The following is a 142,273-nucleotide window of genomic DNA, read 5'->3' on the forward strand; positions in this document are numbered from 1 at the left end:
TAACTGGGCAAACTCATCTGCTGAAGCCATGCAAGGAGCGGGTGATGGCTACATACCTGCATTAGAAGCAATAAACTCATTTACCGCTGGCTAGAGCAGTGCATTTATTGCAAGAAGAAAAAAAATGGCTCTCTGCCTTTCCCAAATAGAGAGAAATCCTTCTGCCGGTTGTTCAGGGAGCACAACAATACTGTTCAAGGAAATTAAAAGTTTAGGCCTAGATATTGTTTGCCTTTTAAGTTCAGCAGATTTCCCCAAACACAACCCATTGTAGGTCCTCCAAGACAGATACGGGATCAGTGATCCCAGATCATTTTGTTCCCCTTCATATTAGAAACAATAAAAGATCCTGAATTTCCCCCTTTTCCCCAAAGTAACCTAAAAACCCAGTGGCAAGGACAAAGGCTGGATTTCAAGAGGAAAAACAGCGCTCCTCACCAGTACAGCAGCACACCATCCTCCAGGTCATTCTGCTGCCTGTTCTTCTTAGGCAGGGCAGCAAAATACAGCACAGAAACAAGACGAGTTATTTTTCTTCCACATATAATTTTGCATTTGAAGATAAACCAGTCTTCTCACTTGCTCCAGTGGTGATTATCAAGCAGTTTGGCTAAAAGATACTGTCAAGAAACTTAACCACTGAGCTATTGAAGAAAATAGCACGAGGCTTTACAAGAGCACTTGGATCAGGTTTCTGCTCAGAAACAGTCAGGTAGCTCTTCTAGGAGAGCAAAATCCTTGAAATGCTCTTCACTGAACTTTAAAAACTAAAACACTGCCTGGATTGGTGTCCATATGAGATGCTGGTTATCTTATCAGCTGAGATCCCGCAGTCTGTGCCAGGGAAGGAGAAGAGCCGAGCTAATGGAGGGGAACTGCGCACCCACCTCAGAAACCAGGTGTTGGAAACCAGAGAAGAAAACTTGAGAAAACTGCTCTGGGAAAGTTATTCAGGCCAAAATTCCCTGAAAGTCTTGACCCACAGAGGACTGAGGAGCTGTTGCCCTCTAGAGACCTTGCCTCATGGTCCTTGTGAATTTGGTCTCCTTGAAGTCAGCCTGGGCAAGGGGATAGGACAGAGCAGGGGGGTTTTGGAAGCTCACTTACACAGCTGGTACAAAGAGCAAAAGCCTAGTCTCACTTTGGATGGAGAGTGAGTTAGGGAAGCATCCCAGCGAAGCTGGATTTAACCAATGAACAGCCAAACCACTAAAAAGCTTTCTGGAAAGCAAGGAAACTCCAGGACAGGGCCAGTACAGGGAGCAGGAGAGCTGTGCAGCTGGCTATCTCCAGCAACTGAGCCCAAGCTGCCTAATGGCTGTCTTGAGGAGCAGGTGCCAGAAATCATAGGAAATGGAGCTAGAAGAGATACCCTAGTCCGTTCCCCCACCCTGAGACAGACTGTATAAGCCCACCTCTCTGCAAAAATATTTATCATGCTGTTCTCAAACCCTCCAGTGCCAGAGATGCCCCGGGCAATTCCATCCCTGGTGACTCCTTACATCTAGGAAGGGTTTCCGAGTATGAAGCCTACCCATTCCTACTGCAGCCCAAAGCCATGACTTCTTGCCTCAGCTCTAGCAGATAGAGAACAAATTACTCTTCCTCCCTGCAGCAGTTTTGGGTATTTGATTGCCACATTTCCTCCCACATGTGTGCGAGATGTGGTGGCAGGAGAGAGGGAAACTCCATCAACAAGAGCCAATCTTTGTCATGCAAAAAGATGAAATTCTCCTTTTTGGCAAAAGTGAATTTTCATTAATTCCCCCAGCTGGAGGCTCACCATTTTCCAGAGGAATTTGGCCATTTTCCCAGTGTGCAAAGCCTCTGTGGGTTAGCACCAGCAGGGCTTCATTTCACAAGATCAGCCTCCAAATATGCAATACAGCCTATTGTCTAAATACAGGCTGAGCACAGCTCAAGCCACCTGATCAGGGCCTGGTTTCCTGGCATTCACTTTCCCCATCTGTTGGCTTTTAGCATAAATTGAAGTGCAAGTGCCTACTAATACTAGTCTTGCACTTGAACGTGCTCACAAAGCCATACTCTAAACACGCAGAGCATATTGGACCAAGTTCAGTTTATGTGAAACGCAAGGCGCATCCCCAAGACAGAACTGGAATTTCTTTGAGGGCGCATTCTTTGCCCAGACCACTCTCTGCTACACACGCACACGCTGGAGACCTCTTTTTGGAAAGAGAGAAATGCACGTAAATAGGAGCTTCCCTCAGGCTAACTCTGATCCTGCTTCATTTCTCATCCGACCCCCAAACACGTTCCAAATGAGCTCGGAGAAATCGAGGCCATTACGTAGAAGACAAGGAGTTTTGAATGATGATCTCCCACATTTCCCACATCTCCCTTGCATGTTAATGACTTGGACGTGCGAAGGAGTGACGCAGCTCTGCGCAGCGGGATGGCTCCCTGCAAAGCCACGCACCATCCTATGGCCAGGCTGGTGTTTCCAATCTGCCCATGGCTTTTGCAGCCTTCAAGGGTCCTCTCTGCACAAGAGCTGCAATAAACCTGAGCTTCTGGATGGGGGTGAAAACGCAGCCCTCCTAAAAATGCAATGGATAGGTACAGAAACCAAAGCTAACATTTCACCGCATCAGTCATTTCCAAATTTCCATTTCTAAGCATCGCAGCTCGGCATTGTCTTGGGAAACTGGGACTCTGAAGGGTTGGGGTTTCTCCTCCTCTCTTGATCATTTCCTTCACTCTTCTGCCCTGTGCCACAGCCCCATGGAGCAGGGGTCCCTCGTGTGTCACCACACAGCCTCAGGGATTGCCATGCTCATCCTGGACCCTTGTTTCTGAAGGTCAGCTTCCCCATAGCCCAGGCAAGGAGGGATCAAGCTGATTAGGTGCTGATTTTGGTAAGCTTCTTAGACCCAACCCATGAGGCTTTTTTGGATTTGTGTGCCTGTAAGTTCAATAAAGAAGCTTCTTCCATATGTGCACCTTCTCAGCATCTCGGTTTGCCTTTATCTCTTTGATTCATCCTTATAAACAGCCATAAAGGCTTGTTTCACTTTCATCCCCTATTTCTCAGAAGTGCCTTCCAAGGACGGAGGCGCACCAGCTCCCTTCTCGGGGATGGGCAGGGCAGAGCGCAACTGCACTGCTGGAGTTTGTACATCCACGTATCTCGACTTGGCAATATATCTAATATTGCTCCATGGGCAGTCTCTGGGCCCTGCCCTTTGCACGTCCAAGCAGCAGCACTGCACTCTTGATGGGTCCTGTTCAGGATGTTTTGCTTTGGTTTCTCCACTCTCAAAAAAGCATGCTATTTTCTACTTTATATTCCTTGGGAATTTCAGCCAAGGCCTCATCCACATCCCTGTACAAAGACAGCAGACAAAACTCCCTTCTGAACCCAAACCTCCATTCATCTCCACCTTTCTCCAGTGCCACACGTACATTTTGTCCTCCCTCGGTGTTGCAGGTGCATGAGCAGCAGAAGCTGACCAGGCACAAGACAAAAAGGCAATTTGGGGCTCAGCAGGAGGGCTGCAAGCCGGGATGATGCAGCGCGGCCCCAGGAGAGCTGCCGTGCAGCAATGAATATGATCCGCCAGCTCCTGCTGCACGCCAGCTCCAACACACTACCAGAGACTTGCAGCCAGTGGAGAAGAAAAGCAACTCAAATCATCTGCTCTTCACGCCATCACGTACCCACCCAACACCCTTCCTCACTGAGAAGTCTGAAAGGTCCAGCTGAAATGGTTCCAGCCCCAGTGACTCTGCTGCATCCAGTCCCCACCACTACTTACTCCTTCTGTAGGACCCCCCCTGCTCCCTGCCCAGCAAAACACCCCTGGAAACACTGGCTTTGCAAAGAGGGTGTCAAGGTATCCCCAGCCTCCAAACAGTCACTGCCAGTCACAGAAATGCCTCTTTTTTTACTTTATTTCCTCACCATCAAGATGCAACATTGCTCACAAAAGCCATGACCTGCCAAAAGGTCCAGGGACAGATCCAGCACCATGCAGGGCTGCTGGGGAAGGAAGCCTGCAACACATGAACAATGGTGATGATTGCATCCATAAGCCAACTCTGTGGCGCTCCAGGGGCTGGGGTAGATTAAGGAGCTCGAAGGGAGCAGGAACATCCCCAGATGAGAACGAATACCCACCAGAGACCCATCTCCTCACTCCCCTGCTCCTGCCCAGATTCCTGCCCAAACCCCAGGTCTTCAGGCATATTTTTCTAGAAGACTTTTTACATTAAAGCTGAAGCAAAGTGAAAATGCCTAGATCCCTAACACCTCCCAGGGCTCTGCCTGGCAGGGCAACAGCACAGGCAACTGCCTGCTCCTGGCACCCGGCCCCCAGGACAGTGTCGTTCCTCTGGAGAACAGCGCTTTGGCAGGGAACGTCCCGTTCCTCCAGAGGAAGAACAAAAGGACATGGGTTTGAACAGCAGCAGACATCTCTGTATATAGCTGTGTGCTATTCTCATCCCCACACAGCCCCTGCCCGGGGAAGCTGCTGCCCGACCCACGCTCGTGTGCTGCGTAGGAGGCACGGTCAGGGGCTTGCTGGAGTGTGCTGTAGGGCACCAGAGCAAGCCAGGAGAAAGCTCCATGGGACTGGGGCTGTTTCCCATGCCTACACAGATCCCAGGCCTGCTTCCACCAGCAGCCATGCAAACATCCACTAAATGATGCCATTTCCCAAGAGAGTCTCCGCCCAGGCATTGCCCCGCCAAAGGCTGGGCTTGACTTGACCAAGCACCTCTCCAGGCACAGAGCAAAGGACTTTTTGACCTCCCCGTGCCCAGGGTAGCTCCCAGCTCCCACAGACAGGGTCTCAGGTCTCCCTGTTGGCACATATCACATCTGGAAACAGCCGCTGCTTTGCAATATCAGGTGGTTCACACACCACCACAACCCACCCCAGGAAGGTTTGCAAGCTGTGCGAGACCAGCACTGGGGGCACACACCATTTCTGTCCCTTGCCAAACTCTTCCTTTTAAGAAAAAAAAAATTCACCTTTTGAAGCGATAGCAATTGCTAAGCAGTCCGTTTAACACCATCGGAGCCAAATGGTTCAGTCTATCATGGGCAGAGAAGTGCACAGGAGATGGCAGAGGGCAACATTCATTAGCCTTTGTGCTATTTTTGCTTTGTGTCGTACATCAGACAAATTCAGTAAGTTGCCAGTCACTGACCATGGGAAGTAGTTTTTAACTCTAACAATTAAGAAAAAAGTTTCCAGAAACAAACAGAAGTAGGCTTGGTCACCCTCCAGGTGATGTAGACCCAAAGGTGCTGCCACCCTTTCCCTCCATGCTGCTGTGCCATCAGAGAAAGCCCCCATCGTCTGCCACAAGTGTGAGAGGGAATTAGCCATACACAGCAGAGAGGGAAATCCCAAAGAGCCCATGGGCACAGGCTCCTGCAAGGTGGCAAATCATCCCCCAAAGCCTAAGACTCCAACATCCTCGTCAAGCCAAGCTTCCTCTCACAATGTCGGGAGAGAGCAAGGGTCTGCTGCCAGTTCAGGTCACGGGAGCTACCCAGCCAGGGTGGGACAGGAGTGCAGCCCCCACAATCTGTCCCCAGCACTGATGGTTTGGAGGTGGTGTTACTCCATTTCCCCTATGGAGCAAAGAAGAAACTGTTGCTGACTTGACTTTCCCCCAATAAATGGTTTTGGTTGGAACTTGTCCATGTCTACCACCTTTCTGACAGTAAACCAAACACCAAATTTTCAGCTGCCAAAGTGTTTTTTAATGGTGAAGCCATAAATTCCACCCTCCTTTGAGTTTCCCTCATGCCATTGCTGGGGCCTGCCTCCGAGGAGAGCTCTGCAAGAGCCACAGTGTTCAAGCCAGCGGGCTCACCAAGCCAGGGCAGGAAAGGATTTGCTGGTGTAAGAGGGGGAAAAAAAACCTACAGCAGGGTCCAGCTGAGGCTCTGGCTGTCAAGATCAGTTGGGTTTGATTGGATGGTCACCTCCAAGTGCATCCGTTGCTTTTATTAGTTATTTTTACTGAGCAGTGCTTCACCTGGAGAGACAAGTGCATTACTGCATGCAAGCTCCAGCCCAGGCAGGAGAGTAACAGCATCACGGCTTAGGAAGTACTTAAACTGCAGGGGATCCAGCTGAGTGTTTCCAATGCAGCTTTCAGTGTAAGTCACATAAGCCCAATATTTCTCAGTAAATACAGACTCGGCCAAAAAGAAAACATTGCTGTAAAACTGGATTTGCTCCCAGCTCTGTCCTTTCCTACCCCAGCAGGCAGCTTTGGATTTTCATGGCTATCAAAGGCGAGCACCCTGACAAGGAAACTTCACCAGCACAAAGTCCAAGTGGGAACACAGTCTAAGCCATCCGTCAGCTCAGGTACTGCTCTGTGCCTCCTCTGCGCTGTACCTTCAGCCTGGGGTGCCCCTTCCCACTCCAAACCACCCCAGGCTGTGGCTGTCCCACACCTGGGAGTGACTCCACCACATGCAATTCCCATCCCTGTCTAGCACTGCATGGTCAGAAACAGAGCAAGGTCCATGCCTAGGTTGGGTTCTGGATGCCATGGCCGTCCCCCATCAGCAGTCCCATGCTAAACACACTGTCTAGTTGTCACCTCTGAGGATCCCAAGCACTGGCCCAGTCCCAGGAAAGATGCTCTGAGTTTTGGTCAAGGCCACCTGTGTTACCCCACTATGGACAGTGACTTTGGAATCTGACATAATACTCCTTTCCAACAGAGCAGGGCTGTGTCCTCCTCCAAGCACAGGTAAATATTGCACGCTTTTTAAATACAGAGCACAGCATCTAGCCCTCAGGCTGGAGTTTTTAAAGTGGTACAGCATGATGTGAGCCGATAGGCATTACAGACATGTCACTCAATAACCAAGGCTAAGCAATGAAGGTTTTGAGCTAGCTATAAAGGTGAAAATCACTTTCAAATAGCAGATTTGTTGCAACAGCACCTTCCCACTGCAGCACAGAAAGAGGCAGCTGGTGGGCACAGGACTGACTAACTCGTGTACTTGAGAAAGTACCTTTGCACACATGATGTGCAGAGAACCCGAGCTCCTGGAAAAGCCTGTGTCAGTCAGACAAATCAGACATATAAACTCATCTCTTTTGGGGAGGGGGGAGTGCAGGGAGGGGGCTAATGGCTGCTTTATTGCATTAGGCAGCATCTTCATTAAGGCAGAGAAGAGTAACCGAGGGGAATGTGCACGTAGCGTGACTTCTTTGCTAGAACCCCACAAACCACCAACTGGCAGCTCCCTGGCTCCCGGCCACCCAAATCCAAAAGACCATCTGGCAACTGGTTCAGTTATCCCTCCACAGTTAACAGATGTACACTAGATGGTGTGGGAACAGCATTTTACAGAAGCAATTAGTTTAATCCTCAGCTAAACAGTTTAAATTCCAAGCGATTTGTAGGAAAAAAAAAAGAGAGAAGGAAAAGAAAAATCCAAACCACCTTGCTTCCAATTTCAGTGAGAAAAACTAACGAAAAGCCAATTCTGCTGGTTTCACCACCGATGCATGCCCACAGGGCTTGTTCCTACTCCCAACTCCACGTGCTGGACACTAGAAAACTGCCAGCTTTACTCCAAGGCTGCAACTGTGTGGCCACCACTCGCGTGGCCATGCGATAGCTGCAACATGCTGTCCCATAGTCAAAACCCAAGGGGGTAGAGGCTGATCTTTGAAACGCAGATCTGTCTTGACTTCGGCTCCCTGTCTGACCCTGGGCAGATCATTTAACCTGGTTAAAGTGATTTGCCCAGCTCACACACCTCCCCGTCTCCAGAAAATGGGGTAAATGATGCTACAGGGAGTGGTAAGGTGGAATCAGTTAGGGTTTGTGAAGCACTTGGAGAGTCTTGAATGGGAGGAATCATAGAAATAACATTGTTATTAATTACACTAACTGATTAATTATTATTAAATTAGGACAATTTTGTTCTCTTGAGAGGAGAAAGATATGTTTTCCAGCCATTTCTTTTGCTCACGTCCTTAAGAGTGACTTTCCAACTGGAGAAGACTGAATGAGGAGCTTAACCCAAATAAAATAAATTGCCAGTAATTTCTGGTATCCCCTATGCCATTATTGAACAATTTGCATTTGAATCGGGGCTTTTTCCATCACAATCCAGCTTCACCTGATCCTGCTCTATAATCACCATCCCCATTTATGAAATCCCAGCATGTTGCCACAGAAATTATGTCACAAATTCATCATTATGACTTCCCCAGCAGGAGCAATTGGAGCTGAAGATTGACTGTAAAAGTTGCCTTTTTACCAGTCCTGCTTTAAAGATATTTTAATATTTTTTTTAAGGTACAGAAGTGAGATTAGCTACCGTGGGGAATTAGGCGAACATACCATGAATATCCTAGGGATACAAGATTACATCCATGAGTCACAGGAACCATAAAACATGATCAAGAGACTTTACGGAGGATGATCTTTGAAATCAACTCCTAATCTCTGAGCGGTTTACATAAAACAGACTATTAGGGTTTTTTTTTTTAAAAAAAAAAAAGTAATTCAAAATTCAAAAGCGAACCAGGCTGATAATAGCGAAGCTACATCTATTTCTGTCAGGAAGGCTTATCTGTCAAACCACTCCAAACGCCGAGGCTTACAGGTTTGCACGCTCCTTTGATAACATGATAATTAGTCAGGTACTGTGGCAAGAAGCATTCGGAGAGTCAACTTTGGAGGTAAATAATTTATATTTAAATATTTTAGACTCTTCCCACTAGGCTACGCTCCTCTCTCTGCTGCTTGTCAAAGACTGGCGTGTTTTATATTTCCTAATGAGAGCCACAGAATAACTCCGACACTGGGGAACAACCTTAAAACAAAGACTATTTATGCTATAAGCAATTTACTTTACCAGCAATTGTCTTATTAACCCCCCCCTTAATTACTGAAAATAAACCACATTGGAATAAAAACCTCTTTCTATCACCACCAGAGCTGAGAAAAATCATTCAGTGAAAAAATAAAAACGCCTATATAGAGAACATAATGCCTGCTTTGGGGACCACGCACTGAAGTGTTCGCACAAGCTTGGGGACGGCTGCTCTGGCACAGGGCAGCCCTGAGGGGCTCCATATTTGCCAAACGCTCTCCCCTCATGCTTCGTTACTGCTCTGCTAAATGCCTCTCTCTTGCTCCGATGGCCGCTAGCGTCTCCCTCAGGCCAGGCGAGCCCTGTGCACACATGGTGGGCACCACCATGATGCCAACACCGGTCCTGCCCCTGCCGTGACACTGGCACCCTGCTCTGGTCCTGCTCCTCTCACCTCGCGACTAGCCCTGCTCCAGCTCCACAGTTCAATGCTTGTGCCCCAGACTCTGCATCCCTCTGGAGTGGGGCACGATGAAGACAGGGCTGGGCAGAGGGTTCCCAAATATCCCTGAGGCGTTAGCAAGGGAGAGGAGAGGAAACCTACAATCTTTTAAAAAAATCACCCTCAAACTCCCCAGCTGCTTGTCCAGTAGTCTCAGCATCATCGTGATGCTTGGTGGCACGGCCCATCACAGCTTGATAGAGAAGTACTGTCCTTGACCGTTTTATCAGTGCTTTGAGGAGTGAAAGTGGGTGAAATGCCAAAGGAAGACCACGGTGCAGACAAGGTTTGGGGTGCCCTGGATATCAGAGGAGCAAGGCATTGGAAAGGGGGAGCAAGGAGAGAAATCCAAGTCTCCTCCCAGCCATCCTGGGCATGCACTGGGCTCTGCTCCCACAGCACTGCCCCACTCACAGCCCTTTCCACGTCTCACCCCGATCCATTTGCACCTTCCCCCTTCCTCCCAGGCACCCACCCCTTCACGTGACTGCAGTCCACCCACTCCTCCAGGTTTCAGCAGATGAGCCTGGGTGGTTTGAGAAGCGGCTGCTCTGGTGACAGAAGAGATCACCGCTGCCGTGTGCCAGCTCCTCACTGTGTCAGCTATTAACTCAAACTGCCATCAATTCTCATTTGTGCTAACACAAACTATGGCAGCTGGAAAATTACCCAGCCATAAATCACTGCCGCTTGGTTGTCAACCATCGGTCCTCCAGTTGGATGTGCAGATTTCTCCTCTTCTCCCCACCAGCTTTCCACCTTTTCTAAATTCAAAGCGAGAAAAGGAGACAGCAGGTACGTTCTGTATTTAGCTACAAGAAATCTTTTTGTAATGTTGTTAAGAGTCTGGCAGGTTAATCAGTTCTTTGATATTTCCTAGAGTGCAATGTTTGACTGGTAAGGCAGACACCATCCATTTTAAACCAACTAAAAACATTCAGGATGAGCAAGAAACCACAGGACTTTGCGAAAAAAAAGGAGGTGTGACACAGGCAGAGGGCTCAGCCCTCCCCGTATCCCCAGAGGACCTGTGCTATAAGCAGCAAGTAACCATAAGCCTTCGGGTCCCCGTAGCTGTAAACAGGAGTTATTTAGCACTGGTAAGCCTGTTACATTGCAATTGTACCCTTCCACTGCTGAGCAGCAACAAGCAATAATTAATTAGCAGCAAACACTCTAATGGCTATTTCATCCTTACTCCAGCAACTAGACTCTTTCAGCCGAGAGGTCTGTCCCAGCACAGCACAACTCATTAAGGGAAAGAGCAAGAGGAAACTTGGGAGTCAACCAGAGCTAGAAGAAGAGGGAAATAAAGAAGCCCGGTCCCGTGCGCCCTGTGGCAAGATCCCGAGGAGCCGGCTAATTAGATCACCACCGGCATGTGATTCTGTATATGGTGAGCATGTTTCTGAAGCCTGGACACCTCTAGTCAATACATAAAGAGAACTACTTATAGTACGCAGGAATGGTGTTTAAAGTTGTTACCGATGCAGTGCGTGGAATGGCATCCTGCGCTTCCTGAGGGATGCCTGCCTTGGGCCAGGAAAGCCTGGTTGCTCCCACAGAGTGCAAGAGGGAGCTGGAGATAACAGCGATCCACTGGGTTTGGTCTGCGGGCCATGAACCTGTTCAGGGGCCTCAAAGGGATCTTCTTTCAGGCTGGTTTGGGGTTGAGTCAGAAGTTTGGGAGGTAAAAGGCATCCTCTCCCCTATATACCCCAACACAACACTGTCCTACAAGGTCTGCAGGTGTTCTCCATACCCACAGCCACCCCAGTCAGCCCTGTCACAAAGTGCAAGCCCTAAACATGTTACAGACATATCTCCACCAGCCACAACATAGACCACAGCGTGGCAGGACAGGAGCTAAGCATGACACATGCCCTGAGGGCCTCTCCTGTGCAACCAAAGCCTGGTGCCACATGCAACATCTAGCCACCCATGGCAGGGGACATGCCTGTCCTGCAAGCACTTTCTCCCATTGCCACCACGAGACAAGAGCCATCCTGGTTTAATACTGAGGCACAGAAACACCCCAGCTGGCAGAGGAAGCCTGCAGGGTTTCATTCCCTGCTTTAAAATTCCCAGTTTGGACACTTCACCACAAAGCCTTTTGGTCTCAGTTAAGCCCAAGACAATCCTTTCCCTCACCTCGAGGTCCTGCAGCACCAGGGCCCTGCTGTTTTCCAGAAAGCACGTTTGCCATCTCCTACAGAGGTACCTGGTCTGGGAGTCCCCAAGCCTGCTGTGACAGTGGGATCACAGCCTGGGGACACCCTGCCAGGACACACCACAGCACAGCACAGCCACCATCCTGCCCAGAAACACTCCCTGCTCCAAGGGAGCCTCAGAAACCAGCTCCTACCTCCCAGATGACCATGCAGCCCACTTCTGCCCAGGAAATCCCTACCCCAAGGCAATGTCACCACAGTTACTGCCACAAACAACTCCCCCTTTCCCCTCACTCCCTTCAGAGAGGGGAAGTTCAACAATTGTGGTTTAACTTACATCTTGTCCTGCCACTTGGGATAGAGGACCAGCAGGAGCTCCAGCCAACAGCCCAGCGCAGACACATCCTACCCCAGCTCCTCTCCTCAGCACACCTGAAAGCCCTAACAAATTCAGAAAGTCCCAGGGTCTTATGGGCTTTGCCGCTTAACCACCCTCAGCTGCGCAACTAATACCACTTCACCCAGTTCACTGCTTTCCCTCTTTGATGCTGGAGCTAGCTCATCTTCCCCAGCCTGCCCTGCACAAAGCTGTTTATGTAGCCCCCCGAGAGGCACACGCTGGACCATTTTACCTGCTATTCCTCTACTTCAGCTTCCCTAATTCCCACAGGACTTCTTCCTCCAGCACAAGCTCACCCTGCATTGCATGGAGGATGATGGGCAACTGTTTCAGCTGCCTTTTCTTTTTTCTCCCTCTTAACCAAAGCTTCCCTGCTGATGTAACCTCCAAAGGAGGTGTTTGGAGAGGAGAGATGGGAGAAAGCTGGAAGCCAGCTGAGCCTGTGTGGAGCCTGAGATCTCGCAGCTGCCTGCATGACCCTGTTTCCCCCACTACTGTCCCATTCACACCCCTCCCAGAGGAATGCCTGACCACGTGCAGCCATTTCACCCTGCTTGAATGCCACAGGAGCCCCTGCAACGCTAATGACACTTCTCTTTCTGCTCACAGACCAACACCAGCGAGAAACCCAGAGGGTCTCTCCTGCTGCTGCCTGGGAGCATCAGAGAACACCTACTTGATGCACCCAACATGTCCACGGCAAACGGAAGACAGGCCAAGAAAGACCGAGAGCTGAGTAGCTATAGCAGGCAGGATGGGGATCATCCTGAGATGCCCATCAGTAGGAAATTTGTTGGAAAAAGTACCCCACGCTAATCTGCAGGGCAAGCTACACGTTGGCCCCTGCCAATCTGATCAGTTGCCTCTTAATCTGGATTAAGTTTAACCCCAAGCGCGTGACCAGGCCGTACAAAGCGAGGACCTGCGAATGTAAAGGCACGAGCAGCACGTGCCGGATGAGCCAAGCCAAATGCAGCCACAGCTTCTGCACACTTTGGGGAAACCACTTTCTCTCTGCTGGTCACAGCATCTCCAAGTGTTTCCCTGCAAACCCTCCCAAAACACCCAGATGTTACTCACATCAGCATTGCAGAAAACCCATAAGGAAGAGGCAGGGCTGTTGCAGCCACGGACGTCTCAGAATAGCGGTGGGAAAAGCTCTCCAGGCAGAGGGAGTGTCTCATCAAGCCAACTAAGACAGCCAGGACACCCGGCAGCTCCGGCCCAGATCGGGAGCATCGGCTCTCGATCTACCCACCAACCGCACTACTGGGATTTCCTATATTGCCCTTCTCCAGAAGTTACAGCTTCACTGAGAGCTCAGTTGCATATGTCTCTTCTCTATTAATGTAGCTCAAGAGGGAGATAAACATCCTCTGGATGTACAAATATAATCCTCACCCTGTGGAGTCCAAAGGACTTTTGCCAGGGCTCCCGTGCCTTTTCATCTACTGCAGAGCCTGCCAAGGAGCAGCACAGGAGGGAAACGACACCAGAAAATATGGGAGGCACATGTGCACATCTGATTAACCTGACTTCTCATGATAAACAAAGCAGCTCAAGGGCCCTGTTCTCTCTGCCCCTGTAATAAATCTCCCGGTTTTACTGTTTTATGATGTCAGACATCTAAGAGTTTTCCCTCTGTTGCAAATGGAACATAAATTACCTTGGGTAAACTCCACAGACACTAAAGTTATCTATAAAAATCCCAGCACTAATAACTTCACAGAAAGTCTAAGGGCTTCCCGGTTTGTATGAGCAAATCTAATTAGTGTGTTTAACCTGTAACTAAGAAGCATCAGGATTAGGAAGATAAAGTACCGTACTGTGAACTTCCTAACCGTAGTTACTTTGGGTAGCAAAATAGATGGTGACCCTGACCTGAAGTTTCGGGTACAAGCTTGCAGCATCTCAAGAGAACATGAAAGGCATCGATCCTGCTTTCATCCCAGCAAAGTCGAAGACATCCTACCCAGGCATAAAGAAACTGTACTAAGAAGGATGCACCGTGTCTGTGTGGCTTTCTCTAGAAGTGCAAAGCCAGAAGACAACGTGAAGCTTTTCCTTGGTCAAAAAAAAAAGATGGTAGAAAATTCTGCTGTAGTGCAGCAGCAAATCTCACAGGTGTCCACAGCTGGGAAAACAATGGACGAACTATTTTATAACATGCCACCACTCAGACATATTAGTCAGTCAGAATGCTCCTGCCCCAGCTCATCCCTTTAGCATGTAAATAAAGCACATCCTTAAAATTCACTTTAATTATACTCAAACGCACAGCCCATGACAGACCGAACCAGCACAATGATTGCCTTGGCCATGACAGTATCCATTTATTTTGAAGAAGTGAGACCCAAACTCAAGCCTTTTTCTGTTTTAGATACACACTATTGCTTCACAATGTTTTGTCTCCGCCACAAAGACTGTTGAATTATGAATTATGCCAGATTTGCATGAGTGGGGCTGTTACAAAAAACAAACCAAGTTCTCTGATAACAACTGCATGAGAATGACTGATTTTACTTTTATGGCTTTGGCTCTAGACTACTGGTAAGCTTCAGAAACCTGCTTAACCCAGTTTCTACTTTTTAGCCCACTAGTAGTCACAGGAAGAGCAGAGAAAGCACCGTAAATACAATTGTACAACTCCTTTTACTTTGCCTCTTGTGAAACGCACATTTATTAATCTGGCAAGATTTCCTGCTGGGATTTTATGCCAATTGTAGCTCCAAATTCTCTCATGAATGAATTTCCCTTTAAACATGTAAAATTCAAAAGCAGCTTCAGCCAACAATCCTTTTTTTTTTAAAGTATGCCATAAAAAACCCTCAAATTTTAAATATAATATTTAATAGGAAGGACCTTTCTAAACAGAGCAGCACCCATTTCAATATGAGTATGAAAACTTTAATAGAGTGAATGGTGCTCTTGAACCAGCAGATAACTGCAAGCTGATTTCTCTAATAGCAACTCTGCAGTTTTCCACCTCTGGGAGGGAACACAAAGGAAATGCGAGATTTTGGTGGTAGGAGGGTAAAATATCCAGGAGGCCAAAACATCCAGGAGGCCAAGTTGCCATCAAGAGCATACCTGAACCTCACTTGAAACGATCTTTACTGTAGCCAGCTCCTCCTTGTACACTAATGCTTGGCTCTTTTAATTATGTTGTCTAAAGCCTCTTTTTTATGCCACAGGCACTGTTCACAAGATGCAGCCTGGTACTCATCCCAGCTTTGCCAGGTGATCTGTCCCACACTTCAGTAACCTGGAAGAACAACTACACATAGAGGTGAGACTTGAAATCCTCATACCAAAGATTACACTTTGGAAAGGACATTAAACATTAACTACAATTATGAAGCCATTTTGGATCCTGTTAAATTGTGAGCTTAGACATTGAAAAGCAGCTTCCAGCAATGAATGCTTCCATATGCCAGTTAATAAGCTTTGGGTATTTCACCCATTAATCTAATGAACATCCCCTTATTCGTCTCCAGCGAGGTCAGTAACACGGCCATTTGAATACGTGTCTGCAGTGACTCTCTGTTCAGCCTCAAGCACAATTCAAGATTTTGGGGAGCTTCTATAAAGCCTTGACATTCCTGAGAGAAGAATGCCTGCAATCTTATAACTGAACAGGCTATTAAGATACTCTATCTCATGTAATCCAGCATTCAAGCACAAGCTCTGCAGAGCAGGAAGAAAAGCTTCACCGTTAAGAATCACCCATTCCCAAGCCCAAGGGATTCATGGCTAAACTTCCCAACAAGCTGCACACAGTCTTCACAGGATGAAGAACAATGAGATGTGTGTTTCGGAGGGCTAAAAGAAGGAAAAGGTTTTCGCTCTTTGATAGAAAGTAATGGTTTGCCCAGTAAAAAACATTTTTGGGAAAATTAGAGTTAAGCACATAGCTGAGGCACAGGTTATAGCACCTGCTCATCCTACAGCTATGGATTCAAGTGACCTACCAGTCCTTCTGTTGCATAGACAATTTGCAGCCAAAGTCACAGCCAAACTACTTATAAACCATATAAAAGTCGAGAGCTATCAACTGGTCAAACTAATGTGATCCGTGTCCAAGTAGTGAAGGTCTAATTAACACGAAAGGAAACAAGTCAGCTAGAGTTGTGCAGTTTTATTTGAACAAAAACCAGTGTCGATATTTTTAATAAAGTCTACATTACACTAAATGCATGTACATTTTGTAAGAAGATATCTAAGTTGTAAAGAAGGTGCAGGATAATATGTACAATCATAGTTAAGTTAAAAAAATTCACATTTTACATAGATTTACTTGACAGTCCTATGCTTTCATGGTATATAAATGGTAACCAAAAGAGGTAACAAAAAAAAAAAAAATCACAAGGAATTTCTGCTGGAGGACTGTATAATGCACTCATTTTTCAAATAAACTAGTTCACCGAATTTTTATTGGGATATAATTTTTAGAATTATTAGAATTAACATGTTCAATGAGTATACCGATGTAAACAGTTTTCCAACGGTGCCATTTCCTTCCATAAAAATCTGTATTTTATGCTGTAGTCTTCTCTTCAGCTTTTACAAATTAGAATAATTACACAGGATGTTTTTCAATACGTGGTAAAAATTATCAAACAGCAAGGGAGTTATGTTCAAAAGACACTCTGAAGCTTTTCAGTCCACTTTCACCACACTGTAAATCTTACTTACAAACCAGAAGCAGGCAAAAAATCCAATAGTCCCTAAAATGAGAAAGTGAAAATGGTTAGTTTATCTTCTAGTTTGCTCTGACAGAAAAATCTAACAAGTACTTCCCAGCAGGACAGAATATAACATTGTAATCCAGCTAACTATCCAGAATAACAGCACTTGTTAAATTTAACAACACACATTCATCCCTAGGCTAAGTTATTGATTTAGATCAAAGATGATTTAGGACCAGGCTGCCTGATGTACGTTCAAACCACTGACAGTGATGCTACTATCACCACTAGCAGGCACGCAAGCACCACTTAAGAAACAGACTTTTATACGCACACAAAGTCAACACCTACCTGGGTTTTTTAGGTCTACAATAGTTCACAGCCACCTATGAATTATGACATAAAATAAGGTCTTGGGAAAAGTCACCTGGCCTGGTTTTCTGTTCATCGTGCTCTATTTATACTCAAGAAAAGCGAACTTCTTACTCTGTATATCCTGTATATATATATATATACACACTCTGTATATCTGTATACAGCAGTTGGGAGCAAGCATCAAATGAAACCAGCAGTGACACAAACCAAAACACAAAATTTTGTGTAACGTGTATTCAAGCTGTGGATTTTCTTGTCACAGGTCACCATAGATAATAAAAACATACACTAGTTTGGGCAACTGAACAAATTCATGAACAAAGAGATCCAAAGGCTATTAATTACAGAGACACCATTTCAAGTGCTAAAAAAAGCCCTCGAGCCACAGCTGACGGGAGGCTGGGAGAAAGTACCAGTACACGCTTGCCCTGTTCTCATACCCCTTCCTGGGAATACTGCTGTTAGGGTGCTTGGGCAGCAGACCTGGGGTCTGGTTTGGTACAGCTTTCCTTGATTTCTTACCAATCCAGTTCTTCAGTTATCCAACCCAACAGCACAAGAGAAAACAAACCACAACTACCTTCTGGAGGGACTTTGGGCCACATGTCAAGTCCTGTGGCTCAAGTTAGCACAGTGCAGAGTAAGATGATGGAGCGAGGAGATGACACTGAATGAGATTAGTCCATACCAATCCTCTATTTTTAAGCTGAAGAACAAGTCTGTAGTTTTCACCCCACAGTCACTATTATGGGGCAACTGCGAAGATGTTGTCCATCACATTTATTTTTAAATTACTTTAAGAACTTACTATGCAAGGAGACATCGAGTCCCATACAATTAATTCTTAGGCCTCTAAGGGAAGCAATGCATTGTTCCTCATGCTTTTACATAGGGGTAAGCTGCCACACCAACATTAAGCCTTACTAGCTGAAACAAGGGAAGGTCTCAGTTTCGGCTGAATTTACTTCCCAAGCCACAGCTACATGCCAGCCCCGTGACAGCCCTTACCAGCTACACTATAGGCACCTGCAAGATCACACACACAGCTCCTCCAGTTTTATAATCATCCTTTTCTGTTTGTACAGCCCATGTTCAACATCAGCTCCGACTTTTTTTTCCACTATTTCATTGTGACTGGTTTACTAACTAGGAGGTTCTTTATTAAGCACTTGTCTTTTCTACATTCGTTACATTTGTCTCTTTTAGACCACATTTACACATTTGATAAGTGAGCAACCTGTCTTTGGATGCTTATTATCTATATGCCAATTCTTGTATTCTTCGTGCTACCATGTATATTTGCAGTTAAAGGCTTTTTGACAGCCTACTATTATATGCCACAGATTACCCTTTCCCTCCAAGTTTGCAGTTATCATCCTCTGAAACAGCAGGAGACGGCAGATTTACTGCTGTTGATAGGAGATCAGACACCAACCACAGAAGGAATTTAATTCCTTTGTAGGCTTGACATCACTAAGTCTTTGCAGTTTATGGTCAATTCTCACTCCTCCCTACTGTGTCCAATACTCCAATATCAGCATTGTTACTCTAAGCCTTACTCTCATGGTTTTTTCCTAATAATGGTTCCCAGCATCTGCTTTCTGGTTGTTTTTATAATACAGCCCACTTTGAGCCTTTTATGGCTTTGAAAGTAATGTTTCTTCCAAATGTCTAACAGATGAGATATCTTAAAAATCTATCTTCTGTTCTAGAACAAAACTGTAATATCATAACAAAAATATCTAACTGACACAAGAATGAGATTTTCCACACAGGTTTCTGAGCATGCCATAACTTCATATGGGAACACGCTCTAAATCCACAGTATTTTCCTCCAATCCTTGTCACTGAATCTTTCTGATACACCAGCTTTTTAAAAAACATGGCCTCATTCATAGCAGAATCTGAAGTCTTCATACCGTGAACAAGCATTTAATCTATAAACAGATTTTCACAGGTTTTAGTAACATTGATTTTCAACTTCCCTCCTAAAAAAAGTCTGTTTAGCAAATCAAAGACCAAGTACCTCTGATACTTTTTTAAACTTTAACAGAAATTTTGCCAATGTACTGGAACTAGAGTAAGACAAGCAGTAAGTGGTAATGTTTGTCAAGACACCACATTTGAACCATGAACTTAGAACCTCAGGAGAGAAAGGCTAGACACATCACCAAGATACAGCCTTATGTAGTCAGGACCTTCCCTGGTCAGCAGTTTTCTTCTGCTGTTACTTCCACAGTAACTTCCTACATCGATAATTGGGGCTTACCAATACTGTAATTTCTTCTTCCCTCCCATGAACAAATTTATCCTACAAATTCCAGATATGGATAGCTCTATAGACCAGCAACTTCAAAAAAGAGCATCAACTAAGGACCCCGTCATCTGTCAAAAGTACCTCTCCTAAATAGTGTATTTGACACTCGAAGATCAGAATAGTTTAAAGGTGCTGACAGAATCACAACTGGGTTGAAAATCTACCTCAAGAATCCAACTGCAGATTTAGAAGTGAGAATCAATCACAGCAAATCAACTAGGTGTCTTTAGTGCTCTCTTTTTTTTTTTTTAAAAAGAAACATGGGCCAAACACTCAGACTAGGAACTTCCAAAAGCTCAGGTCAGCAGAGTTATGTTGATGTTACAAAATAAGTATTAATAGGCAGAAACGAACGTAAGTTAAGGAAACATTATTTATAAGTTGCTTTGAGTTGTACAGCTGCTTTACCTACAGTATTGCTCATGGTACTACAGCAAAAAGCTTAACATTTTTTTAAAGAACATATGCAGTACAGTGCCTGGTTCCACTGAAATTCAGCGTTTTTTCCACCTCAGACCTGGGGGTGCTTGTGATTGCATGAACCACTAAGAGATCCACAAAAGGTAATTCACTCAGAAAGCTTTCAGTCTTCTATACAGGAATAAATACCCCAATCAGAAAGGGATCTGCAAATGAATAATGACTGGGGAAGAAGAACAACTCTGAACTAGTTCGGCTTGTTTGAAAATTCTAGACAGAATATATTTTCTATGTTTTAGCCCATTTCACAAGTTTGTCACTTGTTCCAAATTTTAGCACTTTACACAGAAAAGCATGAATATACTGATCTTTAGGTCAGTGCTGACTAGTATAACAGGTATATTTTGAGTAAGGCCAATCTTAAAATACAGAGAAATGCATGATCAGTTTCCCACAGCTGTAGCTCTACCCAGTAAAATCACCATTATTAGTTGCACTAGTTAAAATACAACCTTGCCATCTGAAGTAGCATGGCTTGAAATGCATTTTCTTGAAAAGCATACTCATCTCTTCAATCTTGAGCATTTTTCTATGCACCTCTTGCACCAAAATTAGAATCAGCCCTTACTTAAAATGTGCCTCTCACTAGAACAGTAGGACTATTTAGGCAGGCTTTAGATCAGACCACCCTAGGATCTTGCTTATATTTGTTTCTTTCAAAATACATTCAAACTGAAACCAAAGTTCTGAAGGACTATCAACAAGGAGCATACCTCTTCAGCTTCCTGCTTCACCGACAGACATCAGTGAACACAACATGACAGAAAACAGACACCCAAAGGTGGTTTTTTTAAAAGCCGTTACAAAAAATTCTAAAAGTATTTAAAAAAAAAACAAAACAAAACCAAACCAAAAACCCCACCCAAACCCCCAAACAGATAGACAAAAATCCCCCACTCGTTGAAAGAGTTGAGATCTCTAAAATTATTTTCTGATTGGCCTAAACTCCTTTCCATTGTAAGGTTTTTACCGCTTTCATATGCACATCTCTACCAAATGGCATAGCACAAAGATAGCAAGCCTGACACCAATTCCTCTGATGAGCCAGTAAAATCTGTTTGTTTTAATCTAATATTACAAATTAGCTTTGTGGTTAATGTTTACTTTAACCAATCCGAACCACTCACCAGCTTAAATTAAATGAAAAAGCATCTGAACGACATAGATTTCAGCATTTACTTTTGTGGCGTAGACCTTTATTTTTTCCCCAAGTGAGTGACCTTCATATTTTAAGATTCTGCCTTTCTAAATAGCCCCTACTAGTCTAGGAAACTGATGCCACCCTAGTGCACTGCAGCCCGCTATACATCACTGATCATCCCAGGGAGGTGCAGCTAAAAGATCATTTTTGTAGGAGCTATTTAAAATTCAAGAACCCAGTTGTGAAGATGTCTTGAGTAATTTCTCTAGCCAAGAAGCAAAACGTGTCCAATACATCCACTTATTCTTACTAGGGAGACACTGACACCTCAGGTGTTTTTTTTGATCTTTTTGTCCTCCAGTTTCTATACTGGAAGACTGCTGAATACTCTGGTCTGCAATATACACTACAACTCAGCAACAGTTTACTTATACACAGAAAGAAGATCACAAGCTAGCATCTAACCGGGTAAGAGAAAGTTATTAGTAAACTAGTTTAAGTTCAAAACTAAAAACAAGGATCATTGCATAGAATAATGCCAAAATACATTAAGCAGACTGTTCTGCTCTATTCATTTCTTCTAGCTTTATTGTTTAATGAAGAAAAAAGAATTCAAAGCATGAACAGATTGTAAGAAAGCAAATAGAAAAGCACTTTGCACTTGGCTGATACTTCTTATGTACCTTAAAAGCTCTCTGTATCATACTGGTTTCAATCACCGCACAGTGGTGGGTGCTTCAGAATCTTGGATTCTAAACATTATCTAGCCAGAAGATCAAAACTCAATTTTGAAAATGGCATTAACTCACAAGTGAAAATGATGTTCAAAAATAGAGGTCACTGTAAAGCAACATGCTTTGACTATGTTCAGCATTTTTTTGTCTCCTAGCACAGAACGCATGTAATCATGTAGCTATCCCCATTCAATCACACTCATCATTTCTTGAAAGATTAGCCGCACTTTGTACATCAAAACAAAATTGTCTTGTTTGGGTGTGCACATTAATTGCTCGATTTCACCGGTCAGATTATATTATTGCCGTTGTTGCCATACAAGCATTCAGATCCTATTTACTTATTCATTATGATCCCTTTCGTAATGTCCACACTAACCCACACCACCACGTAGGAGGTATTAACGCTGCCCTTCATATTTCTGTCACAGTTGCTGAGACCTGATATGCTACCTGAAGGGAGGCTGTAGTGGAGTGGGAGTCGGCCTCTTCTCCTGGGCAACTAGCGATAGGACAAGAGGACATAGCCTCAAGCTTCACCAGGGGAGGTTCAGGTTAGACATTAGGAAGCATTTATTCTCAGAAAGGGTCATTAGACATTGGAACGGGCTGCCCAGGGAGGTGGTGGAGTCACCATCTCTGGAGGGGTTTAAGAAAAGACTGGACATGGCACTTAGTGCCATGGTCTAGTTGACAGGGTGATGTCAGGGCAATGGTTGGACTCGATGATCCCAGAGGTCTCTTCCAACCTGATTGATTCTGTGATTCTGTGCAAGAATAGAGAAAACCAAAATACCTAGTGCTAAGAGGTAGAACAGATCAAGGTCCCATTTGGGGAACATACACACAGCTAGAACACTATTATTGTGCACAACGTGTAAAGCTACATTAGCAAACTCCCTCACCTCCATAAACTTGTGAAGGACTAAACCATTATTTTCCAAAGCAAGTGCTATTAAGGAATATTTTACACCTAACTTTGCTTGAGTCATCGATCTATAATAGCTTATATTTCAGCCCAAAAAAATAAATTCTCAAACTAAATATGGGAAATAAATTTATCACAGCATTTTACATTAGCAAAGATTTATTACACATTCCATATACCTTCTACCTTTCTAGTGACTAGCTATTCTATTCAACTTTAAAAAAAACAAAAGTGACCATGTAGCTAGCAGCTTTCTTCATGAACTACAAATACAGCACAGCCACCACTACCATGTTTCTATCAAGAAAAAAAAGTAACAGCAGCACAGTTTATCGTTGTACTTTTGGGGCCTCACTGGCCTCCACATCAAGAACTGCAGGATTGGCACATCTGAAGCTTTTAATACCATTTCAGCAGCTGCCATGACAATTTCAATTATCATTTTATATATGAAAGGGATATTTTTAATTCCACCAATTTGCATCTTGTAAGTGAAATTGAAATTGGCAGAATAGCAACTAACCCATGCTAAAACCCAGGCACACATTAATATATTGCTTTAGTTTAAAAGTAATTAAATCATTTTACACTGCAGTTAGTTTGGGTTTTGGTTTTTTAATATATATATATATTATAGGGGCCATCTGGAGCTTGTCTGTTTTGCCAGGATTTAAGCAGGGTTTTAACTGGCAATATGCCAACTTCTAGGTTTTCCTTCTAATAATTAAAAAATAATTAAACCCTCCCTTTTTTTTCTTCCCACTTCTTAAAACTTTTTTACTTTCTTTTGGAGACACAGGTCTAAATAACAACAATAAAAATCTAGCAATAAGCACCAGTTAATGTTATTAAATATAATTTCTACAGAGTACTTGCTTTGTTCAAACCCATACAGTAATTTTCTTCAGTGTTTTAGTTTGAACAGTCCTTTTTTTGCCTCATAGTCAACCAGTATTAGAGGCAATAAAGAAGAGAGAGGTCCTTCTCACTGCTGAACTGGCAAACTTGAAGTCTGATGCTAAGACTTACTTTCATTACTTATTTTAGGCACTCTTAACTGCATCAAGGGAGTTAAATGATGCATTTCATAAAGCCAACACAAAGCAATTACTTCAGGTTTCAATCTGGTAGAAGATGTTAAGTAACAACAATCTGAACCATCATGCCACCCACAAAGAGATCCTCTATTACAAATCTTAGGAATGAACATAAAGGTTGGTTTATGAAACCACCCATTATGTATGAACTAACATTTTCTCTACTTCTACCACTGCAGTATGTCATTATGACAAGCACAGCGACAGATAAAAGATCTGACTTCATGTGTTAAAACCACATATACAACAGCAGCAGTATGATGAACACCAATACAAAATGCTCCTGGCTATTTTTAAGGGCCAGTACCCTTCAGAGAGCTTCTAATTTCATCTAACACATGGTAAATCTGGCACAGATTTCACATCAAATCAACCTCGAAATTATAGCTTGAGCCAAGTGATTACGAACATTAGAGTAATTTTGTAGAAGACACTTAGTCTGCATGAGTAACATCAGAAAAGTTGGGACTACTGAAAATGGAGAGCCAGATTTTAAATAGGTTCCTCTGGTGATGGTACATTCCTGCCGTTAAGAAGTGGTGCGTAATGAGCAGGTAAGACCACCTCTGACAGCACGAGAACTCTCTACTGTCAACATTCACTTTTTTTCCCAGCACCAACCTGCTTCACTTGCTAACAGTGAAAGCTGAAAACGTCTTTTATTCTCCATATGCATAGCGCAGTATCTCTAACTACAGAGCTTCTAGAACCAATTACGAAATCCAGAATCAACTTAAACACACCTGATACCAAATTGAATAAGAACAGCACTTTGAAAATATAATAGTTTGAACTCTCTGCTAATATAATATGCAGTAAAGGAAAACTAATTATACTATAAATAAATGTAATTTCAAGTTAGGAAAAAAACCTTAAAGAATATCTTACTGTGATGTGTGATGTCACAAACCATAAAAGTAACACTGCCTAAAGCATCATGAATTGTATTTAATGTTTCAGATAGTCTAAATTTCACCTAATGCTTCTCATTTAAAAAACAGAAACCCCCACATTCGTGTTAGCTTGAACACTGTACTTACCAGTGAAAAGGAAAAAAATCAAGACCATAATCATTGTGTAACCAAAGTATAAAATGGTGCTGGCTGTTCCTGTTATCTGGAGTTTAGAGAAGAAGTAATGAACTGCATAGATAAAGAGATAAACTGCTGTAAAGCTGCTCGTCAAGAATGATCGCCACCACCAATGATAATCCTGAAAGAAACAATAAACCACTCGGTAAGAGACATCACGTAGAAAACAGAATATAAATAAGCTGGTTAAAAAATAACATTGTCTTATGAAATACATTTAATTCTTCAGAATTTATCTCAAAAAAGAAAAATTCCAACGTAACACATAGCTACTTTTTTTTTTCTTTCTGAAAGACAGCTCTATTGCTTCCATCACGAACATGAAATTATTTAAGATCAAGGCTGTTTATTTTTGCTTATCTGCTGCAAACAGTGGATTTTGAAGCAAAAGGCACATTTCAGAGGAGTGGCTAAGACAGGCATGCCAAGGGCCAACAACACAATGCATTTACAGTGTCCAGCACATCACAGTACCTGAATACCTCAACTCTATTTCTAACATCTTCCAGCTAAAAGTGGTATCTACGTCAAAACTGTACTTTTTACCTCTGCACACAGATGGAAGTAGCACAGCAAAACTGTAGCCTCAGAACATGTAATTAGAAGAATTATAAAAACTAGGAACAGGAAACCAAACATGTAGTACATCTGATGAGACCTAAAATAAAAAATAAAAACAAGAGCGTCATTTTTGGTTGAAGTTCTCTGAGTTAATTTACAGTGTTACCTGGCCAGATGCTAAGCTAATGAAAAAAGAAAAAAAAAGAAAAATCCACATCACTGGGATAACTTTGTCTTTACCACTACTGGCTGATTCATAAAAATTTTTTTCCTCTCTCTGAACATACTCTATAAATAAAACCACTGCTTTACAGAGCAATGCTCAAAGTCCTTAATTATACTTCCCTTAAAATGAGCATCAATCAGCTCTCACAGAGAACAGTTATGGGCAGTTTCCAGAAATGTTTATCACTTCAGGTCTCCTTTAGCTTTCCCAACACTTGCATCACCTGTACTCTGCCCTAGTTACAATACCCATTTCCTTCCTTCTATTGCAGCTAAGTTTTCCAGGTATCTCCGCATCTCCTCACCACATCCAACCAGATTGCTCCTCCACTCCCAGTCTATCCCCAGACCAAGTCTGACTCCAATCCAAGTGCTAACCAAACACAAACACAGTCAAAACAATAAATTCAAGGGAAATATGCTTGTTTACTTTTAATCTGGTGTCTTTCAGATAAGGGAAGTAACCAAATCGACTGAGTGATGGTGACAATTACTGCAGTTTAAGATTTGACAGAGGGAGTCGAAGTTGCATGTTCCCTCCATGCTTCCCTTCTGTAGGATAAATAATGAGAAACAATTTGGGAATTCAATAATTTAAACTACAAAAGCCCAGAGTGTACCTGTTTGTCAGCTGACTATATATTCCAGCATAGCTATATTACTCAGTTAAGACTAATGTCAAAGGCTAACATAGCTAATATATTTGCATTTAAGAATTGATTTAGAAAACTGTTCTGTAAGAAATCTCAATATAAACAGAGGAGACCTTAAAAACTTGGCACCATCAACTTCGTATTTTTCATCAAACAACAATATATTAAACATTTCATATTTACATTGTGAAAGTTATGAAAGACTGCACTGGTTTAATTTTCCATGCATCTGCTTGACTAGGTTTTGACAAGATTTAGGAGTGGTGTGGATGTTTCACAGGGGGTGGAGTCTTTGTTTTGCAGAACATGGAATCCCAAGATCTTGACCTGATTCTGATTAAACAGCTGAAACTGCTAGATCATATTAGTTTCATAAATCATAATAGTGTTACACAACGGATTATGCTCCACCTAACCACAATAGCATGAAACCATGTCTGTATTGTTCAGAGCCAGAAAGATAAAACAAGGCAACAGGCCTCTAATTTCACACTCCACAGCTGTCAATAAGAAGAACTAGTTTTGTAAGTTCTACGCACAGGAATAAATATGCAGATTCCGGAAATCCCACAAAAGTCTGCAAGAAGATCAAAAATTTCAAAAATTGTTTTATTCCTTATATTAATTGGTTTGGGATGTTCAAACTCAGTGTGTGTTTGTTATCAAACCAGCATAACTAAGACAACAACAATAACAAAGTGATACTCACCAAATGCTATTCAGAATGAAAAAAAGTTGAATAAAAATACAGCCAAAGGGCAAGATACCACCCATTATGATACCAGGCAATGGCTTTGTGAAGAAGGACTGTTCTGGAATTTGGCGAGGAATCTGGTTTGTACGAACTGGATGTTCAATAGGCTTCGAAATAAATTAAGATAAATTGTTACATCATAAATAAGATTGCTTTTCCCTAATATTAGCATCTAAAGATTTGATAAACATAACTTTATTTTCATCCATAAGCCATCACAAGTTACCAAACTAAGAAAACTACAACATGCTATTCATCAGTAGGAAAAAAACACATATGCTTTAGATATTCCAACTATTGCTCAGTAAGCAAGTCAGAAGAAAAGGAAAGAAATCTGTTCAGTCCTTAATTAAAAAAAAACACACAACTTTTTCTTAGTTGTCTGGCATTACCTCAAACTAGTAAAGTACGAACTGAAGTACTTCTGAAGTACTACTTCAAAAATGAAACCACTAAGGTATTACTGAAGTATAAAACGCAAGCAAGACCTCTAAGAGCACTATTAAATTCTGATTCTAGTGAATGGACAGAAAAAAAAAGTTTAGTGTGATATTATAAGCATATACTTGGTTTCAAAATCATAACAAAGAGAAACATCATTTTATGGTCATAGGGTCACAGATGTTTCAATCTAACCAGTTCTTGCATGGTTAGGGATTCAATGGCTCAACTGCAGAAGACAGGTATATTTCAAAACTGTATTCGAAGAGCCCTACCTTCTCTTTGAAGCCAAAATATGCACCAATAAAGGTTAGTGGGACTGAAATTCCAAACCACATAGCTAGGATAGCAACCAAAGTGCCAAAAGGGATTGCAGCTGAGGATCCTTTCACCCACAGAATGAGATTCATAATGAAGAAATCAGCAAAGACAATCCTGAAAAAAAGATCAGAAAAGATATTAAAATATTCAGGAAATAATAAATATCAGTTAGTATTTAAAAAAAAACAAACTAGTTAAAAGTCTGCACCAGAAAAACGTAGCTTCTTGCAATCTTTCATTCCCTAACAGTCCTAGTTACTTTCAGCAATTGCTCTGTTCATGTAAAAATGCTTGCAACATCCAATGCTTGTAAGAAAAGTATCTATAGTAAAGCCACTATTTAAATAAAGAGTCTGCACATAAAACCAAAAAGTAACAGAAAAATGCTATAGTAAAAAATCTATACAAAGAATGCTAAAAGATAAAACAAATAAAACCCCCTCTTATCTGAATCACCTTTCCTATTATTGCCAGCCATTTAATTCCTTTATTTAGGTCCTTTATAATCAGTAAATTCCCTCTGAAAAAAACACAGGGACAGCAAAATCCCCCATTTAGGAAGCCACACGTCACTCTCACAACAAATGTATACCCTGCTACAGCATGTGGCATAGCATGGTAGCAGAAGGGTGGATTAAACAGGGCTCTTCCCAATGACAAGAATCTTTGTATTAACACCTCATGCAGTTACACAGTGAAGTAGCCCACACCTTTGGAGAATTTAAAGACTGCATCAGTCATGACATGTCTCCAGACCTGTTCTTCCCTCCTCAGTTAAGTGCATCTGCCTCATTTTCTAAACACCCTGGGAAAACACTAGAAAACAACTCTGAGACATATGATGAGGATCTCAAACATCCCATTCTGAAAACAAAGCAAAACGTACTGCAAGAGAAACCCACATAAAAGCCTGCTTGAACTGCCATTATCCATGGATTCAGAGATGCATCACAGAAAATTCATCCTCAGGAAGGGCCCCTGCAAAGTACACCACGGTCTGGCTTTTGTTAAAGTATTCCTGAGGCAGAATTTAAACTGCCCTGAAGTGAACATGCATCTTCCACTGTATTTAATTTAAAAAGGAAGGAGGGAGGATTAGAGCAATAGGCAGGCTCTTTTTTTCCTAGGAGAGGTCTTAGACTTGCCAAAACTGGTTGGGGGAACAGACTTGTTAAATAAGCACACCCAAGCGACCCCTGGTGTAAGCATCTTGTTGAACAAAAAATAAAAATCAAATCCGTTTTAGAAGTCTTGCTAATCTTTATCATCTGCCCAAGCTCATAACACAGGCTCTGCTTACCTCCTCCGAAGTTAGAAAAAAATACTGCAAATATGAACTCTCATCAGTCTACTGAGACTATAACGGCCTTAGGCTGTTTACGATATTATGCAAATTCACTGAACTAGCATAGCATAATCAAGACATCTGTTCCTATTCTACCATCCCCAATCATTTTACTTCCTCTGTGAAACTTAATTTATTTGGGAGTTTAAATTACCAGCACGATATTTCTTCCACCGATAAATATTTTCTCCTCTCTCAAGCTAATATCTGAATGACAGCAGGGAGACCGAAGCGCATTTTGTTTAGAAATAAGATTTCCTCATAGAAATACTACGCTCAGTTGTTACCAAATGCATTGCATTTCATTTGATGAAATTCTACTTTACTTGAAACCAAGTCATGTTTTATTTATTCTGGGCTGTTTTGGAGGGAGAAATACCTTAAGAAATGATTTATAACCTTTTCCTCAACTTTTGCCAAGGACATTTGACAAGGGATAGCTTCATGTACCCAAAGTTGCAACCAAGAAATATGGAAGACTTGCAGAAAAAATTAGTTTCTGCTCCTTTTCGTCACTGACCTAATTCTCACAAAAGGTCAGAAGAGCTATGAGAAAATGAAAGGTAGGAGAACTATCACCCTTCCCAAGCGCGAAGTATTGGCCATAGTATGATACACACCACAGCCATATCTAAAACTGGACACTACCTACATTCATATAAGAAGATTATAACCAGTTTAAGAGAATCTCTGCATTATTCTCATGAAGAAGCATGCTATACTTCCTCTACTGTTTAGTATAGCAGTATATAGCTATTTACTTTAAAAAAAAAGCATAATTTAATTTCTGATGTCCTTTTCAATAACATAGTTACAAGAAAACACTGATACTGTAACTAAGGCGATAGAGGTTCTGCCTAAAGGACTGTCTCTCCCTATTTACAGAAAGGCACTAGAGATACGCCAAAGTTACCACAAAACCACATACTTCCTAACAAAGCGACCACACCAATTAACAGTTAAGACAGGATTATCTGGAACATACCAAGTGCTGTGGTACCAAATTGCAATTACCCCATCACTATGCCTAATGTTCTGGTGCAGTGATTCTCAAATGCCGTGATGTTACCTTGCAAGAGAGTCACATCATTCCTCCCACCCCCACAGCTGATTACAAAACAAGATGCTAAGAAGCTGTGTTCTATAGGCTCCAGCTCCTCAGAATTCACTTTTCTTTATATTCAAACATAGGTAATATACAAAAGGAACAGCAATTTGGAGAACAATAAAGAAAATAATCACACAAACAGGCACCATAACAATTCACTTTCTTCTTCCCCCCTCAGATTCATTTATACTTAAGAATAAAGGAAAGAATGAGGGGAAACAATACTAACCCAGGGCAAAGCAGAGCTGTAAGCAAAACGTTTGTCTTCCACTTCTCGCCTCTAAATGCTGAGGGAAAAAGTAAAAACAATTTCAAGTTCAGAACTTTTTCCAATTGTTTTGCAGTATGGCAGCAAGAAGCAGATTTCTTGTCTGAGACACCACCTCCAGTCTGAGGTTTATATTAAGCCCAGCAATTCTGAATTTAACCTGCTGTGTCACATTAAACAAACACATGTACTTACTCTTGTACATTCTAGCAGACACATAACCGGCTGGAGTTCCCAGTAAGACCCACAATACAACTGCACAGGTCATCAAAGCACCACGGTTAGCAGGAGAAAGAAAACCAAGGCAAGCTAGGACTAAAGAGACAAATGGATTTAGTCATTTGGGGACATATATCAAAATTCCCCTGTAACACATATCACTGCACAGGTTTATCCCTTTCACTACCAGATATTTAAATGAAGATTATGTGCATGAGCTCTCATATATCCCCATCACATAACTATAACCCTAATGTCACTGTTCCATAAATAACAAAGCACTACTTCCACCTCATCTTTTAAATAGGAAGTTTCTGTAGCCAAGTCTGAAAAATAAAATGCCACACACAGATGAACAATGAACCTGACCCAAATCTCAGCTTGAAGAAGTCTGCTTCCAAACTCCTACAGTCCTCCTGTAAACATACATAGTCAATACTTGCGCATGCTAAGTAACAAGAGAAGTTTAACATGTGGCATAAAGGGCATTTGAGAACAGCAGGTCTGGAAAAGCCAAAACCTGACAGAGCTATGGGTTTGTTTTGTTGGGGTTTCTGTAGGGTTTGTTTTTGGTGGGGGTTTTTGGTTGGTTTGTTTAAGATAGAACTAAAGTGTGAAGATAGAAGATCTTAGAAGTATGAGTCACTTGCTTGAAATTCCACAAAAGGCTCTCACCCACCATGATGGATAACACTACTCAAGCATGTGCTATCTTGAAAACAAGCTGCTCTAATAAAAAAAGGCTGCCCGTGTCTGAACTAATTGTAGAGGCCAGCCCAGAGATATTCTCAGAAGAGGAGTTTGTCAGAGATCCCTAGTGTGAAGTTCTGTTTTTAAACAGAAAAAGGATTTTTTTTTTCCCCCTCCAATTTCTTTCTCTATTACACTGGTTGCACAGGAAACTATTGCAGTTAAATTACAAAGAGTTGTGATCAACACTGAAAGACAAGCTCATCAAGAAAATTCTATTGATCTTATAGCATCATGTAACAAATAGAAAAAAAGCAGCTCCTCTATGAAAGACCACAAAATCTGAACAAAACCTGGAAAGCAGAATTTGAAAAATTATTCTTTTGTAATAAACATCAGTATACTTCCGAATTCTACGGTACACTAAGAAAAGGAATGGTGATATACTTTATAGATAACATCATAAAACACCAACTTGTCACAGGTTACATCATCACATGTATATGTAGCTATTTATGGTTCTCATATTATCTCAATGTTATGTCAGAATTATTTCATTGGCACTTATTCTTGCTCTTATTTCTGCATGGCTGCAGGCTGTTGTGTCAAATGTATTAGATAGAAAGTGTTCTGAGAACATTAAAGCTTTGATTATATGTCTTTGAACTTGCATTACTGGATCCTTGGATAATTTACACAATGACAAACTGGTTTTGTTTTTTAAAAAGAAACATGTAACAAGGAAGCTTCATTTCTGCAATCAGGAAGAATCTGAATTAGCCCAGATACCACAATGTTTTGAACAACATTGCTTACAACAGTGTTACTGAAGCTATCTAGATTATTGTTATGAAACAGTATTTATATTTTATTTTACTAAAGGAAGGATTTCATTTCCAAAATCAGGCTTCTATAATTTGTTTAGTAATATTGTATCTTTCTTACACTATTACACTACAAACACATCACCTTAATGAAGTTACTTACATAAAGTAATAAATGTCATAATGAAAATTTGCGTTCCTTGGCCCAAAAAGACAGACAGTAACATCCCCTTCCTTGGAGGTCTAAACACATCTCCATGAACCAGCTTCCAGCCAAATTCCTCTTGGGCATCTTCCTGTATAAAATCAACAATGTCTTTAGCAAAGATACATAATGCAGTAGTGAATTAACACAAACAACATGCAAAATACATATTTAAAGTTTGATTAACTTCCAGTTTAGATCCAAAGACAGACTAATTGCATCTGATTCATCACTCATTCATTTTATAACCCCCTAATGGTTCAGTGAAAGAAAAAGGCAGGATTTATCAAGAAAATCCTCATCTCTTAAAGCAAGAAAAAAACAAAATGTAATTAGCCAAACCATATAATATCATTCTAAATTTAAACTAAAACAAAGCATTCCATTTAATTTAACTTGGATTATAGCATTTCAATCCAGTTCAAGCATTTATCTTTTTTTGCTTTCATTACAAAGCACATCAGTCTCAATGACAATATTGGAAAAGAATTAAATGGTCCCTGTATTCCAGAAGAAAGTCTGCTCCCTAGAATCACTAGGGGCAAGTACCAACATTCTTTGTCCCACTGCCAGAGATGAATGGATGGAATGCATGGGGGGGATCCTCATTCCCGCAGCTCTAATGAACCACTGCTGAACAATAAAACTTCCCAATAAAGTCATTCAAAACAAACACCTCCCCTCACAAAAAAACCCAAACACATATGACCACAAATAACCAACCCCTCAAAAAGACCACTCTCTTCCTCACAAAGTTAAAAGCTCCAGGTTTCATTCAACCTAGGAGTACTGAGTTTAGTTCAACGGACTGCTTACCACTAGAATTATAGCACACAAAAAACAGGGTAGGAAAGAATACAGACCAAACTGGTGAATGACATAGAGCATCTTAACTTGTGACAGATTATGTAATCAGGTTTTTTTTTGCTGGAAGACTGTCATTGTCTTCCCCATACTGATTCCTCTGTTTGCATTTGTTGGCTAGAAATTACTCTCAGAAGTCTGATACACTAATGCAAAAATTCAAAACTATTAAACACAAGATAACACTTAGATTAAAAAAAAAAACAAAACAAAAAGCTATGCCTGCAAAGAAAATGATACCAAGTATCTAGGTAGAATTCCAACACATCAGTGCTCTTCCAGTAAAGAACGGTTTGTTTGGTTAAAGAAGCATAAAGCCCACAATTTCCTATAAGTCATCACAATTAGTTCAAGTTCAGATTATGAGAAAGTTGTTGAGGTAAGACAGAAGAAAGACTTTTTCCCAGGTAGTTGTAAATAAGGAATGAAAGAATTTAAAAGGTTACCATCTGAAGCAAATCTTTATCTGTTTCAAAATGGTAAACACTAAGCAGAAATAAATGCTTAGTACTTTAGATCCTGACAGAACAAGGAAAACGTTGTACAAATTTGGAATGGCTGGTATTAGAGTTCTTATCAACACCTAATCTGGCAAATGCACTCAAAAGACACCCTCTGGTTTTAATACAAACTTTAAAATATATAGCTACATGGTAAATATCTTGGTTTAAGAAAAATAAAGAGAAACCAAGCTTGCCAGATTGAGACCCTCGATTTATTTTATATGGGACTATGGGCCAGAGCGTTCATCTCAAAGCTCGATTTTTCATAAAACTCTTCCATTACAGGCCAGTTAGCTATGGGTCAGTATTTTCCAGACTTCTGTTTAAAAGAATTCAGCAGTATTTTGTATTGCTAACCTTTACCGTTCAAAGATGAGGATAAGAATTGTACAACTAATCCAAGCAGGAAGCTACACTTTGTAGTTACAAAAAAATATTTGAGGAAAGTCTAAAAAGATACTTTTGAACCTTGACCAATATGCTAAAAATTACTGTAATTTTTTAAAAAGTGCAGTAATCCTCACCTTATCCATTCATTTATCCTAGTTCTCAAAATATTCTAACAACAATTTAAGTCCCCTACACTCAAGTAGTCATGATGAAAGAGATTTTAAAAAAGAGGACAAGTTTTACCTCTCACTGTTGAAAAGATACTGACATGAATTCTCTTAAGTTCAGTTCAGGGATGTTTTCTCAGTCGTAAGACCCTAAAAGTAATCTAATGATTTCTAAACATTTCATTAATGTATGTCTCACTAAATCTACATCACACTAAAAGCCAGTTGGCATTAGCTGCACGTTAAACGCGCATACTAAGACCACAGTCACTGGCTTGTGCATCTATCTCTTTCCAAGTAGAACCACCAGCATTCCCTAAGTGAGAGACACTAATTTGCTTCATTGCAGCTTCCTCAGCCCAGGTCCTCTTTTGCACAACTATTTCACACCTTTTTTAATCAGCTCCTTGAACTGCAACAGATCTTTAAGTCTCTTGCAACTGGCAAGAAAATAAAAACGTGTGGTTTTTTTTGAAAGTCACACCTACCCCTGCCGTTATCCGTAAAAACTAATCAAGCTTCTACAAGTCTTGCTCTCTATCACATTATGAATGACCAACTAATAAAGACAACACAGCATAAGATACTGAACATAATTTAATTGAGAGATCAAACAGGAGCTTCACAAAAACGATCAGTTAAAGGATGTGGGAAAATTCTTCCACTTTAATTACTATCTGGATTTGCATTAACAAAAGATATTTAATATCAAAAACACAAAGAATAAAAGTACTTTCAGATGTTTTAGTTTCAATATGAAACATTTTTGTGCATTTTAAAGTATTTCTTTATCCAAATAGACAGCAACAACAGTGAAAATTCAAACCTTTGTAGTATCTGACATTATTTCTCATCTTTGACTTGCAGATACCACTTTCACCAATGCAAAAGAGTAATTTTTACTCAGCCTTTCACTCACAGTCTACTGGTCAAGTCTTTTTAACTCACAATCATTTATATTCTCTTCCACCAAGGCAGAAAGCCACTACAGGGACCTGCCCCTTTCCCATTCTAAAGAGTACATATTTCAAAAGAACTTGCGACTGGTTCAGTCAGATGGCAACAAGCTTCAGTCACCACGTTAAGTCAGACAAACCAGGCTCAGTTTGACACAGTGATCACCAGGAGAATTGATTTTTTTTTTTTTTTTAAATACAAGTATCATTTACACACGCACCAAGTAGTTCTCACACAGCCAGAGATCAGAAGTTGTGTTGTACATGAACTGCAATATTACGATCTCCTAACTGGAGACAAAGTATGTGATTCTACCATACTTTCTAGCCACAGACAAAAGGCAACATCAATTTGTATTAGTCCATGATAATCAGAACCTGTCCCACAACATCTAGCAAGACAACTACTGATCCTCACACTAATTTCACTCCATTATTAGCGGTTGGTTTAATTTTTGATCCCTTTTGCAATAATAACCTGATACAGTTTTTTTAAAAAATACTTTGCTTTATGAAGTTTCTGTGAATCACTCCACATACTTCTAAACCCTGAAGTCTGTCCTTGCATATTACAAGCTCATCAAATGATGCTGGAAAAGTAAGACTGTCACATCTGCCCATGTACTCCTGGGCAGATGTGATACATTCTAACATGTATTCCTGTTAGAAAAGATGAAATAGCAATAAAGCTATTTTTAAATCACAGATATGTTACCATGTATCAAATTCTTTGTAGTGATACATCTCTTTAGATTGTATTCCAAACTAAGTGAAAGACATAACTACCACCAGAAAAACGTGCTCATGTAAAAGCTGTAAATCTTACTCACAGAAGAGTCAATCTGGTTGTATCTTGCAATATCTTTATGAAGAGTCCTCAGAATGATCATAGCCACCATGCCAGATAAGAAGAGAACAATTACGAGGGAATTCATTATACTGTAGATAAAGAAAAAGTCAAACTTTCAATCCACTTATTCAGGTTTGAGGGCATGCCCTCCAATACCACATGTACAGCTCAAGTCTGAGGAACAGCCTTAGCTATTTGGAGTTTAAGTCATTCAGACCTTTTAGTATTTTTCCACCCAGAGAAGATAAATTGTTTTAAATTGTGTACCTTTATGATTTCTTAGGAGACAGAAGAAAGAAGAATAGTATTTCATGATATAGTTAATTCTCAAGACAGTTATATATCGCTTTTATTCTCCTCCTCATATAGGTCAGAAGTAATTTCCCTAGTGAAACAGCTACAGCTCTTAAAGCAGACTTTGTCAAGTAGATTTTACATCTACCAACCAATGAAATCCACATCATGCCGTTTAATATTTTGTAGAGACATATTTAATCAGATTAGCCTTTTCAAACACTTCATATTGCAGAACATTAACATTTCAACATATATTATATACTTACTTGATATCATTTGCATGGTACAGAGGGAAATAAGAGTTTTTCATATACATCTTTTACTCATAAAAAAGCCCTCTTCTTACTGTAAGCAGCTGCTGAGTACAAAACATGCAGTACACACATGTACCTCTCACTTGGCAGTTAGAGAAAGCCAGACAGTAACAATAAGAACACTGCAGATCAGCAACAGCTCAAAAGTTCTACAGAATGGAGATAAAGTAAAACGATGGAAGCTGCTTTCCTTTTAGACACCAGTGGTGAAATGCAGTACTACAGTTGCTCCCAAGAGATGGAGGACTGTTAAAAGTTACTTCACATATGAAAACAAGAAAGTTTTCTTGCCTGAAAACTAACAGACCTTGTTCTACCACAGCAGAAGTTGTATATCCCTAGAAGCACAAATAAGAAATCTTTGTGCTCCCCTGCAAAGTTATTCACTGAATAAATGCAAATCTTACCTAAACCACTGGATGTTTGTATGTGGCATGGACTCCAAAATGTAGTCCCATCTGGAAGCCCACTTAATATTATTCTTTTCCTATAAAGAAATTAAATAGCAATTAATAGAAACAAGTACAAGTTTGTTGTAGTCTCTGAGGAGGAATAAGTACATCAAGTCTCTTCCACAAACCTTCCATTCCACACTAATATCTAAGCTTGGTATCAATCTTGGATGTTAGACCTCCCTCGTGCATTAATTCTTTTTATCTCTTGAGCCTCTCAAAGAATATCTTGTTTATTGAAATCTCCTATCCACGACTTCTACCTTCAACTGAGGCTTCACTAAGCCTCATCATTCCATGATTCGTTATGTAGCTGCCTGCAGCTCCCAAATGCATGCTGAAAAACAATCATGCCATCACTGGAAGATACTCCCAGCATAGCACACTGATCTTGAAATGTCAACTTTGCTAAACATACTCTATGTTTCTAGTTTCCCCTGGAATTTTTCTCTTTCATCTTCTTTAATGTATTTAGCACAGGCTTCCTCGCTCCCTGCCATAATGATGTCTGATACAGACTATTCTCCACTTTGTTTCCTGGCAGACAACTTTCATTTCCAGACAACCCTGTGAAGGATTTAAGAAGAAATCATCCAGCAACTTTCACCCTTGAAAGATGCTTCCATTCTCTTCTATGTCCTCCTGTAAACGCTTTATGTGAGAGCTGGGCAAGTGATGATTCTTTCTGACCCCCAAGCCTTGTCCTCTACAGCTTGTCTCATGCAATGTACGTCTGCTGTCCTACTACCAAATTCTATATCCCGGCTGGCATGAAGTTCTGCTGAACTTCTTCAGTTATTCACCAGGTGGGAAGTTTGTACAGTTAATTTTCAAAATTTAGACTACGTCTCCAGCCTAGAATTTTTAAGTTCTGATTCACGTTCTGGATCAAGCACATGTAACAATGAAGAACTACACCAACACAACAAGGTGACTGAAATTGCCTTAAGTTGGTCTTTATCAGCCCAATCAGTAATTGATCAGTAGTTCACAGCTAGTTGGGTCAGAGTTTCAGAAGTGTGGTTCCAAAGTTTGTTACTTGACTATGAAACTACTCACATGCTTACATTTTTGTACACTTGTGTATTAAACATTAGAGGCATGATCATGTATACGTTTCACATACACAGAGCTAAATACCTTGCCCATTTCAATGAATTAAAGCAGACACCATGGCTTTCTCAGCAGAAGGCAGCTGCCATATTAGAAAGCACCATAAAACAGTTACGCATTTTACTGGTTTACGTATTCAAGCTTACTGAAACTAATGTTCTCCTATTTAAAAATACTTTTCACCGATAAATACTCCTCTTTTAAGTTCTTTTGAAATTACTGATAAAAAGTAAAACATATCAGGTATTATTTCAAATCAAGGCTAATATTTAACAAAGAAAATAAGCAGTTTTGAAGAGCCTGGCAACTGAGATGTGACGAGTGTCATCTGCTAGAAGGGTCTGAACCCATGGCAGCTAAGCCTCACCTGCTCCACTCCTGAGAAAAAGGGAGTAGGTAGCCTAAATGCATAGCACATTGCACAAGTAAGAGGACAAAGTTCACACTGCAATTCTAAATTGCAATTTATCATCAAGATTTAAACACAAATGTTAATAGACAGGAGGCTTATTCATGTAGTAAAATTAGAGAGCCTAAGGAAGATTGGGTGTCTCAAGGGAAAAGTAACAGGATACAGAGCCTTGCACCTCAAGGTCACTGGTTCACATCAAATTCAATTTGGTAGAATGAAAGCTGTTGCCATATGATGGCTGCTTGACTGCCTATACAAAATAAGCTGGAAGTCTCAAGCCAAATCCTCAGAGGCTGGTGTCTTAACACCAGAAAAACCACCATGCTTTCAGGACAGACTGGAACCAAGGTACCAAGGTTTGAAGTAGCTTAAATCAAATTATTCTCACCCCCACAGAAGGCTCACTTTCCATGCTGGGGTAAAGACCCAGTTGCAAGAAAGCCTAATTTCCTCCTGTCTGACAGGCTGAATAAAGCATTAGAGTATTAGTAAACGTTAGAGTATTAACTCTAAAAGATAAATGGCCACCTACTCAAAAAAGAGCTAGTGAATAAAATAAAAGCAATATAAAATGAGAGAAAACCTGCAACTTCACTGGAAAAAACAGCTTTACAATATGCTAAAAAAAATGAACATTTAACACAAAAGCATCTCCAAATATAATATAAACATTTCTTCAACATGAAACTCTCAGTACCCTGACTGAACTCTGAAAACAGAGAATACCTCAAGGAAGACAACTCCTGCATTCAATCTACTACTTTCTATTAGTAACAAAACAGGGAAAAAAAAAAAAAAAAATCTTTATTTATACCTTCCAAATGTCATTTAAACTACAGTAATGGAAAAGTAACAGGTTTCGGGAAAACTCCTTCACAAGACCATCCTTATGGAATTTACACTGCTTTAATCCAGTTATGGCTATTAGCAAATTATCCAGCTGTTTTGATTTCATTCTTTTTGGGGAATTACATATTCACGTAACAGATTCAATACTTACTTCAAACGTCACAGAGTAAGTGTAGATCAAATTCAGTTTATTGGTGAATTCTCCAGGAATCTCCATAGGCGGACCTTCACAGCTTAAGTTGTTCTCATCTGTATGTTTGTAGCTAAGGGGGGAAAAAAATGTTAAATAAAATTACATGTGCCCTGCAGGATGAATTTTCACTAATTCTTCTCTAAGGTAATTACAACACTCTTTTATTTAAAAACAAAAACAACAAAAAAAAAAACACAACAAAAAAAAACCACACAAAAACAAGGAGAGCTGTCTATATCATTTTGTACCAGCTATTCAACTTCTTTAAGAACCTGCTTTTCTGTTCTTCTACCAACACAGGTCGAAGATCTTAATATATTTTTATTAATATTTATGTTTGCAGCTAGAGAGAACATGAGAAAAATAAAATCATGTATATAATTAGATATCATTATTCAGAATTTCTGTAACAACCTTAACGCCACACCAGAACTGAACACTAGCTCTCACAAGCAATCGTGGTGAGAGCTAAAAACCTCCTAGGGATTTGGATCACTATCCTACATTCAGTTAATATCTGTTCACACTTCTAGGCATCTGAGAACTTTATAGGTAAAGTTGTTTGCTAAGCACATGGGAGACGAGAACCGCAGACCTCTGAAAGGTCATGAGATGTGGTTTCATCCTACCCCCTTTTCTGCCATGATCCGAACAAAGTTCTAGTCCTAAGCTAAAATGCTGCTTGGTTAACCAGGCTGCAAAGTCTGGAGATCTCTACCTGGCAAGATGGTAAGTTTTAACACAAAATACCTCTTCTCTGCCATCATACCTCCCCTTCACATTTTTACAAGACTGCATTACTGGTGAGGGACTTAATCTCAGTGTGTCTTGTCAGTAAGGAAGACAGAGAATTTCTTAAGTCTCCCACAGGTTCTCACCTTCCCTCAAGTTTCACAGGAAGAACGGTGTTTATTTTATTTTATTTTGGTGGATTTGGGAATGTCTTTTTTCTTTTTTTAATTACCATTACTTTTTTTACACTGGGGCAAAAGAAATGTCTGTGGGGACCTTTCCATTTTCCATTCCTATACAAGTGGTCTAATTCAACCTCTCGTCAGTCTTGTGTACTCTGAAAAATACAGAACAACTCAGAATAACATTCTGAAGTCCAAGTACGCAAACCCTTCTCTTCAGTACCTTAGAGATACTGCAGCTATAGAAGCACAAAGTCAAAGAAACGTTAAGGTTTGCTTGCACTCACTCCTGTGAGCCTCTTCTAACACTGGAAAACAGCTTTCCTCTCACACCCTCTTGGGCAAGTTGTATTTATCCAATTTAGATAAACAATTCTACCTTGTATGTATTATTATGTGTCAACAACTAAGTCAAGCCACAAGATAATAAAAAAAACTTCCATGAGAGGCCTCAGGTGCTCCAACCACAAACACTTCCCATCAGGAGAGCTTCAAGGTTGAAGCAAAGCACCAAGCGAAACACCAGGTCACAGAATGACAAAATTGAGGTTATGTGCAACCTAATTGTGCCCTCTTGTGGTCTGCGTTCCTGGTGAAAAGACAAATTCTCATTTTTCAACCATTCAGGATGCAACTGATACAAAGTGTTAATCAAAAAGGGAAAAGGTTGGTAGAATCTTCTTGTCACCACCTCAGAGCAGATGTAAATAGAAGGAATAAACTTGCATAGCCGGTGTACTGCAACAGAACGTCTGTATGACTTGAGAAACTGGTAGCATAATTTAAGAATGTACTTAATTTCTCTAGAAAAGAGAGAAGAGTTTAGCTAAAAAAAAGCAACTTACTTTGAAATTTTATAAACAGACTGCAGTTTTCAAATATAGGCAAGTATGAACTGTGCATGAACAGACTGACAAGAGCCCGAAGTAATCGCTTCAGTCTGTTTCTGACATCTGAATTGCTGTACCTCCTCCCCGGTCAATATAGAAACCAAGAAGCTACTGCTTAAGAAAATAAGTCAATCTTCTTAGAAAATTAGTCATCAGCTTCTGCTGTTCTGAATACCACTACTAACTTGATATTTCACCTATACCTCAGTATCCAAACTAACACAGGAAAAAGTACACCTGTACAAATACTGCACATTCACACAAAGTACATTTGGGAGGCAATGCAGCAACAGTAAGAGAGATGACAGGGGAAACTGTCACTCAGGTAAAGGATGCTTCTCAGTGTTATCTGAAAACATGTCTTTTAAAAGAAAGTAATGCACAGACAGATGCGATCAATAAGAACATGAGAAAGCTGCTATTGTTTGTGTCAGGTTCTAAGAGTCTGCATGAGCAGTTTTTCCATCAGGAGGGACTTTGGGGAACATTTTAAAAGCAAAGTTAAATGACATTTACAGTTGTGGAACTGCTCTTTGTAAATATAGTTCCAGCCATGAACCAATATACTGAAAGCTTTATCGGAAGACAGAATGACCAGTTCCTCAGAACTTATTGACACCAATTATCATTTCTAAGTTTGCAAGTACTGTTAGGACTCCCTAGTACTAGAACTTGCTGCTTTAATGCACAATTACCTTTGTGGTCTCAGTCTTGCCATCACCAGTCTCGCACCGGGCCAGTTTTCATCCTTCCCGCTATGGTACATGATTGTTATGTCAACGTGGTTGAAGAGGTAGAAAGTGTTCTTCTTGTTAAACTCTGACTACAAAATATCATCAAGAGATTGAGAAACTTCTCCAACAGGAGAGGGCGCAAGCAGTCAAGAACTTTAAAATGAGGCTACTGTCCAATGAAGGAGTGAGAAAGAAGGGGAAATACTTCAACCTTCAGGGTTTTTTTTTTTAACTATACTTGTATAAAATGTTTACATATTTTTCTATATATTATAATGTATTATATAAATACAACCCACATAATAAAGTATTACGTCCCTGTTACTAGTAAAATTTAAACGTATTTGGCACCATTTTTGTATTTACCGCAACTAGCTGCCAAAATAAGTTTAAAGTTGTATTTATTCAAGGCACAAATAATTCAGATTCATCATTTCTCCCCTCCCCAGTCTTCCTGAGATACTCCAGCTACCAAAGCTTACAAACCAGGTTCTGCTTCAAAAAACTACCTTTCACTTTCAGTAGCTATTCTGCTTTGTCATCCTTATCCTTTCAGAATTTGGAATTACAAAAAAACTATATAAAGCTCAGATGATACCAGAGTCAACTAAGTTGACCTGGATTTCCTCTTCTCCTCAACACTGTCATTGTTTAAAAAACTTTAATTTGAATTACGGAACTAGGATGACAGACTGCTAGTTCAGTTTCTAAGTAAAAAAATTCATTTATTTATGGTGTACATTAGCCATTTTCCAATTGCCATACAAATTCTGTTCCCTGCCCCCTCCCAGCAAAATAGGAACATGTCTTGCATTAAATTTACCTGGATTCCTCTTCTTTCACTATGATCAAGATTCCCATTGGGAGAAGACTAGAATTACAACTGTGTCATACTATAACCCCATCTTTAGGTACCTGTTTCCTCCGTTTCCAAAGTAGCCGTTGAAGCAATCAGCTGCATAAATGCGAGGATGAACTGTAGCTGTGCCATTGCATGGCAACAACCCCTTTCCTGCCCCAATTTTTAAAGAGATAATTATGTCTGCTGGAATAGGTATTTGAGTATACTTCTAAAAGAGGATGACATTCCCCAACTCAGCCCAGGGATTAGTCATACCCATGGTGTTAGATTCTTATTTGCCCATGTAACAATCGCCCCTCTAGCGCTATGCCATGCAACAACCTCATCGCAATTAGAATCTACAGACTAAAATCGACACTGGGTATGACAGCTACACTGGGAGAGCATCCACACCACAGCTAGCACACACGATTTGCACAGCACTTCATGGATACACAATACAAGCTCCCTGAGCACTCACTAGAAAATTCAATCACTGCTGCCTATGTACGAAGGCCCCTCTCTAAACAAACTTTTCATCCAAGTTGCTGATTTGCTACAACTGTTTTCTATGTATCAGATAGCTTCCAACACAACACACCCCAGCATCAATTTAACATAAAAACTACCTCACATACAAAGTAATGAACACCTAACTAGAAGAGGTTACTCAATTCACAGACCATTTTCAATAGTTTAGGGAGCCTGAGGAGTAATAGAGTTGGAAGCTGAGTGTAGCCACAGTAAACTGAACGTGCATGATAAATGTATCACCTCCAAGAAGCATCAGGCCTGCAGAATACAAATAAATTGACTGCACTGCATACAAGCAGTAAGTCATGTGGCAGCGCAGTCATAGCAGAGAGCTCTCTTCTCACTGAGAGGAGTGTGGTCCCTCACCCCAGGAAAGATAAAACTGTATCACTATTGTCTGTAACTGTAACATTTCACCACGAAACTCCCAAGATCACTGACACATTTCAAATTGTTGTCAATATAATTCTTTCTCTGTCACAGCTGTGTTTGTTATCATCCAGCCATCTGGGAAAATCCTGACACATTTAACTTGTAAACTGTGCTAGACGTAACTTCTGCAACTAGAACACGGCGCTCATTTCTAGGTCTTCACTAGAAAGCTCCTATCTGAAATCAATGCAGGAAGGTCTTGCACACAAATATGATATGGACAAAGAATGAATAGCTATAAGGATGGATACACATGAAATTTCAGAACAAAACCTCAATTTTCTAAGGCTTTTAGACAGTAATACAGTTGTTTTACAGCTTTATCTATATTGGTCAAAAGATCTATATGAAAATTTTTTTTTTTTTTACAATTGTATCAGTGAGACACTGCATACAGAAGCAGCATTCGGCTTTGACAATGCCCACGTTCTGAACATTAACCACGTTTACAAAGGTATCTGTTCTTTCTCAGGAAAAGAAAGCTTAAAAATAAAACTGTAAATGAAATTACATCTGCTATACTAATGAAAAAAGTTCCACCACTTACATTTATAACACAAGCATCTTTAACTCTACCATCTGGAGTGACAAAACATCCTATTGGAAATCCTGGATTACAGTATTTTTGTCCATCTTCCACATCATAGCACCACGTTACAGGCATGTTATCAATAATCCTAGACAGAAATCATCAAAGAACACGTCCTCAGAAAGGGATGCACCTTATTTCACATTGACATTTAACATTCATGTAATGCACATAGTTTTCAGTAGGGCCCACAAGATGCACAGGAGAGGATAACTATCGCATAGAAGGAAGAAAGCAACCACTTAGAACACAGATAACAATGTAAAAAGCCAGCAAAAAAAAATCCCAGCCTCAAGCACACATCTAAGCTTACCAGTGATGCTGATAATTCAACTGCATTCCTTTCTTCAGAAAAGCCAGTTTGCTTTTATCAGCACTGTTTCCTGGGTCATATGACCTTGTACAAACCTTCTTGCATGTTTCTTGCTTTTTAAAAGTGAACTGTTAAAAAGCACACAAAAAGAGTAACTTCAGTTTTGCTTCAAAAATCTTTGAGAGTCTTTTTTTCATGTAAAGCTTTTTTGAGATACTTAACTTCCTTGCTATAAAAAGTTTCTAAAGCCAGGATTTCCCATAGAAGAGCTTTAATTTAAATGTCAAGATTTATGTATATCCAGCAACAGCAATCCCCTTTCACATTGCTAAAAATCTCTTCAATAGCTCAGATAAACTACCTCCAGATAAACCTGGAGGACTGAAATTTGAAAATTAGTAGAAAAGTTATTGTTTTTTCTTTTACCAGTTTGGTTTATTTTGGTAATTGAATCATCTGCTAAACCAGACTTTTAACTACACCCTTTTTGAATGTTTCATGCTAATTTTAGCTGCATTTCCCCATGATGGCTAAGTTATTAGGCAAGGCTGCCAAAAATGCAACAACTTGCACAGCATCTACGCTTTGAGTGCCAACACCACCTAACATGAACGTGCTCAACATTTGTACATCAAACTTGTATTCTAACCCAGTTAGGATTTACCTGTTAGTGAGCCAACATACCTAAAACATGACTGAATATTCTAACATTATCAAGGCCTAAGTGCTAACCAATAACAGCATTTTTTAATTACTGTAGCGCACAGCCATTTCAAACAAGTAATTGTTATAATACTTAATCTATTCAATGGGTATCCAGCCCAAATCATCCATCATGCTACATATTTAAAAGCTTCTTGTGCCCAGTAGTCATAAGACTTAAAATTACATTAGCTCAGACAGTCAAAGAAAAAGAGACTTTTAGCAGCAGTTTACACAAGGGAGGAGGCATCACCTTTTTAACAGTCCTATGAAAAGATGTGACTAGGTCCCTAATGACTGCACAGCAGTAGACTCAGAAACTCTCCTGCCTCTTTTTCTCACAGGGATTGAGATTATCTAGCAAGCCTCACACACAAACATAGCCCAGTTCTCAGTTTCACCAGCAAATCCCACTCCAGAAGCTGCACTTGAACAGTATACAGCTTTCAAGCACTAAGAGTCAGTGTTTGACCACATCTCCTTTACTGCCAATAATTTTCCCAAATTGATTGGACAGCATTTTAGAGATGCTACATGTGGTCATTGCTAATTCAAGAGCACAAGACAGAAAAATGCTACATACCTAACCTACAAAATACTTCCATACATTTATTTTACAGAAGATTTCAAGCGACACGCATCAACAATGAAAAATTTGTTTTCAGACAACAGATGTTAAGTCTGTACAAGCAGGGAAAAGCTGGAAGTGAGCCCCAACTTGGCTTCCCCTTCCCACTCTGGAAGTTGCCCAATAGTACAACCAAGTATATGAAACAGTTCCTGAATGACCAGTTTACAGCCTCCAATATCACATTTGAAAAACTGATTTCAGATCACCTTACACACTACACACCCAACTGTTAAAGAACTGCTTAAAATACAGTTTCTGGACTTCTCTATCACAGAGGAACAGGAAAGAAGAGTGATTACTGGCTCAGCCTCCCAACTTTAATTAGCCACCCTAAGATGCCTTTGGGGTGGGAGAGGTATTGTTTTTATGACATAAACAGTACAAAGCTTATATTTAAAAAAATAATAAAAATAATCACACAATCATCAAATCTTCAGCTATGTTTATAGATTAGAGCCATCAGAATAACAGCTATCAAATCTAAACAGGATCAACTTCAAGGTATAAAATAACCTTATACGGAGATGATGCTATTCTCTCCCCAAACAGCACTTGTCCAAGATTTTCTGATGGTCTTTTCTCTTCTGTATCTTGACAGAAGTCAAAACTGGGAAAAAGTGGAAAAGATTACGTTTAATTTTTAGTTGACATATAACTGTAGGTATCAGCCTAAAACAATTTCTTAAGTTATGTCCTTAACATGGCAGTTTTCATGCTTCTTTTTGTTGGTCAGCCACTGTTCATAAAAATTTGAGTGCCTTTACAAAGAAATTTGGCATCTATTATCTAGGAGTATTTGTATTTTGATGTCTATTTCAACCAAGATATATCACAGCTGAAGTATATTTAATGATGCTTAGTCCAAGTACCCTTTTCAAATGGCAATTTAAACAAACAATAGAATGTTTCATATTAGGAAAAAGAGACTATGCCACAGACTGTTCATTTCTCTTGCAAAAAAAGCTTCAGAACAATAACTACACCCCTTCCTTAAAGGAGCCTTTACAAATAGTATTTAATGTGAAACGTGTTCCAAAGAAGGGAAGTGCTTTAATATTAATGTGCCACACTGCCAAATGCCATTTACCAATTCTTTTCAACTAGACATGGTTTGAAACAGCTGAATATGGGAAAGAGAATGTAACCATTCCGGATCTTCATTATTCAAACACGAGTAGCAGTAGGTTATGAAAAAAAAATCACTTATATTTGGTGAATAAGTGCTTTTCCCCAACAAGTGGTCCTAAATTAATTGGCTTCCACAAAGTTTAATGCAAACAGAGACACTGTGGACTTTTCAAGCTAGTCTCTGGTCTTGCTGCTACTGTTGTACTACACAGGATAAGACCTACAACACCAGCATGTTTCTCTTTTCTGTATGCCCAACAGCAAGACTGCAAATTATGTTCTGTACCATTGCTTAGTAGGCGTATAAATATCTGCAAAAAGTTTTCACAGACAAGAATAAAAATAAAAAAAAAAAAAAAAACAGGAACTGGATACAGAGCTTTGGTGGAAAAAGGAAAAATAACAATGACTCTTCTTCCAATTTCTTTTAGTTGCCAGAAACAAGGAACACAAAGCTCCTGTCTTCCTAGATTTGACTAACAGTAAGAACTTTAAAACGGATCAAACGGTCAACACCAGCTGAGTACCCAGCTCAAAAATACGCAGCCATTCGAAACCCAGCAGCCTTGTCTCTAACAGTAACAGAGGATGGTCAGGAGGCACAGGTGTGGCCTTCATTCTTTCCACCCTCTTGTATACCATTCCTGCTACTCAGCACTGGATTTACTCTTCCATCCCTACACCCAAAACACAGCGTACTCTATCAGGAATTGCATCACTGCACTGAGAACAGAAAACAGGCTTTCCAAACGCTTCTGGAAGCCTGTTGCGATGTACTTACGCATCATACTCGTATGGCAGAACCGATTCAACCGAGTCCAGTCTGTTCACGAAGAGCTCGATTAGCGACTGAAACAGGGAAGGACAGAGCGGGGATAAAGTATGAAAACAGAGACTTGCAAAAGCAAATGCGTGGCCGACACGAAACGCATCGCCAGCTGGCAAGAGCCGTTACAAGTTTCGAGCTCGCCATCCCACGCCGGAGTTACCACAGACTTCTGACAGGCCCCGGCCGCCGCCGCGGCGCTGGGCCACGCCGGAGCCGCCCTCCCCCGGCAGCGCCGCCGCCACAGGAGGCGGCAACAAGGAAGGAAGCACCGGCGTGCTGACTGGGGAGTTCAGCGGGAAAAAAGGAGGTTTTCGCCATAATAAAAACACCGGGTGCGCTAAGGGAAAGGGAACTGGAGGTGGTTGGCTTCCTAGAGCAAAGGTTGCCGCCCGAGGGAGACCGCCCGGGGCCCGATACTCGGGGGTCCTCCCCCCTCGCCGCGGAAACCCCGAGCGGGGCTTGCTGTTGCTCGCTTGTTGCTTGCTCGGGGCTTCCGCGGCGATGGGGGGGGGACCGCCCGTGTCGGGCCCTCCCGTGAGGGCTCTCACCTTGCAGCCCTCGCTCTCCTCGCCCTCCTCACAGAAGCTGACAGGCGCCAAGCCGGGCAGGTAGAAGGCAGCGCAGAGAGGTGCCACCAACAAGAGACTGGCCGCCAGCAGCCTCATCTTCCACCCTGAAGGGGCGAAGGCACCATGAGCCGCGGCGGCAGCCCCGACTGCCCCGGCCAGCGCCTTGCGGAGGCCGGGAGCGGCTGCGTCACAACGCGTTGGGGCCGCGGCGCCTGCGCGGTGAGGAGGTGAGGCGGCGGGCGCCATCTTGAGGCAGGGCGCCCTGAGGCGCGGCGGCAGTTCCCCTCACGGCGGCTGTTGGCTCCGGGACGTTCGGGCGGGCTGTTGCCTCCCTCTCGGTGGGGAGGTGGTTTCCTTTCTCCTTGCATTCCACGCTCACCTCAGTCCTTTTTCCCCAAAGTCCCCTGTGGTGACTAGTAGCAGAACCTCTTCTCAGGTTCTAGACACCAGCAGATGGTGGCTTAAATTAGATTTTACCAACTCAGAAATTAGGGGTGGAAATCCAAGATTTTGTACTGCAACCTTTATCTGCAACGCTGTGACTTTTAAGAATTATATTTGATGATTTTTTGATGTCTGGTTCAGCAGCTTGTGATGTTTGGAGCCAACGACAGTGGGATGCACACCAGCTTGTGGTGTCCCGCAGCTCCTTGCTACCACAACATAGCCACAGCGGTGCCACAAACGTGATGCCAAGCTCCAGGCTCACTCATTCAGGTGGCAACGGCAGGAGCAGTGCTCAGGGACAGCTACAAAACCTGTCCGAGAAGCAGGGTAAGTACAAGTGATGGCTGCAAGCCAAGCTCCATGCTACCATAGCAAGACAGATACTCAGTGCTGTCTAAGACGTTGCGCTAAAGGCATTGCTGTCACTACCAGGTAGACACCACCTCCATCTTCCTCTCTGTATTTCCCGTTTAAGCAAACTGTTGCCGCTCTGGTTTCCAACCTGTGACATTACGTTTGCATTACCCTTGCAAAACCTCCATGTCCAACAATTTTACCCAACTCGTCAATCAGTAGTGAGTTGCCCTTGCTGTAGGACAGCACCAGGCAAAAGGAGAACGAATAAAAGGTCCATAATAATTGCTTATCTTGTGTCTTTTCAGCTGAGCCTGGAAAATTTGAGTTGTCATTTCAGGCAGCTCCAGGTACGTCTTAGGGACCTGTGATCCACCTTGTATTGCTAAACTGAAATACAATTAGATCCCAAATAGGTGATTTGCAAGAAGCACATCATGCAGTTCCAGTTACAAAATGGTTGACAAAGTCAGTGCTAGAAACAATTGTTTTGTGCTGCTCTCATCCACTCTAATCTGAGTTTTAGAGAGGAAAAATGCTGAATTTCTACAAATACCTGTCAACTGACAGCTGCCTAGAAAATTGCTCTTTGTCATTAAAATATTAAACTGATCTTTTCAGTTATTAGTTTTTTACCATATACCTAGAGGGAATTACATTCCTTTTTTTATTCATTCTGAATACTCTTATGTGGTCAGATTATTTATGTATTCATTAGTCCTCATCCCCCAGCTCTCTTGAACCCTTTATCCAGTTTAAACCCAAAGTATGATGAACTTGGTAAAAGGCCAATATGTTTGATGAAAATACACAGCGTGGTACAAGGGAGATCCAAAGTACTGCCCTCTGTATGAACAGGTTTGTAGTGTAAATTCAACTACATTGTTAAACATCATAAGATCCACTCAAGAGTGACATTTTAGGTGAAAGCTACCAAAAAAATCATAAAATATTACCCTCCTGGAATGTTGTCCACCTCTCCCATCTACTGGGCTCATTTTTATGGTTATTGGTGAAAAGGCATGAAGCAATGATTTTCCTTGTATGTATGCAGGTTTGTAAGTAACATAATTAATCACATTTCTTCCACTTTTAAAAACATAAGGAAAACTTTCTAAGCTGTGATAATGCAAGGGCAAGTATATCTATGCTACTTAGATAGCAACTGTCTAAGTTGAGAGATCATTTGCAAAAGAAACTGTCATGGCTCTTCAGCCTTGAACTTCTCACTGCATGAAGCATAAGAAGGATTAGTTTCCATTCAGACTGCGGTTTGTTCCCTGAAGGTTTCTGTAATTTTTCTACAAAAATCCAACCTTACAAAGAGGAAAAAAAAATAGGAGAGGGAAGAATTAGAAGAATTTTATATCCTCTAATCCCCTAGGAAAAAGATGTCTCACTGAACTTGGAGCAAGACCATACATAAACTATGTAGTGGAATATAGTAAAATATTGTTCCAGTTTGCACTGTAGAAGGAACTAAGGTTTTGATGAGAAGCCTGATGAAGATATCTTTTAGGACAAAGGATAGAAGAATTTGGCCCTAATACAATTACAGCAGTTATGTTCAAATGCCATTTCAAATGTAATTACATTCATGCTAATCCCATCTAGCTACATGTACAGTACTTGTTAACAGAATGTTAATAAAATGAAGCCTGGAGTTACCAATGAAATATTTTACTCACTTAATCAGAGGAGAAAAAGAGACTTTAGTTTGCATTTGCTTATGTTTCCAATTACCTGGGGGGCGGTCAGCAAATACACTACTGGAGGTCATAGAAGCACAGAGACTTCACACCTAAACAGAGACTATTTTTAGCATGTTACTTACAGTACTAAGATTCGCTTTAGTTTTCACTATCCATTCCAGGGAGACTCTGAGGTTTAAATTCTTCTGTATTGAAACTAGAATTTGAACCTTTTTTTTCATATGATAATTGGATGAGTATCTAGCTATGCCATCCTTCACCAACTGCATCGCTATCACATGCAGTGCCCTCCCACTTTGTTACCAAAGGTCATCTTTCCCTTTTCCCATGCACAGAGAGCACCCAGAAACTCTTAGTATCTATGCTGGAAAAGCGATCATCTTTAAGTACGTACTACAGTCTAGAGAAGTGTTGGAGAACTACCTTCTTTTGTATTCTCAAAAATCTATAAGGTAGTCTGAAGCAATGTTGCATTCTGCTTTCCCTAACACAAAGAGCAGTTGAATATCAGTATGAACAGAGGAGACTGAAAACTGAAGAATAGACTCTGAGTCTTAGGTTTTGAAAAATAGACAGCTGTGAAATACCTTCTAGTTACCCAGTTTCTAATGGTGAAGGGTCTGGAGGGTATGACCTATGAGGAACGGCTGAGGGAGCTGGGGTTGTTTAGCCTGGAGAAGAGGAGGCTCAGAGGTGACCTTATTGCAGTCTACAACTACCTGAAGGGTAGTAGCGAAGTGGGAGTCGGCCTCTTCTCCTGGGCAACTAGCGATAGGACAAGAGGACACAGCCTCAAGCTTTGCCAGGGGAGGTTCAGGTTGGACATTAGGAAGAATTTCTTCTCAGGGTCATTAGACATTGGAATGGGCTGCCCAGGGAGGTGGTGGAGTCACCATCTCTGGATGTGTTTAAGAAAAGACTGGACATGGCACTTAATGCCATGGTCTAGTTGACATGGTGGTGTCAGGGCAACGGTTGAACTCGATGATCCCAGAGGTCTCTTCCAACCTGGTTGATTCTGTGATTCTGTGAACCCCAACCATCCCCTCCTACCCCTCCATGCAGCTGGCACTAGTAATAGTGTGGGAAGGAGTCAGAAGGGCCATGGATACAGTTGGGAAAGGTGGCATATTTTTTCTTTTTAGCTCCCAGCAGGTTCACTGTGGAGCCCTGCCAGCCCTAGGGACTTCTCAATGAAGCACACTATGGTGGCTGTAAGGAAAGGGACCTCGGTATGTACAAGCAAGAGCCTGAATAGGTACCCGTCACCACTGCCTGCCATACAGCATGGATACCCTTTGAAAAGCCCTAGGAAAAACCACCTGGTTACCTGCCACAGCTCATGGAGGTGCAGTACAGGAACATGGAATGACTCTGGAGACCAGCTCCTCAGACCTGACAGACACCCCTCAGCACTGCAAACCCCCAGGAACCTGCAGGGACTGTTACTCAAACCCGGGATCGGGGCTTCACTTGAGGTTCTGTTCTAAATACTCTGGTTAATCCTAGCGGGATTTCAGCATGGGAACTGTGTATTAAATAATTTACCTATGACACATCTTGGCACTGTTCCCTCATCCCAAGGATGAGTCAGGAGCTATACGAAATCCTAAAACGTTCAAGGAACCTGCAATTCCTTAGCTTTTGCACCTTGTAGAAACCAACTCTAAGGAGTAGGAATGGGTGGTAGTTGCAGGTCCTGGCTACCAGTTTTCAGTGACTATGTTCACCGTGCTTCTGGAATTTTTATAAGGTACCAAATGGACACAGACAGACTTGCAAAATAGCTACCCTGTTTAAAAACCACACAGAGTACATAATCAGGCAACTTACCGTTTGTTTTTGTCACTTAAGTTTTAAGAAGGTAACAGAAAAATCCATTTTTTGTTTTTAAATTAAAAGAGTGAGTGGTGACTGGGTGACTACGAAAATAGGCCTTGTTGACTGATTAATACCAGTTTAGATAATCTACAAATTCAAATTATGAAAATTTAGCCGATTTTGTACACACAGACTTCCTCCTAACTTTTCAGCTACAAGGTTTAGTCAGCAAAATACTTGTAATTGAACCTGGGATATAATTAAAAAAAATAATTAGTTGAACCAATGCAAAACCGTGTTATCAACAACATATTTCATTTTAAACTACGCTTATTTCAGTTTAAGTCTCCGAGGACAGGGTATTGACATGTACATATATTAATTATACTAATTAAATGCCGTGGGGCTGTTTGAGCTGAACGGGGTTAACCTCCCGCACAGACACCTCCCCAAAGTTAAACTGACGCCATTGCCAGTGATTTTGCTTCCGAAGCAGCGAAGAAACCGCTTCTTCGGGCGCCCCGCTCAGAAGGGGGACGAGGAGCTGCCGCGCGTGCCAGCGCCGGAGCCGGCAGACCAGGCGGGGAGCGTGGCCCGCGGTGGCCTTCCCTCGCCGGGAGGATCGAGTCGCGCTCATGTATCGCGGCTCACGCCCCTTTGCAGGCAGGACGGGGTGCTCCGTGCCCCGCAGCCCCGGCAGGGCCGAGCCTCCCCGCATCGCCCCGCACCGCGGGCTCCACGCCGGCCCCAAGGAGAGCGCGGCGGCGCAGCTGGCCGCGGCCTCCCCCTGCCGGGCCCGCCACCGCGTGCATCCGGGGCCCCGGCCGGCTGGTGACGTCAGCGGTATAAAGGCCTGCAGCGCCTTTGTTCGCTCCCATTGCGCAGTTGCGGCTCGGTGTGGTTGGAGGTGAGTGATGGCGGGCGAGCGGAGCAGGCCCGGGGGCTCTGGGGAGGGGGAAGCGGGATCCTGCGGGGCGGGAGTGGGCTGTGGAAGGTGGCGGCGCGGCGGAGGACTCGGCCTGGGGGTGAGGGAGCTATGTTCCGCACCCCCCCCGCGGGCCCGTGGCGAGGCGCGGCGGAGCCAGGCCTGCCTCCCTGTCCGCCTGGCTCTGTGTAGGGTGGAGGGAGCAGTGCGGCTGTGGTGGGGCGAGGAGGGGGTCCCGACCGCGTGAGACGCGCTTGCCGCCATTTTAGGTGCGGGGGGTTCTGCGCGGGGTCCCGCCGGGTGGGCCTCGGCATCCGCGGGGAGGATGAAGGGAGGGCGGCGGCTGCGCCTGCAGGGCAGGGCAGAGAGTGCAAAACGGGACTGAGGTGCGCGGTCGGGTTAGCGCCGAGGCGGTCGTTCGTCGCCGGGAGGGCGAAGAGTCCCTGCCAAAGGTGGCCGCCATTTTGTGGAGGTGCCTGGAGACCGCGGAGGGTCTGACGCCCCCCCCGTTCCCCGTTCCGGCGCGCGCCTTCGCGGGGTACAGAGGGGGGCGGCCGCGCGCGCGCCGCGGCTCCTGGGCGGCCCGGCCCGGCCCCGCCGGCCTCCCGCTGCCCCGGGGCTGCTCTGTCCCCGCTCTCCTTGTGCGCCGGGGCAGCCGCGCAGGCCCTCCGCGCGCGCCGCTGCGGGCTTTCCCGCCATTGGGCTGGAGGCGTGCGGGCAGCGTTTGTCCACAGGCGCCGGGCGTTTTGCCAGGCCCTGCGAGGTTCTGCTTTGTCTGTGGCTCTTCCCCCCCCCCCCTTTTTTTTTTTTTTTTTTAGTCCTCTCCCTCCTTGCCTTAGCTGTGGCCTTGCTGTGTAGAACTGCAGTGATGGCCTGGTGTCCGTTCAGGCTGACACGTTGTGTAGGCCACGACTTTGGCATAGTGTTAGTGTACTTTAAATAACTTAAAGAATGAGCTTAGTTTAGAATACTGTGCCAGGCTTGACTTTAAAGTTAATATTTTGGTATTATTTTGACATATTAAGTAAATTTCTTGAAACATCTATGGCAGGGTTTAGAGGGAGGGAGTGTAGGGTTACCATCAAGGGCAAAAAGACAATAACCCTGAAAGACTTTTCACATGCGACCAATACTACTTGATCTTATGAGAGCTCTCATCAGAGCTTTGTTGCACTTCTTAAAGTTAACTTAATCTATTTGGAATAGGCTATATAATGTGAAGAAGTAACTGAAGGCAGTACTACTTCTAATTGGTTAAGTATACAAATTTTTTTGATGTCCTTTATAGCTCATATCTCTTAATTGACACCTTGCTCAAGAAATTTGCTTGTACCTTTTAGGAAAGAAGTTATTCATATTCCATGAGACGGTATAGAAATCTGTGTTGCAGTCTGGTGTTTTGTCAGTAACAACCTTATGCTTTTAATAGGTCGTTTGCGGAGTCAAAATGGTTGAAGCAGATCGTCCTGGGAAGCTCTTCATTGGAGGCCTGAACACAGAGACTAATGAAAAAGCCCTTGAGGCTGTATTTGGCAAATATGGACGCATTGTGGAAGGTAAAAAGAAAAACATTGCTATTTTAAGATCCTAAAAATAAAAAGCAACAGTATAGCTGTGATGACTTTTTTGGCGTTGATCATCTGAAATGATGGTGCTTTCATGTCCTCTAAGAAGTTCTGAGCTTAAAACGTTAAATAAAGGTTAAGTGTTGCTGCCTTATTACAGCAAAGGGTAATGTGACTTTATTTCTGCAGTCCTTTTGATGAAAGATCGTGAAACCAACAAGTCCAGAGGATTTGCGTTTGTCACATTTGAGAGTCCAGCAGATGCAAAAGATGCTGCCAGAGATATGAATGGAAAGGTAGGAATTAAGACCAATTATATGTCACTGTTGTTACTGACCAGCAATATTGATCTTTGGGGTAAATTAACTAGTAATAAAAGTTGGGAAGACAATGGGTTAGAAGATCCTGGAGACAAGTCATCACTTTAAATTTGGCAAAAATGTCTCTATGTCCGTGAAGCTGGAATCACTTTTTCCTGATTCTGGATTTGACAGTAGAAAGTGAAATCTGGCTGTCAGTTATAATGTCTCTCTTTTTCTTTAATTGGTGATGGAGGGCTTTCTAGTAGTAAGCTCGTTCATTATTGTATGTCTCCTGTAATATTTTTGTTTTATCATATTTGGATGCAGTACTGTGTAAATTATACTTTAGGGGAGTGACTTACCTGAAAACTATTAATGTTTCCCTTAACATGGGTTTAATGCTATTTCCGTACTGTGCTGGAGCATTGATTGTGTTGATGCTCTATCTGGTAATCTGTAGATACCCTCATAGATTTGTGACTTGCATCATCAATCTACTTGACATGTATGAGGACTGTCTTGCCAGTTAATGTGAAATAGCTTTGCAGTTAGCCAGTGAGTGAATTTGCTTGTTTGCACCCTATAATGCAATGATACGACTTTAAGAGGAAGTAAAAATTGAGTGTATATGTAATGTCTTTAAAAAGAAAAACCTGAGAATTTGGAGCAGAAGTTCTGAGATAAAAACCAGGGTAGTTTGTCAAAGGTTTGTAGGCTATTGTGATCTGTGTCTGTTCCAGCATGTGTTTGGAAAGCTAGATAGCAGGTTTGCAACTTAATGGTCAACAGCTGCTTATCTTCATAGAGGTGCTGTCTCTTTAGGCAGTGAAAGATGTATTCTCAGTTAATTTGAATTTCAGACTGACCTTTTTGTGCATGATCTGAGTGGTTGTGTTAAGGTCATGTTGCATCGGCCTTTTTCTAAGCGGTGTCTCCGAGATACTGTTCATGTCAGGTGAAGAAGCCTCTACTGATTCTGATGAATTAACAATTGGGATTTTGATAGCTGTTTGCCTTCTTAGTATAAGAAGTTGAAGTAAAAGAAGGTCAGTTATTGTAGTCAGTAAGTAAAGCATATCGAATATTTGCACTTTGTGAATAATAAGAAAATGAGCTTGCTGTAGTGTTCACAGTCAACACAAATAGTAAAATGTCCTTGTTTTGTGTTATAGCAGGCTTTCTGCTGTGTGTACTTAGTGTCTGGGTGCTTCACGATAACATCATGACAATTAGTGTTACTTTCTTTGGAGACTTGCTTCCTTTTTAAACAAGTTAGTAGTTTTCAGTAGTTTTTATCAAGGCAGAGAGTCACAAGTCAGGTAATGTCGGTTCTGTACCAGCCTAAACATCCTTAAAGGTGTTCCTTTTATTGAATTTCTCTGTTGTGTAGTTTGCTAGAGTTCTGAAGACTTGTTTCCTGCAGTTCTTAAACACTGATTTCCTCTGAAGTAGTCATTACACTGAACCCTCACCTAAGGTAACTTCAAGCACCAACAACTAATCAGACTGCAAGGAGTTCAGTCACTAATCCTAAGTGTGTGTGGAGTGCAGCTTCAACTGAAAATCCCTCTGAAAATAATCACCAACTGTTCTAAATCTTGAATGTTGTGGTATGTGTTTGGTCACATTGGGAACATTCAGGAAAGTAAAGCTTAGTGTAGTCGCTAAATGAGATTGAATGTTTGTGGCTGAGGTAATGTCTATGTGTTCTGGAATGCACCGTCTGCATCACTGTCAAGAAATGCTAGAAAGCACTGCCTTGTGGATCATCGTTCTCATTGTTTCCATCTTCAACACTACAAATCTAAAAATGCCTTCATCTGCTTGGAAATTGGAACAGCAAATAGTGTATGAAAAGAACATCCTCACTCAGGATTTGGCCTAGAATGACATTTTTAACATAAACCTTTAGGTGCTGCTGTGTATTGTTCTAGTTCTGTACTGGTTGAGCTTGGTTTGACCATGGATGTGAAAGATCTGGAAGATACACATTGAAGTGGTCTCTCATCTTCATCTTCAGAAAGCGTTGTGGACAATAAGTACTGCTTGTACCTCAAAAAGACTCCAGATTCTGGATCTGTGAGAAGAGATCATTGTAATAAATCAGAACTTGGAGCTTTTTTGTCCATTTGGAGATGATGGATGGGTGTGCTCATGAGAATTACAGGCACTTACAAAGAAGCAGCAGAAGCACTGTGCAGACAATAGTTTAAGCAATCTGTAAGGAGTTAGCTGACCTGTCTAGCCATGGGGAGAAGAGTTCTGCATCGCCAGCGTGCTGCTCATTCTGTCATTCCAAAGGAATTCAAAGTTGCAGCCAGTAGAAGAGGCTGACTTAGATTCTGCAAGACTAAATTTGGATTTTTCGCTTTGCAAATGTTCATGAAAAACATACATCCAATGTTTGGCTCCTTTCTGGCTGGGAGGAAGGAAGGGAGTTAATTATATTTCATTCTCAAATGGGACAGGCATAGACTAGTTTAAGCTTGCTTGTTGAAGATTAATTTCAGTCCTGCAGAAAGAGGTCGGGAGATAATGGGGTGGGGGTGGAGATTTTTCATATAAATTTCTCTGCAGAAGTGAATCAATGTCAGCATGTCTGAGCAGCACTGAAGAAATGTTAGAAGTACTTTATCCTAGCAAATTATCATCATTCTTTAAGAAGAACCTTAATTGCATGGTAGTCAAGTCTACATGCTGATGTCATGAAATGCACATGCTTATCTGGACACAAGTGTGAATACTCCCAAGTCTGTAGTGGTCATTCTGCGCAGTACACTGTTCTCGTGATCTTTTGGTTTTAAGTCCTGAGGACAAAATGAATAATTAGAGAATATGACCTTAGAGGAAGCATCTGGGACAAGCCAAAGATTTAATTCCCGTGCAGACCTGCCAAGCCAGCTGGACTGTATTAAGAGGTTGGAAGCAAATGCTACAGTCCAAACATCAGTCTAAACTGTGCTCAGTGCTATAGAAGGTTGTCTTCCTCTAATCAACAGAAAGTGTTCTCCAGTTCTTTCAGTGAAGAAGCGATACAATACGTAGGAGCTCAGCCTGGTAAGAAATGAACTTCAGTTCTTGAATATATTTGGTGAAAAGAAGCCTACTTGATGCGCCATCAAGGAACATACAGAAATCGTGGAGTCACTGCAGCATCAACAGTAAAATAATCCATTGGAGAGGAAGGCCCTATGTGGTGTTATGTTGCAGTTTCGTGCAAGTTCCTGTAACGGTTTCTTCGGTATGCTTTGTTCCTGCCCCACTCCCAAAACTTTCCAAATTTCATTCATCTTTTCTGTTGGAACGCGGAACAGTTTGCAGGACAATTCTGATTCTGTTTGGTTAAGGTTCCGTGGCTCACCTTAAAAAGCTGGATAGATTGTTCATTCCACGTAGAAGTTTTTATGATTGCCAATCTATTATCCTTAAATGACTCGTATCTTAAATTACTTTCTTGCTTTTTAGAACCAAGGTGACTCCACTTTATGGTGCCCATAGCATACTAAAAATGCTGCTATAACACTCTGAATCAAGGTTATAAACACGAACTACTGAGTGTTCATGTTGACAGCTGGTGCTTTGGGCTCATTGAAAAAAAACTCCTTATTCTGAGATGGCTTATGTGAATTTTATCTGTTCAGTGAGGTGAGACCTTTCTTCTTTGACCTAAGAACCTAAAAGATGAAGTTGTCCCCTCTGCTTTAAAATGGGACAAACTTTGACAAATATCTTCTGGTTAACAAAAAAACCCAATCTTTTTGGACCCAATGAAAGGTCTTTTGGACCTTAGGCGTAGCTTTTTAAGACTGCTTGCATAAAACAGTTTCAAAAGAAACCTGTCTTTCACCTATGTAAGATGTGTAAGTGCAAGCCAGAAGGAAATAGGAGGAGAAATGATACAGAAAAGTATCTCCTCCATAAAAAAGGGATACAACTTGGACCTAGCATGCAGGTTTTCAGAACCTATGCTAGCAGAAGGGGATGGTGTTTGGTTTCCAAATTGCAAATAAGCTGTCAGGAATCTGCCATGAAATTGAGGAGGGCAGTGGTCATGATGTCAAAGCTTAAGGCTTCAAGCCTACTGTTCCTGTTTTGAGAAGGATCACTGAGCCAGATGAATGATGATAATGGTGAAATAATATGATACAAACTGAGAAGTTCCAGTGATTAGAGGTACTAATGCTCACACCTGGAATGTTTCAGCTTGTCATGCCAAAAAAAGCTTTTTGAGGAACCTTCCATAAGTAAAGTATTTTTATTAAGTTAAAGCCAAGACCAATATGATTTTGCTCGTATTTCTTAACTTATTTTCCTCACAATGGATCGAGTTGGACCTGTGGATATACACATAAGTTTTTGAAACAGTAGCTACCTACAGCTGTATATGGTGGCAGAGCTACTGAAGTGGATGATTTCAGAGACGGCTAGATTTCAGTGGAGAACAAAAAAGATTCAGTACCTCAGTAAACAACTATCACCAGTTCAGGATAAGACATAATTAGCAGTCATGTTCTTGTTCATTTATTGCAGCAAAGTGTGATAAACAACACTTGCCGCCTGTATAATTCATTAGTTGTCATAGCAGAGTTAAATATTTAACTGCTAAAAAAGGCAAATAAACCATGTTTGCCAGGATAGATGTGCAGTAACCTAACTTCAGTAGAGCTTGGCTCTGCTGTAATTATCAAGTGTGTGGTGTCTGAAAGATTATACAGAAATTTGATTAATTGGGCTGAGTTACTCAGTATGTCTTACCACCTGCTCATGTTTGAGGTGTAATAATTGGCTGCAGAGTTCCTGTTACTGCAGGCCTGTATTTCAGAAAAAACTTCCACTTTTTTTCCAAAAAAAAAAAAACAAACCCACACCACAAAGCACCTCCACTCTGGAAAAGCAAGTAATAGAGTAAATTGTGACAGTCACCTTTTTTGAAAACTAAGCTTGAAACAGTAAAAAAGAGGGGTGAATTACCATACTTGGTCTGCTTTGTAGATGCTGACATTACTTCTAAAGACTTCAGTGATCATCGTTTTATCAGGATATCAAGAAAATGTACTAAACGGCCTCCCCATTGCCAGAAACCCCAACTGAAGCTAAGATATCTTCAGCTTAATCCTGTAGCTACTGGTGCAGTCCTAGTTTGGTACAAAAGTCCATGGCAATTGAAAGTGAATTGGAGATCATAAATCGTGTTTCATTTACAGAATAAATGACATGGGGCTGCCGTAATCATTGGACACTTGTGTTTTCACTGAAAGTCGTTTCTGATGCTGCTCTGTATTTTTTTCACCAATACCACAAGAATGAAGTACTGTAGAAATTAGGCACAACATGCTGCTCAGTACATGGGGACTAATACTGAAGACTGAAATCAGTTCTAGAGTTGCTCTAACTTTATAAAATGGAAGCCCTATAATAGTGAAGCAAGAGGGGCTTAATTTAAGAAATACAGACATGACTGAGCAGTAAGTAAAGCAGCTTCTTCTTTAGTCATTAGATGGGAAAGCAATTAAAGTGGAACAAGCAACCAAGCCATCCTTTGAAAGTGGTGGTAGGCGTGGGCCGCCACCCCCTCCACGAAGCAGAGGTCCTCCCAGGGGCCTTAGAGGTGCAAGAGGCGGAAGTGGCGCGAGAGGACCACCTTCAAGAGGGAGTCACTTGGGTATGTATTTACCTCTCTCATTATATACTTGGACAACATACAAGACAATCCCATTGGAAGATGGCAATAATCCCACTGGAATAAAAAGTCAAACAGCCGAATAGTGCACTCCTTGTTCTTTACTAAAATGATGAAATACACTCTCGGCAGTTTAGCCAAATTTTTGATTAGGCAAGTACACCTTAAGAAAAAGCTTTCAAATATGAAGATTCCCTTCTACAACTAACACTCCACTTGACTTTTGGCTATGAAAGAAAAGCAAAACTCCTGCCCTGCACGTGAGAAAGGAAGCTTTCTGGTATTCAAGTTGAAAAAGCGATTCTCTTCCACCAGGGAAAGGGAACTGCCTTTCATTCTTACTAGCAAGAGGTCTAAACTTACTAAATTCTAGGACTGATCCTTAGAGATCATAGTGGAAGTTAGGGAAGCTAAGCCTTGTTTGTTGTTAAATAAAATAGTAGTGTGTTGAATTGAAGCTTTCTGAAGTGGAAGGATAGTACATTACTTGATACTGGATATTCTTTTAAGATACAGCTGTTTATTCCAAGACTTTTCAGTATCAAAATAAAACTGTCACTTGAAAGAAAGAGCAAGCACCTGAAGTAAAACAGTAAAAGCTGTAATGCAGACAAAAACCCTGGAAGTAGTGAAAACTCCTGTCTCGAAGAGTCTGTTTAGTAGGTTCTACAGACTCTGTAGTGCCGCTGTTCCCTCTCTGTAGGATCTTCTCTAGTACATCTTCCCAGGTGGCTCTTGTCTTCAGAGAACAGTAACTTGTTGAGCATTTAAGCTGTGACTGATTACAGGTATCAGCTGTCTTTCTCCCTTGTGTCACACTCTGTGGCTTTTGGATAAGTTCTAAAAGACAATTCTTGACAGGAATTTAGGCAATGGAAAAGTTAACTTGGTGGACTCTCGATTCTGCCAGTAGCATCTAGTAGTGGCCAAAACACAAGAGAAAGCTTTGAGGTCTAATTTTAGAGGTTTACTGTTGCTCACATAGTGGTAATAACAGCAGCTAGGTTATTGTAGCTCAGGCTTTAGGGGCATACAGGTGACTATCACAGAAATAACAAGTTGGTTCATGGCTTATTCTTCTAGGGTCTTCTCGAGGGCCACTTCCCATGAAGAGAGGCCCACCTCCACGAAGTGGAGGCCCTCCACCTAAGAGATCTGCACCTTCAGGACCAGTGCGTAGCAGCAGTATGGGAGGAAGAGGTAAGGACTTCCTGAATTATTTTGTTGCTTAGTCAGCTGTAGCACCTTAGTCTTTCTTCAGAAACTGTTGCAAATCATTGATTCTAACTTAAATCTGCTGTGGGATAGCGTATTGTTTTTCTAGTCTTATCAGTTCTCTTCATACCAGTATCATTTTGTAGCTGTTTGGAACAGTTTGTAATTTGATGAGTATGTTCCTTCTAGTGCTGCTTTAAAACTGTACAAGTAGAAATGCAAAATATTATAAATGTAGGCTACAGAGACGTGTTTAAATTGCTATAAACTGTCTGCTAATACTTACTTGCCTTGAGGAGTCTTCTGTGTGGCTAAATGCTAACTAAGTCAAAAAATTTTGACTGTTTCTCTTAAGCTCCTGTGTCACGTGGAAGAGACAGTTATGGTGGTCCTCCACGCAGAGAACCAATGCCATCACGAAGAGATGTCTACATGTCTCCAAGAGATGATGGCTATAGCACTAAAGATGGGTAAATTATTTTCTAATTTAGTTTGGCTTTTTTTTTTTTTTTCTTCAGAGAAGAATTTTGATCCCTGATCTTTTGGGATGTGACATATGGCTAACATCTCAATTCTTGTTTTTCGTAGTTACTCAAGCAGAGATTATCCAAGTTCCAGGGATACACGGGACTACGCACCACCTCCACGGGACTACGCGTACCGTGATTATGGTCATTCCAGTTCACGTGATGAATACCCCTCTAGGGGATATAGGTACCTACTGTTGGATTTTTGTCCCTGTCATTTTTTTCCTTGCTGTGATCCCACTGATTTGTACTAAGTCTTAGTAGTCTTTCCTCCTATAGTGATCGTGATGGATACGGTGGTGGACGTGACAGAGACTACTCGGATCATCCAAGTGGAGGCTCCTACAGAGATTCATATGAGAGTTATGGTAAGAATCCCTTTTGAGGATCATGTAGTAATTTGTACAGGTGTCACAAAACCTGTACTGGGTTGCTCGTGTGGGGGAAGTGGCACAATTTTTTTTCCCCTTGCAGTGAAAGTGCAGTTGTTGGTTATCATTTGATCATCTTGTTAAATAACCTATAAGCTAAAGAAGCAAAGTCTACAGTTCAGAATTGCAACTATCTCTGGAAAATATGGCTGAGTTTCTTGAGTTTCTTCTCTAAAATAACAAGCTGTTCTGGAATACCCAGTAAAGAGCCTGCCTGAATAAACACCGTCTTCATTCCTTCAGAGTCTTTAAATCCACTCACTGCCTGATATGCAATTCCCACTTAAAATACCATTAACATGGCAGATTATATTAAGAACATCTCAATACATACAAAAGAGTAGCAGTAAACATTTAATACAGCAATTCTGTAATTTCAGATTGAAATTGTTATATATAACTTATGGTGTTGCCATATTGCCTGACCATTGACCCTGCAGGTAACTCACGTAGTGCTCCACCTGCACGAGGGCCCCCGCCATCTTATGGTGGAAGCAGTCGATATGATGATTACGGCAGCACACGAGATGGATATGGAAGCCGAGAAAGTTACTCAAGCAGCAGAAGTGATGTCTACTCAAGTGGCCGTGATCGTGTTGGAAGACAAGACAGGGGTCTTCCCCCATCCATGGAAAGGGGCTATCCACCTCCTCGTGATTCTTACAGTAGTTCAAGCCGCGGAGCACCCAGAGGTGGTGGCCGTGGTGGAAGCAGATCCGATAGAGGTGGAGGCAGAAGCAGATACTAAAAACACTCTTAAACTTTTGGACCAAGACAGATTACTTCTCAAAAAAACAAAAGTGGAAGTTGTTCTATCTTTACTACCAGAGGACTACTAAGAGGAAAAGTTGTTTTTACCTTTTTTTATTGTTGCCTGTTAAGTTTTCCCCTCCATGACTTTTATGCTTTTGTGAGGAAAAGTTAAACCAATGTTTAATTTCATTTCAAAATTGTTAACATTTCTTTCAAAAAGCAGATGTTAAATGTATAAAAGTTGAGCTGTGTACTAGTGTTGTAATTTTCAAAGTAAAGTTTCCCTGAAATGCCACACTTCCCATCTGATTTTCCTCATGAATGGAACAAGCAGTTCTTAAGAGCTTCCACACAACATCCAACCGTCTAACAGGGAGATGGATTGTTCTACATGTTCAGCATCTCATTCTTAAAGTATGCTTGTGATTTGGAGGGTGGTGGGGATATTCCACACAAAGTTCAATTTTGCCTAGAATTTGAAGTCAGTGTTCTCAGTACAAAATGCCTTCAGATCCTTGTGTAAAGAAAAATACAGGATATCATTCACTTAACCCGAAAAAGGAAGTGGATAATACTATTTTCTGCATTCCTACTGTTCAGGGGGAGTTTGAAAAGATATCCCCTCCAAATAAGTCATGTACATGTAAGTCAGCTACAGAATACTGTAAAAATTAAAAAAAAAAAAAAATGACCGATTCCATCCAAGAAGCTGCAAAACGATGCTTGCTCATACTGTTTCAAATTTTTGCAACTCTGTAGTGTTTCACTTTTAAAGGAACATCTTTGATTCCAAAGGAGAAAATAAGATAAGCAAAGAAGTCTTTCTCTCCAACTTCTCAAAGGCTTATGGCTTCATAAAAACAAGTGAATCTTTCAGCATTCCACAGCTGATTTAAAGCATCAAATGCCTGTGAAACAGCAAAGATGGTAAGCAAAGCAAACTAGTTTTTCAGTCTAAGTCAAAATTGAACCAAGTTATCTTCTAGTACAGTAAGACAAGCTGCACATTATGGCAATGGAAGTGCTGTCTAGATTAAAAAAAAGGAAAAGAAATACTTCAATACATTAGAAGTTCTCCAAATTCAACATTTCTTGGATAAAAGCATTTATGGCACCAATTTTGAAACTAAAGACATAATGCAGTTCACTGTAGACAGAACATTGCCAAGTAGGGTTGGGAGGGGGTATTTTGTGCCCAGTATCTCTCAGTGAAGATGCTGAAAGAGGCTGCATATATTAAACAAAATTAAAGCCTTGTGAAATCAGGAATTGGTTTAGATTGACAAATATCAGCTCGGCTCTTGGGAGTTTGAAGCAAGCCATTGCAAACTTGATGTTTAGTTGGATGCCTGACTCTGTTTAGTTTGACACTGCGTTGCAGGGATATCTAGTACATGTGGCAGAACCTGTGGCAAGTTGTTATGACTCAGGTAAAGCCATGAAGTTCAAAAGATGCTGTTGAATATAGTAAACATGAAGACCTCCAACTAAAAAAGAAAAGCACAAACCCAAAAGCTTTGTACTACTGTTTAGTCCTCAGTAAATTTTGTCGTTCATCTTATGGATTTAACATGGCAGTGCACCATTGAAAAGGAATGAGAATCCATAAGCCATGCAACTTATCACTAAGCCATTCCAGTCCATTCCAAGCCAGTGAATCCTCCATCACTTAAAAAGAGAAGTAGACTTGCAACAGAATAATCTGCAAACCCAAGCTTGTGACTTTTTTGAAATGGGAGGAAGTACTATAGGTTAACTTGTGCTGTAAAATGTACTTTTCTCAATTGGTTGTATCTTCTCTTAATTGCAGGGTGAGAACATCTAGAAGATACCACTGAAGTAGTGCTGGTTCATCTGTGTTGATGGCAGAGACAAGTGGTGCCTGTGCCAATACATAAGGTGAGTATTATAGTAGTGTAATAGCTGGAAGGAATATTTCTGATGGTTCTGTGTTTATAGATTTGGATGGACATTCTTGGTGGCTAAATAATATTTTAAACTTCCTGTTTGAATTTTGACGGAGGATGTTTGAGTAGGCTTTTTAAGCCTTCCAAGTTAGGAATGACAGTGAGAGACTTCTCATCTGCAAAAATTGGTCCAATTTGGGTATGACTGAGCATAAAATATGATTATAGATGTATTTTGTATCATGCTGCAGAGAGTACTTAGTCTAGGAATCTTCATAAGATCAGACTATAAAAGTCTGAATTGGAATAATAAATGTCAGTGCAGAGATTTCATCAGTCTTGTTAAATGTGTGGAACATGCAATTTAATGATTATACTGAATATAATCTGTGATTAGAAATTAATCTCTGCAGAAGTCCTTGGATTAAATTGCAGACTTCCAGGCATCTCCAGAATGGTTTAAAACTTCGTAGGTCAGCTGTGTTTCATGACTTTGAAGCCTACCCTATTAAAATTATTTTTCAAGTAGATGTAGGAGCAACTGTCTTCAGACTTCATGTGAAGAGTGAGTGTCTCGTCTGTTTCTCTGATAATTCACCAGGGGGAAAAAAAAGGCAGTAGTGGCTGTCATGCTACTACAGGTTTTCAGAACACTTTTCTACTAAATTTTTATTTCAAAAAAGGAAATAACTTCTAATGTGTGCAAGATCTGTTAAAATCTAGTATAGAGTGAAGGATAAGGACAAACCCCTTTTTCAAGGGCAGTCTTTATGTAAGAAGTGTGTGTACTTTTTTTGTAATTAGTTTTCAAAGTACTCTAAATGTAAGAACCTATTTTGCTGTTTCAAATACTGCTTTTGAGAACCAACTTTGAAATGGTGAAAAGAAAAAGCTGTAGTTGGTACAGTGTTGATCTGACACATGGTCACTGATTTCGGGGAAGTTCCATTTTGTGTGAGGGATAGGTTCTGTTGCATACTGTGTGATGTTTGTAATCTCAGTTGATTTACAGTTCATTATTTTCAGAGTTTCAGCAACAGCAACTAAGTGTGCAGTGCTTTTGTCAGAATATGCCAGTAATATGTTGTAAATACTCCTGATTAATTGCTACTCTTACCTTGATGAAGAAGAAAAATACACTTTTATTTTGGGGTACTGGGTTGTATTTCAGATCGAATACAGAAGCATCATGGGTATTTTCTGTTTTGAGTCAAAGGAAGCATATTGTTACATAGAACAGCAGCTGCAGTCTGAGCAACTTTTTATTTTTCTGTCAGTTGATAAAATAACCAACCAACAAAAAAGTGTTACTTTCCTTATCTTTGCATTCCTCTTAAGCTTGACTGTTAAAATATTCAAATCACAAATCCTACTGGAAGGGACACCGTTTGAACTGTAGGTGTCTTTTTCAAGATTAAAAAACCTAACCTTTTTTTCTTTCAGAAATTACTTTTCATTCAAAATTCACTGATGTCAGTAGTATGGCACCAAAGTGGATTAGGGAAGTATGTCTAAAAGTAAGCTCTTCTCACTTGCTCCCCCACCAACCTGCAAAAAATTGCAGGAGTCAGTTTTTAAATTTACAGTTTGAGGCTGATCCAGATCATGAGTCCTCTAATAAAGATATGGAATACTGTCTTTAATATGCAGCGTCCTAGGCGAGTTAAAAAGGTTTTGCCAAACCATCATATAGGTTGTGTCAGATGTTTTCAATTTTTTAATATGTATGTGCCATATTAGCTTCAATTCTCTGTATTTGCTGGGAAGCTGAAATTACTCTTGGCAAGTGAAAAAGCTTCTCTCTTTTGGAAAAATTTAAGTGCTTTTTTCTCAATTCACTAGATGTGTTACTACAGGACTCCTGACTATGATGCTGAGATGAGCAAGAGCTAGTGGGCTTTTGTGGTAGGCAAGAGTTTGGAGTGGGATACGCACAGGAATTACAGAGGCTTTACTTAGTGCTTGCTCTGGAGACCATGTTGTATAAGTGTGCTTTAATACAAGTAGTCTTCAGATCATTTTGATTATTGTAGTTAGCTATTGATGATTTTTCATGCTATTGTGACAAATTGAGTATAATCCAAATGTATACATTGTGCATATAAAAACAATCAACTCGAAAATGATTTAGCTTTTTTGTCTGTCTCGGGTTCTGAGTGTACTAACTTGCATTTCCTTTTTTCAGTTTTGGTGACTAGAAGGCAGCCATGCAGCAGTGGATATGCGTTGGAAAATCGAAGGATAACAAAATGCAACTGATAAAGCTTGGCCTTTGAGGGTGGTGTTATCCAGTATTTGTGTCAGAGGGTTGTGTTATCATTCAGGAATTGCCTTTGAAAGTAGCACTACTAATCTCTTGGATAAAAAATTCTCAGGTGGAAGTCAGGTGCTGTCTGCCATAGCTAACATCTTCCAAGAGTCAAGAGCGAGCCTTTTTTTAGTCAGTATACAGGCATCAGTAGATTCTGCAGCAGAAAAATACTCCAGGGTTGCCCTTTACATAGGGTGCTTTCTATTCATGCTGAAAAAAGAGCAAGTTATATAAAAGTGAGTTTCAATCCTCTCAAATACAGAGGGCTAAATAGTTACAAATTCTTCACCAAGAAACCATGAGAAGTTTTACTGTATTCTTGCATTAACAGTTTTATAATTGTCCAGGCCTTCTGGATGAGAGGAAGTGTTCGTGTACTGAAATGACACTAGTGATAAATGCCCAGAATAATTAAGTGTTCTTGTATGTACTAGCTTCTTGCTGAACTCCAGACAGCATTGCATCTCTTGTTGCAAGAGGCTTTCTTTAAAACTTTGCCTTTGTCTTGATGCATTTTTATCTTACATGTATGTTGATGTGCCAGTGTATGAGAGCAGAATCCTCAGGCACCAGTATTTCATGTAGAAAACTAACTTCAGATTGACTGAAGTACTTAAATAGTCATGGCTAATAAAGTTTATATTGACTTTTTCTGTGGTAGACCTAAACTGATCTCATTTAAACAACTAACATTCAGTTTATAATGAGTAGCTAAGGAAGAAAAAGCATGCGTACCTTGTCTAGGGATTTAAAACTACCTTTGGGTTTTGGGATAAGAATATCACTTTAAACTTCATTTATGGACTGCAGATTGTAGGAGTAAGTCTGCCTGTGTGTAGGAGATTGGTAGAATTGCGGTATTTCCCAGGGCTAATAAATTTGCTGTTAAACAAAAGCATTATGGGTTTGTTTTTTGTTTTGTTTTTTTTTTTTTATTAAAGTAAAATACCTGTTACTCAGCAACACTTGCATGGTAGAAAAGATTATTGGTGTTACGTGTTGATGGTGGCTTATTATTGCAGAGTGGTGTCTCAGTGCATCTTCTGCAAGAAAGGATAATATGCTGTAATATTACGTGACTTCTTTTTTAGCAGTAAGCTTATAGTCTGGGCGCTGCTGTTTAGGGTAAAACAGATCATCCTAACTAAAATCTAATGTCAACATATGAGATATCACACAAAAAAAGATTGATAGCTGCCTAAAAAGCTAAATAATGAGAATGTACCACCAATGAAAATTATCTCATGTGCTGACTCAGACGTTGTCATTGAAAGGCCCTAGTTTACATATAAGGCATCAGTAGATTCTGCAGCAGAATACTCCAGTGTTGTTCTTTGTATTGGGCATTTTCCCTCTATGCTGAAAAAACAAACAAGTTACATAAAAGTGAGGGACTTTGAGGAGAATCTCTGGAATGTTTTCTGAACATCTGAATGCTATCTTAACTTGCTCCTGTTACCATGCTGTTACTGATGTATCTGATGCATCAGTCCTTCGATAATTGGGTATAGACCACCCCCCCCTTTTTTTTTTGTTTTTTAAATAATACTGTGCTATGTAGTCGTGACTGGTGTAATCAGGCTGCAAATAAAAGTGTGTTTGTAACTTGGGGGTGGAGGTTGACTCTGCAAGAGATGATCGACAATTCATTTGATTTGTCCCTGTCAACAAGTAACCAAAGTCAAAGTCTTTTCCAATGACCAGACCAGAAACTGTTCCTCGCTTGGTGGCTATACCTTTATACTCTGGGTTTGCCACAGAACTAATTTTTGTGTAGGGGTGGGTGAGGAAGCTGGAACATTTTTAGATGGGTACTTTCTGAAAGATGTAAGGTTGGTCTTGAGGTGGCTATTCAGAAATGCCTTAAATTTTTGGGCTTTCTGAATATGCTTATGTCTGTCTTTCAAGCTAAGTGTTCAAGATGGGGGAAGTGTTTTTATTTAATTGTAGTTGCAACCATTAATACCTGCTTGGGTGCAACAGCTGCATGTGAAATAGTCATGAAACTAAACCTGCCTATCTATACAAAAAAAGGTTGGCTTTAGAGGAGGGAGTGGGTGAAGTACTTGTGTGTTCTTCTAACACTGAGTTTAATGAAGCAGGTGTGTAATTTTCCCTGTATTGAACTATTTCTCTTGCTCTTCACGTCAGAAAGTGGTATGTTCTCATGAGATGACTGAAGTGGATGTCTTCCATGCACAAATTATTGTCCCCAGTAGGTGAACGAGCATTGCCAGTTGTCTTGCCTACTAAAGATTTGGGAAAAGAAAAAGCAAGCTACGAAAGCGGAGACTGCAAGTACTCCTACAAAATAGTAGTGCTCATGAGAACTGGAGAAAGAAAACACTAAAGTTCTTGTAATTAGTCATAAATTTGAAATGTTTTGCACACACATGGCTAGTTGTAGATGTACTTTACCAGATGACAATGAGTTTTGTGATTTAGCTTCAGCTAGCTTTATTGTTCACGCTGTCTGCAGTTATATTTTACTAGTATTTCCACACAACAGAGAACTGGAACTCATCCCCGTGTCCTCGTAAGGGTCAAAAGTCTGTCTAATCCTGAAAGGGCAATTCTGATTTCTTACTGGTGGCTATTAAAAATGGTCCTTACATAGGTCCCAGTACCAATCATCCAATCATAAGGCCTGGGAAGTGGGAGACACAAAACCATGCATATTTATTGTGTGTAATTTATCCTTTGGCTGCTCTATTTCCCCGTACCCTTTAAAACACTAGCCTAAGCAGTTTGAGAGTGCTGATGTCTTGAAAACAGTTGCTTCAAGTACCAGGGTTAGGAATTGGCTCAGAATATTGTCACTGAGAAATTCTGGTCTCTAGGGTAATTTGTTCCGATTTTATTGCTTCAATCTGTGATGTTCTAGTTAACTTCTTTGGCATCATGAAGTGAGAAAATGGCTTTGTTTTCCATCTGTTCTGGTGAAAGGACAACTAGAAAGGATGAGGAAATTGCAGGATGACTGGACTTTTCTAAATTAATATGACTAATAGCAATGGTTAATACTATCCCAGAGCAGGGTGACAAACTCCTGATACTACTCCATCTTCGTACGATGGATCCTGAAGAGCTGGTGGAAAGGGATGTTTTAACAGGACAAGTAAAGTTTCATTCTCAGCTTTGGATGACTTAAATTTAGGAACTTTTCAAAGTTACCCAGGGTGTTTTCAGAGATTATCATCTTCCAAAAATCCATTTTGGATTATATGTATGCTTCTTGTGTAAAATAGTTGAAAAAGTAAATTTTTTTCTACATTAAGTGCATGATCAATTTATTCTCAAAAACCAGATCTTGAAAGTAGAGAAGTACTATAAAAGGCAATTTTGCTGACTAGGTTTGCCACATAAAGGTGAAAAATGTTTGTTTAAAGTTAGTGTGATGTTCCTCCCAATCATCTTTAGTGTGAAGTTCAATGTTAATACTATAAATACCTCATTATTTACAGTATTAAAGACAAATTTACATTTACTACTTTGGGCAATAGCCACAAGTTAAGACCAAATTTACCAGAGGATAAGATGCCAGTTGCCACATGGAGGAAGTCACTAGGTGAGATCTTTTTGATGGAGTAAGTATACACGTAAAATACTTCTATTTTCAGTAATGTTGAAGATGTGTAAAGGTGCAGACTTTCACTGTCTCTCTTTAAAGTAACAGCGCTAGAGACTTTTATTTAAAAAGAGTTTCTTACCTTAGAGTAACTACTTCTGGTTCTTCAGATTTGGTGAGTTTCTGTGCAGAGCAAAAAAAAAGAAAGTAGTTTCACACTTGAGCTCTGCAGGCAGCAGCAGAGGCAGGAAGATGTAATCACGGATGTGGGCTCCAGCAAGCTGCTGCACAGGAGAACTGCGCTGGCAGCAGAACTTGCCACGATGAATCCAGAAGAACAAATTGTAACGTGGCTTATTTCATTAGGAGTTTTGAATTCCCCTAAGAAAATAGTAGATGATCCGGAGGAGTTTCTGAAAACTGCTCTGAAAGATGGAACTGTGCTTTGTAAACTCATTAATCGACTTCTTCCGGGATCTGCAGAAAAGGTAACTCTTCGAGATGTATTTTGCTAGCCTGAAACAGCACTGCTCGGTGAAATACTGCTGTGGTCATTTCGAGGTATGGTCTTCGGTATGATGAGCAAGGAGCATCAAAGAGGTGAATGTTGTACATTTCAGTTACTAGTATCTAATTGAGGGCAAAGTATGACTGTAGCTTTAGTTCTTTGATTTTGTCTCTACATACAGAAAACAACCTGAAAGGTTGCAGTTGGCGGAGTTATGCATGTTCATTCAGTGGCAGGAAATACTGGGCCTACCAGAGATCAAAATACCTTGGTTTTGAATAGAAGGATATGCAGTTTGTATCTACGTAAATATCATTAATTACAACTGTGAATATATTCACTCTTTCAGAACTCCTACTGTAAAATACTTTGTTAGTCAGGAAATACACTAGAGAAGCAGATTAGGTTAGGAATAAATAACAAACCTTGCAGCCCTGCCATTTTGAGCTGTCCCAAGGCCAGCAAATCCATTGGCACTGAAACCATTTAAGCCATGTGAGTACCTCCTATTACAGTTTTACGAGGCATATATTTAGACAGTCCAAAAGTGCGATAAGTAACTGCAGGAGCAAAAAAGGGAAGGAGTCCAATGAGAGATAGGAAATGGCAACACAGAAGAAAAGCTGTTTAAAAAAAAAAACAGGTTCTCCACCCTGTAAAACAGGAGCCTTTATTTATTAAGCAAAAATCAATTTTGCTTGCTTCTTATCTTTTGCTTATATGTGATGGTTGGGGGCAGTGCGTTCTTAAAGATCATCAGTTTCCCACAGTCACTTAGGGCACTGTCATATGCTGACATTCAAAACAAGATGCCGACCATTTCGCTGTATGCATCACTTCCTCCAGTGGCTCTTCCTGCTTCAACAGCTTGCCTGCCACCCCCATCCACCCCCTTAAGAAGCTTCCCTAATTCAGTATAAAACGCACATGTCAATATTCATGCAGGCCTTCTGAACAGAGGCTCTACGGAAGGTAATGCAATGATCTCAGTGGATTTTCTTTCTTTAGTATTGCCTGGAGCCTAAAAACGAAGCTGACTGCATCAGTAATATTCAAGAGTTCTTGAAAGGCTGTGCACTCCTCAAAGTGGAGGTAAGTCAACTTGGATCCTTTCTTTTATTGTTGTAACATGCTTGTTTAGTGAGCCTTCTGAAAGGAAGCCAGATACCAGAGGACGAAATCGGTAGTCATTCCTCATCTTTTGTATTAATAACAGAAATTAGAGCATGGGTAATTTAATATTCTGTCTGGAGAATTTGGAAATGGAGTGTACTGACTGTGAGCTTAACAGATTCCTTCTTCTTTAGAGACAAACCTAAATGGTCAGGTAGAAATATGTGCAGCAATAACAGGAGGTCTGTCTAAACAGAGTTACGCAGTGTGGACCTGTTTGCTTTTTTTTTCATCGTGGGAGAGAAGAGATTGCAGGTTTTAGTTTTGCTTTAATGCGAAGGTGAAATAGTCTTAATGCTACAGTATTTTTTATCCCCTTGCAACTGTTACTTGAGATTCTGCCAAACATAATATTAATTGATCCTTACACATAAAAATAATCCTAATGAAGACAAAAGACACCCTTTCAGTAGGTATTCCTGATCCTATCTATATGCTGATTCTTATGCTTAAGCATAGCTAATGTTTGCAAGATCAGAGTAGAAATGAATCCCTTAAGAGTTCAGCTAAATTTGCCATTGAATTTTTTACTAAGTGCATATGGATTTAAAAGGTAAAGGCTTTTGTATCACACAGATTCCTACAGTAAAAAAAAAACCCTGCAACTAAGAGCCATCACTGTCTCATTTGAAATATGGTCAACATTGTGAAAAAATAATGTTCTGAAGACAAATTCTGCCAGAAGCAGAGACAGCATCCGTGGGCATTGCACCGAATGTCCATGCACCACAGTGAGAAAAGTCCAAGCCATGGTAGCTCTGTTCCTGCACTTTCCCTTTGAAGGTCTAAACAAGCAAAGAGCCTTTCTTCTCTTTGGAGCGTTTTAGCTAACCAGCATAAAAATTTGCTCGTTCCAGAACTGTTTCACTAGCCCGTTGTTTCCCAGTAATGCATTTCTAAAAGCCTTCTGCAGCAGCCCAGTTTTAAGAGCAGATATATATAGAATCACTGAAGGCCTATCACATCAGAAATCAGTTGCTGCCAGTCTTCTGGTACTTGACCATGTGATTTCCTCCATTTTTCAGAGAGTTTATTTTTCTATTTAAAAACTAATCATAATGGTTGTGGTGGAAAATATTTAAAAATAGGAGTCTTAAACAGCTATAAGATAGGATAAGGGAACAGTCCTCAGCTGTTGTGCTTTAATATCTCATAGATTTGAAAGCCAGTTCTGCAATATTGCAGTCACACTCCACAATTCTCAGTTAGGAAATAGCAATGTTGTGTGTACAGCTCTGGGTGTTGCTCTGATCCTCCCTGTGCCTTTTCTTCCTTAGTTTTAATTTAAGAAAAGGTTTCTGACTTTTTTTTCTTATTATTTATAACCCCCTTAATCTTTGAAACATTCTGACCCTTCAGTAACTTCCCTAGTGCTCACGTGGTTGCCCCTGTCATGCTTGCTGTGAAAGGAGACCTCAAAAGCTGGATAAAAGCTCAAATCTCTCAAGCTCAAGTTTGAATTTTGCAGCAAAATGAAAATTATTTCCTCTTATTTTTTTCCAAAATATTAAGTCCTATTAGAACACCAAGTGAAGACAGGAATTTTGCTTCTTCCTGGGTCCTCTCTGTAGCCTCAGGCAGAGGAACGCTTGAGGTAGGACAGCTGAGATGGTGGGCAAGACATGGCACAAGTCAGAGTGCTTAGTTCTCAGAGTGCTCAGCCGGTTCCTTCTGGCTCTTCTCCTCCCATATTGTCAGCCTTTTTGAGCGCTCTGAAGGCAAAGCCAGAGGAGACATGAAAACCCTCTGCCATCTGTTCTTTCTAAATGCTGCCCTGTTCGGACCCTCTTGGCAAAGAGACTCTAAGCAACATAACCTATAGGTGGTCCTCCCTCATGTCTGATGCTTAGTTTGCCTTGGGAAAGGCCACTACCCTTCAGAGGGGGTTTCTTTGCAGCACATTCACTCTGAAAGCATGTTTGGAGCATCAGAACAGGCCGGGAACCTTCTGGTTCCAAGATCTGTCAGTAAGGAAGTTGCAGTGACCTAGTGTTGTGTCTGAGGAAGATGAGCATAGGATAGAAAATCTGTTCTGCTCCAGTAACCTAGCTTGAGAAAGGAGTAACATCAGGAAAGCTCTTGGCTTAATAGGTTTGAATTCCCTGACTGCCATCCTGCTGCTTACCCAGACTTTGGATTTGACAATAAAACCCTAATGGTTCTGTCAAATTCTGCCCTTCTCCAAATGCTGCAGAGAACTCTTGTTCCTTAGATATGAAGAAGTAGCCTGGGACTGGATCTGAGCCACTTCTCCTGTCTTGAGACTGACAAGTGCATGTTAAGGTCAGAAATTCTGTTCCTGTTGCAGACGTGAGCAAAAGAGGATGTTCTGAGGAAATTCAGAGCTCACAACTTCTACCCTGGATACCGACTTGTACAAAAGGGCCTCATCCTGGGGAATCTTGAGCATGAAAAACTTCATACATGACATTAGCATCCCATCCTAGTATCCCATGGCTTCACTGTACTTTGCCAAAGCAGCAGCTACCTTCATACTACGCCTTAAATTTGTTTTTGTCATAGACGTTTGTACAGCTGCCATTTGGAGCTGAATACCTCCCTTCACTGAGCGTTACTAGTGTGCAGGGAAGGTGATCAGTGTGGAAGGTAGGGTTTCCAACAGCATTCGGTTAAAACCCAAGTCCCACCTTCCACTGAAAGGGTACTGCTTGCCAATCTCTTCCAGTGAGAGGGCATGCGAAGAGGTTACTCCTGCAGAGCTACACATATGCGCTTCCCTCCTACCCTTCTTTGTTGTCCTGGTAACTCAGTCTTAGGAAGGGGAATAAAGACACATCAAGGCAAACAACACCTTCTCCTGTTTTACAGGAACAGTGAAAGATTTGGATGTAGTGGAAGGGAGAAGGACATTCTGACCTTCCTGCTCTGAGGTGGCTCTGTTAAGTTGCAGCAGCTCTACAAGCTGGTGGTGTGAGCCGAAGAGTCCATCTTGTTGCAGCGTATATAGAAATAACCAAATTCCTTCTTCGCTTCAGCCCAGGACTGAAGCCTGCGAAGATTTGCTGCTTCAAATGTGTTAGTCCTGAAAAAGAAGGCAAACAGGGGAATCAACACCTTCTAACTAGGCAAGTGCTGTAGTTAGGTGCAACAATGAGACTGTGTCTAAAATTTCCCAGCTGCTTTTCAGTGCTAGAATTTGATCTGAGTCATAAGAATGTCTGTCAGCCCAGCTCAGCTGAGATAGAGGACTGGGCAGAGGACGTGGGCACCTCTTTGGAGCTTAAGTGTCCTTAGGGGATTCTTTGGTGGTTTGGACTGAGGAACAGTGCAGATAACCTGATTGTGCTTCATTTACAGCGTGGCTTCAACCTCTGAGCTGTGTATGTGACTCAAGATCTGGTCCAGTGAGTGAGTACTGCTAAGGCACTGACAGCTGGATGCAAGCAGGTTGAGGTGGAAAGTGGTAGGCAAGAGGCTTGGGCCTGGTGGAATCTAGTTTAGAAGATACAGGGAAAAGATCATGAGGAAAGAGAAAAATTGTGTAGAAAGGTCCTGGCCTAGCTTGTTCTTGAGGGCGCAAATGGGAACTGTTAGTCTTTACTTTTGCTGTTGACACCACTCTGCATATAATAACAGCAGCTCAATAGCTGACCCATCATTTACTGCTGAAGAAGCATAAGGCCTTCATTCAGCAGCAGCATTTTATTGCTAATACAACCACAAAACTTCTGGCAAGGGGCTGAGTTTTGTGAACTAAGAATGGTATTTGCAAGATAAATCAATAGCTGGATTAAACCTGACTGTCCAGGATGATCATAGAGGATGCGGCATGTCGTTGCCATCGTGGGCAGAACTGACACGATTTCTGCAGTTGGAGGTGCCTGAAACCTTCACCAATCTGTACTTGGATGGAAGTCTTGGGAAGGCAGATGAAAAATCATCATCCCCTTGGCTCCCCATCCAAATGCTCCCAAAGCATGCTCTGCTTTGGCTTCGCTCCTGGTTTCCTCGCTGGGTCATGCCAAAAGCACAAGCTCCAGCCGAGCACCGACCAGTGCAAGCACTGGGGAATGGGTATGTCTGGGTTCAGAGTGACCCAGTGCCCCAGAGACCTCCGGCTCACAGGTGTGTGGGGTGTCTCTGACACCCCTGTGTCCCTGCATGGGCTTGGGACCTAACAGCCAGGCTTCACCTTGGGTATCAATACAGTGCTTTGTTCCTTCCCCACACTGCAGCCTGCTGTTGCACTGAAGTGTCTGGGGATTTTCACGCTCCCGCAGGAGTGTTCCCTGCACAGATGGGCACAGGCAGCAGAGGCGCTGTGCTTGCTATGGCGAGGACATGCTGTCTCTGAGAACTCAGTGCCTCGGCTGAACTGTGCCTCCTCTGCAGGCCCTTCTGCAGCGATTCTCTTCTCAGTGGTGCCAAAAACACTGTAATTGCCATTTCAGTAGCCTGGATTTTCCTTTTTTTCCTGTCCTTTCCCCCTCTTTCTCCCTTTCTCCCTTTCTTCTCCCTTTCTCCCTTTTCCCCTTCCTCTTTCCTCTTCTTTCCCTTATCCCTCTTTCCCGATTTACTTTTTCCCTTTCACTCCCCGCTTTTCCCTTCCCTTTTCCCTTCCCCTGGCCTTTCTCTGTTTCCCATCTCCCCTTCCCCTTTGCTGTCCCCCCGGGCCGTCCCGCGCCTCCCGCCCGGGGCCGGCGGAGGGAGCTGCGGCCGCGCCTCCCTCCCGCGTCCCGCAGCCGGCGGCGGGGCGGAGCGGGGCGGCGGCGCCGCCTGTCACTTCCCCTTCCCTTTCCCCTTCCCTTCCCCGCGCCGCGATCCGGCTCCGGGTCAGAGCCGCAGCGGCCGCCCCGCGTCCCGCAGCACCGCCCGCCGCCGCCGCCATGCCCCGGGGCTGCGCGCCCGCCCGCCCGCCGCCGTGAGTACCCACCGCGCCGCGGGCACCGGCACCGCGCGGGGCCCGCCGAGCCCCCGGGGCCGCTGTGGGCACCTGGCCCGGCCTCGCCGGCGTCCCCATCCTCCGGCAGCCCCGCCGGTGTCACCGGGTGTCCCCAACCGGTCCTCGGGAGTGTCGCCCGGCAGCACCCACGGGTGTTACCCGCACCGGGCGGTTCCCGCGGGTGTCCCCGCTGAGTTTGCCAGCGGCGGAGCGCGGCTCGGTGGTGCCCGGACAGCAGCCCTGCCGTTGGGGCGCGCTGGGGTGTGAAAGCGTCGCGGCACCGAGCAGCGGGGTCCGGGAGCCGGCGCGGCTGGCTGCTCCGCCCGGAACAGCGCTCCCCGGCCGCCGGCCAGGCTCCGTCTCGCCGGCGCTGGCAGAGCGGCGGCTGCCGCTGAAGGCTGAGGCGCGGCGGGTCGGAGCAGCCGGGGCTGGGAAGCGCCCGGAGCGCCGGCACGGCTGGCAGCGGGAGCGGGCGTGGGGCGAGCTGGCTCCGGCCCTCGCCCCCGGGCTGTGATGAACGGTCGCGGTGGTGCCGAGCTTTGGGGCTTTGCAGCCAGCTTGAGGTTACCGGGGTTTTGTCGATAACTGTGGAAACTGTGTGGATAACACGGCTCGGGGCCGACAGACAACCCGGCTTCCCTTAACTTCTCTGCAGCTCCCACCCCAGTACTGGAATTTTGGGTGCTGGTGACTTGCTGAGTGCACCTGGGTTTGAGTTTTTGTCCTTCCCGAAAAGCTGGGTGCTCTTCTGGTCACTGCCCGCGGGCACCGGCCGCTCCTCACCTTCTCGCTGTCTTTTGGAGCAGGACTGGCGGTGCAGCAGGGCAGGTTCTCTCTCTCCAGTGTGATGCCTGATGGAGCAGCCGGAGCGTTTTACCAAGGGAGCCACAGTCTGATTCTGAAAGTCAGAAAAGCGTTTCAATGGAGATCCTCCGATGACAGCTGTAGATTTAAGTGAGGTTTTACTTTCGTCCACCAGATCTTCCAGGAGCTAAGAGCAAAAAAAGCCTTTCCACCCTCTTATTTTTCTTCTAGCCTTGCAGCTTGTCTTTTAGTTAGGAATGGAATTATGGATGGGTTGTGCTGGAAAAAGTAATTTTTAGCTCATAAATGAGGACTTTTCTGGATGATGAATTTATTCTGGAACAAGCTGCAGAGTATATTTACATTACAGTAGATGATCTAGAAGAGTTTCCCACATAGCCATTGTTCCACAGTAGCTATTCCAGACAATTTCTCCATGAAGAAAAGTCCTAAAAGTTATCGCTTGCTTTTGTGCTAGAATTTTTTGTATATCCCTCCCACCACCATTTTCCTCTGGACTTGGTCAGTCTGATGACTCTCAGCTTACAGCATTATTCTGTACATGAAGGATCAGGGATGTATTTTACTACTGTGGTCCTTTGAAAAAAAAAAAAAAAAAGCTACCATTCATTCAAGGCAGGACTTGTTTTTCTGGACTTACTGAAGTGGAAGAAAAAGGGTATGACTGAGAAAAAGACACACCAGACGGATGCACGCAAACATCCCAGCCTCGCTGTTTACTTTCCTCTTCTGCTTGGCAAGAGGATGAAGGCGTGTTGCTTGTAACGTTACATCCTCCGGCAGCTGCCAACAGGGTCAGCGCACACCCGGGCTCTCCGTTACCGTCTCCCTTTCCACGGAGATGCTAACGTCGCTGCTTGGGGCTGGAGGCGACGCTCAGATAGCTCTGGCTGCAATTGCAAGGCAGCAAAACTAGTTCATGCACCAGTTGGCAGAAGGGCCTGGGTCTGCATGGTCCAAAGGAGCAAAACCAAGCGAGCGCGGCTGGTAGATCAGCTTGGAAATGGCCCAAGGTAGGTGGGGATGTCCCCGAAACGTGCAGAGCGGTAGGTGCGATCGGAGCTGCAGAGCTACTGATTTTAATATTTGTAACGACAGCAGGCTGTTCCCCCTCTGAGCATGGATTAGATTTCCTTAGGGTAAAACCTTTCTTCCGGCAGTGAGTGCCTGAATCAATTTTGAAATACGTTCTCAACAAAGAGCAGCCTTTGTACTGCCTGTGCTGGACTTCATTGCTGCACTGATGTGTCTGTCGAGAGGAGGAGATGCCGCGAGCATCTAGAGCTGCAGAAGAGGCCAGTCCCCTTCCTATTTGAAATATGCCAAGCGTACTCTTGTGGAAAGCAGGAAAGGGCCGTTTTAAAGGGCAGTACTACCCTAAAGGTAATTAAGGCTCGTGGACTTACTTAGCAGGATACTCTCTTCAGTGCATTGGAAGTGTTTGTAAGTAGATGGTGCGTGCCAGGAGAGCTTTAAAATCATCTTTCCTGTTCATTGGATTTGCGGATCTGTGGTCTCCATCTGCAGGACAACGTATTTGGGGATTAGCAGATGGTGCCTTGATGATACCAATAACAAGGGCTTTTTGTATCACTTGTCTTTGCTTCATTAATGGTAGGATTTGTACAGTCGGTGTGAACTCGAGGGCATTTCTCAGATGTTAGAGGGGATTGCAGTGTTTTGGAAACTCAAATTGCCCCTCCTTGTGCTGCAGGTGATTTCTGAGGGGCTGGGTGTACAAGGTCCAGCTTACCAGTCATAGAAAACAAGCCCTGTGTATCTGCTTTGCCATTGAGGATCACAAAATTCTTTGGAGTGGAATTTTTGCACATCAAATAACCAGTTTTGGCTTCCTGTAAAAAATGTAGGTGTATTATATATGCCATATTGCAATAGCAGAGAATTCTGTGTGTTTATTTCTTCTGCTGTGGAAATTATGTGTGTGTATATATACACACAGCCTCAATCTCTTCAGCTTTCGATAACAAAAATAGCAGAAAAATCTTTGCTTCCCTCAAGGCAGGCGATAACCTTCTCCGTGATTTTCAGAGGAGTCCCTTCTCTGCAGTCAGCCCCGATTTCTTCCATCCCTGTCCCCAGCGTTACTCTCCAAACGCTGCCGGGTCCCCCTGCCCTCCCCATGCCGTCTGCCGCCAGCACCCCAGGAATTCACTCGCTGTGAAGGAAATGGGACTTGTCAGCTCTGAATAAACACCCCTCCCCTGCAGAGACATACGGGCTACTTAGTCCTCGCTGCCACCCTCTACGTGGGCTGCTCAGATGGCCAGAGTGAGATGTTTCGGGCTCAGCTGACCAAGTTCCTCTTTTGCAGGTGTTCGATCCACATGATTTGTACACTGGAGAACAGTTCTCCAAGGTCCTGAGTACGTTAACAGCTGTAAATAAAGCTACCGAAGGTAAGACAAAAGGGGTTTTCATGTCATCTTTTCGAATTCTGTCTCATATATATGCTGGAGGGGGGATTTTTTTTTTGTTAATTCCTAGTTTATGATGATTTCTGGAGGCTTGGCAAATTGTGCTGCCAGCACCGATGCCTGATGCTGGACGGTGGAATCGACATTTCATGCTTCTACCAACTCTGGGTTTAGATGTGGCATTTCAGAGTTGCTGTACGCACTTTGCAGAGCTTGATTGTCGCTTTACACTCAGGGACATCTGCTCAGTTTTGACAGTATTAAGGGCCCTTGAAGTAGGTCATCGTAAAGGAGCCTTGATATAAATGAGCGTGCACCTCCCAAAATGCAAAGATCAGATTTTAAATAGTGTGTTTTAAAGCCGAAGAGAGAAACAGATCCATGTGCTTAATATCTTTACTGAACATCAAAACAAATGTCGTTGCCAAATGCTCAGTCAATTGTGTTGATGTTTCTCTCTCCCCTCTCCCTGGGTCCATGGAGTCTCTGGGATTTGGGAATCAAGCTGATGGCTTGTCCTGCCTCTGTGGGTGCAGGAGCAGGCTGCTGAAGCACAGCAAATCAGCTCCTCTTGTTTCCATCCCAAATATGTAGCTGTTCCCTACAGGCTGCTTTAAACTGATATTCAGTCACATAGGCTGTGAAAGGAGAAGTTCAACGGGGAGGAAGATGATGGCGTGGTGCTCTGGGGAGGGGTGACAGGACCGGGGTCTCTTTGCTGAGGGGCTGAGGAGCAGGTCTGCGCTGAGCTGGAAAGAGTTTGCAGGGTGGAAAGCGTTTATGGCCCCCTATTATGCAAGCGGATTTGCACAGAGTCCTGTACACCCACCAAAGGCCAGCACCAGGAGGAGAGAGTTTGATTGTTGCACATTATATTTCAGGCGATTAAAAAGAGAAAAATTCAAAACCCAAACCAGCAATTTTCCTTTCATGGGAAGGTTTTTTCTGTTGATTTAATGTGTTTTGCCTAGATCTGGTTTGCAGTGGTTTTCTCAGTTGTTTCACTGTCTTTCAGCTTTTGGGTTTTTGCTTTTGGGTTCTCTTCTGCTAATACAGAAGCTGCTCAGGTGTTCAATGAAACCACCTCATTTCTGGGACTGGCCCCTCTCCTCCCTTTTTCCTCTTTTCTGTTCTGATGCAAGATTTTATAAAATCATACATATGTAAAATATATATGATATTTATACATTATATAGACTATTGTATAAATTGTCATGTATATATTATGTAAACAGCAACATATAAATAATATATAATGTAGAATAATATATAATGTATTATAATAATAATAGTATATATGTGTACAGACACACGTGTGTGTGTGTGTGTGTATAATGCTGCTCTGAAGAAATACAGGTTCTTAGACTGCTTTTCTGCAGGCAGCACTCAGCCAGCTCCCTCCCTAGAAGTCAGTGACGGTAATACAGGATCAGCTCAGCTCCTTACAGTCTCTCACCTCTCCATTAAAAGACAGCCCCTGGTGACCCCACGTAGAAAGCTCTTGCAGTTCCATATGATGGGGCATATAAAACGCAGGTTACCTAGACTGGGAGCAGCCTTTGCAAATGCTGTCGTTATGATTGACATTAGCATCATTATTCAGAAAGCAAAAAGAATAAGAAACTGCCTCTGTGCTTGCCCATTGCTGGACCGGGGGGTGGGATGGGGTGTGTGCTGACGGGGTGGCGCGGCTGCAGTGCCGTTGTCGCAACAGTCCCGTTATTTACAGCCCCAGCTCGGTTCTTGCAGCCCCTGGTGTCCCAGCTCAGCCGTGTGGTCACCGGGCAAGGCTCGGGACATGGCTTTGCTGGGGAATAGTTTCTATTCACACATTGCCAACGGGTCTATAGGAAGCTGGGATCCTCTTGGTTTCATGGCAAACATCTGTTTGAACATATGCTTTCTCTGTTTAAATGTTAAAAAGCGCAATGCCTGCGATGTAATTAGCTGCTCAGGCAGAGAGCACCCTTGGGAAAAGTACAGGGTAAAATAAATGCATGTCTAAAACGTTTGCTTTTTGGTGGCTTGGCCATGTTCCTGAGAAGCAAGAGTCTGTGTCCTACAAACCGCCACTGCAGATGGTCTGATTTGTCCGTCTCGCCAGAGGCCAAGGGCTGAATGGAGCATCAGGACAAGCCTGGTATCAGCTACTGCAGCTCCTGCTATGGCCAGGGCTCCGGCATGCCTGAGCATCCCCACACCCGCAGAGCTGTTGCATCCCGACACCCTGACAGAGGGAAGTAGGTGATAGCTAAGGAAACACCGTGGGAATGTGTTTCTGAGCATCCATTTGAAGTCCAAATCCTTGTGTCTTCATGGATCTTGTTATGTAAATAACTAGAGGCATCGTTTGTAGCAGATAAACTCAGAGTTCAGCAGCTGTCCGTCAAATAACAGCAACACAGAGCTTGATGTTTTTATCTGAAGGAGAGGGCAGGGGAGGAAAACCAGCTGTGCTGGATCAGACAAGGCTCATCTGCCAAAAATAGTGTAGGAATGTGAGCAGAAAACCCAGCTATTTTAACCATACTTTAAACAACATATGGCAGCAGTGTTCCATGCTGGACCAGGCATAAAATAGGACGCTGTCATGATGCAATATAAATGATACACTTCTCTGCCAAACTGTCAAAGTCAGTTTCACATTTGTTTCTAGGTTGCTGCAGATATTTATAAAAGCTTTGGAAGATTGGGAGGGGCAGGGAGAAGCATAAAATCTACAGTAACCGAGTCATTTCCTTGGGACTGTTGCTGATGGCTTGAATAAGTGGAGAAGTCTGGACTCGCGGTTTACGCCCTCCCGTTTTAGGAGGAATCAGGGGAAGAGCATCTCACGCTGGCAGCCGGCCACCCCTCCTGTCCTGTGAGTTGCCGGGAGCAGCTGAAACCACTCCTGATCAAATATCAGGATGCTTCAGAGAAAAGAAACCACTCTGTTTGCAAAGTGGGTTTTCCATGCGGAGGGATGCTGCTGTTGCTGCAGCCCAGGGAGCTGGGAATTCACTGTGCAGTTGTCAGGCAGTTGTGTAACGAGCAGGGCAAGAGAGAAAACTGACTCACTAATGGCACATGAGATTTAACGTGAATGTTGGCCAATCCTGGAGCCCCTGCTGTACACATGTACACATGCCATGTGTATGGCATGGTTGGGGGTTTGTAAGGCAGCGGCGCCTGGAAGTCGTAGTCACAGACCTGGTCCCCATTGTGCAAGGCACTGGAGGAAGACAAAGCAAGTCCGTTCTCCAAGACTTCACAGTTTGTGTTGCTCCAGGTCCAATCTAAGGATGAGGTGTTTTTCTATTGAAACAAAAATCCTCTGGGGAGAGTAAAATCCAGCTGAGTTCCTGTAACTCCCACCAAACTTCCCCTTCAGAATGATTTTTCCATGTTGACGTTCAGACTGGAGGAGAATGGGGGCATAGCAGTCTTCGAGTTTGTGTTTTCTGATTGCTGCGCACGCTTGGTGGCTTGATCACCCTCGCCTCTTGCAGCATTTTCAAAGAACTCCAAACGTTATCCAGGGGACTTGCACACCCAGCACGGTGATGCCTGCAGACCACAGACTGCTCTCCTCTGTCCTCCTTCTGAGGTCCATGGGCATGCTAGGTCCACACTGCAAGTGGAAAACAACAGCTCTGGGATACAGAAATGTTCATAAATCTAAAAAGAAGCTACAAGGCAAAGCTTGAAAGTACTTCACAGTTTACTGAGATGATAATGTCTGCCATTGCTTCATTTGAGCACCATGGCACATAGAAAGGAGGTGATCTGAGTGTTGTCCCACAGGTATGAGGTACGGTAGCAGAGAAGTACTGGGAATTACTGGGTGGCTTGAATCCCATGTTTTTACTGCTCTGCAGCATCCAAGCAGGATTCTGGGCCTGGGGCTGCCAGGTCCTGCAGGAGCTGGGACTCTTCTTGGTGATGAGGCCACTGACTCAATCTCAGCACAGGGCAGTTGTGACCAGGAAGCTTTTTACCCTCTGGCAAGTTTTTTGGTATCAATATAGAAACAAATCACTAATCATGAAAAATAGATACGTGTCAGAGCAGCAGCATCATTTCCAGCATCAGGCAGGTGGTGGCAGGAACAAGCCCAGAGACTAGTTTGCAAAACAGTGAGCTTCGAGCATGTGAAAGAAGCAACTCCGGGAGCTGCTGGGATGTTCTGAGCCTTTCCGTGGGCTGCCAGTCTCCTGGGAGTAACACTCCTGTCCTTCCTCAGCACGGCCTGCATCCCTCTCTCCCATGGTAATGGCAACAGTCCACGAACAGTGATCAGAATTGTGCCTAGCCTCTTTCAGCTGTATAATGAACCCAGAAGGACTTATTGAAATAGAGAAGCGATTGTGTTGACCAGCTGTTCAGCATTCCTCCCCACTGAGTGGGGAAGCCCACGCTGCAGCTGCGGAGGTGACCTAAGAGCGCTCACTTGCGAGCTAAACTTTGAAACACCTTCAACAGTGCTTACTCAGATCCCAGAAACGTTCCCACTTGGGCAGCATTGGGCTGAGTGTTTTTCTATTTCTCTACAGTTTTAAGGGGGATTTCAAAAGCTTACTGTGCTCGGATGTGTGGCTGCAGAGCTGGCCTAACCTAGGAGTGCCTTGGGATGCACAATTTCTTCCATCATGGAAGGGTTAAGCCAGCCCAACAAAACCATCCTCACTGTTGACTAGGAGTACCCACACCGGAGATGCAGTGCACATGCTATTCTGCTCTGATAGATGCTCCTTCAGCTGTTGTACCCTGTTCTTATTTTCTTTATGAGCTTTACTCTTGGCTTTGCTGTGATTACAGAGGGATGGTGGACAGTTGGGTAAAACTCAGATGTTGTTTTTGCCTCGCCAGATCAGCCGTCAAAAGGGCCATGTTCACATCTATTGTCCCTTAGCTCTGCGGCTGGAGGTCCCCACACTGACTCCAACGGCACAGCTTCACAGTCAGCGAGGGTGTTAAGGAGGCAGTCCAAGCCTGTGGTAACCTTTATTTAACATCTCATCAAGGGTTTTATGGCTGTGGGGGTAGAGGGGTATGAGCGGTACCTCTGGGTTGAGCATGCCAGAGGGGCTTGTTCTCTCCTCATGTCCATCACAGCTTCGCTGCTGTGGCTGCAGAGAGTCTGGTGGCATTTCCAAACGGCAGTGCTCCTCTCTGTCACATGAGAAGAGTGATTCTTATCTACCCTCCATTGCACTGTGAAACTAAATGAATGCGTGGGAGGGACCTTGTGGTCCTCTGGCAGGAGTGCTTACACAAAAGCAAGACATTATTGCTGTTATGAAGAGCAATACTGAAAAAACAGCTGTCACAACAAAGAAGAACAATAGCTTGTCCTAGTGGCTTCTGCTTTTTTTGACTATTTACTGATGTTTCTCCATGTTCCTTTTCTTAGGAGATGACCGAGAATGGCAGTCATCAGCTGGTGGTAAAGGCCAGGTTCAATTTTAAGCAGACCAATGAGGATGAACTCTCCGTTAACAAAGGAGACATTATTTATGTCACCCGGGTTGAAGAAGGGGGCTGGTGGGAAGGGACCTTGAATGGAAAAACGGGCTGGTTCCCAAGCAACTACGTCAGAGAAATCAAATCCACCGGTAAGCACATTGCTTTTGAGGGCTGATTGAATGACAGCGGTATAATGCAGTGTAGATCCTCGTGCCTTTGGGAAATTGCTGCTATTTATTAAGGACTGTTTGTGTCCTTAAAGCAGCAGGGCTAATGGAAGGATGAACGGGGCCAGAAGGGGAAAGCCCAATCTTTCACATGAGTTGTTTGAGAGCTGCTTTGCCCTCTTCCCCAGCGCATTGTGCCTTTCCATCACTCCCCGAAGCCCCAGCAGCGCGGGAGTGGGAACATTGCTGGAGGACGAGACCGGAGATGGCTGCATCGGTCCTCTTTGTCCTGGGGAGCTGCCAGGTCATTCCAGTGTCTGAGCACAGAATTAGCTTTTTGTCAGAGACCTCCGTCAGGCAATGTATTTGTGTTTGATCCTGACAGTGGTGGATGCTCACGGTCTCAGTGAGGAAAGCAACAAAAACTGTATGGCCACAGGGAATGGTCCCCTGGTTTTGTCCGTAGCGATGGCTGATTTCACATGGTACATTTTCCCCCAGATGCATCTTCTGCTGCGGAGCCACAGGCGATATTGAGAAAGGAGGAGGGAGGGAATGATCCGTCTGGTGACATCTGCCTTTATTGAGCTTTGTCTTGAGTGTCCTTAACATTTTCTGCAATGTGATTGTAACCAGATGTGGGGTGGTGATGACATGAGGCATGCCCCTGGCTAACTGCCCTGTAGCGTTATATATCCGTTCAAGCAGCTCACCCCATTGTGCTTCCGAGGCCATTGTGTGCTGGTAAACTTGTTTTTTTTACAAAATCCAACTTTAAATCCAGCTTTAATTCCTTAATGTGCCTTGAGGGCTTACCGTAGACAGAGGCCTGTTGTGTGCTCAGCACTGGTTTTATGGCTCAGGATCAGCCCTGGCCTTTAAAGGCTGTGAGACATCAAGGGTGGGCTGCAAAGTGTACGATTCCTGTTAGACATCCTTGCTCCCACAGTTGCAAGCAAAAAAGCAGAGGAGGGAAGAATTAAAAAAGCAAAGGAGGGAAGAATAAGATTAATGAGTGAGTGTTCAGAATTAGGTCAGTTTTTATTTAATTCTAAATGAAAAAATCATTGTTAGGATGTCTCATCTCCCACTGTTTCCCTCTGGGAAATGATGCCTGAGCAGGACGTTGCAGCAGAGATCGAAGTCTTGTCTGGCACAGCCCAGGAATCACTAATTAAGTCAGTGAGTGGAGGAGAGATGTTTTTTTAAAAAGGAGAGCAAATTTCAGTCCCATGGGGAAAATCAGGTGGGAGCTGCATGAAATAACGGCACCTCATTGAAGCGAAGGGTGAGTCTCCCATTGATCTTGATGTGGGATCCCATCTGATTTCTTTTATCTGCAGAGCTTTTCCCTCCACATCCTCTCTCCAGCACCCATTTCACATGGGAGGAGGGTTCGTTCCCTCAGTCTCTGCTTGCTCAGGACACGTGGCCATATTGCAAATGATGAGTGCAGGGACCACCAGCTAACCCTCTCCTGCCCCAGGACCGCTGCCTGGGGGCTGTAGCCCGGGGGGAACCCTCACTGCAAGCCAACGGGACCTGCTTTCCTTGCCTCCAAAGTGCGAGACTTGTCACTCTGAATCGAGTTACTTGTTTTTCAGCAGTGTCTGTACTTGCACTGTGTCCATACGTGCCCTTTGGGTGGAAATAACTAGCTGTGTGGAGCAAAGCTCCTGCGAGTCTTTAAATGAGGCACAGAGCTCCCAGCTGGAAGTGACAGGAAACTACAAGGGCAGTAATTAGACAATACATCAAGCTGCGGTTTCCAGGGGCTAAATTTGTCAGTCTCAAGCTTCTCCCCTGCTATCGGTGTGGAAGTAATTGCCTTCTGTGAGTGGTACAGGGAGAAAGGAGAGGCTGGCTGCCCCGCCATGGCGCAGAGGCCTTGGGTACGAGGTGTGTGGCGTGGCCGGGGCCGGCGGTGCAGCCTTGGGCTGCCGACCGTCCCCGTCGGCTGCGGTGCCGGGAGAGCTGGCAAAGCCATGCTGCTGGCAGGGGATGGGCCTTCTCTAGGGAAGGAAAAATGGAGCAGAGACTTGCACACGTGTGTGTGGGCACGTATGTGCCACGCTGGAGGCATCTGCGGAGATTTAGCAAATGCAGAAGAAGATGAGAATTGCCTTCCAGGTTTGTGTGAGCTTTTTATTCAGATCAGCCTTCGTTCAGAGGAGGATTTTGCATCACAAATGACTCTGGGGGTCGGGGTTCAGGATGTTGATTGGTGTTGGCTTCAAATGCCTTGTGAATCACCTGGAACAAATTGTTGTATCTAGCATTTCTGATAGACGCTCAGTTTTAAAACCCAAATTTTGTGGGCCGGGTGAAGCCACACTGTAGCTACAAACAGTGCCAGACACTGGGCTGCTGCCAGGCGTTTCAGAGCAAACCTGTAAGTCAGCTGGCAGAGGCTGTGCGGTGCTTCTGGTGCGACTTGCTCGGCTGCCGTCGGTGTCCTGCACGCCGTCGGTGTGCTCCTGGTTTTTCAGAAGCAGGCAAACAAACCCTGCAATTGAAGTTTTGTGTTCACAGGGGTGAAGTTATGTTTGCTGGCCTTGGTGCAGCAGTGACTTTTCCTGCTGGCATGGGGAAAGCTGTGCACTGTAATTTATTGATGTATTTTTTTGTGCAGATAAACCACTCTCACCCAAAGCATTAAAAGGACTTGAAAGCACTCAGCTGACAAAGAATTATTACCCTGTGGTAAGTTTTAAAGTGCTGATCGTACATTTTAATAAGCGTAGTATTAATCTTCTGAACTGGCTCCTTCCTTTAGAAATCATTGAAGCAATTTGTAACAATTGGGGATGTGACTCCGTATTTAAATGCAGCTGTTGTCATTTCCTTGATTGAGGGCTGTCGAGACAATAAACCACGAATGGAAATTGCTGCAAGATGTCAAAAGGAAAGACTCAAAGTAGGCGACTGAGATAACATGGCAAAGGCGGCAGCTTTGAGAGCAGTATTGGGGAGTAAGGCATGATGTCTCTGGTCTAGTCCTTGCCATTGACAGGGAGGTAATGGCATGGCATGAAGCAAGCCAGATGAGGGCTCTGATCCATGATCCCTTTCTTGGGTTTGGCTGGAGATGTCACACCCCAAGCTGCCTGCTCTGTGCCTCTGCCAGCAGCTGCAGCCCTCGGAGAAGGGGCAGCCACCACAGCTCACAGACTGGCTTGTTAACTGGGCTTGGCTTTGGAGCAGGTCAGCCTGCCAGGCTATGAACTGTGAAGGAACATCACCTGCTCTACCATCTTGCTACCAGAACGGTGATGTCAGGCAAAGGGGGGCAGGTACCTTCCTGCTGTGTCCAGGCTAGAGTGAGCCCTGCGATGTAAGAGAGTTAAAATGCCTGCATGTGAACAGCCCTGGCTCTCGGGGCTGCAGGTGAAACGTGCTCCTCAGCGTGTCTAAATATATTTCAAGCAAAGCAAAGCAGAAACAATATGTCCAGAGAGCTGGGAACCACCTCCACTGTCTTCAAAGCTCTTCTCCTTGGAGAAACTCAAGTGCTAACTGGGAGCATGCAGGCAGTGGGTTTGCCTACCTTGCTGCCGGAGACAAAGTGGCTGCTGAGATGGATTAGCAGGACCAAACCCAACTCAGCACGTCCTTGAAGTGGCAAGTGAGCTGTGCCCTGGCTTGAGCTGCCGCAGGAGCCATCCTTGCCTTGGTCTGGCCACTGTTGTATTTAAATTGTTGCCTGCCTTCGTGCAAACGGTGCTCCCAGGATGCATGTACACATCATTTGTTTGCATACCTTGGCAGCCAGTTACGCATGCAGGGTTAGGCATGAGCCTCTCGGGGGTCAAATACTAAACTCAGGTCCACACTGACGTTGTCTTCATGCTTTGCCAGAGAAGAAGCAGCCCTTAACACCTGCTTTCCAGGCCTCCCCCAGTCTGCAAAGTAAAATCCCAAAATTGGACCCCCCAGGGCTTTCCTGAGCGTTCTGGGTTCTGCATTAATGAATGTAATTTATGGACTTAAAATACACTTCCATGCTTTTCCACACTTGGAAGCTGATGTCATGTTCCTTTGACTAGTCGCTAGTACTAAGATCTACTCAGTGCTCTGTCTCTCACCCTAGGTGTTGCAAAATATTCTGGAAACAGAACGAGATTATGCGAAGGAACTACAGTCACTTCTGGGAACTTACTTAAGACCCCTCCAGTCTTATGATAAGTAAGATATAAGGGCATCTGAGGTGGAGAGAACCCTGTAAAATCGACCATAGTTCATTACTTTCCTGCTTTTGAATGTTTAGGGACTGTTACTGCTCTTCTTGTAAAGCCTCACAGCTTCTGTGAACCAGACAAACCCCCCACGCTGTACAGGTTTCTGCTCTCTCCTGTTCCTCGGTGATCGTGCAGGCATTGGGCTGTGTTAGAGATGGGCATTTCCATCTGGTGGAGGGCTGGCTGTTACAACCCATCTGCGAGCTCGTGTGTGGCTGTCCCTGCATGCGTATTTCTCGGCGGTATGCCTTGCATGGCTTCTTCCCTTGTACTCTGCCTTGTTGTGACTTCTCAGCCCCAAGCAGCATCTCCTCCTCATCTCTTCACTTTGCACGTGATGACACGTATTCTCTGTGGTTAGATTGCCTCTCACTAAATCCAAACTGCTGCTGAGCAAGAAATTACTCCCTTGTCTCCCCGTCCGCTCAGCCATCGGCATTAAGTACCTTCGTGCTCGGGAAGAGCATGCTGCTATCCAGAGCAGTGCCGGGGAGACCGGGGGACTTTGTCAGGGCTTACCTGCAGAAATAAGCCTGAGTGTTTTCTATCCATGCTGGCGAGCGTGGTGCAGAGGCAGCACATGCCGTCCTGTCCTTACCCAGGCAGCTGGTGCCTACCAGCAGACTCCTGTCGATAGTTTCACCCTGCATAAAAGACCCAGTGCAGTTAACTTTGCCTCCTGCTTGTTGCTTCAGCTTTACAGTTGTCTCTTCCAAACGGTGCTGGCTTGGCGACCCCGTCCATGCGACTGTGTTTGGGGCCAAGGTCCCTCGGGCTGAACGTGCTGCTGGAGGGCTGGGCAGCATCAGGGCATCACGGGCAGAGGGCAGATGTTTAGACATTGTCCAGTCCGGAGAGATGGGAGAGCGGTGTCTTAAGGCCTTTGTATTTAAATCTCTCCTTCCTTCCCTGTATCTTCACATGGGATATATTCAGCTGTGAAAATGTCTCATGCTGTCAGCCTTGTAGGTGGCAAATGGCTTAAATCAGGGTGGTACGAGAGTGACTCTGAGGATGGTAGAAGCAGACACGTTAGTTTTGGCTAGGAAAAATGCAGGCTTGCTCAAGGAACAAAGCAACCCCGACCCGAGCGGCTGCTCTGTAGGACCCTCCTCCCGTAAAGAAACCCACAGCATGAATCCCTGAAGGCAAAGCTGTCTGTGCCTGTGCACACACCTCCCTTCCCACCCCTGGCTGAAATCCCATCTGTCTGTGTCTGTGAGACAGCTAAACATCTGAGAAGATTAGTGTGATTAAGTGATTAAAATCCAATTAAGATAATCCTTGACAGCAGACATCTTCTCTGGGAGGCTGTGGTCTATAGCTCACAGATCACGGATTTTGTGTTTTCCCATGTCTGATGGTGTATCTGGGGAAGGAGAAATTCTTGGGCCTTTTTGGAAGGACCGCTTACAGATACCATGGGGGTGCTCCTGAGAGCAACATCTCTTTGACATTAATTGGTGATTTGACTCTTCTAGGCTCAGCGCCGTGGACATCGCGTCACTGCTGGGAAACGTTGAAGAAATCTCTTCATTTCAGCAAACACTGAACCAAGCCTTGGAAGAAGTTGTGAAGTAAGCTCGTGCCATAGTGCTGAGGGTGTTAAGCTATTAAACCGCAGCTAAAAATAATAGAAAGACACATTCATTAGTGTTCCTCCTGGCTGCTGTCTTAGACTTGTTAAATATAGAAGAAAATAACAGGATTGAAGTAAGGCAGCAGGTAGTGCTTTGGCAGGAGGGAAGGTAGAAGGAACTCTGACATTTTTACTGTTAAGGCATCTGCTGAATGAGAGTGTCACTAGACCAAATATGCCGACACAAGCAGGGTGGGAGATCTGACAGGCATGAAGATGGGGATCACCGGGGAGCAAACAGCAAATTATTAGAGATAATTTCCCTCAGGGAGGCTGGCAGATGTGTTCAGCCTTAGCCCAGCCTCTGCTTTGGAAGGGCTGAAAAGGTATGGGGAAAAGACTGAATATTGGAAATGTATTCAGGGTGTGGCTTCCCTTTCTCTCTCCATCTCCTCTCTCATGTTCATGGGCAGCCCAGACAGTGGGACCCCCCCACACTATTGCACCCAGTGCCACCCTCACCAGCAGCAGCAGGCTACAGCATCTCACCTGCAGCAATGCTGGTGGGACGGGACATACTGCGTCACACCTTGTCCTGGGCTGATAATGGGTTGTGATACTCACTGTCTGCACCACAGTAACCCGGTCCCACCTGAGGACCTCCTTCTTCCTCCTTCCCAAGTAGCAGGTGTGGGTATTTTGCTAGGTGCTGCAGTTACACAGTGACCTGGGGTTGTCCCCACGCAGTGGGAGGTTCCTGGGCAGATACCTGAGAGTGCCGTAGTTGCAGGGTGCAGATCGAGAGGCTTAACGTTGTGGCTGGTGTGTTGGTGTCCGTAGGCTCCCCGAGAACCAGCAGCGCGTGGGAGGCTGTTTCATGAACCTGATGCCCCAGTTCAGGTCCCTGTACCTGACGTACTGTGCTAACCACCCGTCTGCAGTCAATGTCCTCACGCAACACAGGTGAGTGATGGAGGAGGAGATTCAGACTGAAATCCCTCCTCTAAAAAGTTACTTTTATTATTAATACTTGTCCTGGCATGGCTTTTGACCTGTATTTTAACAGTAGGGCAAGGGGGATAACAAGGGATCCTGCTTCTGGGAAAACTGCTGGGGCTTTGGGCTCTTCAACATAGCCTCTCAGCTCCAGCACGGAGACAGCTCATGCTGCTTTTCTTCAGAGCTGGTCTCACAGGTCCTGTCTGCACATCCAGGACTCTTACCTTGGGTAAAACAGAGGCAACACCAGCCCTTGCAGTAGCATCTGCTGTGATTGTTACTTGCTAAAGGACCCAGATGCTGTTTCAGACCCACTGCTGAAGTGCTCACACACTGGCAGGTGGGAGTATGTTCCCCTGTGGCACTATGGTGTAGGGCACATCACTGCAGAAGGAGGGTAGTCATCAAGTCACTCGGAATTACCCAGTTTAATAATTGAGCTGCTGTTCAACCAAATGGTTGATTGGCAGGGTCACTGGTAGATCACAGTAATAACATCTTCCTTCAACATGTCCCACTTGAGTAGACACTTGAATTTGTCACGCTAAGTCAAAAGGCTACAACTAGTGCAGTGTAGCTGTCCTCCCTGCAGTGGTGGGAAGCCAGGACCCCGGCCATACTGATTAGGTCTTCTAAGTAACGGGAACTCACAATATATTTACTTAACCTGCTGGAATCCAGCTTTAATTCAGCTGAACGAAAAGCCTGGCTCCTGTAAATGACTCATTCATGTGGTTCCTCAGTCTGACCTCTTTTCTTAAATCAATCAAAGAATCAGCTCTGGCAAATGTGCTGACACGCACAAGCCATGTTTTCCAGAGCGATGTACGAGCTCACAACAGCGTCACGGCTCCCAGCAGGGTCCCGGCGCGTTGCTGCAGCGTCCTCCAGCACAGCACCAGCCTCTGCAGCCCCCGCAGTCCAGCAGACACCTGGCCCTGTGCCACCTTGCTGTGCCGGGGGACCAGCTGCTGGCACCGATGCACCCCAGAGGCTGCGCACACCAACACTCGCCACCACGCAGCATCCTCCCCTGCGTCCCCGGGGAGCGGGGTCTTGCTTGGCTGGAAGCTTCCAGCTCCCTGCCTGCCCTGCTGGGTTTGGGAGGGGGTGCTTGGAGGGGGAGGCTGGGCTGCCTTCAAAAAGGCACAGCTCGGAGCAGAGCCCCGGCCATCAGGAGAGCATGGGAGGCAGCAAAACACAGCCCTCAGTGGTGGCGAGCCCTCTTTCTTGTTGTTGTTGTCTCTATTTATAGCGATGAGCTGGAGAAGTTCATGGAGAGCCAGGGTGCGGCCAACCCGGGCATTCTCATCTTAACCACGAGCCTCAGCAAACCCTTCCTGAGGCTGGATAAATATGTGACGCTGCTGCAGGAGCTGGAGCGGCACATGGAGGTAGGTGGGGTGCGGGACTGCTGGGCAGGCTGTGCCCACTGATGCTGCAACAGCTTCCCCCTGACCTGCAAGAGGTACCTCTGCCCGTAGGTATTTGAGCACCACATTGCTAAAAGTACTTAGCACCCCTCCGAGGAGGTGTTCCACCCCCGTGGGACGTTATCTACCTTTCAGATTGAAAGTGGGAAAGCAGTGGGGCCTGGGGGATGTTGCGGGAGGGCATTGCGTGCTCTTCGCCCCAGCCCTTCCTCAAAGATGGGCCATTTCCAGCGCAAGTAAAAGCAGAGTTCAGGGTCAGACTACAGCTGGTATTTATTTGCACAGCGGGTAATAAATCAGTGTTTTTATTATCATTTTATGAGATTCCTATCCCCGGCTGCTTGCTCCTGCTTGCAGGCACATCCCCACCCCTCACTCCAGCCTTGTGCTCCTGGGTGGAGGCTGAGCCGCGCAGGCAGAAGTGGATCTGGCAGCCAGCGCAGACACGGGGGCAGAGGAGCGAGTGCCTGGGAGCAGGGAGAGCAGCAAGGGGGGACAGAGACTTCCTTGGCGGGTGGCAGGTCTGCCTTAGGACATTTCCCCCCCTCCTCCCGGGGACTGTAAAGATCTGTGCTGTTGGAGCTCTGCTGCTCGCCTGCTGCTACAGCTCAGCTGTGGGGATGCAAACCTCAGGGGTGGTGCAGGGAGGTGGAGAAAAGAGAAGTAAGAGTCTGTTTTTAACCAGGTTTGCTTTTTCCCTCTTCCAGTATTAATTACCAGTTAATTGCTCAGCACGCTTAGCCGTGATCATTCAAATCCACACCCCAGCCAGAGGATTAAAACCTCTGTGCTTGAGCCAGGGCTTTTTCTGCGCAGGAGAGAGCATAAGAGCCTGCACTGTAGGCACGCTGTGGACCTGACCTGTCCTGCTCTCGCCTGGCTGAGCTGAGCTGCAGGGGCTGAGCTGAGTGTGGCTGCAGCCACTGTGCCCGTACAGCGACAGCGTGCTCTGTGCAGGGTGCAGTATGAGGTCGGCAGTGGATTCGGGGACACGCACGTCAGCTGTTTCTCTTAGTTTCTAAACCGAGCTTGGGGGTTTTGTTGCATGAATCAGTAGGGTTGCGGTTCAAGCTGCGATGCCGTGGGAAGAGTATGGATGTATGCAATATAGATATATGCAGTGTGGATGTATAGCATTCCCTGCACTGCTGCACAGCCGGAGACGGGTCAGGCCTGTCCAGAGCAGCCCTCGTCCTGGATTCAGAGGTGAGCGATCCCAGGCAGCCTCTGACAGCTGCAGGAGCAGCTCCATCACAACCTAGACACCTTAGGATTTCCTTGGCACAACCTAGACACCTTAGGATTTCCATGGCATGAGGTCTGGATGGTGAAGAGCTTATGATGTAGGGCCTTAGATGCCCAGGAGAAGGTGCTGGGAGAGCACTAGCATGCAGCTGCAGTCAGACGTAAGGGGCAGCATCCTGCTTTCCCCTCCCTGGCCCAAGAGCTCTCCCTTAAACCAGGAGGTGAAGCTCCCATTGATGCTCATGGAAGTGGCACGTTGATGGGGCAATGGCTGGAATACCTTGCATGCCAATGGAAATTTCCTTCCTGAAGGTGAAACCAGAAATCCACCTTGCACCTCTGCCTGTTTTGATTTATTTTCATTGTAAGCTGAGTTTGTTCTAAGTAAAATCATAGCTGCTCTTGCTCTGGCCGCTTTTTTAAATCGGTATCAATGAATTGCATATCTACTTTAAACCATGTCACACTGAGCAGGGTGGTGAGGAAGCCAGCTCTGGTACCTGGGGGTTTTGGCCCTCTCCTGCAGCCCCACATCCCCCAGCACCCTGTGAGCTCTGCAGCCCTGGGTGCGCCGGGCCGTGGGTGCTGCGCAGGGCGGGTGGTGCTGGTGGCTGAGGGCTTTTTCTCTCCCTTCACTAGGAGGCGCATGCAGATCACGAAGAGGTTTTGAAAGCCGTCACATCCTTCAAGTCCCTTGTGGTAGGTGGCAATTCTTAAAATAGAGCGCTCCATTTCAGGGCTGCATTTCATGAAGAATGAGTCAAGCCTGACATTTGTCTCCTCATTAGAAAAAAAAAAAAAGGTCTTTTGGAATGGAAAAGATGGGTTATAAAGAATCTTAATTTCAAGTTTCAAGCCTAGAGCTGCCCCTCTGGCTGCGTGTTTCAGCAGTTACACGCTGGCTCCGTGGTCCCAGCAGCAGAAACGGAGGATCTCTGACTTTCTTCTCTGCTGCAGAAAGCTGTGTGTGGGTGGTGGTGGCAGCAGGGTCCCTTTCATCTCCTTTTGCCTCCATACCCTAGTCATTTGCCACCTGAAACTAGACCACCCCTTGCTTGTTCAGATGAGCTGTGAAAGGTTAACACGGATGTCTGACTTAACGCCTGTGAGCTTGTTGAGTGACTCTTGTTTTGTTGAGGTTTGCTTCTCTGGTATCAGGAGGCTTTGACCAGGTAATTTGTGGCACTGGGTGCAGTGGCCATCAGCAGGGAACAGAGCAAGCAGCAGCGAAGGAATGAGTCAGAGGTAACAAACCCATTTCTATGAGCTGTGGTACCTACACCCCTCAAAGTCCTACTGAGGTGAGATGAAAAAGAGGGGGAAAAGCCATCTACGTGCCCAAAGGTTTCACCCAGCAAAGCTTTTTTCGGTTATTAAAAAAGCTATAGTCTCTCTCACTGTGGAGCCACTGAATACCTTTCACTATAACCACTCCAGATGTGGTCCAACTTCCTTCCTTAGCACGGCAGATGCAAGTTGTTGGTGCTTAGCGGTGCAGATAAAAGATGAGGAGGAGAAAGTTCATAGAAAACAGGAAAGGGCGATCATGTTACATTTACTTAGAATCTCAGCTCCCTCGCGATTTATTCTAGTAGGTAATAGGGGAATAATTCAGTTAAATTACAAGGTATCATTAATCTTTAGGAACAATCATAAGTGGTGGACAGTTTTACTTGAAATGTGTACTTGGGCGCTGAGCAATTTAATGTAATGACATTATGACTACAAAGGTTTGGTGTGGATTTGAGGTTAGATGGACAGAGATGCCCCTTGCGACAGATGCGTGGTCCTGTGGTGGGACCAGGGGTACTCCCGAGCGGCATCAGGGCAGGGACTGAGGAGCTGCATCGCATCTGCACAGACTGTGATGGATTTTATATGGATTTGCATCCTGGGAACATTGGATTCGGACACCCAGGGAGCCATCAAAGCACATGGCAGTTGTAAAACCAAAGGAAGCCCCCACAGTCTGGTTCAAAATTGGGTGTTTTCAGACCAGACCCAATGCAGCCTCTCTCTTTGAAGATCTGGATAGTCAAAGAGTTTGTATGAAACTGAGCTGCAAAGGAGGAAAATCTCTGTCAGAAACAGGGGTTTGGAAAAAAACAAGCAGCTGGTGAAAACTGAGCCCGGGTTTGGCTTTGCAGCAATTTTCCCCGTTGGCAGAGGGGTCAGTTAAAGCAAGTTTGTCTTGGATTCGCAGGGCTGGCTTTGCTCAGTCAGCGTTGTCCTCTGCCTGCTGAAAGCTGCTGAAGGACTGGCTGCCCCGTGGAGCTCTACCAGCCCCCAGCTGCTGAGCATCAGTGCAGTCTTTTCAATTATGGCACCTTGAAAAGCTGCTTTTGGTGCTACTCTACTGCACCACTGAAATATTGCACCAAGTCCTGCTTTTAAGTTTGCAAATTTTGGTTGGGAAAATACCCACCCATCTGATTCATGGGGGCTTTGCATTGCTGCAAGTATAACTCTATTTGCTGTTTGGGCAAAATGGGCAAAATCTCTCTAAGCAGCAGCAAAATCAGAGGCATTTAACTCTGCGGCTGTCTTGGTTTGGAAAATATGACCCTGTGCTCTCAGAGGTAGGACTGGTTTGGAAAGAAAAGTTTGCTCAGTGCAGCTCGCAATTGCTTTGACATTTTAACGTATTCATTACTTCATAAATCGCTAGGGTGTAATTTTTTTAACGAACTTTGTGTAATAGAGCCAAAGCGGGCTTTCCCAGTCCCTCGACGTGACCAGCCCTGAGCCCACGTGGCTGTGGGAGCGTTGCTGGTGAAACCACCTTCATTGGGGTGGTTTGGGTTTGCGCCTGCCCTGCAGCTAACGAAGCGCCCCGCTGTGATTCCCAGTCGCAATGCCAAGAGCTGAGGAAGAGGAAACAACTCGAACTGCAGATCCTTTCTGAATCCATCCAGCGCTGGGAAGGAGAGGACATAAAAACGATGGGAAACATCATCTACATGTCCCAGGTTATGGTACAGTGTGGGGGAAGTGAGGTGAGTGTCTCCTGCCTAAAGACATCGTGTCCAAATACCCCCCTGCTCATGGGGTCAGTGATGCAAGGCGGCAGCTGCTCTTACCCCAGGCCAGCAAAGTGCTGACAAATAACGCTGATAAATAATTTTACCTGGAGAAGTGCTGCGCAATGGGGCTGTGCATGTCTTTGGAGTCAGGCACTGCATCACACCCCAGGGGCTCAGCTTCAGGCCTCCCGTGACACACTTTTCAAGCAAAAGAAGTATCTCAGTGTCGTATAACACATTAATTTCCCCCCTTCCCCCCCTGTGACTTACTCTGAGAAATGAGAGTGACTTGAAAGCATGCGTTAGCATAACCATTTTGCCACGTCCTGTGCACAGTGCGGCGGCTGCTGTGACGTCCCACTCCAGAGCAGACTGTGCTTTGGAAGGAACTGAAGGGATTCCTGTGCTACTGGTCCTAAAGCATCGCACCAGTGCTTGCCACAATCCTTCACTGATGATGTTAAAGCCATGTTTGGTGTTTGCTGTGTGGGAAAGTGCCTTGCTGGAGCAACTTTTCCATGGGAAGACCTGTAAAGCAAAGCCCTGTAGAGTCTAGTCCCCAAGTCTTGTTTGGGGTGTGAACTGCTGGGGAACATAAGGTCTTAGTCTTCTGAGGCACCCTGAAATGATTGGAAAAGGACATCAGTAATATCGTCAGGATTAGCAGGATGCAGACAAAATGTATGCAGGAAAAACTAGTACAGAAATGAGCTGCTGTAAAGAAAAAAAAAGCCAAAATAATTGGTTTGGGGCTGGTCTCTGGAAGGCTGCGATTCCAGCTGCAACAGGTTCAGTTTGCTGGAGGAAAGTGCTTGTGATGCATTGCAAGCTGGCCTAACCTAAATTCTTATCCCCGCAGGAGAAAGAAGAGCGATATTTCTTGTTGTTTTCAAACGTTTTGCTGATGCTGTCTGCAAGCCCACGGATGAGCGGGTTCATCTATCAGGTAGGCATGCTTAATTTGAAGTTGCAGGGCGTTAGATGTGAAAAAGGAAATCGGATAGCTCTTGTCAAATTTAAATCCTGTTTCCTTAAACCTCTCTGTTGTGCTGCAAATGCTCCAGACTGGGAACCAGGGCTTGGTTTTACCATGCTGCCAGGACACTTAGTGCCTTTGTCCTGCCAACCGGTTAAACAGCATTTGGTGAGTGTGAATGCTGTGAAATTAGAAAAAAAAACCCAACCTCGCAGCATGTTGTGCTACATGCTGTTCTGAAGGATGTTGTGTGTGTGTGTGTAAGGTGTCCTGACCCAGCTGTAGGGTTTTGCCCCATACGACCAGCCAGCTGGCTCTCAGGGTTGGGCCATCTCTGGAAAACACTACTGGAAAGAGCCCAAAATTTCCACTCCATGAGGCACCCCAAAACGCTGCAAAATTTCCACTCCATGAGGCACCCCAAACCGCTGCATTTCTTGTGTTTTACCATTTGAATTGGGAGCTTGGCTTTTCTCAAGTTGCCTGAAACCATCAATACCCTTCAGGAAAATGATGCTCTCCTGTCGATGTGTCATTTGTCCTAGACAAGGGGGACGAGGGAGACGGGAAAGATTTGGGAAGGATTTGGCGGAGTTTTTAGATTTCACCCACCAGCCAGAGTAAGGTGAGCAGGGAGTTCAGTGTGCAGAACGGAGGGACAGGGAAGGCTTTCAGAAAGACCAGGGGAAATTCATCCTCCTGACTTGGTTGTAAAAAGGGGTTGCACCTAGTGCAGGGAAAGGGCGGCAGATGAGCCGGGGATGACTCAGTTGTCATGGGAGCCTCTTCTCTGGGGTTTGACCTAGTTGTGCAGGGAAATCTAGATCCATGCATTAAAGGAGACTCTTCCTGCAGTCTGAAGCCTTCACAAATTACTTTTTAATGGCAATTCCCAAAGAGAAAGGAATCAGCACAAACAAGCAGCACAGTGCCTGCTGGGAAGCAGATGCAGACACTGACTCCTCCTCAATTTTCCTAGGGAAAGCTGCCTTTGATGGGAATGACACTGACAAAGCTGGAAGATGCCGACGGGAACGAGCACATGTTTGAAATCGCAGGTCAGTGTGGCCCCTGCCTGGGGACATCCTCCCAGTCTGAACAGCGGCTGCCACTGGAGGTGCTGGTCCTCCTCCTCCCCACACCCACTGCGCCACGCTCTTCTTTTTGCTCTTTTACCATGTATTGTCCGAGTTCCTGAGCATCTCCCTTCTGGTTGAGGCAACCTCCTCCCAGTGCCCTTGAGCTCTGTCTCTGGCGCTGGGCTGCTTTTCGAGACCATAGCGTTTTGTATGAGACAAATCTCCTGCCAGGGCTGGTTGTGGCCCTGGTAACACTGCTCTGTGCCATGCGTGCCCTGTCTGCATCCAGGGTCCATCCTGTGCAGCTGTGAGCACCTCATTTATTGACAGATCGATGGCTCTGGTCATCAGGTAGCTTTCCTAATGTTCCTCCCAATTTTCCCCTTGAATTTAGCTCATTACTTGTAGCTATGCACGATTGTCATGCTCAGTCACTTGGCCGTAGTGCAGCTATTTGTGCTGGTGGTATTTGACATCAGGGCCCTGTTAATCATGGATATGCTGTGTTTGCTTACTTTTAACCTTAAATAATTCCTCACACATTCATCTCACCAGCTGCCTTAGCTTTTCTGTGCTACTCCCACACCGGCTGGCACGGGGTGCCTGGAGCACGGTGGGCAGTCACATCTTTGCACTGGCCTTTTGCAGCCACCAGACTTTGCAAGCTGAGGAGCCATTTGCTGCTGTGCCAAGTTGAGCTCACCCTGTGTTTCCTCCTGGGTCTCTACCACTTGCTAAAGATGGTTATTTAACCTCTGCCGCAGGGAACATGACGGAGCGGATCACTGTGTTCTGCAGCACCAGCCAGGACTTGCACGAGTGGCTTGACCACTTGCAAAGGCTGACCAAAGGGACGTGCAACACCGTCTCCAAAACGCAGTCCTGGAGTGCTCATTCGGTAAGCGTCTCGCCTCCCAGCCTCTCTGCTGCCGAGGGTTCCAGCACCTTGGTGCTGAGGGGGGGTGTGCAGCTGTAAGACACATCCTGCAGTTTTGCTCGTAACCGTGTCATGCTTGTACCATTTTACATGTATCCTGCCCTATTTTTCTTGCAACCTAGATGTCTCAAAGGAGTTCACAGTGAACTCTTGTCCATCCCCCTGTGCTTCTCTACATTTTTTGCTGGCTAACAGTCCTTCGTTTGCTTCTCATCTATTTTCTCAGACATTTAGTTCAGCCGGACAGATCCGAGGGCCTCTGGAACCCCCCAAAATCCTCAAGCCCTGGAGCTTGAGCTGCCTTCGTCCTGCCCCTCCACTCAGACCGTCGGCAGCGCTGAGTTACAAAGAGGTAATTGTCCTGCGTGCCTGCAGAGGACTGTGGTTTCATGGCAGTCCCTAGTGCTTGTGTCTGGGGTTCTTACCCCGATAGCGAGGGCATAGAAGCTTCGGGTAATGGGGATGCTGAGAGAAATGACTGCAAAGTTTTGCCCCGGTCCCGCGACAGATGCTTGTCGCTGTGGCTGGTTTTGTGCTGCAAGTGAAGCACGAGCCCGTGTGTTCGCAGCCGCAGCCCTATTCCTGATGTTTGCTGTCGGCTGCTGTAGCCAGCACCCTCAGCTGCTGGATGTCACCGATCCCACAGCCGAGTGTCCCGCAGCCTTGCATGTGCCATGGGTGCTGTGGTGGAGCTGCCTCCCTCCTCCTCCTCCTCCTGCCTTGGTCAGAGCTGCGGGTGGGAGCTGGGCTCCCTGCCGGGACATGCTGCAGCGAGAGGGGCTGTAGCAGCAGCTCAGTGTTGCCCAGGCCAGCGCTGCAGGATGGAGCAGCGGTGCTGCACCAAGAGGAAGAGGAGAAAGGCCTGTTGATATTTCTCATGTCTTCCACCCTGTGTTTTGGTGGCTGGAGCAGGGCTCCCTGCAGCAGCAGTGGGGCTCGACCCTCCTTCGCTGCCCACCCGAGTGTTTTACACACCCATACCCTGCTGGGAGGCAGCAGCCCCGGGGATCGCTTCCCCTGCAGAAACCCCAAGCCTGGGAGGTAGGAGGTGGCGTGGGGAAACCCAAAATACAACCCAACTCCGAGTCTCACTCCCCATTGCAACTGCAGTGCTCTCCTTCCCTACCTCACGTTAAACTTTTGGGATTACTCACCAGTAACTTGGGTAATGTTCCCCTCACTGAATGAGCACTCCGGTTCTGAGTCAGCCGCCTTTCTTGGTATAGCAGCCCTGGGAGTGTCACAGCCTGCGCTCCCAGCGGGGACAGGGACGAGGAGGGGGCTCGCACCCCTGCAGTCCCCCAGCACTCAGGCATGGAGAGCCTGGCAGCCGCAGGGGCTGTGGCTCTGCTACTCCAGGTAGAGATTTTAGGTTGCCTCACAGCATTTTGTTACATTTATTTCTTAAAAATTGTAAAGCAACACACTTCCGTTCAGGATTTAAGTTGTTCAAAACCCAACCAAGCAGCCTGGAAACGACCCTTAATCTTTGCATGGTCCAAATCCCTAACATGGATTAAACAGTTTCTTGCTTGCGTGGTGAGTTAAAATATAGGAAGAGGCTTGAATTAGAGGAGAAATTTTTCTGTGTGAAAGTGCAAGGCTGATACTTGTTTATAAGGTAGGCTAAAACCACAGATTGGGTGACATTAATACCACGGTCCTTTGCAGTTTCTCCGTTGTCCCCTGCCACACATAGCAGGAGTTAAACTCTCTGCATCGAAAGCAGGCGAGAGGTTTTTGCCACAGAGGCCGAGCAGGTGGGGAGCCCTGAGGGGAGGGATGCTTCTGCAGGCGGGATGGTAGCGTGCAAGGTGTCAAAGGACCAAAGATGTGGTTTGCGTGGGAACAGCTGGCCACATTGGTGCAAACCCAAAGGCCAAGGGGTCCCGCAGAGCTGGGGCAGAGGTGGGCAGGCACAGTCTGGTACCCAGCCGGTCCAGCCTGCGCCGGGGGGCAGCTCCCCTCTCAGGGGAGGGACTCGTGGACACAAGCCTGCGATGCCAAATGTGAAATAAGTTCAGTTGTTGGCCCAGGCAGATCTGTGTCTGTCTCATCCCTCCCTCTGGGGTGCTCAGTCACTAAGCAGAACTCCTATTTCACTGTATTTTTATATATATTTTTTTATATTAAAGTAGGGCACAAAATAAACGATGCTAACAGCTCGGTGCAGGTCACCTTCCTCTAATGAAGATATAATGAAGGAATACAAATTTCAAAGGTTATTTGTAGGAAAGGGAGTGGAGGAGTTTGGTTGAAAGAGAATTGCAGCTATCCAGTGTTACTTTAATCGGCTTCTAGTAGTGTAGGACGGGATGGCAGAGTCTTGTGCATTTCCTTGTACCTAGCTGTGCTCAGGAAACCCCAGAACCTGCTTGCGTACCGCACAGCACTCTTGTTATTTCCATTGAAATTGGGTCATTTTTCCTGTTCTGTTTCCAGTAATCATTTGAAATGACAGAGCAGGTGCTGTGGGTAAAGCGGTGTGTCCGGATTAGCAAAGTGAAAAAGATGTACAGATGATTTCTTCTACTTTTTCTTTTTTTTTCCTTTTAAGTGATCTGCTTTGCATTACGTGAAGGGTTTATAACATCAGGGTTCATGACTTTCCTGGCCAGACCTGCAGGAGAGCCACGCGGCTCCCTGTGCCGAGCATCCCAGTGATAGGACCCTCCATGGGGTGTGCAGGGAGCTCCCCATCCTGCCAGCAGAGCAGGGAGATGCTGCTGCGCTGATCCCTGACGCTGTCAGGTCTCCAGTGAGGATGGCAGATCCCCTCCGAGGAGGCCCCCTTTGAGAAGCTGAAGTCCTGGGAGATTGTCACCAGGGTGGGCAGAGCATCCCATCATCCTGGTTGGGTTGGGTTGAAGACAGCAGGACTGGTGTTGAGCACGGGGCCGGACCCCGAGCTGCTCCCTGGGGCTCAGACAGAGCCGGGCGCGCGGGGCAGCTGCAGCATTGGCTGGCACCAGTGGGTCCTGCATTTTTAAACACCATTTTAGACAACCAACATCTACAGAAACCTACTACTAACTGAGGAGGCATGTTCTCTATTTTGATGTGTTCAGAGTGTATTAATGCCCACTTACCATGCGTTTCACATGTAATTTTTTCAGTTTTGCATGACACCGTGCTCCTTTGCATGTTGATAGTGCTCTAAAACCAGTACAGAGTGTGCCACATTAATCTCAAGACTAACATTTAAATGTGTTTTAGAATTGTGGATTTAATAGACTTGGTCAATAAAATCATCAATCTCTCACACTCATCTTCTCTTTCTTTGCATATTCATTGTAGAGGATGTCTTATATCTTAAAGGTAAGGGTAGATACATCTCTTTGGCTTATCGTGGCGAAGAATGCTTGTTCCTGTTCATGCTTCTCGTGCCTGCATGACTCTAATTTTGCCTGGCTGTGTCATTAAATTATTGTGAGAGTCAGTGGCGACTGGCAAATATATTTTGAGATAACTCTCAAGAAGGATTTAGTGTGATAGTACTTAAACTTCCTGGCATGCCTCTTCTCCTGCTTAAAATCTGTATTGCATGTAACCTACTAATACACTAATTCTCTCCAAATCAGCAAGACTTGTAACTCAGTGAAGGAGATAAAAGCTTGTGTTTCTTACTTGTGGAGTCATAGCATAACACTAACTTTGTGTGTATTTGTTTGTTCTCTGTGTATGTGGGGGGGATTTATACTCTCACACAAAGTGTGTGCATTGAGAAGCAATGTCATTTGCCAAGTGTTTTATATTGAAATCAAATTGAGTCAAGGAAATAAAGAACGTGATAGGGTGTTCTGATAAAGACCCCAGAGCTGGTAAGCAGACTAAAAGTGCTGGGAATGTGTTTGAATTCTTTGGCTAAAGGATCTTAGCCGAGGATTGAATTTGCTAGAGGAGCTTGTCCTGTCCCAGACCTGCAGGTGCAATTCCCACCGCTGTCCCAGGGAGCAGTGGGCCACAATTAGCGCATGGGAAAGGCAAAAAGCATCATTTTCCCCAACTTTGTCATTGTCTGCTTTGTAGTTCTCTAATGTGTTGTGTGTAACAGGGATAGCTGCATTCAGCTACGCTGCTCTGCTGGTTGAGCTGCCTTTGGTTCTGGTTAAACACAAGAGTCTGTTTCTCTATAGGATTCCAGCAAAAGTCCAAAAACAATGAAGAAGTTTCTTCCAAAAAGGAAAACTGAGAGAAAACCATCCGATGAAGAGTTTGTGATTCGGAAAAGTAAGTGTTGTATTTTTCTCTTCTTTTTGGAGGTTTCTGTGTACTCAGTGTTCTCCACGGGACTTTGAGAGCAGCCTTTCTTACGGTGCAGGATGCGACAGGATGCTCATGTTGTGAGCAAGCCTATGTGCTGCTGAGCACGGGAGCCTTCTGGAAGCGCACCGGTCCCCAGCCTCTGGCAGATCCCTTCCCAGTTATGACTGCCAGACATGCTGCTGCCCTCCTTGTGACTGCTAGCACAAGATCACAAGTTGTGGCTGGTCTTGTTGTGGTCACAAAGCCAAGGAGCTACTTCTAAGTAGTTAAAAGCTACATTAAAACTGCATGTCTCAATGGTTATCAATATACGCCTGAGAGCTGGGACAAGCCCTGACCCAGCCATGCCAGCCGGTCCTAGAACAGTTTCCATGGGGGATCAGGGAACACAAAAAGGCCCTGTCCCTGCAGGGGTGTTCACCTGCAAAGAGGGATGTCCTGACAGCTCCCTGAAGTCCACTTGGGACACTCCTCGGGGGTTTTACATGAAAGGCCATGGTCACCCAGCAGTGAACTGCTGCAGTGTACAGCTTGAAGGTCAGTTGTCTCCCTTGAGAATACAGCACTGAGCCAAGACTGGCAATGAAGACTTCACACGTCCATGTCCTGCTCTGATGCGGCTGTGCCAGACCCCTCCTAGCAGGGCTGCTCTGCCTACTGATCATCTGATGACCCAAAGTCAGGCATCGCCCCCTGAGTTTTGCTGAGATGAGCAGCAATAAGTGTGTTTTCACACCGTTTAGTCATGGTGCTCAATGCCACACGATGTTGCAAAGGCTGGAAAATGTAAAGGACCTCAAAAGGGGAATTAGCCAAAGTCCCAGAGATAGTGTCAGTCAAGGAAACAACACACTCTTCTCTTAAGGGACTTGGGAGCAAAGGCTGGGAGAGATGAAGCCAGAGCACTTTGCTTTTTGTAATAGCTGTTGTCTGCAATGTTTAACAGGTACTGCTGCACTAGAAGAAGATGCTCAGATCCTGAAGGTGATCGAGGCATACTGTACTGGGGCAGGCTTCCAGCAAGCTCTCAGCTCAGGTGGGCACACCACCAGATTATTTAGTTCTTACTCTGCCTGCAATACTGATAACCCCTCTGGGAAAAAACAGATGGTTGCATCATACAGCAACGAGGCTCATGCTAGGAAACTGCGGGGTGTTCAATCTTCAAGATAAGGGAGCTTCATCTGCCTAGTGGTTTAGTTGCCATTGTTTTTCTTCTAAACACAGAGAATGAAGCAGGTAGGAGGGCAGATGAGACACAGCTATTTCACCAGCACTTGTTAGGAATTAAGCGAACCTAGTCAGTGCCTGTGGCTGTCAGCACTGAAAACCTGATGGTAATCTCAGGTTGCATATAGCTTTAGAAAGGAAGCATGAATATTATCTCTCAATCAGCTGCGTGTTTAAGAACAAGCTGCTTCATAAGAACCTATTTAACATCTTCAACTCTGGAAATATAACTATTTATCATTGCTGGTGAGATGTCAAATTAAATCACTGAACTGTCAAATAATGGTACATTTAAAAAAGGGAGGGCATGTTTCTTCTGAGGGCTCTTGACCCTAATCGAATGTTTTCATTTATAAGTCATGATGGAGCTTTAGATGCAACGAGCACTCTTGAAAACTTTCCACTTGCTGCTTTAGCTCCAGGTTAGCAGTACGTACAAGCCTGTATTTAACCATAGCAGACAGTTAGCTGGTGGCTGCTCAAGCCCCCGTGTCCCCAGCCTGCCCCAGGCTGGCGGAGGGGCAGGGAGAACAAGGGCTGCATTTGTCGAGCTGTCTCTGGACCATCAGGGAAAGTCTCCCTTTTTCTTTCTGATGAGTAATTCTTGTGCACAGGCTCCCGTAAAGACTCCATCCCCCAAGTCCTTCTTCCTGAGGAAGAGAAAATCATCATAGAGGAAACACGAAGCAACGGCCAGACTGTCACGGAGGAGAAGTAAGCATGGCTGCTCTCTGCTTGCAGATCCCCTTGGCGCTTTTTGGAGGGACACTAAAAAACAATGCCCTCTCCTTCTGCACCTCCGCAGAGATGGGCTGGTGTCACCTGCTGCTGCCTCAGTCCTGGCGAGAACATGGGACTATTTCAGTTGCTGTTTTGTCCCTTTTTAAGAATAGGGCCGCCTTCCCAGCTGCTCTGACGTGGCTGTAGCCCTCTGGGAGTCTGTGTGCCAGGTCCGACAGCCAGTTTATCGAGCCCCAGAGCTTATCCGGATGTAGCTACTGGGGTCAGGGAGGACAGAAACAAACAAGTGGCTCTTTTTTTTTTTTTAGCTGCTGACATACTGGGCTGCTGCTGCCCCTCGGGAGCCTGCCTGGCACCCTGTCTGTGAGTGTTGCCAGCCTGTTACGTAGCTTCAGCATCTGGGTGACTGCGTTGATCCGCTCCTTTTCCAACCCAGGCAGTGCATTCCTTTCATCCTTGGGGGTTTTTTTTGCAGCATAACCTCAAGGAATCAAGGCCATTTTACACAAGATGCTCAGGCGTTTCCAGTTTTAAAATCATTGTTGTTTATTGCAGTAGCGTAAACAAGGAAGCCAAAGCCACAGACCTTTATTGATAACTTAAAGATAGCAGCACAAGGTGTTTTTCTTGAGAAAAGAGCCCTGAATTTTGAACCAGTGGCCTATAAATGCTACTGAGCTGTGTTTCCAGAGTCCCCTCATGGGCAGCAGCAATAGCTGCAGCCTGATGCTTGCAATGGGCAGCAAAGCAGAAGCTGGAAGCCCCTTCAGCGCCTTGCTCACGAAAGCTCCCATGCTGTTGCTGTTTTGCTGCGCTCCAGCTCTTTTTATTTCATTTTTTTTTTGCATTTCTTTTTGCAGGAGCCTTGTTGACACGGTTTATGCACTGAAAGATGAAGTCAAAGAACTGAAGCAGGTAATTTGAGTGGGATCATTTGTGATGGGAGTTGAGGAAAAGCCAGCCAGGCCATGCTGGGTTGTTGTCTTCGACTGGTCAGCGCTCAGGAAGTCTTGCCGATGCTGGTCTGATCCTGCAGCTTCCTGAGTCAGCGTTAGTTTTCCTCTGGTTTAGCATCCTGAATCAGCTCACCACACAACTGCTTGAGCACCAGAGCCAGCAGGAAGGAAGGAGTAGTTGGTCTTCGGGGTAACATGAAACTTTCCCCCTACTCTAAAAGCTCTTTCAACTTGACTGTTCATTTTATAAGGGTCTGGTGGATACCAGTTCTTGTAGGCTCAGAGGAAATATGTCCTTCTCCCTCCAGCCCCAAGCCTGGAGGTGGGAGAGACCACCCCAGGAGAACAGGGTCCTCCAACCCAGGCTATAATTAAGTTCCCAGGAGGATGCTTCTGCCTACTCAAAGTCACTGGGACTTTTGTGCAGGTCTGTAAGGCAGTAAGGGTCTGCTCGAGTGGATCAGACCACAAGAAACCTGTGTTGTTCATCCTCCCAAGCCAGCAGTGACCTGTCAAATGTCCCTGATATTTCATCACCTCTGAGGCACCAGGCAGCCAGGCACGTGGAATTACCTCATTCCATAAAGTGCCTGGGCATTAGCTGCATCTTTATTCCTTTGTTTGTCACCTCGCAGGAGAACAAAAGGATGAAACAGTGTTTGGAGGAAGAGCTTAAATCCAGGAAGGACTTGGAGAAGCTGGTTAGAAGGCTGCTGAAGCAGACGGACGAGTGTGGCAGGGAGGACACGGGGCGCAAGTCGTCCCTGATCGCCTGAATTCGGGGAGAAGCTGCTGGCAGTGGTCTGTGACCTCAGGTGTTTTTTTGGGAAGCGGAATTGGATCCTTTGCCTCTTCTTGCTCCTTATTTTGTTGGTTTTGGGAATTTTGTTACCAAAAAAAAAGTCATAGAGAAAAAAAATAGTTTTTCTTCCATCCGATAAGGAAATAAACCAGAAACAATCGATCACAACTAAACCAGTAAGCAAGCGGTCCATGATTCACAATTCATCTGCAGCAACTAATACCTCATCGTACCTGCTACTGGGAGCAAATATAAACTCTGCTAATGATTGCTGCTCACAGAGGGTTTGGCAGCAATTTCCTAGAGGAAGCTTAAGCACTTTTTAATGCTTTCATTCTTTTCAAAAGCACCGGTACCTATTTATTGAATGAAAACATTATTGAGGTGGCAAAAAACCAAAAAGCACCATGCTCCTCTTTTCAGATAATCACAACTGGGGAAGCTTTTCCCATCCATCTTCTTTTTCCCCGTTAGTTGACTGTAGCGAACTAGAGCCCAGCAATACTGTGGTTCCCGTGTGGCCTTGATACTGATTAAAATGTGCAATTACCATGAAGACATTTGAACTCCTTGGGGAAGCCAGATCTGGAGCACCTGTCAGAGCGCATGGGAAGGTATGTTGCACAGTGCTGCCTCCTAACAGCTCATGATTAGCACAACAGGTAACTGCTGTTCTGCCCCCCAAACCCTTTTCTTATGCATGACCTATAACTCCTATCCCTTGCTTTGTTTTCACCTTGAGTGTCCAGGTATTGTATGAGTTTAGTTTTGCTGTGCTTCCCCTTGCAGGACATGCTTTTCTCTCTATGAAATGTAAACACTGCTTGACAACAAAGAACAACCCCCAAATTGCTGGTTCCCTGCTCCCTTCTGCCCATGTTAGGAACGTAGCCAACGGCCACTTCTTCCCCCCATCGCCCCAAAGGGGCTTTCTGCTAGGAAAAAGGAACTTTCTCTTGGGATAGGAAAGCTATTTATGCTTTGACAAGAGCTGGAACGCTCCTAGGACAAGGACGTGCAACACCCTTCCAGATCCCTGCACAGCTCCTCGAACACAGCACACAGGCAACATGCATATGTATCGGCTATCTTCATCTTATTTGGTGTTACACCCTAGTTTAGAACTGATGTTTTCCTTCCTTCCTTAGCAGCATTATAAAAGTAACCTTCTGTTAATGATAAGTCTTACGTGTATCACAGGGCAGCATGGTCCCAGGGTGTGCAAACACACCACAGCTCATTACAGTCATACCGTTACATTGGTCATGAAGGACATAATAGAGGCAATAACTACGACTGCCTCCTTACAATTAAAATTTAGCCAGAATATAGCAAAGGGTGTTTGGGGAGAGCTAGACTCCAAAACATCACAAGGAGTGTAAAAAGAAAAGCTCTTTAAACCTAAGGTGTTTCTAGGACAAAACAGATCTTTTTTGCCCTGGCTACATTTGCCATCTCCAGAGCATCCCAGCTGGACGGCAGCTCCCTGCATCCCCACCCGGGCACGCGGCTGAGCGATTTGGTCAGCAGTGGAGCCCTGTTGTGCCCGTTAATCGTTTTCCAGGATAACGACCTTTGCTGCACACCAAGCAGCTCACACCGCTGTTCTGGGATGTGGTGCCCAGACACCCGGCACTGTCCCGTCCTGCTGCCTGCCCAAAGGCGGGCTGGGGACTGGGCTCAGGACGTGCAGCCTGTGCAGGGAAGCAAACCAAGGGCCATTTACACTCCGAGGAGAGGGTAGAAATGTTTCCCTGCTGCCCGCCTGGTTTAGTTGAAACCCGTGCTGTGTACATATGCATGTTTGTAAGATGTAATGTGACGGAGGGCACACTGGGACGTTTTGGATCAAGCGTTTATCAAGAGCTAGAAGCCAAAAAAGACAAGAAAAGAAAATAAAAAGGAAAAGAAGCCATGCCGGATGGACAGCAATGTTTCCATATTTACTTTGTTTACAGTGCTTTGTAAATAGGTTCCAGTGAGTCTGTCTTTAGATGGATGTTGTGTCAGCTGCCTTCCAGTTTATCTTTGTCATGTAGGTTTAGTTACTGTAACTACTTATGCAAGTTCAACTTTTCTAACATGTTTTTATTTTGAACAGTTTTTTAATTGACATTTTCAACAAATAAAGAAGGATAAATATCGCTTCTTAGCTCTCGGTGCTGCTTCCTTTGTTTCCACTGTGAAAACAAAGCCAGTGCTTGCTCTGGGCATCCCTCATTTGCTCAAAATGTCCGTGGCTGCATCATCCACCCTCCAATTTACTGGATGCTGGCGGGGATACAGGTGCGAAGGGTGATGCTGGAACTTGGGCTGTTGCTCCCACCATCACCAGGACCTGCAGCAGGCACGTGCCTGGTCCCAGGGGAAGGAGATGCATTTCCATCCCTCAAGCCCCACTTGCACTCTGCTAACAAGGATGTGTTATGGAGAATGAGCTGCTCTCCGCTGCAGTGGTGGGTTCCTGTAGATAAGTGACTTCCTGCCTGTTTGAGATTTTCTTTTCTTTTTTTTAGTTAGTGCGTATTTTTTTTTCTGGAGATTAGGTGTGGTGACAGGATTTCCTTTGGTCTACCACTTGGACAAGACCTCTCCTGCACGCTTGTATTTTTAACTCTTTGGTAGAGATGTGCCATGCTCTCAGCCCTCAGCCAAAGCGGGAGGATCGAGGGCGGGAGGGCTGGACCCTGCTCTCCCTGCCCAAACACAGCAGTCAGAGCGGGGAAAAAGAGCAAATAAAAAAAAAAGAAACACCAGCCTTGAGTGCATCGTGGAAAAACACTGAAATCTGCAAGGGAACCCACTTGAACCCAAGTGGTATTTTGGGGAATTATTGCAGAGCCACAGCAGGGCTGCATCCAGACCCACACGCCCCAGAGCCTGCACTGGAGGAGGCATCCCCCAGGCTCATTTTGGAGGGAGCATCTCCACTCCCGGGTCCCCATGAGCCAGATCCAGGCCTTAACCAGAGACCCTCCATCCTGTTCTCCTGTTGTGTCCCTTCTCTTATGCCAGCTCCCAAACAGCGCCTTTGCATGACCCAACTCCATCACATGCAGCACCAGCATCCTCCAAGCAATGGAGTTTGGCTCCAAATGACCATCAGTGCAAAAAAAAAAAAAAACCAGAAAAAAAATTCCCAGCTGAACCTGCACAGCCCAAATCACCACCACAGCTGGGGATGTCCTGGAGGTACATGCTCGTGGAGGGGGCTGCTCCCACTGGCCACCCCAGTGCAGCATTGCTCCATGGCACAAGATGGAGGCAGCTTCTAGAAAGAGATGGGGACCCTGCCCTGACCAGGGGAAAGGACCAGGGAGAGATGGTGCTGAGTGAGGGGTCTTGAGGCAAGGCTGGCTCCCAGGCACACAGCAGCTAACCGGGAAGGAGGGGTAAAAAAACATTGCAAAGTAGTGCACAGAGATGCTAGGACAGGCTTGTCACCTGAGCGACCACCATGCACAGCCATGGACTCTACTGCCCAGCAGTCCTGAGCTCAGTGGCACAAGCTGGCAAGACCTCGCTTGGAAACTGGCAGCACAACCTTTTTTTGAGGAAGGAAACAAAACAAAATCTCATTTCTTATATAAAACTAAAAAATATATATTTCCCAGCAAGGTCAGTGTGTCATGGGCCATGGAAGCACCTTTCCTAGCAGATGACCATGCTGCCGCTTGCTCCTGCTGCTGCTCATCCAGGAATGACCCCACACCTTGCTGATCCTACTGATGTGCCCCACGTACTCATCACCCTCACATCCCCTCACCTTTCATTACTCAGAAAGAAGAAAAAAAATCAGTTCAGACACCATAAAATGCATGGCCCAAGGAGTGACAGAGAGGCCCCACGTCAAGGGAAAAAAATCAATGTATTGACGACCTTCAAACTTTCCATGTGGAGAGGAAACCTGCGCCTGCCACGGCACCGGGCAGGGGCCAGGGAGGAGAACAAAGCCGCTGTGGAGAAGGCCACAGCTGGATGGTGGCAGTCGCATCTCCTCCCCTCCCACGCGCTGCCTCACGTCGGAATCCCACGGGCTATTTTTGGCAAGCGAAGAAACAGAGGCAAGAGACAAAAGCCCTGGGAAAGGCAGCCCCAGCGCGGGCAGGGGAGGCGGCAGTTGGCATCTGCTGCTCTTGCTGCAGAATTTACTGAGCTGTTTTATCCCTTTTTGTTTGTTTTCTCCTCCCCTCCTTAATTGTTTTCCCCAACCACGCACAAAAATCTCTTTCTCGGTGCGATTTGCAGCTCCCAGATCCTCTCTCAGTGATTTGGGCCGGGTATCACAGCCTGGCCCACACCCTCCGGCGGGTGTTCCCACCCACCCAAGCTGGGGGCTGTGGGGGGCTCAGGGCTGTGCACTGATAACATTTTCCCCTCATCCATGACTCACAGCGTTTCTGCTCCCCAAGGTTTTGGGCGCCCGAGAGCGGCCATGTACGCACACCCCTGAGCTCTCCTCACCCTCTACCTCCCAGCTGGCTTTTTCCCCTTTCTCAGACTATATTCTTGGCACCGTCTTTGGTTTCTCCTGTGGCTACCACCCGCATTCCCACCATGGCCGGGCACATCCACCTCCTCCACAGAGGGCTGGGGCTCCCCAGCCTCCCCAGCGCTGCCTCCGTGAGCCCGGCCCGCAGGGGCTGGCTGGGTTTGGGCAGCATCGGGGATGTGATCGGACCCACGCAGACACAGGAGGCGGCTGCAGGATCCCACCTTGTGCAGCATCCATCCCTCTGCTCTAAAGTGGAGACATCCCTGCAGGCCCCCTGCCCTTAGGGCAGGCAGGAATAGCCCTCTGCCAGCCAAGTTTCCTAAATTATCCCCCACCCCTCTGCTCCACAGCTGTGCTGGGGGCTCCAGCCCTGGTGCCTTGCTGCCTTCCCAGGGCAGGGGTGTCCCTGCTCCCTCTTCCAGCCAAAATGCCCCCCATGCTGCCCAGCCCTGGCACCCCAACATGCCCCAAGGAGTGGGGTGTGATGGCTGCCCTGGGAGGCTGTTGGCACTGGCCCCACTGTCCTCTCGGTCCCCAGATCCCAAGTAGGACCCCTGGAAATCCCAGTGTGTCCCAGTCTGGGACTGAGAAGGGTTCAAAGCATACAAAGCACCCAATCCCTTAATTCAGAAATTGTATTAGTTGCCACAGTCAACGAAACCTCACACTGAGGAAGGGGGAACTGGGAACATCAAAATATGCTGCAAAACACGGCTATGGCCATGCACAGTCCCATGGCACACAGTCCCTCCCTGTTCACGAAGATAAGACCGTTTTAGTTAAATAAATCATTTTCATACCTGGCGTTGGACAAGAGTGGTCCATTCCCCGATGAAGTTACACAGTTTTGGAGAGCATGCCGCAAATTAATTTAATTTAATTTAATATTAATACAGTAAAACCAGACTGGCAGACAGCTGATTTTGGGAGGGGGCCATGCCGAGCACCCGGCACTGGCAATGAGCTGTGCAAAGGCTGCCCTGGACCTGCAGCCTCCAGCCAAGCAAACCCTAAGGGCTACCCAAATCTGAAAGCTCTTCCACTTGCAAACCTAATGACTTCCAGGAGTATTTCCAAGCTTTTGCACTCCAACAAGTGTGACCAGTATAACCAAATACTCCAGGCTTGTCATTTTTGGCATCTTTAGATGCTTTTTAAAAAACCCTGCATCAATATCCTTGTGCTATGCTGTGGTTCAGCTCACCTTCCCTGTGGGCCAAGCTGGAGAAGAGGGTTGGGGAGACCCCAGTGTGCAGCATCACCCAGGTCCCCCCTGCCCAAGATGGGGTCCTGCCCATCTGCACAGTCCTGCTCTCCTGGAGCTCCAGAAAAAGCACTGCTGTGGACATGTCCTCACTGAGGACAGGCAGAAGATGCTTTGACATGCATCTTGGAGGGCTTGGGAAGAAGCAGTTGGTCCTGCTACCCCTGTACTTTCCCAGTCCTCCTCCCAGGGGAGGATAGGTCTCAGGAGAGGAGACAGGTCCAGATTTGATGGTAGTGGCCAATGCCCCTTCCACAGAGGAGTGAAATGATCCACAGGCAGAAGGTCCTCTACCTGCAGAGGTGGGAGGAGGGTGGTCTGGGAAGCCGATTTGGGTCACCGAGAGTACAGCACCATTGGTGCCCTACCCACACTCCAGCTGGAAATCAGCAGTCCCCCTTTGGCCACTGATTGCCACTCTGATGCAGGGCAAATGTCAACCAGCGTGAACCCAGCCAAGGCAGCGTCACCCTAAGCAAGAAGGCTGGTTGAGTTTCGAAGATAGGCATGGGTGGAAAAAAGGGTTTTCTCAAGATAAAACGGACAGTGGCAACGATGCATCACCAGCAGCTACCACGTAAGGACAGCGCTTGACTGATTGATTCTTTTAGAGGAGACGTTCCTAAGCCTTTTAATGTTTTTCCGTTGAAGTTTTGTAAGCAGATTGATATGGGAGATATGTATGAACCTAGCTTGGCCGGAGTGCCCTGAGCCATCCTACGTTGTTAGGAAAGAAACGTTGATGGTAGAGTTTGCTAAATAAAGCTCTTGTGACATAACGGGGACATCCACCCTGCCAGGCACGCAGGACATGGGGGACCCAGACACACAACACCAGCATGTACCAAATCGTTGGCAACGAAAGAAAAAAGCAAAGTGCAAACAACAACAGCTTCACACTTTGTTCCATTTCTGTACTCGAGGACCCATGGCCCTCATTAATAAATAACAAAATATACAAATTAAGAATCAAGAAAACCAAAGAGGCAGCGGAACATAAATACGGGGAACAGGGAAAGCCACTTTGCTCAGCAAAGTTGGGCTGGACCCCCAGCTCGGGGTGGCCCCCACCTCACTTCAGCTTGAAGATGCCGAAGTAGGTGCTGCCGTGTTTATAGTTCACTCGCGTTGAGTCTGTCACGTTGACAAAGACCATGTCGCCTTTCCGAAGCTCGAAGACACCTCCCTCCCGGATGGACTGGAGCTCGCAGGTAGATGTGGAGGTGCTGTGCGTGTCTAGTCCCTTCAGCAAAAGCCGGTCCTCTTCCATGGGGAGATACAAATAAATATAGAGGGTGAAGGGTGCCGAAGTCGCTGTCTTGGTGCAGAAGCTGACTTGGGAGTAGATGTAGTAGAACCCTGCTTCCTCCACCTTCAGTTTACCCTCCTGGTAGGATATCAAGTTCTTGGTCATGGGGCCATACATCGTTGTCTTCCACTCTAGAACTGTGGGGGTTGGGGGGAAAGCATGGTAGATGAGCTGGGAGGAGACATCCAGTTTGTCAGGCTGATTTTGGGGGAACACCCCATAGACATTTGGCATCGCAGCCTCTGCCTTCTTGGGATGGGTGAGTGGGTCCTACCCACCCCAGGACACCATCCACAGCCTAGGGGACAGGGGTTCCCTTCCCCGAGGTCAGGTTGAATTTAACACGTGGCCTTGACACCCTTGAATCAGTTATGCAAGTGGAGGAGCATTTTCCTTCCTTCATCCAACCAAGTGGAAATGCTTAGGGTGGAGGATTGCACACAGTTGCCACCACGGGCGAAACACCCCTGTGTCCACCCCTGTAAGGCTGCTATCTCCATGGCTTTCAGTGGCACAGCCTCCAAGCCCTCAGAGCACTGCCAAAACACACCACTGCAGCTCCTATCTTCAGAGGCACCCACCCCAGGGCACACAGTTTGTTCAAACTGGGTACTGCCTTTCCTCCAAAGTACCTCCTCCACTTGGCCTCCAAAGAAGGCAAGACTTTGCCAAGGAAGCACAAAAATGTCCTAGGTCCTGGGGAAGCCACGCAGCCCGTGGTCCATGCCCATGCACCCCACAGGGATGTCTCCTCTGTGCCCGACTGCTGAGGAGCAGAGCTGAGCTCCAGGCAGCTGCTGCTCTCTGGGCAAATTCAATCTGCTTTATAGGCTCAACAAACGCTTAATCAGGGAGTTTTAAAATACAGCAAGTTTCTCGCTTCTTTGATCTTATCTAACACTAAGCTTTCCACAGGTAGACTGAGCTCTGGGTGAAATGCTGCGTCACAGATGGAAAGAGCAGTTGCCGATTACCGGTAGTTACTCCAGACTTAAATCAAACATGCTCAGATTGTGAAATCCTTGCCAGCTTGAGAGAGCAGCCACAGTCTGTGCAGAGGGATGCACAAACGCAAACGGAGGTAGGACTCACGCGCGTTTCTCAAACCTAATGTGGCCACAGCTGTGAATAAGTGCAACGTGTCTAAATCAGTTTGGAGCTGTCTATGTCGTGACTATAAAGTCATCAGCCAGCCCATATTGCTACCAGGACCACTACAGGTGAGAAGATGATTAGATCAGCAGATACCATGTGCCAGCAGAGCCCTCCTGCGGCAACCACCCTGGCAAGGAATGGCCAGGAGAGCAAAAGCTTTGTGTTTTGAGTCCAAAAGAAAAGTGAGATGTTGGTTTCCTTAAATACAAAGAGAAATACTTTTCTGCTCATAAAAAACCACCATAAAGGTGAAGCCATTGTGATGCATGTCTAGGAAGGCATATATAAGCCTACTGAGCACAGCCAGCATGGCATGCGTGAACGCTGCGTGGCACAGGCACATACGACCACTGTGAGGTTTGCTTTGCTGTGGGGACGTGCTCTTGTGCTGGGGTTGGATTGTCCCTGTCCTTGCCCTTACAGAGCTGTGGGGCAGGATTGCAGGGTCCGGCCAGGGGATGCACACTGCTGTGTCCCACTGGCTCCCTGGCCAAGGCAGCGTCGAGCGGGTCTGTCTTACCTGAGACTTCCCTGTCGCTCTTCTGACCTGCCAGGTGGGCTGCGATCGGCTGCCTCTTCTCTGCTGCAATTTGGAAAGGCTGGTGTTATTAATGCTTTGGCACCCGCTGTCACCCCTGGGCAGCACAGCTCCTCTGCAGGGACCACGGCACCTCCCACCCGTGATATTTCTCTATGGGCCAAATCCAGCTCAGAGACACGGTCTCCAAAGTCCCTCCCAGCTTTGGGTGAGGCAGGATCTGACCTCTGCTCAGCAAAGACACTCAGTTGCCTTCAGCACGGGGCCCCTGAGGGATAAAGCCCATGGAGGAGACCGCACCGCCTTGCCCACCATGGGAACAGGACCTGGATGTGCCTGCTCCTTACCTTCCACTGACGTCTCATTCTTGTGCATCAATTGGGGATGCTCATGGCCTGCAATGTGAAAAAGTCACAGATTTAATTTTGGATTCATTTTCACCGACTTCAGGCAACATGGCACCCAGAGTCACCTGCCCTGGTGAGACTGTGATGCCCTGTGCCCCCTCTGCCAGCCCCATGCCATGCACGGTCCTACTCCTATGGGGATGTTCCAAATCCCGACCCCATCCCCTGCCCCCGGGCCGTGCCCTGGGGCACTGGTGGGCTGTCACAGGGTGAAGGAAACCCCTTCTCAGGCCCAGCTACTCCTCCAGCCCCCAGCAAGCCACGGGTGCCCTGGCAGCACTGGGAAACTCACCTCTCCGCATTTCAAACTTGGGCTCCTCCTTGCTGGCTCCCCCGTCCTGTAACAACAGCAAACACATATGTATTTTTTTTTAAGATGTATGAATCAATGATTTTGAAAGCCTCCGTGTAAAGGATGCTCTGGCCACTGCTCGGCTTGGTGCTGTTTGGCTCCGACAGCCCTGCCAGCTCACGGAGGAGGGTACCCGAAACTGCGGACCCCCTCCAGCACCTTCCCCAGCATCATATACAGCCATGGGCCAACCAGCTCTTTGCAGCAGGGGATTTGTAGGGTTTATAATCTTTGGTTTTATGCAATTAAAATTATGTGATGGGGAAAGTTTATTTGAAAAAAAAGAAAGAGACAAACAAAACCATCTCCTTTTCAGGTCATTTAAAATCACGCTGGAGAGCCAGGCTGTAGGTGCAGCCCAACACCTGGGCACCGTCCCTGCCAGCTACAGGATGGAGTTTTCAGGACTGTTGAGTGGGGCCCATCTCAGACACAATTTGCTGTTGTCAGTTGGGTGCTGATGCAAACCTGAAGGCATTTGATGTCATCAGGCACTGACAATGAGGAAGAAATGTCCCAGTCCTGCCTGCTCTGGTCAGCACAGCTCCTCCTAAGAGGAGAATTCAAGGGCTGGGAGCACCTTGTCCCTGGCTGGGCAAGCTGGGCTACAGGGCAGCCCTCAGCCACTCTGGGGGGATGTCATGGTGCTGGGTGTCTCTTTTGCATCCCTGAGCCCATGGGGTGGCATTTGCACAGCATCCTCCTTGCTGGCTGCCGAGAGCCGTGCTGCCTGGCCCGAGCCTTGCACTGTCATCGGCACTTGGGCAAAGTGGGTGGAAAAGTGCTCCCAGTGCAGGCAGACATGAACATCCTCACAGGCACCCGGCACAGAATCTGAGCAAGGGGCCAGATAGCAGAAAATCAATGTTTTCCAGACTGGGATCAGAGCGCAGAGGCTGGGTGGCTGCAGCTCCATCCCTCCCACTGCGAGCCCCGAGCGTCCCTCGGCATGCCGCAGCTGTACATGCTCTGAACAAGACCGTTTTGAGAAAAAAAAAAGGGACAAGGTTTTTCAATTATATCAATATAGTGTAAAAATATAGTGTAAAAATAATATAGTGTAAAAAAGGGCATGTGCTATGCGGCCCCAAGGTAAAGGGCACCCGTGGTTTTAAAAAAATGCTTTGGGTGAAGCTGTGTGTCTGCCTGGGAGCCCCCCCTCCACCCTGAGCAGGGTCTTGATCCCTAACAGCAGCGTACCTTGCACTGGAGGTCCTGGAAGCCCTTTAAAATCTTTTCACAGTCCAATAACGTTGACTTCTGACCTTCTGCCGTCTGACATTTCTGTACTTTCCTCAGGAAGATGTAATCTTCATTTAAGCTCAGCACGTCTTCCATCTGCCGGCGGGGGACAGAAGAGAGGGTGAATGGGATGAGACTGGGAAACCTGCAGTGGCTGGCAGCAGAGCCAGGCTGTGCTCCTGCCAGTGATAAATCGCAGCCTGGAAAGCTCGGGGTTGGTCGTTCAGCATCGGGACGAGCAGGGCAGACACACTGCGGGTACCAAGCGCTCCCACCAGCCACCCGGCGCAGCATCTGCACCCGCAGCCCTGGGAATTGCACCCGTGGGGCTGACCCTGGTTGGCAACACTGGATGAGCGGAGGATCGCTCAGCATCCCTTCCTATTTTCTATCACCTTGATAATGAATTTAAATTTCCCACTCTGCCTTCTCCAAATGTCCACCTGCCTGCATTTACAGACAGCAGAACAGAAATCTCAGCGAGTGGCTCGGGGCTCACTGCTGCTGCCGTCCCAGTGGCCCCGGCAGGCAGCTGGGATACTTGCTCAACCCTGTGCTTCCCTGCCCATGCAGAGTGGCTTTTCATTTTTTTCAGCTAGCTTATGGACTAAAAGAGGTGCCAAGAGACCAAAACGACTTGTGGGTTGGGGCTGAACTGTGCCAAGAGCTTCAGATTAAAAAAAATCAGATTAAAAAAAATCAGCCAAATAAAGAATAAATAAATATGTATTTAAAAACACCGATTTTTGCAATTACATCTGTTTTTTTGTAAAAACCTAACATTCAACTGAACGGTGATGAGGAGTGCGGCCGGGCATGAGGACACACAGCCTGGCAGAGCACTCAGTGCAGGCAGCGCTGGGCTGCGGACGGTCGGGTTTGAAGCCCCGCCGCAAGCTCTGAAGGCAGCTGAAATCCTCCTGCCACCCGCGACTGTGCTTCAGCTGCCTCTGATCCTCTGCCACGGCCCCGTGCAGTCACGTTTCAGTCTGATGGGGACCCTCCACTCAGCCCTTCACCTCAGACTGCAACCTCTGTGCAGAAAGTCCCCTTCCATCCTCTCGAGTTTTAAGCTCCTCTAGCTAAGGATTGCTCTCCACCCTTGAAGATCAGCAGACACCCACTGAAATTTCAATTTAAGCTGAGACAACACGTTTAAAAATCAGTAATGACTATCTTATCATAGTATCTGGTAAGGAGAACTCGTTCTGAGTTTTAGACACATTTCATTTCTTTAGCTGGTAATTTTTCCCAGTTTGGAGGAAAATAGCTCTAGATCAGTGGTTTTAAGCATCATGCGGTGTGGCTGCAGTCATGGCAACCTCAGAAACAGCTTTTCAGTTTTTCATTTATTTTGGTAAATATTGCCCCAAGCACAGGGCAGGATCACCAATACTGTGTCTCTTCAAAAAAAAAAAAGATGAAGTACTAAGATCCACTCTTTCCTTCCCCAAGCAGAAAGCCAGCATCTGAAGTGAGATGTTGGCAAAATTCACACAAGCAAACAGTAAAAAAAAATCATTTCTGGACCCCCGCATCCTCGAAATGACAAAAAACCACCAACGAGCCTAAAATAGCCACTTTAAGCCACACTGTCTTCTCCCCAGACCAGCCATTGGCTGCCAGGTTTGCTGTTAATGGCTCTTCTTGATTGATCCATTCTCATTTTGTTAACGAAGGGAACAGATCTCTTCCTCAGCGTACATCTTAGTGGCAAATTAAAGCAGAAATGAGAACATGGGTGTAATAAATGCCACTCCCCTGTCCATCCAGTGGCCAGCATCACCTCCTACCACATTCATCCTTTTGGTGAGTACATCTCACCACGGCTGAAGGCAAATCGTGTTAGCAATCCAGCAGAGACAATCATCTTATTTCTCCACTTACCTTATCCATCTTCATGTGAAGATACAAACAGAAGAGTACGGTCCCAATCGTCTGTGCTACAACAAATACAGCGAGGAAACCCATTAACATCTTCATGGTGCTGGGCGAGGTGCTGCTGATGGGTCGGGGCGTCGCAGGGCTGTAGGGTTCGTTCATCCTCCGTGTACGTTGCTGGGGCTCCTTCAAATGCGCTGCTTGCAAGTAGCATGAGAACTGTTGTGTGAGCACCCTCTGCTCAAGGGATAGAGGTTGCAGCAACCTACACTTCCTGGAAAAAACTCTTCGTAGTGGGTAGGTTTGTTCACTACCATCTCCCACAACAAAAAAAGGTTACTTAGACTTTCTTCTCTGGTGCACTTCCATGCTTTTTCCTACCGTTCTACCAGAAGCAGAGAGAAGTTCTTATTCCATATATTCATATTTGCCCTTGAAACACTCCAGACTATGCCCCAGTGTTTTTTTCCTGCTGTGGATGAAAGTTTCATGGCAAGTCGTCTTCAAAGAAATGAAGACTGTGAATCCATGGGTAGAGCTGCTGAACTGCAGCTTGTGCGTCCTGGGGCTAGAAAGCACTTGGAAAATCAGTTGTTTCTCAAAAGGGGAAGAAAGGCTTTTTGCCCTCTGCTTCATGAGAAGGATGATTTTGCAGTTAAGACACCTGGCTGAGGCAGGCAGGTTCTGTGGGTTTCTGGCCTTCCCTCGTGCTCCCCATGGGTGAAGTCTCTGCCTGGGTAGGCTAGATGATCCTTATAACCATCTCTATGAGCAGTGGGACCCCAGTGTGGGCACAGCTTTCATGCTCAACAGACGGCAGGATTTCAGGTCTTGATGCTTGGCATCAGTTTGGAGAGACAAGTTTTAGGCAGCTTTGCTGTTACCCCAGTGAGGTGTTCATCCTGCACCCAAGGGAACAAGCATGCTCAGACCCTGTCCCTGCTTATCCATGTTACCTGTATCTATATATCTGGGCATGAAAAAGGCTGTTGGGGATGCTGGGCACTCCTACCAGCTGCTGACCTCCCAGCACCACCTCCATGCAACTTTGGGCAACCCATGTCCCCTCCATGTCCCCGTGCCTCTTGAGCCAGCAGCAGGTTCTGCTGAGGTCCTGCCTGTGAGCCTTCCCTGCCCCGACTCAGAGCTCTTCAGGCATCCGACCCTTGTGTGGCCATGCACCACCAATACAATAATTTTGGGTAAATGCAGAGAGGTCCTTGCTGCTTACAACGAGAGACAGACCTCCTTTTCTCCCTGTAAAGAGGACAAATCTGGGTTTCCGTTGGGGTGCAGAGGAGGAGGGCTGCAGGGCTGTGCTGTAGGGAGGGCTGGGGCACTGGTTTGAAGGCAATCATTAAGCCGTCATGTGAAGTTGTTTTGAAAGTAGCATGCTAAAGGCAATGCTCTTATCAGATGTGCATGCAGCAAATAAAGGGTTGGATCCTGCTAGAAGCAGTGGGGTGCTGAACAGAGTGCTGCTCACCGGCAGCTCCCCAAGAGGAGGGTACACAGCGCCTTGTTGGGGCTGCTCAGAGCGTTGCAGGATGGAGTCCAGCATTCGCTTTTGCTATCTGTCTACCCACTCTCTTGCATCCTGTCCTGTGTGGTTAGAGCGCTGCGAGCTGCAAATGCAAAAGCTGGTAACAAAGCACAAACATCTCTGCAATCAGGTCAGAGCATGACCTTGGCAGGTCACCATGTTCCTAAATATAGCATCCAAATCACAAGTGTGGGATGGCACCAGGGTCTTCTTGGGCAGCAATTCAGTGGCTGGGCAGAGGACAGCCCGTGGCCGAGGCCCTGGCTGGTTGTTTGGAGCCATGTAACCCCTCACCCTCTGGCGACTGTCACCCCCTCAAGCCAAGGGAACATTGGGATGGGGCTTCTAGTTCCAGAGCCAGCCCCCCAGTATCACTTTTACTTTCTAGAGGCATGAGGGGCCCCTGCAGTCCTTGCCCCTGGGTGCCCATGCCCCGAGGGCTGCCCACATGCCCTTGCTAGCCAAGGGTTGCCTTGCTCTCCATCACTGGGGCAGCACCAGTGTCACAGCCCCCACAGGAGTGTCCTCCTGGGAGGAGCGGGGTGACCCAAACAGTGCTGGGGATGCACCGTTTTGGGTGGCAAAAGGGGGTCCCCTCAGCATTGGCGGGGCTTTGGACTCAGTCGCTTAGGCATGCAGCCCCACTGTGCGTGGGATCAAGCCCACACACAGCCTGGGAGCACTGCCAAGCCACTGCTTTTAGCCCTTTTTAGCTTCAAATTGGCATTATCTTCGCAAAGGTCAGCCCTGGACCCCAAGCAGGGGTCTGGTCTGACACTGAGCTCCTAGACACCGTCCCTGCCACAGCGAGCTCGCCACAGGCAAAAAGCTGTTTTGTGGTGGACATCCCCAAGGATGCTGCAGGCAGATGAGGGCCACGACGCCATGGTGGGGAGCAGCACCTGCTCCCCAAAGTGCTCACCCCGTGCCTCAGCCCCATGGCGATCACCGACATTTTCCAGGGCTCTTCAGAGTTTTCTCTGAATTTAACACTCACATTTGGGGAAAGTCTCTACAAGAGAAACAAAAATGACATGAGAAGTCATCACTTCATACTTTCCCCGAATCCTGAGCGTTGGGACTGAGAGGCAGCCGATAACGTGTGAAACCACAGCAATGAGCATTGCAGAGAGCAGCAAGCGAGGTTTTGCACAGCTATTCCTGAGCCCTGGCTCTCCCCGGCAGACGAAACCTTTTCAAAGACATTTCTGGATAGCGACCCATCACTCTTTTGCCGAAATGAGAAGAACCTGTAGGTAATGCCAGAAACCCCAAGCGCATCGCTGGCCCCATCGCACGCACCTTTCTGGGGTGGCCAGAGTCAGCAGCAGCCTTGGAGGGGCTGCTGTGTTCAGCAAGGAGGATGGGGAAAGACTCCGGTTTTGGGTATCCAGCACAAAACATCACCAAAGGGTTGGCCAGCTTGTGTTGCGAACCAGGAAATGGAGAGTCACTAGTCACCGGCACCCTGACGGGTAAAACTGGGTGGAAAATATGACAGCGGGGATCCTGGCAGAGGTTCGTCAGCGGGGAGGGCAGGCCGGCAGCTCCTCTTCAGGAAACCATTTCTCCACGTCGGCAATCCAGCCCCTCGCCTCCCCGGCTGGTGGGGAGCAAGCCCACAGGAACGGTCTCTTCCACCCTGCGCCACCAGGTCCTGCTGCTTGTCTGGCTTGAGCCGGGAGTTGATGCCAGCAGTGCCAGATCTACCAGGAGGTGCCGACCAAGCTCTGGGGAAGTCAAAGCCCCATCAGGACATCCCATCACCTTTGCTGTTCAGAGCCAGGCAGCCCAGGAGGATAGAGCTGCCGCAGGGTGTGTGGTGGTATTGGCCCCTGGGGATATGCTCTGTTGCCACCTCACTTCTTCACATGGATTGTAGGGATGGAAGGAAAGACTCAAAATCCTCAAAACCCATGTTGTCCCATGCCAGGGCCAGGTAGCATCATGGTTGCACATCCTTGACATCTTGGCTGTTGTAGGAACATGGGGAAGCATAGCAGAGGTGGGACACAGCCTTGGGGAAAGAGGGCCATGGTCCAGAGGGACAATGGGCAACAGAGAGAGGACCCAACACCAGAGAGAAGAGTCTTTCTCCATGGGATAACTCTAGGGAAGGTGAAGTCATACCTTCACCTGGTGATGAGCCCACCACCAAGAAACCAACAGGGTTTTATTTCACCTCCCCAAAACCCCTGAACATAACCATACCCATTCACTTGTGAACTCAAAACTGGCACAGTTTCTCCAGCCTGATAACTGCTGGGTGAGACAATGGGAAAATGTGATCCATCGCTTGCATTCCTATTGACCTAGTTGCGATATTTCCGCTGATCAGCAAATTGTCTCCACTTGCACTCGGCACTCAGAGTTTTGTTTACCGAGAAAATATCCGGTTGCCAGCCCCAGTGATCTGTCAATGGCTGGGAGCATTTCTGAAGGTAGCAAGGTGAAAGCTGATGAGAAGAGAGTGATTTGGGTTTTTTCGGGTGCCAGCTGTGGTTTCGTGACTAGGTCTTTAAAACGCGCTGCTCACCCCACATGCTCTTTACAATTAACAAAAGCTGGGTGCTGTGCAGTACTAAGAACAATACATTCAAAAAGAAGATTTTATTCTGAGTCACAAAAGGAGTTTGCCTGCAATGCCGTGGGAGAGATGCAGAAGGAAACCTGTGAGAGAAACCTAAATTAGTTCCTTCAGCACAGGGACATGGGCAGAAGAGAAAGTTGAGCTTTTTCCACCATTTGCTTTGTTGCTTCTTTAGATTTTTTCCCTCTTCTGTGTCCTCTGAGCTCTCGTGTCTCCAGGACAACCCCGTCACCGGAGAGGAAGAGGGAACAGACATAGCCAGGACACCACAGAGAACATCACCAGCATCCGGAGAAGGAAAGCTTGTGTTGTAGTTTCCATTCATTTTTTACCTTGGTATGAATGAGAGAAAGCTCTTCGAATCCAGAGCAGCAAGAAGCAGCCTCAGGGACAGAAGGCGTCAACACTTGTGACAGTCATGTCTCTCTGTGGAAGAGCAGAGCAGAAGATGGTGGTTGTAGCCACTGTGGTGGTAATGGCAGGCTGCAGCCCCATTGCTCATCGGGGCCCTCAGCCATGGAGACACCTGTGTGGAGGTCAGCAAAAGTCCCAACCTCCAGGAGACATGAACACTAGCTGTCCCAGGCTCCCGCTGACCAGCAGGATGATCAGAGCAGGGTGTGGAACACCATCTCCACTGCATTTTGCCCAGAGATGTGAGGGGACATCTGCCCTTTCTCTGCCACCCTGCAGAGCAGCAACAAGCAATGGGAAAGAGCTGCAGGGGACAGCACTGGGGTGCTGCTGTCCCTCTGAGCTGCCCTGCTCCGAGGGCCATTGTCCCCTGTGTCCCCTTCCCTCCATCCCTCCTCACCCTGCTGTACCACCCACAGACATACCCCGAGCTGGCCTTTCCCAAGGGGATTAAGGTGGGTGAAGAGCAGGGAAAGGCAGAGAAACAAGCCCCAGTGACCCCACGGAGGATGGAGAGCCCCGAAGGGCATGTGGCTCTCGTGCCACGTCTGGGTTGCACATCTGGGTGGCAATGCCAGCCTTGCTGTGCTGAGCCATGGAGAGCACCCGGCCTCTAAACTGCTGATGCTGAGCCTTAACGGAGCTGTGAAACCACAAATCGCACTAGAAACTTCTTGCTGTGACGGCTGCACCTACTTCTCCTGGCTTCCTAAAAATAGAGCCTGGTGCGGGGAGCCACGCAGCCCCGGCCCTGCCAAACAAGCCCCTGCCCCCGAGTCACAGCGGAAGGGAGCCGAAGCATCCCCTGCATCCCCCCGCACTCTGCTGGGCGCTGAAAGCAGCTCCCCCAGGCACGGGGTGCGGGGGCCCACGACCATCAAAGCCACAGCGAAACACCCCGGCGAGGCTCTGCCCTTTCATGTTGCGAAAGGAGAGGGTAGGAGCGGAGGAAAAGCAAAACCCACGGGAGGCTGCGGGGCTGACGATGCCAGCGGCTGCCTCCCACGGCGCAGCGTGATGGGGTGGGTGGGGAGGGTCCCGGCATCACCTTTGCATTGTCCCTTCCTCCCCCGCCCGCCCCATCAGGACGGGACCAAAAGGCAGCCGGGACCGCGTCTTCTGCATCCGCCTGGGACTTGCAAGCAAAACAAAAGCCTTGGGAGGAGAGGAGGGGATGCTGCCATTCCTCCCTACCCCATGGGGCTGCAGGGGTCCAAACCCAGCCTTGCCACGGCAGGGCCACCCACCCGTCAGCTCCCATGGCCCCATGAGGGTCCCCAGCCATGCGGGTGGGAAATATCCATAGGTCAGAGTTTGCATCGTGCCCTAAGGAGGGTTTCACAGCTCTTGGACAAAGTTCAGGAGGTGATGCCACGTGCAGCACTGGGCTGGATGGGACCCCAAGGATTTTGGGTGGATTCTGTCATGGCAGGTGGGTGAGGCACGGGCTGAGCCCTGGGCTGGCTGTGCTGGTTATGCCTGTGGGGCTGCGTGGCACCAACATATCTTGCAGCAAATCATCTGGATCCTGATTGGAAATTACCAAGAGATGGGCAATCTCCCAGGGTTGATTTGGCAGCCACTAATTTAATCTTCTGCCTTTCTCTCCTGCATTAGACCACACTCCCCCTGCCAAGCCAATATTAATGCAAATTACTCATCTTTTTTCCAAGCCTTACACACAGGGAGCTCCATGAGGCTCTCATCATGGGGCTTTCTTCACCAGTACTAGAATCACCCCCGTGGCTCTTTGCTGCATCCCCTTTCAGCCTTCACTGCCATTTCTCCCCTCTCCCTCTGTTGACCTTTGAATCCCCTGGGAGGTTCTGCTCATCCCTCAGGATCACTGGGATCCCCTTGGAGTCATGCACTGCCCCAAGATGAGAGTGATGCTGCTGGCGATGGCAGGAGATCATCCAGCATGGGTGAGCCTCCAAAAGGGTGAGGGGCAGACAAGGAGCACTGCTCCGACCTGAGGGCTTTGAGGAGAAAACCCTCAGCCCCTGCCTGGGAGTAACCATGCCCATGGAGCAGGCAGCTCCTTAGGGCAGGAGGGATCTGTGCTCGGGTGGAAATCCACACGCAGCCACGCTCTCTAGTAACGCTTGGTCTGAGGGCCCGACCAAGACGATGCACACACGGTTGGAGGCAGCAAAACCGATCCTGAATCTCTTGCAAAGCGATGCAAAGGCAGTGCAGCGTCACCTCCGACGGCACGCGATAGATACCGTGATGGTAACACACAGCCCTTCTTGTCTCGGGTGCTGTAACCGTGATGCTCTGAGCCAGGCACGTGGGCGTTGCGAGGAGCCCTCTCCTGCACCGCACCAGCCCCACACTGCTGCAGCACCACGGCATGAGTGCTTGCCCTGACCAGCTGGTTTGCAGCAGCCCCAGGCACAGCTTACTCCTAGGCCAGGCTGCAATGGGACGAGCTTTGGGGCATCATTTTGCTAACAAATCCTTCAAAAAAAATCCCTGTGAGCCTGCAAGGGCCATGGCACAGAGCAGATGCTAAAACAACTCTGCCATCTACTGACTTCTCCAGCTCCCCTCCCTGCCCTGTCCATCCCTCCATCCCTACCGCACATAGACATCTGGAAAGTTGTTGCTGAAGTTGCTAAGGACACCTGGAAAGTTGTTGCAGCCATGGTGTCGCAGGCGATGCCGGAGGAGCCCTGCAGCCACGCACGCAGCCTCGCCTGCCCTGCGCCCCAGGAACCTGGGCACGTCTCGAGAGAGTCCTCAGGCTGCAGAGCAGAGGGGAGAAGAGCAAACTAAAGCTGCAAAAACTGCTGCCGACATAATAGTGTTCTTAGTGCTCAGGCCAGGGACAAGTCCTGCTTAAAGCAGAGAACAAGTCCAACTCCCATAAAGCATTGATATTTCTCCATCTGAACAAACCCCAGCTGCAGGTTTTCCTTTGCACGGCCAAGGAAGCAGCACACTGTGGCTGGCGTGTGTCTCCTCGAGGTCCAGCCACCTCTGCTTTCCCCGCAGCCCGTGGGAGCAGGACCAGTGCAGACCCCAGGTCTGGCTTAGCGGATGCTCAGCCAGAGCGCTGGCAGCCACGGTGGGGAAGAGCAAGTGACAGCCCCAAACCAGCCTGGCAGCCCCGATGCTGTGATCAGAGACAGTGCAAAGCCCAGGTCTGGGCTGAGCTCTGACTCCGCTTGGCTGGTTTTGCTCATGGCCACGGTGGCATTGACAGCCCCCAGGCAGGGCTGGACGGCACCCCTTTTGTAGGAACTACCGTCTATGCACAGAAACCTGAGCAGCAAGACCAGCTCAGCGCTGCCTCACTAGTAAAGCTAAAAGGAAACAACACACGCAGGAGTGGAAATAGAAGAACTATGCTATGGAAACCATCCTGCCAGCATGGGAAGGTACCTCCCAGACTAAATCCTGGCCGCTGGAACAGCTCCCTCTTTCCTGTGCTGCAAAGCAATGAGTCTCGGCTGCAGAGATCAGAGGAGGCACCCAGCCATAAGGACAAGGATATCACTGGTGCCCCAGCTCCAGCTCACGCCTTACTAAGTTCATGCCTAAGTGCTGCAGAGGCAGCTGTGGGTGATAAGTGGGAGTGTTCAAACATGCCAGGAATTCATTCTCTCTTTCGCTTTCCTCCGCAGCAGGGTCTCGGCACGCACCACGCATGCAGGACCTCCACAGCCAGAGATGGACCTCTACAGACAGAGATGGCTGGTGTGCCAGCACACCGTGCTGCTGGGACCACCACGGCCTCGGCCCCAAACTCCCACCTCCACACCAGCGGTCCCAGAGGCTCAGGGGGCTTCTGCAGAGGCAAATGGTGGTGGCAGCATGATGACAAATGTCAAGCTTGCACCTCGGAGGCCAAGGACTGCCTCTCCCTGCAGTGCTCTGAGGATGCACCAGATGGAGGATGGAGACTTTCCATGGCAGGGCTGTAGCGGGATGGTGCTACCAGAAACATCGACAGAAGAGTCTTTACAATGTTTCTTTTTCTAAACAGTGAGACAACTAAAACCATGGTTGATGTGTAGACAAGCTGTTCCACAAATACTTTATTTTTCCCAGGGCTGATATTTCCTTTTCAACACAGATACCAACAGCAAAAGGCTGTGTTGCAGCTCAAGCTCTCCTGCCCACTGGCATGGCATTTCCGTCACAGCCAGACACACTTGTCACCAGGAAGACCTGCTTTAAATTTTTTTCGTCACTGCCTAGAGAGATGCAGGTCTCCAGACACCTTTCTGAGCTATCTGTGGTATGCATCCTCTCCAGAAAGGGTGTTGCACACTTGAAAATGAGTAATGAGGTCAATAGATGTGGCCACGCATAGCGGCTGGTGATGGTACAGCATTGGACATATCAGCTTCAGCATTCCCCTCTGCCCTTTTCAGCCCAAAGGAGAGGCATTTCCAAGAAGCAGCTCCAGCCCTGGTGAATCACAGCCCGGGTGCATGAGCAGGGCATCTCCTGTCCCTGCAGGAACGTGATGGCAGAAGATGCTGCAGCCTCATCCCTGCATCCTGCTGATGCTGGGAGCAAATCTGCTGCAGTTTCTAGGTACAAGTCACTCTTACCAGCAGATGCACAGAGCTTCTCTTGCAGCCTGCAGCCTGTTTGCAGAGGGCTGGGAGATCTCAGCTCATCTCACATTTACCGCAGGGGCCAGGCGTGTACCCAGGCAGCTCCTGCAGAGTGGCTGCCGTACTGGGAGCCCCACACGCAGCCCTGGCCCATCTTGCACGACTGCTTCATGATGTGGGAGCTCTGCTTCGGCTCCTGTCTCACCACACTATGGCTGTGACAGGCTGGTGGCTGGAAGCCCCCCGGGAAACGCTGAGTGTGTCAGCTGTCTTCATCCTTCCCAGAGTTTCCCATAAGGTGTGGACAAAGTTCCTGTAGAGCTACAGAAAAATCTGGCTTGTTCAAACACTCTGATTTAGGAGGCGATGGGGCTAAAAACCTAAAATTAAGATGATTATCCACATGCAGGATCCCCCAGGATCAAGTGACACCAGAGGAACATGCTTCATCTGGAAAAGGCTCCTCCAAACATCTCTCATGCGTCAGACCCAGAGCTACGTGCTACGGGCGGGTGCCGGTTATGAGTTCAGGGGACAGATCCCAACATCAAATTGCAGAGCTGTGGCATTTCAGCTCCCCCACTCATGCCCAGGCTCAGCCAGAGTCCCAGGCAGCACATCCCCACCTCCCCTCGGACCCCTCCCCTCATGCCACAATGTCAGCTGATGAAAGCTGGCCTGGGGACACCCAAATGCTGCTCAGGGTACACCTTTGTCTTTCCAGAGCAGCTCTTCATAAGCCCAGGCTGGGGGACACCCTTCTCCTCCCTCGCTTGAATGAGTCACCAAAACCCAGAGGTGGCAATTCCCGTTGAGCAGAAAAGCAACTTTTATTTTAAAGTGCAAAATCTTTGGCCTAAAAAACCTCTGCACACCTGGAGGGGACTATCACACAGATGTGATGCAGCTGGAGAGGTCTGCATGCTGAAATGGGCACTTGCTGCGAAACACAGTGAATGAAAAATCCCCAAACACCCTGTTCAAGGAAAACACACAAATGGCATTAACCATAAGGAAAGAAAAAAAGGACCATTTCCCCCAGTATTCAGGGAGGGGAAGAAGAATGCGCAGCTGTCAAGAAACTATCATTTTGCTGAGCCACAAGAAAATCTACCCACGTAAGTATTGAGTGTTGTCAGCCCTGTGACAGTAAGTTGGGGGAACCGTACTGGAAATAGGGCTAAGTGGTTTGAGAGAAAGGAAAGCAAGCCCAGAGCACATCCCAGCCAGAGCCCTCAGCATTAGCCTCCCCACACCCCGCTGCAGGCCAGGAGCCGGCCGGGATGCGGATCCTGTTGGCCTTCACCACCCGGGCATATAGGTGGAAGATCTGGAAGGCAGGACACTGTCTTTCTCTTGCTGCCTGTGCCCGGTTGCTTACGATACCTGAGGTTAGTCAGCTGGTCTCAATTTCGTCACTGGTGAAATGAGACATCTCTCTTGCTGGGAAGAGTGAAGATCCAGAGATGGAAACAGTGAAATATCTTCAGTGGATATAGAAAAAAAATCACTATGCCAGCTCTAACCTTCAGAGCAATATTATTTCAGAGTGGATTGTATCTTGAAGTGGGGCTGCAGGACTAGCAGACACCTTTTTCCCCAGGTCAAGTCTGTTTTGCCTGTGATCTTGGTGAGTGATCTGCGTGTCCTTATCTCGACCTATGAGCTTTTTCATCTTACCTTCTCCCCCTGTCTGGCTGAGGAGAGAGGGTGAGAGAGTAGCTGGGTGGGCGTCTGGCAGCCAGCCCATGGTCAACCCACCACAAGGTCCCAGCCCTCCCACAGCTCTAATCGCTTCCCACCCTGCAATGCAGTTGCTGAGGAGCATCACTGCCCTTCTGGGTTTCCTGACCAGTGAATTCACCATAATTCTCAAAGAACTGAGCTGAATCACTACAGCTAATAATTGCATAGTGCAATATCAAGCCCCAGCATTGACACCCCCCCCCCCCCCTCCAATCTCTTCTAACCAGCCCCCTGGATCGTGAAGGTGTCTGGCAGTGCCACATGATGCAGAGACAGTTTCTAAGTGACAGCCTGGCTTTGCTGCAGGAAGGAGAATTCCCCCCCAGTTCCCTCCTGTGGTGCGTGAAATAATAGCAGAGCGTGCAGTCTCTAGGGCGGTCATCAGGATCTTTGAAAAGGGGACTCGGGTTTTTTTCATTAATTTTGCAAGGCAAGAACATCAATGGAACTGAAAGTAGGTTCACACCACAGTGCCCACCCATGCAAAGCTATAACGAACCACAAAACCAGGCAATTACACAATCTTCTTCTGTTTCCCAGGTTCATTTTACGAGCGCTGGCTGCTGCTGAAAACAGCCTCAGAATAGCCTGGCGGTAGAAATGACTTCTTGGTCTGCTATTGACAGAAAAAACACTGAGATTGTCCTGGAGGTTAGAAGCACGAGATTCAGGTCTCTAAGAATGAGCACTGGTCTTCAAATAATCCTGCAAGTGCTCAAAACACTTTCAGTACAAACCCAGAGCTCTCATACCACCTTCCCTCACACACCTGAGCTCAAAGGGAGAAAATGTGAAGCAAGTTTTCCTCCCTGCATGGCAAGGATGGATGGGCATCTCCCAGCAGGTTGGAGCTTGAGGTCCATAGTGCCTTGAGAACCACATGGAAAGGACATACCTGGATTAACATTAGACAAGGGGCATCTCTTAGACCAGACTATGTCCTTTTAGTCCATTTCAGGAGCTGCCAAACACTGTCCCTGGTAAAATCCAGACCAGGTTCTCCAGGTTCTATCTGGTTGCAGCCAAAGGCACTATCACACATGGCATTCAGCAGAGGAGAGCATGGGTAACCATGGAGACCACCACAACACCTATGTGATGTTCCTTCTTCTACAGACCTGCTAAAATAACTAGCTGCTTTCATTAAAAACCCCACTGAAGTGAAGTCAAGGTAAGAAGCAAGTTGCAGCACTCTTTCTGAAGAACAGGCTGTGGGAGCCCACCTGGATGTGCCGGCGTGCAAACCATCTCAGCTGTGCCATGGGATGTGGAGTTGAAACCATAAGAGATGGTCAAGGCCAAGACTGTATGTACACTGGGGCGTGCAAGCTGAAATCCCACTGGGCGCACACATTGTGGAGCTGTGCCAGCTCCAGACATGGTGCCCACCTTGATTCAGGGACACTTTTCCAGGGCAGAAGAGGGATAAGACCAAAGAGCTCTGCAGCGACCAGTTCCTTCCTCTGAGCAGACTTCCAAAAACCCTGAGAAATCCCTCTCCAGCTGCCTATAAGGACTCAGGAGGAAGCACAATTTACAACCCCTTCGCACAGGTGGGGACGTGTCCACCCCTTTCATGGCACAGAAGTAGCAACATGGCCTGGAGGATCACAGCGCACCTGCAGCCTCTGCTCCCATGTCCTCCTCACAGCCTGCGGATAACCGGTGTTCATGGGATGGGACAACTTTCTCCTCCTTCCCAGAAGGAGGAGGAAATTTCTTCCCTGACAGCCACCACTACAATCCTTTGCAATGTGGTGGCTCATGCTGGGTGGCAAGGTGCCAGCGAGTCATTCATAAGATTATGCCTCAGGTAAGAAAAAGGCCAGAGCTCTACAAGGGAAATGAAATGCTCTTGAAATTACATAGCTGTCCTGGGGATATTAACATGCAAAATTAATGAAGAGCCCTTGAGCGTTTCATACATCAGCCCAGCATACAGCCTCAGTGAACACCAAGCCCCAACACTCAACAGCTCTGGGACATGGTTAAGGCCAAGGAAGCACTCAGCAGATGTGACTCCTGAATCGCTCTGTCCCTACAGGGTTCGGTGGTGGCAGGGAGGAAAGTCTCACCTGGACTGGCAGCACATTGACCAGCAATTTTTGTTCCCACACACAGCATTAGAGGATGCGAGATGGGGTTGGATGATGCTCAGCACACACAATTACATGGGTTGAGGGCTGGATTATGATGGCAGGCCAGCCCAGCTGGAGCTCAGGAGACACCAGGCATAAAATCCATCCCACATTAAAATCAAAGATCCAGTGCCCACCTCCCAGAGAGGCTGATAACCAAGGAAATTAAGGACCCACCTTGTGCCTACCAAAGTTTGTCACTTCCTACACTGGGGGTTGCATCCAGAGAGCTGCATTTAGGAGAGACCCGTGGGTATTGCTGTCCCCCGTGGCACCCTGAGCTGGGAGCACCATGGTTTGGTTACACACTGCGACAGAAACACTTCTTTTCCCTTGTTTCACTCATCTGTCTGATCCTTGCCGAGCTGCTCTGCAGTTTTCATTTCCTCAGCAGTGGGAATTCACTAGTTTTACTGATGCAACACAGTAAAGCAGCACTTCTTAAAGATAAACGAGGTGGGAAGTTTGCTTCCCACGCCGCACCATTTGACGGCAGCTCTGGGACACGGCGCGGCCCCCAGGAAGCAGCGGTGGGAGCCAGGACCTTTGGAATAAGAGCTGGCTCATGTGCAGCCTGTTGCTGCCTCCTTTTGAGGACTAGGGCATATGCAAAGCTCCATGCCTGGAGCATGCCTGAGCTTTGCATTATCCCTCCTCCACTGGGCGTTGCAGGTGGCTTTTCCAAATATCTTCTTGTTTTATCACCAGGCATATAAGGTAGCATTTGCATTCCTTGCCTCAATCCATTTGTTATTCTTGCGGGTTTTGCTGTCTATACAGCAATATATAATGTTCAAAGGCTGCAGCAGCAGCAGAGCGTGACAAATGCTAAAGTCTTTGGGATCACTGAGCATCTTTTCATCCTGGGCATCTACACAGCAGATTATCTTTGTCCTGATGCAGCCTCCTGACATTACCATACTAGCATCATGACATGACATTTGTCACCCAGGAGCTGCACCACATATCCATCACAATCACCAGCAGCAAGATGAATCCGCCCACAAATGAGTGGCAAACTTAATAGCATAGGTGCAAACACATTGCCTGTCCTCGGGCATGCGAAGTACCGCTAATAGCACGAATAATCTCAAAGTGCTCTAATATGCAAATGCAGCCAGGGGTAACCCTTGCTGTTTGGGCTGCTCCCACTCTGCTGCCGCCACAGTGGTGGAAGCAACACAAGGCAGGAGATGAGAGAGGTCCTGCAAAAGGGAAGAGACACACGCAGCATTTGCATGAGCCAAAGGCATGGAGGACCAGACACACGTGGTGAAAACCTGCTGCAGGCAAAAAATATACCTCTAACGAGGCCAGACCAAGCATCCTTCCTCACTGAGCCATATCGACACGGCTGGATTTCCCAATTTAGAAGAACAGAGTACACATCCCAGGAAGAAGAGACGCTCATGCTCTGACCCTACCACCCACATGCCAGCAGCACCCAAGTCCAATGCACAAGCCCTGCACACCGTGGAGTGTCCCTGAAGGAGGAGTGATCACAGGCAGCAAAATCACCAATATGATGTTTTTTTTTTCAAAGAGAGCAGCTAGAAATATATTTATTTGAAGAGAGTTGTAGGGAGGTCTAAGCTCTGAACCAGGCCCTGAAAAGAAACAAAGAATAATGGATCATATTTATCCATGGAGTAAATGGCAGCACTAAGTGTTCAGGAAATGCACAGCCAGACTGATTTCCTACATGAAAGTAATATCTTCTTTCATGCCATAAAGACTCCAGGGTCTCAGTATTTTTACTATGTGCCACTTGACTGAAATAGATCTACTTGAGTTTAGAGCCACCAAAGAATTAGACTGAAGTTACTGAAGCCATTGCTTTGGCTGAGGTTTCAGAAGGTCTCTTAGAGAAGCACAGAAACAAACCAAATCCAAACACAGTCCTGTGAGAAGCGCTCTTAGTTTCACATCCACCCACATTTGATCAGTGAAAACCCGAACACTGACAGTTTATCAGCTGCACGATTTACCCAAACCTACTTCTGAATAATCATAAATTACAAAAGTAGCTGTCAGCTGAGAGGGTGTCTCAAGAACACACAACAAGAGCCAACAGCTTAAAAAAATCCTGCAAATGCACAGAATGATTTGACTCATTTAATTGCTTAAATCAAGCCAAAATCCGATTTAATAACACCCTTATATACAAAGAATATGTCACAAACAACACGTCAACAGAAATACATGCTTAACACAAAGAAGTTAAACTGGTTCTGTGGCAGATGCTCGTTTACATACGCATTGATTTAATGACAGATTTCTCTCACTCCTTTCAAGATTGCTAAAAAAGATTCAGAAGACAATCCCAGAACTGCCCGAACTGAGCCAGACTGACTGGATGCACTAATTTTTTCCTTTGGTTGTGCCTGCAGAGATGTGCAACATTTCGGCTCTTATTGACATAAACAAAGTCGGGGGCACAGGCAGGATTGTCACTGCTCAAACTCTGGATGCACGGCTGCATGCGAGGAAGCGTGTGTCTGTCTTCATAGCCATAAAAGCCAGAATCAGGCCACAAGATCCTTGGATTTCAGTCTGCATTAAAGCAAATTTCTGCTCATCCTGCAGCTGTGTATGAGATGAGGGGGATGGATATGCACAGGGGAACAAACCTGCCTCCAGGTTCCCGCACTCCCCAGTTTGCAAAGCCACAGAAAGCATTTTTCCCAGGCAAGGAGGAGCGATAGAGAAGGCTCTTATTTCCCTGAAACCCCTCCCTTCCTGAGCGTTTCTGCATGGAGACGGGCAGTTCTCATTAGTCACTGTTACATGGTTGGTTTGTGCCCTACAGCATGTCAGTGTGGGAAATCTGCCCAGAATAAGACCAGCCTGGCAGCCTGCTGCAGCCCGGGCAGCACCAGCGCCCTGCGGAACGATGCCAGAGCTGCTTCCCAAACTGTTATTCCTCACCAGTATTTCCAGGCTGCTTTCCTGTGTGAGCATGGAATAGGAAAGAAAAAATACAAACCAAAACCCTACTTTTTGGGATACTACTACACAGCCTGTGGGCAGACACCGGGTTTGCGTGCAGGGAGGGAAGTCACTGCTTGCACCCAAGAGAGGAGGATGCTGCACAGGGATGCCTCAAGGGATGAAAACACACAGTGCACCCCTCGATGTGCTGCCTGCCCATGGCTGTGAGCTCCGGTGTGGCTTTGCCTCCTGATCTACCCCATCGTCACACCATCCCACGGGCGTTTCTACAAGACAAGTGGTCTCTAACAGCGTGTTTTGAACAACAGGCCCAGAAGGCTCCTTGTCAGACCTGGTCATCCTCCAGCCCTGCCCAGGTGCAGGCAGGCGTTAGTCATGTGCTGTCGGCAGCTCTGCCCTGGCTCAGGGGGCAAAGGAGCCCTGCTGACTGGCTCGGTTCAATATGCCACCTTATAGATGATGCACATGGATTTTACGCCTTAAATCCAGCTAATAAACTGATTCCTCCGTAAAATTTTTTTTGCAAGAAATGGGACAAACGTTGCAACCTTGATCCTGGTCCTACATATTTGGATAAACCCAGAAAAACAGTCCAAATCACCCAGGGCAAGCGTTGGGCAATCGTTTCACACTCTGTCTGCAAATGTAGAGGTCAACAAGAGGGTGCTTAGATCCTGCATGGATCAGAGTGGAAACACCCCCTGCCCCAGCCCTTTTACTCAGAGTAAATCACTCACCTTCCTGCTATGCAGAGACCTCAGGCGCTGTGTACCTGCAACGCAGCGCAGCCCTTGATGCTGTTGCTCTAGTAAAATACCTTTGTGATTCACAAGGAAAATAATGCCTGGCTGTTCTTTGCACACTTCCAGTCAGCAGTCACTGGTGCAACCTTAGGCAGGGGAAAAAAAAGAGTATTTTGATGTTAATCTTTTCTTAAAACATGGCACAACTCCAGCACCAACAAACAATGTGTGGTAGGTCGAACTGTGATAGTATCACGTCTCAAATGTCTTAGTTATGTGACAGCTTTACTAAAGCCAGGAGATGTTCCTTAAAATCCACTTATTCTACCTTAAAAGAAAACCCTTCTTTATACATCAAAAAGTCCAGCTGGAGAACTTTCCTAATTGCCCATCATTTTTAATTAGCCCTCGTGTTTTTCTCTGGAGCAATTTGAGTCCAGTACCCAGACTGCACACAATGTTCCTCATGCTGGTGAGCTGCACATGGCGACTTTTGTTATATATCATTTATCCGGTACACACTTGAGACATGGTGATATTTTGGTAGCTCCCCGCCCTCCTGAGAACCTGGCTTTTCTGTGTTAGTCCATACTGCTCTACAGCCTCCACAAATCCAGAGGTCCTGGTTTCCAGAGCCACAACCAGACCCAGTCAGATGTGGCAGCTGCTCTGTGGGGCCAGTAGCTGGATGGGGTGCATAAAACTTCGAGCCAAACAGACTTTCAAGGCTTTTATGGGAACTAATCTTTAAATACCAAGAAAGGGTTGATCTGCAAGGCCAAAACAAAGCGTTGTCCCTTGACCACATCATTCAGTGGTATCTGCAAGGCTTGGGCCTTCTCTGAGCCTATGAACACGGGGTAACGAATGAAGCTCATGCATGCAGGGCGACTCGATGGAGTCACTCACAGCCATCCAGGCACGGGGAGACAGCGTGCAGACAGTACAGGATTATTTTAGGCTGTGCTCAGTTACCAGAGATGCCCTTTGGGTGTTCAGTACATTCAGTTTCCTTCCATCCGCTCAATTTGTTTTTCCGTTTGGCAGAGGGATTTACCTAAAGCGACACTTCTCTTGGTAAATACGCAGTATTGGGAGCTGAGTGATTTATAATGCTGAGCGTAGAAACTTTGTACTTTAATTGTGCTGCATGGGAGAGAACTGTTGCTTTATCCCTGTCTCAGGTGGAAAGGTAGTAAGCAGAAGATGAAATACTGCTTGATAATATTTATATAGCCCTGTGCTGTACCTAGCCTTTGCCAGGTGGAGAGATGGGGAAAACACAAATTGCTCTGGTCAGACTCAAATCCAGAGCCTGCAAAGCTGGGGCAATGGGAGGAGATGGGGGTACAGAGGTGAGGATGGAGGTCAGGGAAGCAGCCAGCTTTCCAGGGTGAGAGGGCTTTGCGGGACCAGCCTTGCCCATGGGAAGCACTGCACCCACCTTAAACCTGGCTGAGAAACCAGGCTGTGGGGACGGCAGGAGCCAGCAGCGTGGGTGCTGATAAGCTCGCCCAGGTTCACAGTGGCTTCTTGGTGGACCATGCTTTGGGTAGCACCATATTTGAGCTGGCTCGCAGCCAGTTTGGGTCAGCCAGCTCTGTTATGGCTC

The 142,273-nt window shown here is 45.6% G+C and overlaps 4 protein-coding genes, 1 long non-coding RNA gene and 1 other non-coding gene across 11 annotated transcripts in view; 3 read left to right on the forward strand and 3 right to left on the reverse strand.

The window, feature by feature from the left end:
- Window positions 1-16,029: 16,029 nt before the first annotated feature.
- On the reverse strand, window positions 16,030-49,005 carry LOC137669757 (transmembrane 9 superfamily member 2-like). The gene is made up of 17 exons (XM_068412048.1): window positions 48,817-49,005; window positions 48,221-48,288; window positions 46,825-46,918; window positions 44,979-45,106; window positions 44,624-44,753; window positions 42,231-42,358; window positions 39,690-39,801; window positions 37,120-37,199; window positions 36,082-36,190; window positions 32,330-32,462; window positions 30,629-30,748; window positions 30,395-30,452; window positions 27,667-27,826; window positions 26,906-27,057; window positions 25,304-25,415; window positions 24,707-24,878; window positions 16,030-16,633 (listed from the first exon to the last, which is right to left on the reverse strand). Exons 1-17 carry the CDS (start codon window positions 48,931-48,933, stop codon window positions 16,566-16,568), a joined length of 1,941 nt encoding a protein of 646 aa, XP_068268149.1. The 5' UTR covers window positions 48,934-49,005; the 3' UTR covers window positions 16,030-16,565.
- Window positions 49,006-54,047: 5,042 nt separating this feature from the next.
- Window positions 54,048-69,682, forward strand: RBMX (RNA binding motif protein X-linked). 2 transcript variants are annotated; one of them, XM_068411790.1, is made up of 11 exons: window positions 54,048-54,078; window positions 55,526-55,652; window positions 55,851-55,957; window positions 61,454-61,625; window positions 62,727-62,843; window positions 63,214-63,328; window positions 63,447-63,572; window positions 63,650-63,753; window positions 64,257-65,496; window positions 66,380-66,468; window positions 68,662-69,682. In XM_068411790.1, exons 2-9 carry the CDS (start codon window positions 55,544-55,546, stop codon window positions 64,562-64,564), a joined length of 1,158 nt encoding a protein of 385 aa, XP_068267891.1. In that variant the 5' UTR covers window positions 54,048-54,078; window positions 55,526-55,543; the 3' UTR covers window positions 64,565-65,496; window positions 66,380-66,468; window positions 68,662-69,682. The 2 variants fall into 2 exon arrangements, with proteins under 2 accessions (XP_068267891.1, XP_068267892.1); XM_068411791.1 differs by having other exon boundaries at window positions 63,665-63,753.
- On the forward strand, window positions 55,708-55,780 carry LOC137669845 (small nucleolar RNA SNORD61). Its single transcript, XR_011049188.1, has one exon. It is a non-coding gene; the product is annotated as a small nucleolar RNA SNORD61 (small nucleolar RNA).
- A 4,254-nt stretch (window positions 69,683-73,936) lies between the features above and the next one.
- Window positions 73,937-113,444, forward strand: ARHGEF6 (Rac/Cdc42 guanine nucleotide exchange factor 6). 5 transcript variants are annotated; one of them, XM_068411769.1, is made up of 21 exons: window positions 73,937-73,955; window positions 82,097-82,181; window positions 87,051-87,178; window positions 87,595-87,796; window positions 90,447-90,517; window positions 91,905-91,999; window positions 93,534-93,629; window positions 94,472-94,594; window positions 95,886-96,024; window positions 97,948-98,007; window positions 100,158-100,304; window positions 101,191-101,277; window positions 102,287-102,365; window positions 103,151-103,284; window positions 103,550-103,675; window positions 106,621-106,641; window positions 107,460-107,553; window positions 108,536-108,625; window positions 109,434-109,533; window positions 110,421-110,475; window positions 111,152-113,444. In XM_068411769.1, exons 4-21 carry the CDS (start codon window positions 87,598-87,600, stop codon window positions 111,290-111,292), a joined length of 1,857 nt encoding a protein of 618 aa, XP_068267870.1. In that variant the 5' UTR covers window positions 73,937-73,955; window positions 82,097-82,181; window positions 87,051-87,178; window positions 87,595-87,597; the 3' UTR covers window positions 111,293-113,444. The 5 variants fall into 5 exon arrangements, 4 of the variants coding, with proteins under 4 accessions (XP_068267870.1, XP_068267869.1, XP_068267868.1 ...); XM_068411768.1 differs by lacking the exon at window positions 73,937-73,955 and adding an exon at window positions 78,854-78,918; XM_068411767.1 differs by lacking the exon at window positions 73,937-73,955 and adding an exon at window positions 80,690-80,777.
- Window positions 113,445-118,149: 4,705 nt separating this feature from the next.
- Window positions 118,150-124,371, reverse strand: CD40LG (CD40 ligand). The gene is made up of 6 exons (XM_068412135.1): window positions 123,968-124,371; window positions 122,039-122,176; window positions 120,779-120,824; window positions 120,427-120,474; window positions 120,062-120,124; window positions 118,150-118,523 (listed from the first exon to the last, which is right to left on the reverse strand). The coding sequence occupies exons 1-6, from the start codon at window positions 124,121-124,123 to the stop codon at window positions 118,150-118,152; spliced, it is 825 nt and encodes a 274-aa protein (XP_068268236.1). The 5' UTR covers window positions 124,124-124,371.
- Window positions 124,372-128,356: 3,985 nt separating this feature from the next.
- Window positions 128,357-142,273, reverse strand: part of LOC137669813 (uncharacterized) — a 14,456-nt gene continuing 539 nt past the window's right edge. Inside the window, exons 2-3 of the long non-coding RNA XR_011049179.1 lie at window positions 140,656-140,807; window positions 128,357-128,520 (exon numbers count right to left, since the gene is read on the reverse strand). This is a non-coding gene — a long non-coding RNA (uncharacterized lncRNA). The remainder of the gene's footprint in view (window positions 128,521-140,655; window positions 140,808-142,273) is intronic.

This window comes from Nyctibius grandis, chromosome 13, assembly GCF_013368605.1.
Source record: "Nyctibius grandis isolate bNycGra1 chromosome 13, bNycGra1.pri, whole genome shotgun sequence".
Taxonomy (NCBI): Eukaryota; Metazoa; Chordata; class Aves; order Nyctibiiformes; family Nyctibiidae; genus Nyctibius; species Nyctibius grandis.

Coding starts and splice junctions, on each gene's coding strand:
- ARHGEF6 (XM_068411769.1), top strand. CDS start 87,598: ATGACCGAGAATGGCAGTCATCAGCTGGTGGTAAAGGCCAGGTTCAAT. Junction 92,000..93,533: donor CCCCTCCAGTCTTATGATAA/GTAAGATATAAG, acceptor TGACTCTTCTAG/GCTCAGCGCCGTGGACATCG. Junction 109,534..110,420: donor CAGACTGTCACGGAGGAGAA/GTAAGCATGGCT, acceptor TTCTTTTTGCAG/GAGCCTTGTTGACACGGTTT.
- RBMX (XM_068411790.1), top strand. CDS start 55,544: ATGGTTGAAGCAGATCGTCCTGGGAAGCTCTTCATTGGAGGCCTGAAC. Junction 61,626..62,726: donor TTCAAGAGGGAGTCACTTGG/GTATGTATTTAC, acceptor TTATTCTTCTAG/GGTCTTCTCGAGGGCCACTT. Junction 63,754..64,256: donor AGATTCATATGAGAGTTATG/GTAAGAATCCCT, acceptor TTGACCCTGCAG/GTAACTCACGTAGTGCTCCA.
- CD40LG (XM_068412135.1), bottom strand. CDS start 124,123: ATGAACGAACCCTACAGCCCTGCGACGCCCCGACCCATCAGCAGCACC. Junction 122,177..123,967: donor TTCACATGAAGATGGATAAG/GTAAGTGGAGAA, acceptor CCCCGCCGGCAG/ATGGAAGACGTGCTGAGCTT. Junction 118,524..120,061: donor GAGCGACAGGGAAGTCTCAG/GTAAGACAGACC, acceptor CAACCCCCACAG/TTCTAGAGTGGAAGACAACG.
- LOC137669757 (XM_068412048.1), bottom strand. CDS start 48,933: ATGAGGCTGCTGGCGGCCAGTCTCTTGTTGGTGGCACCTCTCTGCGCT. Junction 36,191..37,119: donor ACAAACATCCAGTGGTTTAG/GTAAGATTTGCA, acceptor CTTTATCTACAG/TATAATGAATTCCCTCGTAA. Junction 30,453..30,628: donor GTCTGCTAGAATGTACAAGA/GTAAGTACATGT, acceptor TTTTTCCCTCAG/CATTTAGAGGCGAGAAGTGG.